Below are 144,179 nucleotides of genomic sequence, written 5' to 3' on the forward strand. Positions count from 1 at the left end.
AAGAGCCGCTAAAGGGCTGCACACAGGAGTTAGGCACGCTGGGACCTGCCTTATAGGAAGCTTCCTGGCAGCAGTGTGGAGTGTGGATCGAGGGAGATGGGGCTGAGCACAGGGACACTGACCCTGTGGGAAGCTCCTGCATTAATAGCTGAATGAGCTGGTGAGGGTCTGGGTTAAGACAGAGGCAAAGGAGAGAGAAGACAGGTGCTACTGAAGAAAAAGAAGTTTTTCCCAGGGCCCAGAACTGAATTACATTTATCATGTTGAGGAGGAAAACCTTTTCTTGTACTCTCTTAGGTTCATGAACTAGGGGCCTGTGAATTAAACTGAAACAAGACAGATTAACAAGAGAAAGAGCACAGAACTTTTGTTAATGCCGACATGCATAGGAGTCCACAGAAAAGAAGTGAAACTCAAAAAAAGCAATCAGACTCAAAGGTTTATATACCATTTTAACACGGGAAAGGGGGTTGAACTTCAAGGGAGGATTAATCATGGGGAGTGACTAGGATATATAGGGAAACTAATGGAAGATAAGTTATTTTATTTTAGTTTAGTTTTATTTCTGCAAGTTTATCTGGGTGTCAGCTCCCCATCTTGCTTTTCCCCTCCTGGTGGTGGGGCAGGTACCTTCACAAAGGAAAATCTATGCCCTCCTTTAAGGCAGATAAAAGAAGGGCAGGAACTCTTCCTGTATCTTTTGATTCCGATTGCCTTCAGCTCAAGAGTGTCCTTATGCCAAACTGGTATACTCAGAGGTGGCATATTCTGTTGCTCTGCATGTGTGGTTTTGAGTTTAAAATCACTGAGCCTCACCTCCAAAATGAAGATAAAACTTTTCAGATTGCACTTAAAATGGTACAATCCACTTAAACCACTCAAGACAATAGTAAGCATTCAACAAATATATCAACATCATTTCTATTATCACGAACTCCTATCCAATCTTCCCTAAGGAGACAGAGCCAAGAGAAGATGACCATTCCGCTTGACGTTGGCATAAGGTCAGTGTAGACCAGGACTCAGTGGGCGAGGGAACCCAGAATGACTAGGAGTCAAAGAGCCAGAAAACCAGGGAATAAGTGTTGTTTGGGTATCCCTGGGTCAAAGCTTGAAAAGCCAAACTGTAACAACAAGGTTACGGGGCTAGCATGGAGGCCAAAGTGTAAAACAAGGGCAAGAAGGTCGGGCAGATGCAGGGACGGAGGAATAAGCCTAGAGCAAGGTTTGTAAAGAAAAAAGATGGTTCAGAACAACTGCTATGTGGACAGGGCTGAAGAGCCCAGGATAAGGATGGCCCTGTGGGTCAACTTGGATTAAAAGACAGGATGGGCTGGCTCAGACACCATGGACCAACACCTACCGGTGACCCTGAGGACACCTCCCAAGAAAAGACCCAAGAGCCTCTCGTTGTAAAGAATCTCACCCGTTTCAAGGTAACAGCGGCAGCATTCAGTCATTCTCATTGTTTTTCCCCTCTAAGACTGGAGACATGTGGGAAGAGATGGTTGCACAAAGTGAGAGCTGATCTGCCAGACCTTGTTCTAGATGGGTTCCTGTATTAACCCTTTCATCTCCACAACTCCATCAAGTAGACACCGTCCTCATCCCCATTTTACAGGTGAGTCAGGTGAGGCTTAGAGCTACTGAGTAACCTGGATGAGGTCATCTAGCCTGTACAATATCCCAGCTGTCTGAGGCCAGGACCACGCCCCCCCCCCTCCCCGTCTGCTCTACTGCCTCGTGCTGGGGTGAGACTTGGGTAGAGGGCCAGAAGGCAGAGATGGAAGCCCAGCCTGGACAATGGATGCCTCTTCCCTTGAGGTGGAAGAGAAAGTGGGGATGGTTGAATAATTTGGAGTTTGGGGGACAGGAAGGAAGCTGCTGTTGGTGACACTTAACAGCCTATATTTTCTCTGAAATGCCTAGTTTGGTTTGTGTGAAAGAGTTGGCAGAGGGTGATGATAGGGAAACATGTTCTAAGGATTTCCTGAAAGGGGCCCAAGGCCCTGCAAGGCTGGGAGAAGGGCTGCCTCTGGGTTCTAACCCAAGCAAGAGTGGGCTTTCCCAGTTCAAGTGCAGCTTCCAAAGTCAGGAAGCCCTGGGGGTCTTTAAGAAGACCCAGCCCCAGAGCACTGGCCTTTTAAAATGCTGATCCAGAAGTCCAACACAGACAATACTTGTGGGGGCCCATCCTCTGACGTAAGCCCCCATGCCCATGGAGAGAATGGTCTAGACCTCGCTGTTTTGTGTTAAGCTTTTTATTTTGTATTGGGGTATAGCCCAATTAACAGTGTTGTGGGAGTTTCAGGTGAACAGCGAAGGGACTTTGCCATACATATACATGTATCCATTCTCCCCCAGATTCCCCTCCCATCCAGGCTGCCATATAACATTAAGCAGAGTTCCATGTGCTATACAGTAGGTCCTTGTTGGTTATCCATTTTAAATATAGCCGTGTACATGTCCATCCCAAACTTCCTAACTATCCTTTCCCCCCATCCTTCTACCAGGCAACCATAAATCCATTCTCTAAGTCTATGAGTTTCTTTCTGTTTTGTAAGAAGTTCATTTGTATCATTTCTTTTTAGATTCCACAGAAAGGAATGTCATACGATACTTCTGGGCTTCCCCGGAGGCTCAGTGGTAAAGCATTCACCTGCAGTGCAGGAGATGCAAGTTCCATCCCTGGGTTGGGAAGATCCCCTGGAGGAGGGCATGGCAGTCCACTCCAGTATTCTTGCCTGGAGAATCCCCATGGATAGAGGAGCCTCGTGGGCTACAGTTCATGGGGTCTCAGAGAGTCAGACATGACTGAAGCAACTGAGCATGCACGATATTTCTCCTTCTCTGTCTGACTTCACTCAGCATGACGATTTCTAGGTCCGTCCATGTTGCTGCAAATGACATTATTTCACTCTTTTTAATGGCTGAGTAATATTCCATTGCATATATGTACCACATCTTCTTTATCCATTCCTCTATGGATGGACATTTAAAAAACTAGCTGTTTTTGATGCTGCCCCAATTCAGCAGCAGCACTGGAAGTTTGTTAGAAAGGTGGACTCTGGCCTCCATTCAAACATACTGAATCAGAATCTGCATTTTTAACAAGTTGCCCAGCTTGATTCGTGTGTGCATTAGCAGGTGAAAAGCACTGCTTCTCCAGCCCCAAAGCAGCTGTTCAAGCCTCAAAGTCACTTGGGGTCAACAGTCTCATTATCGTGTTTCTCAAGACAAACCTCTAGAGAACCAGCAGTGCACAAGCCTACATCAGTGATGCTATACAAAGTAGAGATGTCAATGTTCAGATGAAAGAGAACACGGATGACTTCATAAATGTTCTTTGCAAGGAGAAAGAAAAAATCTGGTCTGAAGGAGCAGCCTTGGGCAGAAGATCATTCCTGTCTCCTATCCAGTGGCTTTGGGCAGTGTTCCCAGCATCACGCAGTCATAACTGAGCACCTCCAAGTGTCGGGCACTCTCCTAGCTGCTGGGGAAACCACAACAAACAAAACAGGCAAAAATGCCTGCCTCCAAGAAGCTTCCATTCTCATGCGGAAAGAAAATAAAGCAAATAAGTAAAAATACAGTTTGCTACACAGTGTCAGTACAGAAACGTAAAGTGGGAAGGGGTACAGACAATGTCAGTGGGTGGTTGCAGTTTTAGATAGCGTAAGCCAGGTGCACCTCCCTGAGAAGATGACAGTTAAGTCAAGCCCCAAAGAAGGTGAGGGAGCAAGCTAGACAGTTATGGTGGGAACAGCCTTGCCGACACGATAAGCAGCCAGTGCCAGGGCCCTGGGGCAGGCGTGTGGCTGGCTCACTTAGGGAACAAGGAGCCTTATATGGCTGGAGAGGATGAACAAGAGCAGAGGAGAGTTGGCTAGAGACTCAGCACAGAGCTAGTCCTGTTGGGCCTCCTAGAGCACAGTTAGACTTTTCGCTTTTACCAGGAGTGAGATGGCAGGTCAAAGGGCTTGAGCAGAGACGTGATGAGGTCTTTCCTGGCTTGTAACAGGATCACTCTGGCTGCTGTGTGAAGGTGAAACAGAAGCAGGGAGGATGGTTGAGAGATTCCTGAAAGGGTGCAGACAAGAGATGCTGGGGACTTGGAACTGGGTGGTGGTGGTGGTGGTGGTGGTGGTAAGAGGCTAGATTCTGGATATTGAGTGAATGTGGAGCCAGAAGGATTCCCTGGCCAGTTGGATGTGAGATGACTCCAGGGCTTTTGGCCTGAATAACTGGAAGATAAAGTTGGCATCTCTGAAATAGGGATGATTGCAGGCAGAGCAAGCGAGCCAAACTAAAGAATCTGGAGTCGCAGAGCATGGTGTGAGTGCTCAAGGGAAAACATGGCATGCTTTCATTTCAGACGTTCAGGGAGCAAGTGGTTTTTAGTTTTAGTTGGAAAAGGTAGTTAGGTGTTTCCCACTCCCCCACTTAAAAGGATGAACTAAACTATGAGATTACTAAGTCCTCGCCAAACGTCAGCAATTGGCTGGCACCAAATGATGTGAGCTAATACATCGCTCTGAGCACAAACAGTGAAGATCCAGCACATTGAGATAGACATGGAGGGCTGGATTGATCGGGAAACCAGGTTAGCACCAGGGCATACTGCCTGGCACCGCCTGGGGCCCAGCCTCATTCTCTCAGAATGAACCTTTAGTTAATGGTGCTTGGTATTTGACCTTTTCAGTCACAGCTGAAAAGAGCCTTCCTCTGCCTCAAGGGCCACCAGTGGGGCCAGGAGAGGACCTGTGCAGGCGACAATGTGGCCAGGCTTGATGGGCAGCTGGAGACCTCTTTTCTACCCCCACTTGATTGAGAAATAATTGATGTATCATGTTGTGTAAGTTTAAGGTGGGCTTCCCTCATAGCTCAGTTGGTAAAGAATCTGCCTGCAATGTAGGAGAAACTTGTTCGATTCCTGGGTCTGGAAGATCCACTGAAGAAGGGATAGGCTACCCACTCCAGTATTCCTGGGCTTCCCTTATGGCTCAGCCGGTAAAGAATCCACCTGTAATGCAGGAGCCCTGGATTCAATCTTAAATACAATGTGATGATTTGATAGGTGTATATAGTGTGAAGTGCTTACCGCAAGAAGGGTAGTTAATACACCCTTCACCTCATCTAATCACCATCTTGCTTTTGTTGTTATGGTGAGAACCTTAAACCACTACTCTCACAGCAACTTTCAAATGTACAGTATAGTATTAGCGTGGGGCTTCTGCATTGGTATAGAATCCCCCTACCAAAGGAGGAGACACTGAAGTCTCGGGTTCTATCCCAGGGTCAGGAAGATCCCCTGGAGAAGGAAATGGCAACACACTCCAGTATTCTTGCCTGGGAAATCCTATGGACCGAGGAGCCTGGAGGGCTACAGTCCATGGGGTAGTAAAGAGTGGGACACGACTGAGTGACAATCACTTTCAGTTTATATGTATACGTACATTCTGAGAGTTTGCTCATTGACAGACATGAGGAAGGTGTATCGGACAGACACAGTCAGCCTTCAAGGAGTTAGAGTCCACATCTCAGCAGATGGCCCACTCCAGAGTCAGCAGACTCTGGTCTATGGGGAAGTCCACATGGCAAACAGGAAGGGAAGAAGGAATTGTGTGCACATAACACACTCCACCACAATAGTTGGTTCATTTCAAGTAGATCTGTGAAGGTTGTTCTTGCTGAGAACATCTCTTTATAAACCAGAATGTTTTAGCTGCCATCCACAATGACAGCCTCATTGTCAGACCCTCTTATCACTTTCATTAACATAGAATCTCTATTAATGATGCCTCTTTTTAGATAGTAGTCTAATGATTGTCACTTAGATTCTTCAAGATCCCAGTTGCTTCCTGAATTCTTTACAAGAAATTAAACAGTAACCGTAATTAGTTTTTATTTTGTTTTTTTAATGTGGTATATGTATATATATCGGAGAAGGCAATGGCACCCCACTTCAGTAGTCTTGCCTGGAAAATCCCCTTGATGGAGGAGCCTGGTGGGCTGTGGTCCATGGGGTCGCTAAGAGTTGGACACAACTGAGCGACTTCCCTTTCACTTTTCACTTTCATGCATTGGAGAAGGAAATGGCAACCCACTCCAGTGTTCTTGCCTGGAGAATCCCAGGGACGGGGAAGCCTGGTGGGCTGCATCTATGGGGTCGCACAGAGTCGGACACGACTGAAGCGACTTAGCAGCAGCAGCAGCATGTATATATACATATATATATCACATTTTGTTTATCCTTTCATCTGTCAGTGGAAACTTTTCTTGTCTTCATGTCTTGGGTATTGTAGAAAGTGCTGCAAAGAACACAGGAGTGCAGATATCTCTTCAAGATAGTGATTTCATCTCCTTCAGATAAATACCCAGAAGTAAAACTGCTGGATCATAGGGTAATTCAATTTTTAATTTTTTGAGGAAACTCCCTACTGGTTTTCATAGTGGCTGCACCAGTTTACATTCCAGCCAACAGTCTCTCAGGGTTCTTTTCTCCACATTGTTGCCAAGATTCGTTATTTGTAGACTTTTGATGATAGCCATCATGACAGGTGTGAGGTGATAGTGTGTTTTTGATTTGCATTTCCCCAATGATTAGTGATATTGAGCACATTTTAATGTACTTGTTAGCCATTTGTATGTCTTATTTAGAAAAATATATTTATTTATTTTTTTAAATTTTATTTTTAAACTTTACATAATTGTATTAGTTTTGCCAAATATCAAAATGAATCTGCCACAGGTATACATGTGTTCCCCATCCTGAACCCTTTAAATATATTTAAAATGTCTGTTCAAGTCTTTGCCCATCGGATTGTTTGTGTGTTGTTGGGTTCTGTTTGTTTTGCTATTCAGTTGTATGAGTTTCTTATATATTTTGGATATTAAGCCCTTGTCAGATATATCAGCTCAATTCAGTTGCTCAGTTGTGTCTGACTCTTTGTGACCCCATGGACTGCAGCATGCCTGGCTTCCCTGTCATTCACCAACACCCTGAGCTTGCTCAAACTCATGTCCATCAAGTCGGTGATGCCATTAAGCCATCTCATCCTCTGTGGTCCCCTTCTCCTCCTGCCTTCAATCTTTCCCACCATCAGGGTCTTTTCCAATGAGTCAGTTCTTCGCATCAAGTGGCCAGAGTATTAGAGCTTCAGTTTCAGCATCAGTCCTTTTCTCCCATTCCATAGGTTGCCTTTTCAGCTATTAGATGGTTTCTTTCCCTGTGCAGAAGCTTTTTAGTTTGATGTAGTCCCATTTGTTGATTTGTGCTTTTGTTGCTTGTGTTTTTGGGAATCATATCCAAAAACCTCCTTGCCAAGACTGATGTCAGGGAGCTTTTCCTTTACATTTTCTTCTAGGAGTTTTACAATTTCAGTTCTTACATCTAAATCCTTAGTCCATTTTGGAGTTAATTTTTGTGAGTGGTGTAATCTGGGGTCCAATTTCATTCTTCTCCAAGTGACTGTCCAGTTTTTCCAACACCGTTAGGAAAGCTGATGACACTGTCCCTTCTCTGGTGAGTATTCTTGGCAGTGGGAAACCTCTTGATTGAACCTTTATGAAAATCAACAAGGAACATGCCAAGGCCACTTGACATGTCAAGTCTATTGTCCCTGTTTAAAAATTCACATTTATATACAGCCCTATGGAGAACATTTAGCTAATATCGTGCAGTTTCAGCACTAGGATCCTGTAAAATCATCAACCTGATAATTTCACAGATGATGCAAAACAGTTTATAACCAAAGTTACACAGCTAGTTAGAGGCAGAGCTGAAACAAAGATTCCACCATCCTGACCCCCATCACAGCACAGCCTTCAGAGCCTGTCCACCAGCTCTTAGAACACTTTGAACCTATTTTCTTATTTATACAGTTGAGACTATAACTGAACAGGGTTTCTATACCCCTCCCCCTGGAAACATCCTAAATTCCTAATTATCATTTTTCCCTGTGAGACTTCAGGGTAGTGTCTCCTCCAGAGCATTGTTCAGTACGGCCACATTTCACAGCACCCCCCACCTGCCCCCTGCCATTGTGTGGCTCAAACACCATGGGTTTTGCCATGATGTGAGAAGGGTCGAGAACTTTTCTGTTTTTTTATATTTTATTTTTTAATACTAACCTTAATATATACCAACGTTGGTGGCCCCTCCTTTCCAGACCATCAACTCCTTGACAGTCTTTCTTCTTAGAAAGCTGGGCTGAGAGTCATCTCAGACCAGTCTCTACTCAAGGGCAGAGCAAAGATGCTCAGTATGGCCAACAATGGGAGGAAAGAGGACGTAACTCTCAGACGTCAGTCACAGCGGTGGGACCATGTCAGGAAACACTTGGGTGCCATAAGAAGGGTGGCAACTGAACCTCCTTTAGACTGGAATTGGTTTCCTTGTGGTAAAAGTTGTTCTGAAGCTCTGAAATACTTGCATTTTTCTTGAAGTCTTTCCTTCTTCATTCTAAGTTCATTTTTTAAAGTCTTCTAGATCCTTTTTTTTTAATCTTAGACATAAGCTGTGTGTAAGGCTGGCATGAAGGATCTGCTCAACAAATGTGTGTTGAAAGCAAATTGTAGTTAAAATATAAAGTCATATGAAAAATAAGTGATCATGCTCATTATCAGCTTTAACTGAGTATTCCAGAGGACTTTTCTAAGTTGTAAAAGAAATAAATAGTAAATGGGTTCATTCAGTAAAATAAAATGGCAAATACTTGCTAAAAGGTTAACTTTTTAGAAAAAATTGAGTCTAAATTCAGCAGGTGTTATCAGTGCATTATCACCAGAATGGTGTGATGTGATATATAGAATATTAGCTTTATAACCTGCAAAAAAACAAACAAACAAACAAATAACCAAATGGTATAATGTCTCAATCACCACTTTATTTTTTATCCGAGGATAACGTAAGCTACATTGAAATTACTGTAATATTTGAAATACTGGCCAAGTCTTCTAGCTAGACATACACAACTGGAAATGAGACGAGCTCACATACTTTGTTCCACTGTGCACACTCACACGATCTCAACTGCACACAGAACACTTGCTTTCTTTGGAGAGTTATTTAGTTGAAGCTTTCATCTCTGTTCTTATATTTAAAGTCCTCCTTTGCTGCTGCTGCTTCTTTTTTTTTTTTTTTTTGGTTGCACTGCACAGCATGTGGGATCTTAGTTGCCCAACCAGGGATTGAACCAGAGCCTCCTACATTGGAAGAGCAGAGTCTTAACCACTGAACTAGCAGGAAAGTCCCCTTTGCTTCTTTTTTGGGGAAGGAGGGAACCAGAAGTCCACAGCATGTCATGTCATATGGATATACAATCAACGTGAGTAGTGAAGTGTCCAGCTCAGTCGTGTCCAAGTCTATCCAATGCCATGGACTGTAGCTTCTGTCCATGGGATTCTCCAGGCAAGAATACTGGAGTGGGCAGCCATTCCCTTCTCCAGGGCATCTTCCCAAACCAGGGATGGAACCCGGGTCTCTGCATTGCAGGCAGATTCTTTACCATCTGAGCCACCAGGGAAGCCTCATATAATTAATATTAACCCCAAATAATTAAAATATGTTCTTCATAAAACTAAGTCTTTGTTACTCTTCGTATTCTGAATAAGCATTCATACATACACACAAAGAAGCACTCTATATTATAAATCAACATATTTCAACAAATATACATATAGTAATATATATGTCAAAAAAGAAAAAAACACTTATCTCCTCAAATTAACTACGTGAGTTTCCAGTATTCACCAAAACAGTACCATAGGAATTATTCCAGCCCAAATTCCTGCCCCTTTACCACACAAACACAACCAATTTATCACACCTGCCAAATGACCAGTGTGACGTCCGTCAGAGAACTTCTGAAATACTGTATTGTATTTGTAAGTACACATTCTAATCCTTACCCATCTTCTATCTCTCTGTAGTGCCAAGAATCATGCTAAACCATCCTTTAATCCATCACCATTCGAAACACCCAGTGATCAGTGTTTCCTCCCTGTGGAGCCTCACCGTTCCTTTACTGGAGCGCACGGATGACTTCCCAAGGCGCACCCCTCACAGCGGGGCATGGCCTTGTGATTATACCTGAGCACTGGGCTGAAGCCTTTCTGAGAGAAAGCACAGAAAACCCCATGAGATCCTCTAGGGTGACAAGGGACGGCTTACTCCAAAAGTGCGGCTCAGTTCAGTTCAGTTCAGTCGCTCAGTCGTGTCCGACTCTTTGCGACCCCATGAATTGCAGCATGCCAGGCCTCCCTGTCCATCACCAACTCCCGGAGTTCACTCAGACTCACGTCCATCGAGTCAGTGATGCCATCCAGCCATCTCATCCTCTGTCGTCCCCTTCTCTTCCTGCCCCCAATCCCTCCCAGCATCAGAGTCTTTTCCAATGAGTCAACTCTTCGCATGAGCTGGCCAAAGTACTGGAGTTTCAGCTTTAGCATCATTCCTTCCAAAGAAATCCCAGGGCTGATCTCCTTCAGAATGGACTGGCTGGATCTCCTTGTAGTCCAAGGGACTCTCAAGAGTCTTCTCCAATACCACAGTTCAAAAGCATCAATTCTTCGGCACTCAGCCTTCTTCACAGTCCAACTCTCACATCCATACATGACCACAGGAAAAACCATAGCCTTGAGTAGATGGACCTTTGTTGGCAAAATAATGTCTCTGCTTTTGAATATGCTATCTAGGTTGGCCATAACTTTCCTTCTAAGGAGTAAGCGTCTTTTCATTTCATGGCTGCAATCACCATCTGCGGTGATTTTGGAGCCCAAAAAAATAAAGTCTGACACTGTTTCCACTGTTTCCCCATCTATTTCCCATGAAGTGATGGGACCGGATGCCATGATCTTCGTTTTCTGAATGTTGAGCTTTAAGCCAACTTTTTCACTCTCCACTTTCACTTTCATCAAGAGGCTTTTACATATTAATTAAATTAATACAAGATGGCGGCAGCTCCATTCCCACGAGCTTCTAAGCAGCTGTGTCCGCAGTGCCTCCTGCCGATGGAGCGGAACATGCAACAGGTTGCAGTGTTAGACTGCTAAGCTTCAGCGTTGTTCGTTTCTACAGCATCCTGATGAATCCAATGACTTTAGCTGGCGCTGATTCTCAGCCACCTGCCCCAGGTATTGCCCCGATAAGCATTCTGCACCTTCTCCAGGAAGCTCTAGTTCCCCACCCTGGGGAAAGACATACATTTAGTTGCACGGACACCTCCAGGAGGTAACTTCTACCTGGAGAAACACCACCTTCCTCCAGTCCGCCTCAGCACACCTCTGCTGCTCTTCACAAATATTTTGTATTAAACACATTTATGGAGAGCCTGGAAAGATAGTTGCTGGGAATCCCTATGCAACTAGAAGTCCCTGGCAGGACCCTCCTCCTGGGTAGCTCATGCCCAGACACCATCTCCCTGGGGGAGACGATCCAGTGCTCAGCTGGCCTCCGAGCTCCTTACTGAATTCAATTCACAGCCCACTTCTCTACAAAGCAGACGAAGACTTGCCTCGTGTACAGAGGAGAGAGGCTAGTTCTCCTTCAGTTCAGAAGCGAGCATCTGTAATTCTGCACTCTGCTGCTACTGCTAAGTCACTTCAGTCGTGTCCAACTCTGTGCGATCCCATAGATGGCAGCCCATCAGGCTCCCCTGTCCCTGGGATTCTCCAGGCAAGAACACTGGAGTGGGTTGCCATTTCCTTCTCCAATGCATGAAAGTGAAAAGTGAAAAGTGAAAGTGAAGTCGCTCAGTCGTGTGCGACTCTTAGCGACCCCATGGACTGTAGCCCACCAGGCTCCTCTGTCCCTGGGATTTTCCAGGCAAGAGTACTGGAGTGGGGTGCCATTGCCTTCTCCGTCTGCATTCCTCTATCCTCTTCCAAAGAAGGAATCAGCTGCTCTTCACTAGAGAGGTCACAGGGATGACCTCACTTACCGTATCATCTGTTCCAACACAGGCAATTCCCGGCACTCGGTACCAGCTCAAACTCCTCCACACGCCACTTCTGATTTTCCAGAGTTTCCTTGTCTGCCAGTTTAAGCCTGCCCCCTCCTGTTATTTTTAGATTTGATTTTTACTCCTTATAAAGGGCCAGGGGTGGGGATGGGGAGAACTTTTTTTTTTTCTTTTTAATTAGAAGCAGATGACAAAGAAAAATCAGTCACAGAAAATAATAGGAGTCACACTGTCTCTGGCTCCCATGCCTGCATTTCCTCCATCAGCCACCACTGAGCAGAAAAGCAGCAATGCCGACCCAGTCTCCTCTGTCTTTTCTAGAAGATACACATTGTCTAAGCTGATGTCTACTGAGATTCCATTAGGAAGCAGCCTGTGCTGTTCTTCCCCCTTCCTGCCCGCTGAATGACTGCACCTCAGAGCTGCTGGCAGCCCACTCCAGTATTCTTGCCTGGAGAATCCCATGGACAGAGAAGCCTGGCAGGTTATAGTCCATGGGGTCACAGAGTCAGACACGACTGAAGTGACTTAGCACAGCACAGCACAGTACAGAGCTATCAGGGAGCATCTGTGACTATCTTCACGTTACCAGGGAGGAGCCCAGAGCCAAGGGTGGTCAAGGGCAGTGACCGAGAACGTCCAGCCTTTTGAGGTTTCTCCAGTCTCACCGTCCAAACATTGAGCCTGTTTGTTGAATGCATGTGTCTCTGCTGCTAAAAATCAAAATAGAGCAAGAGTTCCTTCCAGAGAGGAACCCCTGACTTGCATGCTGTGTTTCTCAGGCTTTAGAACCCTGGCCAGGCAGGCAACGGTTCAGGGCAGAGCACTGGGCTGGCTCCTTCTCCCTTTCGTCCTTGTTATTCCCCTCCTTTCCAATGATGGTATTTTCTTTCTCTGTCAACTAAATGTAGCCTTGTGCATACACTGTGAGCCTGGATATTTGTTTGCTTGCCTGTTTGTTAACTCAAAGGTAGTTTAATTCCAGATTTTCTTACAAGACTTTCTTTAGATTCAGTTTCAAAGTCACGTTATTAAATGTGCTTACAGTTAAGATGTGCTGTTATCGGAAATGGGCTTCCTAGGTGGCTCTAGTGGTAAAGAACCCACCTGCCAATGCAGGAGACCTAAGAGATGTGGGTTTGATCCCTTGGTTGGGAAGATCCCCTGGAGGAGGGCATGGCAACCCACTCCAGTTTTCTTGTCTGGAGAAGCCCCGATGGACAGAGGAGCCTGGTGGGCTATGGTCCATAGGGTCACGAACAGTCTGACATGACTGAAGTAGGCACATACACATTATCAGATACAATAATTCAAAAGTCCTGGTCTGTAATAGAGACACAAACATAGAAAACAAAGGTATGGGTACCAAGGGGGAAAGGAGAGGGTGTGATGGATTGGGAGCTTGGGATTGACATATATACAGTACTATGTATAAAATAGATAACTAATGAGAATCTACCATGTAGCGCAGGGAACTCAATGCTCTGTAGTAACCTGAATGGGAAAGAAATTGAAGGAAGTGGGGATATATGTATACACAAGGCTGATTCACTTTGCAGTACAGCAGAAACTAACACAACATTAGGAAGTAATGATCCTCCCATAAAAAAAAGCAGGGCTTCCCTGGTGGTTCAGTGGTAAAGAATCCTCTTGCCAATGCAGGAGACATGGGTTCAATCCCTGATCCGGGAACTATGCCTTGGAGCAACTAAGCCCCTATAACTACTGAGCCTGTGCTCTAGAATCCAAGAGCCACAAGTACTGAGCCCACGTGTCGCAACTCCTGAAACCCCTGAGCCCTAGAGCTGGTGCTTCTCAACAAGAGAAGTCACTGAAGGAGAAGCCCATGCACCATAACTAGAGTGTATTCTGTACAGCAATGAAGGCAGCACAGCCAAAAATAGCTAAATAATTTTTTTTTTAATTTAAACAAATAAAAGGCCTGATCTGTGCACTCAGGTAACTCACATGGAATAAGCACAGTACTTGCTGTGGTCATAGTATGGAGTGCAGGTTGCTATCATCAGACTTCTACTTTTCTTCCTTGTTTCCCCAAATGTAAAAAGAAGACCTTGAGGTGAGTGTGACCAGATGACGTCACTTACAGGGTATTGGTGAGACTGAGCCAGGGAAGGCCTGGGGAGGACCACCTTCATTCCTCTCCTACAGCCGATGGAAAAGGCATGTGTTCTGGAATCCCTGTGCTGCTCACCAGGAAAATTAGGACACTTGATTGAAAAAGATAGAAACCCAAACTAGCTTGAGCTAAAAAGGCAAACTTATGCTAAAGCTGAAGCCCTAATACTTTGGCCACCTGATGCGAAGAGCCAACTCATTGGAAAAGACCCTGATTCTGGGAAAGACTGAAGGCAGGAGGAGAAGGGGACCACAGAAGATGAGATGGTTGGATGGCATCACGGACTCAATGGACATGAGTTTGAGCAAGCTCCGGGAGATAGTGAAGGACAGGGAAGCCTGTTGTGCTGCAGTCCATGGAGCTGCAAAGAGTTGGACATGAATAAGCAACTGAACAACAGTTGGAAGGCTGGGAGGGGCAGGGAGGCCAATGGGTGTCGGACGGGGCGGGACCCAGGGCCTCAAAGCCCCCAGTGCTCTCCTCTCCCTCCCACGATGAGTCAGCATTATTTCTCCCAGGCTGGCTCTGTTCTTAGAGTGGAACCATGAGCTCTTCCTCATCCCCAGTAGAACCACCGGGGAAGAGATTAGCTCCCTGTCCCCAGTTCCAGCTGCAAAACCCCCCAAGGAATGAATCCTCCACGCCTGGGTATTGAGGGTTTTTCTCAGAGGAGGTAAAACCGTGGAGCACCCTGAAGTCACCCAGACTCACTCCTCCACCACCACGTACCGTATGGGGCAGCGAGCAATTTCCTTAGTTTCCCTGAGGCTTGCTTTCTTCATTGTAAAATAAAAAATGAGTTTGGGGTGGGGGGTCAAAAATAATCTCTTCTTCAAAGAGCTGTTAAACATTTTACATAGATAACCAATGTCAAGGGCTGGTGCAGAGTCTGGTATATATGAAGCATCAATAAATGTTCATTTTCTTCCAAGGTGAGTCTTAAAGTCGAGGAAGAAATCAGTACATGAAGATGGAGAGGAGAATTATTTGGAGCACAGGGAACCAAATGGGAAATGCCAGACAATTCAGAGTAACAGGCACTACAGGAGTTGTTAAAAAGAGGGTAATTGAGCCTTAAATCACTCCTACCCATAAATCACACACCAGATCCGCATTTTAGAAAAAAGCGGGGCCAACATTAGCTTTTGGGAAGCAGGAATGTCAAGTGGATCAATCAATCTGTAGTTTGTGAGACATTCTCTGCTATCCAGGGGAAGATTATTCTAGTAAAGTAACATTTTAGGGCCAACATAAAAGGAATTGTAAAAGATTTGGATTTTGATGAACTCTGAGGAGCAGAAGCTGCCTTTGCTCACATTCCCTTTATAACTTTTTGGAGTCCGGCCAATGAACAGACCCAGCTGTGGGATAACTTGAATTTACTACTAGTTCTACAAAAATATTCCCTGTGTTGTCTTCCCTCATCCATTTCATCCTCTAGTTTTATGAGAGGAAAAATAGCCTTCATATTACACATTTCTTAGGTAAGATTACTATACCAATGAAGTGCTGAAATCAATAGATTGTAAAAACCTCCAGTTTTCCCAAAGCTTAGAGAGTTTATTACACCTAAGAATCGGTGAGTTTTGCATTTGAACCAATTTAACTCACACCAACCCCTGGAGTACGAAATGGCAACCCACTGTATCATTCTTGCCTGGAAAATCCCCTGGACAAAAGAGCCTGGTGGGCTACAGTCCACGGGGTCACAAAGTGTCAGACATGACTGAGCATGCACACAACTCACACCAACATCTGCTCTGGATAAAATAATTTGAAATTTAATGTCTTCGTGGGGGCACAGATTCAAATTCTACCCCATCTCCCGGCTTTTCATCCCCTTTTCCATAGTCCCCATGTCATCTCCTCCTGCAATCTGTAAATGACCATGATGTCTGACAACTCACTAGAATTTACCAGCCCCAGGACACACTCATGGTGTGTGGCATCCTGCACACTTTAACCTCAACACCTCTCAGGTTCATCCCACCCCCTTGAGCTTTGACTGGGCGCAGAGCCTGGCCCTAAGACCCAGCCCCTCAGCAAAGCATTCCTTACTGTTCCAGCACACAGGCAGGTTCTCCTCCAAACTCTCACCTACAGCATCAGTACTTTGATCTTAATCAAATGCTGCAGGGTTATTGCACTTCCATCTTTGCGTGCTGTGTCTGGGTCCTTGCTGTGTTTTTGTTTCCTGGCACCCAGCACAAGGCCAATACAGGGTAGAGACTCCATAAATGCAAGCGTGCATGAGTGAGTGAGTGAACAGAATGCTGTTCTACACCGCTTGGCATTTAAGCCTTTGGGAATTGGGGTGTATGTCAGATTTAGATCTAAAGACAGCAGGTTTTGGCTCAATGCTGTCAATTTCTCTTAAAACAAATTGTCTCATGGATCTGGAAGAGCCAAGGTCAGCATATGGAGATGGGATGAAACAGCAGGCTATGAGGGATGAGCTATAGCCAGGCACAGATGTGAGGATGGGGATGCAGGGTGCGCAAATGTCCCAGATTCGGGTCCAGGAACCACGTGACCTGTGCTCTGCCCCTGGTCAATCACTGAAAAGCAGGTTCTGTGATCTACGGCAAGACACTGAATCTTCCAAAGCCCAAGAAAATTCATTGTTTTTGTTTTTCTTTAGTAACCAAGTTGTATCTGACTGTTTTGTGACCCCGTGGACTATAGCCCACCAGGCTCCTCTGTTCATGGGATTTTCCAGCCAAGAATACTGGAGTGGGTTGCCAATTCTTTCTCCAGGGAATCTTCCCGACCCAGGGATCAAACTCATGTCTCCTGCATTGCAGGCAGATTCTTTTTCACTGAGCCACTAGGGAAAGCCCAAGAAAATTCATAGACATCTACCAATGTGTATACAAATTCCCCCTCTCCATTAGTGGGAAAAATTCCAGCATCCATTTGAAAGCCTAATCTTGGACCCACTGTCAACCCAGCAAAAGACTTGCTCAGTTCAGTTCAGTTCAGTTTGGTTGCTCAGTCGTGTCTGACTCTTTGTGACCCCATGACCGCAGCATGCCAGGCCTCCCTGTCCATCACCAACTCCTGAAGTTTACTAAAACTCATGTCCGTTGAGTCGGTGATGCCATCCAGCCATCTCATCCCGTGTCATCCTCTTCTCCTCCTGCCCTCAATCTTTCCCAGCATCAGGGTCTTTTCAAATGAGTCAGCTCTTCACATCAGGTGGCCAAAGTATTGGAGTCTCAGCTTCAACATCAGTTCTTTCAATGAACATCCAGGACTGATCTCCTTTAGGATGGACAGGTTGGATCTCCTTGCAGTCCAAGGGACTCTCAAGAGTCTTCTCCAACACCACAGTTCAAAAGCATCAATTCTTCGGCGCTCAGCTTTCTTTATAGTCCAACTCTCACATCCATACATGACCACTGGAAAAGCCATAGCCTTGACTCGACGGACCTTTGTTACCCCAGGAGAAAATCACATGCAGGCCTGAGGGCTGCCAGGATTATCATGACAATGTGGGTGGGACATCAAAACCACCGACAGGTGATCCGCAGAATTAAGGACCAATCATTCCCTCTCTCTCTTGACACACCAGAGCCTGAGCATCCCCCTACAGAAACCAGATTGGCTACAGGAGGAAAAAGGGGGAGAAATGTCCAACTTTTGAGCATTTACCAGTAAGAACCTGAGTTAACTGTTGAAACCAGAAAATAGAGGTATCGAATTTGTTTTTAATTTAAGAACATTCCCCAGCCCCTAAATCATTTGTGGGATGGGGTTCAGAAATAAGACGAGGTAAATTGTGTTCTATAAAGGAAAACCCTATGATGCTGACCCATGTTCCCCTACAGAACTGCTGCTTTAGCTAAGTCATTCCACACCATCCATTAGGAGATCCAGTACTAAGGCCCAAGACTGAGATTGGGATGAAAAGAGGGGGAAGTCCTAAAACACTTTTAGCATTTCTTTATAAATATATTTCAACACTAAATATATAAATATATATATACACACACACACACACACACACACACACATCAGGACTTCCCTGGTGGTCCAACAGTTAGGGCTCTGCAATTCCACTGCAGGGCACACGAATTTGAACCCTGGTCAGAGAACTAGGATCCAGCATGCTATACAGGACAACCCAAAAAAAGTTATCAGACGACCACCAGCAACTCCAAAACTCCAACCTCAAATATTTATTTTTCTAACATAGGATAGTGGGTCTCCTTCTTCAATTCCTGTTGCTTTAAGGTCACATTTCCATATCTCCCCAAAGATAAGAACCATTAGATACGTGTAACAAAACTAAGCCCAGGCCCCTCCCTGGACAGTCAGGCTCGTCAAGTTGGTGTGGACCCAAGAATCTGTTCCTTAACAGGTGCCCAGGGAAGGAGGGGAGGCGCTGCTTTATGGCAGCGCTTCTCAAAGTGTGGTCGCTGGACCGGCAGCATCACTGTTACTTGGGAACTTGTGACAGATGCAAATTCTCCACCACTCTCGCCCACCCAACACCCTCCTCAATCCCCGAACCTGCTGATTCAGAAGCTGTGGGCATGGCGCCAGTGATGTGGATTTGACCAAGCTCTCCAGATGATTCTGATGCACATTAAAGTCTAAGAACAGCTGCCTTCAGGAAGGGACAAACAGGAAATGATGAAAGTTTATCACAACTAGATGTCACCCATGGATGCACACTCCACCTGCACTCAAGAACCTAACAACAACTCACCGTGTATCCCTGTGTCCAACGGGGCATGAGGTTGCTGTGATAACAGTTCCCAGACTTTGCAGTATGTTACAATCTCCTGGGAAGATTTGAGAGCTCCTGAAGAAGGAAATGGCAACCCACTCCAGTATTCTTGCCTGGAGAATCCCAGGGACGGGGGAGCCTGTTGGGCTACCGTCTATGGGGTCGCACAGAGCTGGACATGACTGAAGCGACTTAGTAGCAGCAGCAGCAGCTGCCCATGTGGCTCCCCATTTTGATTAAAACAGAACACTGGAGAGGGAGCCAAGCACCAGATTGGTTTCAGGTACGTGGATGATGCTAGTGTGCAGAGAAGTTTAAGAACCACTGGAGAAGCCCTGAACAAAGCCTCTGGGATCAGACTTTCCAGAAAGATAAAATGCAGACAAGAGGTTGGATAAAATAGGGCTTTTATTTTATCCCAGCAGGGAGACTATCCTTTATGGAATAGAATGACTAGAAGATGCTTCCCAGGAGTTACTGGATAATTGGGAACACACTCTCACCTTCTCGAATGTTCTTCCAGAGTCAGCAAGGAATGGGTAGATCAGAACAAGAAGGATGAAGCTCCCCACCCCTCCCCTTTGACCCTTTCGTGAACACACTTAAGTACTATGAGCATATATACCTATAACTGATTCATATTGATGTTTGACAGTAAACAACAAAATTCTATAAAGCAATTATCCTTCAGTTAAAAAATAAATTAATTTTTTAAAAAAATCTGACTCCTTAGCTGGGCTTGGTAAATAGCTACTGAGCAACTTGGGCCCTGGGTACAGAATAACGGTGATGATGAGGAAGAAGAGGAGGGGGAAGGAAGGAAAAAAGCAGGAGGAGTGCTAACATTCTTGAGAGGTTCCCATGTGTCAAGCCCTGGGCCCCAGTCATCTTCTTACCTCCCTTTTGCAGAGGGCAATGTGAAGCCAGGGCAGGGTAGGCAGTTGTCCCTGGGCACACCTGTGGGTGGCAGAAATACTCACGAGTCAAGTAGCAGAGGTGGTTGAAGGATCAAGGAAACCAAAGGACAGGAAAGAGACTCAGAAAGGGCAGACAAAGGATGCTTGAGGCTCGCTGGGGTCAGATCTGTGACATGGTGACACTTTATGAATTAACCTCACCATCTGGCTGTCTGGATGTCACATTCTGGATCATGGGGGAGTGAAGGGAGGCTTCCAACGGTGTCCGGAGCAGCCAGGGTGAGGGAGGGGGCATGGCACAAGGGCCTGGGACAGGGGCATCTACCAATGGGCACAGATTTCCACATTCGAGCAACCAGTACACACATGAGTGTGGACCAGCAAAGGATGAGTCCTGATTTAAGCCGGTGCAGACACAGAGCATAAGGATTTTTTGTGGTTTAAGAGATTTAAATTTTGTAAAAGCCCTCGGGCATCCTCCTTAACCTGTCTTTAATGAGGTCCCAGATGTCTCAGTTGGGCCACGAGCATGAGCACATCTGACTGCATCAAAGAGGACACAGCTCCCGTCCCTCCATGTGAGAGCCGTCCTGGGGGCTCTGATTGGAACCCGAGGCAACGTCATCACTCAGGATGACTTGGTGCGTCCAGTGTTAGGGAGAGAAGGGGAGAGATTCGTGACCCAAACTGATCTCAACTTTCACATTTGAGCTGGAGAAACACACCCAAAACATAACCAACAGGAGAAGCTCATTGCTTCAGTGTTGCAAGTTTCCTATTCTGTTAGGCAAGGTATCACAGCTTTGGCAACTTCTGTCCTCCAGCTGGGAGGGAGGGGTGGGGATGAGACCCATAGTGAGGATAGAGGATCTCAGGATTACAGTGAAAACAGATCACGAGTTTGCTGCTTCAAAGTTGTTAGCCAAATTATGGCACAGAGGTTCCTAAAGGAAAATGTGGACTGGAATGTATTGTTTCTGTAATGCTCTGGCAATCATTTTACACAGATTTAAGAATATAAGACCCTAGAAAAGGGAGCATCCAATTCCAGTGACCCTGGTTTGAATTTTAAGCCAGGTGTTAAACCATCTGTCAATGGTTACCGGGTGACGGCGAACATTGAACATTCTGGATGTAAAATTCACCTAAAAGTTAATGTCAGTGCTTCAAAGATCCCAATTATTGACACAGCACTTACAATCATAACAAAGAGCAGCCATGGAGAGCTTACCTCATGCAAGCACCTATCCTGACTATAGTCTAGACCAGGGGACCCCAGCCCCTGGGGTTTAATGCCTGACGATCTAAGACGGAGCTGATGTAATAATAATAAAGTGCTCAGTAAGTGTAATGTGCTTGAATCATCCTGAAACCACTGCCTAGAAGGTGTATGTTTATTCCTTTACTTACAAATTATATGCAGGTAGCTGAGCGTCCCTGGCGGCTCAGATGGTAAAGAGTCCACCTGCAATGCAGGAGACCCAAGTTCCGTCCCTGAGTCGGACAGATCCTCTGGAGAAGGAAATGGCGACCGACTCCAGAATTCTTGCCTGGAGAATTCCTTGGGCAGAGGAATTTGGCAGGCTACAGCCCATGGGGTCACAAAGAGTCAGACAGGACTTAGCGACTTTCAATACTTTCATCTGATTATATATTATTTCCTGATACTTTAAATCATAATATACACAGAAGCTAAAATTCATTGTTAATGAAAGAAGATATAAATCCATATTTCAAAGGGACTTCTAATAATTTCAGAATTGTTTTAGCCTCTTCTCTCAGCCCCGACTAGATTATATTTACTTCTAATGAGGCCGACAAAGGGTTTGCCAGGCAGCACAAGTACCTTCTCTGCCTGGAGATAATACTAGCAGGACAAAACCGGCAGTTTTTCTGCAGAAATATTTTTAAGCTACTCTCCTCCTTTTGTGAGGATCTACTTAAACACAGGTAATACAAACCAGAAAGCCACTTAACTGGACACACATGTACTGTAAGATGCCCCAGCCTGCAGCAAGCGTTGGGGGCTCCCTGGCTGTGGGGTGTCAGCCCTCTGCTCCTCGACATCTTCCAGAAGTGTCAGGGGCCCCTGAGGGAAGCGCGTGACAAACACGTGTTAAATGGCGCTAAATCTTCACGCCTCTCATTCTGGATTTAAAAAATGTCTCCAACTAAACATTCTACTGTGTTTTCTTCCCAAATCACAATTGTTCTCACGTAAGAACATGTCTCTGGAACCAACCTGGACCTGTCTGCTTTTACATTTTCCTGGTCCTGACCCCCTACGCATGCTTTTCCTCACCTTCCCTCTATTTTTATTTGCACTACTCGCTACTGTGGCCTGGGTTCTCCTTAAATCCTTTATGGAATGAGAGTGTGTGTACCTTCTGCCATGCTGTGAAGAGAACAGATATGAGAAACTGCATGAGAACACTTTCCCTCGATGTCCTTATTGCTATTTTAGCTGGTCATATATTTGGGGATCTGTAAAGTCTGGGCTTATTCCATACACCCATGTCTCCAAACATGTCAAGGCCAAGTTCAGAGGAATACATGTGATCTGGCGTTGATTATCAACTGAACCGGAAATGTTCAATAGTATCTACCTACTCAGCTTTAGGTTTGGTGACAGAAATCCTGAGAAAACAGTGACTTTAACCCACTAGGTTTTATTCTTCATGTAAAAGAAGTCCAGAGGAGGGTTCTCTAGGGTTAGTCTGGCAACCGCACAGAATCATGGGAGGTGGGGCCCAGCCACTTCCCATCCCCCACACAGCGTGGCCTCCATGCCTGAGATCTAAGCTGGTAGCTGGAGCTCCAGCCGCCTGGCCCGCTTTCCAGGCTGAAGGCACGAGGAGGAGGGGAAGGGCATGTGTCCCTGAGATGACACCGCAGGGGGCTTCACGCCGTGTCCCTCACGTCTTCTCAGCCACAACATAGTGAGATGGCAGGTGGGTGGGAAATGGAGGCACTAAAATCACGGAGAGCGGTTGGGGAGAACAGCAGTCTCGGCCACATCTGCTTGAAAACTTAAGCTTTTCATTAGCAAAGCACAGGATCCAATACTAGAATTGCATCCAGCAGAATTCTAATTCTAGGCCATCAACTTATAACTGATTGCAATCTTCATTTTTTTTTTTCTATTTGAAGACCCATTATCCATTGCCATCAGAGTAATTCAAAACAAGAATCATCCTAGGAGAGTGAAGCAAGTCAGAAAGTGAAAAACAAATACTATATATTCATGTATATATGTGGAATCTAGAAAAATGGTATAGATGAACTTATTTGCAAAGCAGAAATAGAAACACACATGTGGAGAACAAACATATGGACACCAAGGGGGAAAAAGCAGGTAGGACGAACCAAGAGATTGGGATTGCACGTATACACTGCTGTACGTAAAACAGATAACTAATGAGAACCAACCATATTGCACAGGGAGCTCTATTCAATGCTCTGTGGTGACGAAGAGGGGACATGTGTATACATATGGCTGAGTCACTTCACTGGACCACAGACACTAACAACATTGTAAAGCAACTACACTCCAATAAAAAATTAAAAAAAAAAAAAGAATTATCCCAGGAAAACATTGTAGAAGCCCTGAAATATGTCTCTGTGAATGCATGGTTGGTTGATACAAACATATCAAAAGACCAACTTTTTCTGTCTAATAGAAACCACAATGAGCACCTTCCAAAGATACTGTTTTGCATCAAGTTTTGCAAACCTGCTGCTGCTGCTGCTGCTGCTGCTAAGTCGCTTTAGTCGTGTCCGACTCTATGCGACCCCATAGACGGCAGCCCACCAGGCTCCCCCGTCCCTGGGATTCTCCAGGCAAGAACACTGGAGTGCATTGCCGTTTCCTTCTCCAATGCATGAAAGTGAAAAGTGAAAGTGAAGTCGTTCAGTTGTGTCCAACTCCTAGCGACCCCATGGACTGCAGCCTACCAGGCTCCTCCGTCCACGGGATTTTCCAGGCAAGAGTACTGGAGTGGGGTGCCACTGCCTTCTCCTTTGCAAACCTGACCCTCCTTCAAATGCATTAGGAATGTTAGCTACTTTGTGGCATCCACAGTGAATCTGAGGCAGGGATTTGGGGGTGGGAAAGATATCCATCTTATAATATGAATAATCACACTCTAATGCATCTGTATCAAAATTTGAAATGGTCACTTATCAGATTTTCCTAAATTAATGCCATCTCATGATCCTGTCAGCAAACTAAAAAGGAGCCTTTGAAACAAACCTCGAATGTGAATCTCATCAGGGGTCCTCGTTTCCCTTCCTAAGTCTCATCTCAGCCACTGCCAGGTGTTCTCCAGTAGAGACCCCACTGGGGAGATGCTTGGTGGGTTTCACTACTTCCGTGTCAACCTGTCAGCTCAGGAGATGTGGGAAGATGCTGAGTGGTGGTCTTGCTTCTTTTGCTGAACATGAGTTGGGAGAGGAGTCCTCATGAACCTCATACATCTCTCATCTCTCAGATGCCAAATGTTCCAAGTAGAAAAATACATTGACCAGTCACTGAATGGAATAAGATAGGTGGTGTTGCCTTCATGAGCTCACAGGTTATGGGTGACATCACACTCTAACCAGGAGGGCAGTTTCGCCTGGAGAACTCCAAACCTGGAGTGCTTGCCCGCTCAACTTTACAGGGAAAGTCCAGGAGTCTGGAGAATTCCACTGAACTGAAGACTAAATAAAACACGCTGGACAAGGGTTGAATTTAACTGGTTCCTTCTCAAAGTGAAAGTCGCTCAGCTGTGTTCAACTTTTTGTGACTCCATGGACTGTACAGTCCATGGAATTCTCTGGGCCAAAATACTGGAGTGGGTAGTCTATCCCTCCTCCAGGGGATCTTCCCAATCCAGGGATCGAACCAGGGTCTCCTGCATTGCAGGCAGAGTCTTTACCAACAGACTATCAGGGAAGCTTTCAGACCAGCCCATAACTGGTCTCTCACCAGTAATGAAAAGGCTATCACAAGAGGTGTGGCTTCCAAAAACCTGCCACTGTAACCCACCCGCTAACGTTACCTCCTACCCATAAGGGGGAGTGGGAGGAAATCTCCTCCTCTGCTTTGCATTTTTTTCCTCTCTGACTTTTAAGGGAAAGAGAAAAATTGTAAAATCAGAAGGCTGCCTATCCCCCGAGACATTTAAATTTCAGCTGGACCAAGCACTACCCCTGTATCACAGGCAACAATTTCACCCTGGCGGGGAAGTGGACTAAGTGACTTAATGGGTATTTTCCATCTCTAATTTCCATGATTAAAAGAAAGAGGTTGAGAGGGGTACATGTGGAGCCTATTGCGAGTTTGCCAATGAATCCTAATTTAGATCAAAGAGAGACTATGTGACACTGAACCATAAACACCCTAGTGTGCGTTACTTCAAGGAAGTTGTTAGTGTGTCCCCGATGGCTATTATGGGATATAGTTGCGCTCTATAGGCTGCACCCTTTAATTACTAATATAGAAGAAAATCCCATATAAGAGGGAGGAATGTAAATGAGACCTCTGCTCTTTTGAACATTTTATGCACTTGCCAAATTAAAATTTGCTGTGGACTTTGGTTTTTCCCTGATCGCTGTTGGTAGTGATCATTTGGCTCGTGGGATTAAACCCTCCTTTCCAAAAACTATTTCCGATCAGTGTGCAGATTTCCAACCTTTGTGCATGCTCTGCCTGAGACATGGATCATCAGAACCAGATTGGGAACGCTTTCTTTGAAGTTTTCAAAGGTAGGGAAAAAATTCTCTTTCATCCTCAGCTTTCTTTGTGCCGGTGCTGTTCAGGGCAGGTTGAGGGGCTGACAGAGAGAAGGGCCCCAGGGTCCAGAGACACAATGTCACCCGACACTCATGCAGTGCCCCCCAACGCATGCATGTGCTTCTGTGCTTTGGGGACATGGATCTGGCTCTATAAGCGCAGCCATGGTCACTGACGTGGGCCTTGCTCACATTGAGTTCTAATGCACAATTTCAGGGTAGGATGACCACAAATGTAAACTTGAACAACACAATTTTACTGATACTTCCATCTCTAGGATTCTTCTGCCCTCTGCCTTGTGTAGGGCAAAAGGACTGAGAAAAACTTTGCATTGAAATGAAGAGCTGAGGACAGAGCCAGACCCTGTGCAAAAGCTGAGATGCTTATTAGAATGACTGCTGCAGATATTAACCATTCAGGGAGATCTGCCACGCCCAGCACTACATCTTGTGCAGTAAAGCAAACTCCTTCCTTGCCATCTGTCTGATAGTACAAAGAGATAATAATAATAAAACCATTGCTTAATAAGTAAACTAAGTGGAAGATAATTCCCTACTAGATCCGTACTGTGCTCTTCTCCAAAGGATGTCATATTCTCAATGAGCCAGAGAACACGGGGGAGAGTGCATGCTCAGGCACAAACGAGGATGCCTAAAATCAAAAACCAGTGCAGCATATGTCAGTATTTAAAGCCCCATCAAAGAAACATCCAACTTTTCAGCTGTAACCCAAATATAAATTTTCCTTACCCTGTCAATTAGCAGATTACAAAACTTCTGTAGCAGGAAGACCATTCTGCCAACAAAGCTGTAGTGTCTGGAATGGGTCCAGGTCAGCCAGATGGTGTGGAAAAGGGGTGCAATGAGATGTTCCCTATCGGGAGAGGCAACCGTTCTGCTGTGCAACAAACATAACCTTCAAAGGGCGGAGCCCCAAGGTGAAGTGCATCTCCACTCACCTGGAGAAGCCCACCCACGTCTGGAATCACCAAAGTACTCAGTGACAAGAAAGATGGGCTGGCTTAAGTGAAGCGTTTACAGAGGGAAAATATGCAAAATATTAAGTAATTGGAAACCTTGGTTTGGGGGCACCTAAAATATGCCTCCCCCCAACCCTAAGCCAATGGGCATAAAAAGCAGAATCGCATCTCCTCCAAGTAGGAAATGATAGTTAAGTTGGATAATAGTTCTCTCTTTGGAACGCTGACTATACTATAAGCATTTGAATGATGTAACCATGAGGGGAAAACAAAGAATACGTGTTATACTATTATTAAGTGCCACCTGTACCCGTCACAGTCTATTTGCAAAACTGGCTCACTTACAAATAGCACCTACTCAGCTGCACAGAAAAGCTTGATTCAGAAGTTGATGATCAGTGAAGGTACCATGCATAGTGATAACAGCAATAGCTCACTGGATTTTAAAAGTGAATTAAAAATGTAAACATCAATTGATGACTTTTCAAAAAAAAAAAACCTTTTTTTTAAGAATCTAATCCCCATCACTAAGATCAAAGAAGCAAAGTTACTTCATTAACTGAAATACTTTCAGGTCAGTAAAAGTGCCTTTGTTGCTATTTCTTTAAATTATTAGTGACCAAGCCACCGGAGAAGGAAATGGCTACTCACTCCAGTATTCTTGCCTGGAGAATTCCACGGACAGAGGAGCCTGGCAGGCTACAGTCCACAGGGTTGCAAAAGAGTCAGACACAACTGAGAGATTAACACAAGCCACTTGTAAGCACCAACAATACATAACCTTTGACGCTTTACACGTGTCAACTTACTTAATCCACTAAACAATCCTAGAAAGTGAAATGATTCTCATCATTTCAGAGGTATTAAATTAAAGAGCCAAGAAAGGAGCCTGGCCACACCGACAGGAACTCAAAGCACTGCTATTCCAAACCCCAGGGTCCAGTTGAAGGCTGCTCTCTCTCCACACCACTGCCATGCCACCAAGGAGGGAGTGGCGACTTCTTGCAAGTTCTGAGTCCAACTTTTGTGTTCACAGAGAAGTACCACCTGTTGATGTGCAGATGAATTGACCCAATACAAAACAACCAGCTTCTTTATGTCCTTATTCCCATTTTAGCTTGCTCCAGGTCTTGGCTAGTGGGACATGATTTTGCACCACAGAGTGATTTGTACCCAAGCACAGGTTGAGGTCTTACCTTGAAGCAGCTCCTCCTGAAGGTGTTCCTGTAGCACTAGGAATCTGGCTCCACCCTGATGACCATCTTTGGCCAAATGAGAGCTATGCAGCACCCAAGGAGGGCCTGGCACTTCACTTACCATCTCTTCAGTGCTCTTCCTCCGGATTCTTTTCCTTCTGTTATTGGTGTCCACTCTCTCACAGAGGCTGGGGCGGTTGGGTGCTCTTGTTGACATAGGTTAGCGAGGAAGACACCAGGGCCATTACCCTGACTACACTGGCTAAATTCTTCCCAGCTGCTTTAAGGAAAGTGGACTGTGCTTTCACACAGAGGATGGGTTTTCTTCACCGTGATCTTGATCGAACAAAATAGCACCATGGTCTTGATCGAACAAAATAGCACATGTCATGCTCTGTCTACAATAGCCCCCTGATTAAAGAGACTATAGACCTGGCGATGCATTTGATAGCTGTAGAGGTTTCAGAACCAAAGCAAGTTTCACCTGCCAAGCCGAGAGTGAAATTTTATGACTAGTACCACTGTTTTCACTTCGCAATGACCTATAAGAATGATGATCCAGTGATTAAAACAACAATTAACTTGGTCATCAGTTTAAACTTTTCAACCCAGGCCCCTGCCCTATATCCACATCCTGAGAAGAGAAGAAAATAAGAAAGCACAAAAGCCTCATAGAAGTAACAATTGCCTACTTTAATGTTGGCAACATATAAGTGACAATTATGTTGTTAATTGATAGTTATTTCAGCAAATTGTCATCCATGTAGATTGTTCGGATTAGCAATGCTGTTTTTGCATTGTGGTTAAAACACTGAGTAGCTGCAGAAAAACTTGTATTCTGTGGTAGATACACTCTAGCAACTTAGAAAAGGGGACAAGAGATACTAGTAACTTTTAAAAGAGTCTGAGGGATACAAAGTCTTACTAAAATGTGATAGTTAGCAGCACAGTTACCAAGTATCTCAGGAAAAACATTACCCCTGCCTGGATAGGAGGCTAACAGAGACCCACATCTGTCCCCGGAAGTTTCTCTCTCTCAAACTGAGGACAGGGGCTGTTTTTTTTTTTTTAGGACTGAAAACTGGAGCAAGTAAAACCTCAAAAGAAGTCTGGCCTGAAGGAAAGATTTAGAATAAATTCACAGCCTTTGTGACCCCATGGACTATACAGTCCAAGGAATTCTCCAAGCCAGAATACTGGAGTAGATAGCCTTTCCCTTCTCCAGGGGTTCTCCCCAGCCCAGGGATCGAACCCAGGTCTCCCACGTTGTAGGCGGATTCTTTACCAGCTGAGCCACAAGGGAAGCCCCCCAAGACTAAACAGCAATGGTTAACTCTACATCCTGTAAAAGAAACTCCAAAACTCTATATCTTACTTAGTTTTCTGTGGCTTTCCAGTCTTACAAAAACAGATTGAATTTAAAATTTTTTTATTGTATAGAAGTTTAAAGCTATAGACATTTGATTAGTGACATAAAAAAATGATCTCGAAATCTGAGGGCAGCAACTCAAGAAGGCCTAGTGGCCTCTCCAACCCCATGGGGCAGTCCTGGCCACAAGTGGCAGCTGTCCAAATCTTGGGTAACTTGTTGGAAATAAACAGAGTCTAGAGGCCACTTCATAGAGTTTCTCCTCTTGGTGTGAGGCCTGGTAGGTCTCTATTAAAATGTAAATGCAATCTATAAATGTTCATCCAAGTTCTATCTAGAAGAGTGATATATTATTAACCATTAGCGACTTAGCACCAATTTATTTACCAGATTAATATCTGTCCCCTGGGAGGGGTCTTGGAGAAATGGGACAGAATGTAAGTATGGCTAGGAGGAAGGCAGGATTTTAAGTCTAAGGGGAGAGACCTGGATTGTGTACTGACTTCGGGGGTCCAGTTAACAAGTAGAGAGAGGAGCAAGGAACAGAGAGAAAAAGGAATAGAGAAAAAAGAATGCCACAGTGCCGAGAACAAGATTCCTGTGTGCAGCCACCATTTGCATTAATCACATCAGCCTTGTTTAAGAAGCAGATTGATTCAGGCCACCACACACGGCTGTGCAGGACAACACCTGCACAAGTGTGCAAGTAGGGACTGAAATCCAGACAAGTCCCCTGGCCAAGCCCTGAGCCCTGGAGGGACGGCATCTCCCAGGAGTCACAACCTTCGCTGCTGCTGCTGCTAAGTCACTTCAGTCGTGTCCGACTCTGTGCAATCCCATAGACGGCAGCCCATCAGGCTCCCCTGTCCCTGGGATTCTCCAGGCAAGAACACTGGAGTGGGTTGCCATTTCCTTCTCCAATGCATGAAAGTGAAAGTGAAGTCGCTCAGTCGTGTCCGACTCTTAGCAACCCCATGGACTGTAGCCCACCAGGCTCCTCTGTCCATGGGATTTTCCAGGCAAGAGTACTGGAGTGGGGTGCCATTGCCTTCTCTGACAACCTTCTCTAGTTGGTGCAAATACTTTGCAGGGCCAGGCCTGCATCACTATCAGTATCACAATATCACATCATCATCAATAATTTTCAAGCTTTTCACCCATGGAGGGATGAGAGAGTGTTGATACTTCTGGCAGCACAATCTCCTCCCACCTGGGGAGTGTGACAAGGACCTCATGGCCTTCCATAGCAAGAGTGCACCCTGACCACCGTCCCCCAGTTGCTCTCCTGACACTCAGGCTTATCTGGGAGGTGGCAGAAGGCAGCGGACGGGAGGCTGTGGCCCAGGAAAGAACACCACAGCAGCTATCAATGACTGTCAATGACAGAGTTACTGGAGCCAAGTATGTACTGGAAACATCGTGGACACTGATCTATTGTCAGGGTGGTCAGAGAAGGACAGTGGAGGAAGCTTCCATTTTACTAGACGCCTACTCAGTGAAAAGTGAAACTGAACCATTTTTATCTGCTCTCTTTTCTGCTATATTATTTACTGCAACCTCCCCCCTCCCCTCCGCCCTCCAAATCCAGGATCAATGCTAGGGAGATCCCTGTTTCTCCTAGTGCTTTCAGGACATTAATTTGCAGGGTTGTTTCTATCATATTTTGACAAGGAAGAAGTAACCTATTAGCTCATTATTTCTTCAGAGGAGCACTAAGAGGCTCAAGAGAAAATCCTCCTGGCCTTAGAGTATCTTACCCATGAAGATAACCAGGAAATGCTCATTTGTGTTTTGCCCACACACTTTTCTGTAGCTGAGGCTCACTTTGGACCTGTGGTCATCTGGGGTCCCCCAGGATTGCTCTCACCTCCGCAGAGCTGTGGGCATCCTTGGTGAGCCCAGATGGGAGACCAATTCCAGTCATGAAAGAAGCTTAGGCGATTGCCATTGCATTTACTTCCTTGGTTTTTCTTTCAATACTCCAATTAATGACATAATGCAGATGCTGACTATAGAGGAAGCAGCCACCTAGGAGATTTTAATCAGAGGCACCAACGGCCCTTCTTTCCTCCCAACTGTCTGCACTGCCCAAAATGTTTGCACAGGGTTAAGGCGTCGTCTCTTTCATGCATTGGAGGAGGAAATGGCAACCCACTCCAGTGTTCTTGCCTGCAGAATCCCAGGGACGGGGGAGCCTGGTGGGCTGCCGTCTATGGGGTCGAACAGAGTCGGACACGACTGAAGCGACTTAGCAGCAGCAGCAGCAAGGCATCGTCTGTCTCAATGGTCCTGTTAAATGCAAGCTTGCCGCTTTGGAGGGACAGTACATTAACAGACCCTCGTTACAATCGTGTAGCAGGTATTTGCTGATGACCTGTTCTGCCCGATCGGGTCATACGCTAAGCCCTGGGGAGACAGTGCTGACCACATGGACCATGGAGTTGCCCACCTAATCTGCCAGTCTCGCCTATCCAGCTTTTTCATCTTCAGCTTTTGTTACTGCTCCAGGAAGCCTTCTGTGAGCCCCAACTCTGGTTTAAATGAGCCTCTGCTACTCTCCCGTATCAGTCTGCATATCTGCCTATGGCACCAGCATTAAAAGGGAACTCTCAGTTCCAAGGATTTCAAATGGGGGCAAAGGTGATCGTACATCTCAAAATCTCCTTTCATTTTCACTTCGGTTGTAAAGGACCAGATAAAACCACTCTAGAAGCATCATTCTTAAGTGCTACTCAAGGGAGGGAAAAATTGATATTCATTGCACAAAATATGGAAAAAATAAAATCTACATGGCTCAAAAAGGCAAAAGTGGTTGTGGGTCATGAATCTGATTTACATCACTAAAACCCATAAAAATAGTTACAGTGTGTTCATAAAACACCTCTTGTAAGACTTTCTGTAAGAAACTTTAGGAGGTAATGAAACTCCAGACAATGGGAAGTGCTAATCAACTCTGGCAAAGCCATGCAAAGCTCGGCTTTACTATCTTAATCAGATGCATCTGAACACTGCTCCATCAACACTGCCTCTAGCCTGGGTTCCGGTGTGTGTGTGTGTGCTAAGTTGACTCAGTCGTGTCCAACTCTTTCCAACCCTAGGCCTGTAGCCCGCCAGGCTCCTCTGTTCACGGGATTCTCCAGGCAAGAATACTGGAGTGGGTTGCCCCTTCTCCAGGGGATCTTCCCGACCCAGGGATTGAACCTGCATCTCTTAATGTCTCCTGCATTGGCAGGCGGGTTCTTTACAACTAGCGTTACCTGGGAAGCCCCCAGGTTCCAATACTGATGGGCAATGGGACTAGAGCTCTTCCTGCCACCAGGCTTGCAGCCCAGGTTTCATTTGTGAGTTTCACAATGTACCTTGTTTTGTGTTCCTCACATTTCTGGGTCACCAGGTAGAATGCTTTCAGTAAATGGATCCTGTTATGGAGAATTAAGACTGTTAAGGACCCAGATCCCATGTTCAAATATTGAAATTAAAAACCAGACCTATAAATCATAGTGAAAGATGTGAAACTAAAGTAGAAGGGAGAAAAATTATCAAACAAGATAAGAAAAGTTCTTTTATGTCTAGTTTCTCTCATGGAATATGGAGTCTTGGGAAAATCCACCGAGTTCTAGACTCAGGAAGCCCTTTTAACTCTTTCTCCTCTTTTGCATTTTTCTTTTAAATCCATAATAACCTTGGCCTGTGTCCTCAGATTTCCCAGACCCATTAGCCATTCTGTACGACCATGGTGTCTATTATCATCTTGAGCTCTTGATAAAAGAAGAGGCACTTTTCCATCATGGTGACACATTTGCTAAGTTCTGACAAATACTATTTGTACATATCCAAGAGGAGCCAATTTTGACTATTATAAAATAAGACTACAGAGTAATCTTAGTCACAATAATGTGACCCATTTGATTTCACAAAATAATTCAAAGGGAGGAAGGGCAATGCACTAATTAAAACGCACTAATTAATAACTGTCACAATATATTAAGAGGTATCATGGCAAGAGTAACGTTACTAGGCTAATCTACAGAAACTTTGATTTCTCTGGATTCACCCCTCCAACAATCTTCTGTTCAATATTTCTCTGTTGACAATATCTTATAATGCTTAAGAACTGCTTTAAGATTTTTGAAACAGGAAGATCATTAGCATATATTTGTACAAAAGGTGTACAGACAGCGATATTGTAATTACATATCATAATAAAAGATATAATTCAATGTCCTACAAGACAGCTTGCCTGAAAACATGGAGGAGATGATTTGGGCATGTGTTCAGGGACGGAGCAATTTGGTAGTTAGAAAATAATTTAGGTGCAAGCAATGTGGTCTGCTTTTCCAAACCACAGAGCAAATGTAATTAAAAGGGGGAATGGAAAATATTGTGGGTTTGACTTTTTAAAAGTGGGTAGGGACTTTTCCTGACTATAATCTTCTCTTGTTACAAATGTCAGCATAAGGAAGTATGGATGCAAAGAAGATGAAACGATGGCAGACCTGTGCAAACTCTCCCTCTTAACCACCTGGTATGCAGACAAATAGTGAGACAGACAGACATAACTCTAAATGGTAAGGCTGGTAAATTCAGATACTTCATCCCCTTGATAAAAACCCTGTACCAGCCTCCTTTCAGTCTTTTACTGAACTAACATGGAAGAGAAGAAAGAAGTCAAGAGAAGGAAAATAACGAAACTTGAGGTTAACATAAAAAGAAAAGACGTGTTTCGATAAAACATGGCTATCCCCTCCCTCTTCTGCTGTCAACAAGTCACTGTAAAAGAGCCAGAAGAGATATATGACACAGTGCTAGGGAAAGCACCATGATCTCTATTATACGTTATTCTACTTGGAATTTCTTTCTTCATAAAGTTCCAATTTTACTTGAGATTTTCCAATAAGCACAAGGTCTTGAAAAAATATTTAGGGCAGCATATCATGGTTGTATTTTATGGTCTAATGCCACCAGTGCCATCCTCAGAACTAGAGAGACTGGCCATGTTTCTCTTGTTGAGATCAGGTTCCTCAAGGTGCGACAGTGAAATAGGGTGAGAGCATGAGACCCAAGAGGAGCCTAGTACCAGCAGCTGGGGGGCTAGGGGACAGGCGCCAGCTGAGGGAGCCGGACGGTGAGCGATGACACAGATATGCAGAGATGCTCTTCGCTTTGAGCTCAGACTGACCATTGCCATCAACTCATATTTCGCCCTGGGATGGAAGCTGAGAATAAATCCACTCTCTGCCCTACTCAGTGGGCCCCATCTTCTCTACAAGGCATAGGAGATCTCCTCAATGACATTTCACAAGCCGGGGCTGCTCCTCTCCTGGTGCGATAAAGATGCAATAGAAGCATCTCAGACAGAAGGAATAGAATTCAGCATCCACTTCAGGTCAGGCACAGCAGGCGCAGGGCCTAGGCTCACAATATGTTTAGGGGTCCATCAAAATGTTTTCAATTTCTTTTAAAATCAGGAGAATAACAAATCTAGCAATTATGGCATATACCCACCCCCCAAATTGATATGGGCATTCAAATAAATACTTGCACACAAATGTTCATAGGAGCACTATTCGCAATAGTAGAAAGGTTAACAACTCAAATGCCCATCAGTGGATGAAAGGAAAAATAAAATCTGGTAAATTGTGGTGAAGGATCCACATGCCAGTGCAGGAGACATAAGAGACTCAGGGTTCCATCTTGGGGTTGAGAAGATCCCCTGGAGAAGGAAATCACAACCCCTTCCAGTATTCTTGCCTGGGAAATCTCATGGACAGAGTCGTCTAAGCAGGCTACAGTCCATGGGGTTGCAAAAAAGTCAGATACAACTTAGCGACTGAAGAACAACAATAAAAATCCATACAATGGAATATTATTCTGCTCTGAAAAAGAATCAATTACTGATATATGCTACAATACAGTTGAACCTCCCAGACAATATCCACGGAAAAGAAACCAGACACAAAAGGCCACATATGTATGATTCCACTTACATGAAATATCCAGAATAGGTACATCCATGGAGACAGGAAGCTGAAGAGCGGTTCTCAGAGACTAGGAGGAAAGTAACTGCTTAATGGGTACAGGGTCTCTCTTTGTGGCAATGTTTTGGAACTAGACAGAGGGAGTGGCTGCGAAACACGGTGACTATATTACATGCCACTGGATTGGACATTTTTAAATGGTTGTGTTATGTGATTTTCATCTTGATAGAAAGCAGAAAAAGAGAAAAATCCAACCTGGATTATATTCATCTTCGTATCAATGTCATCATCAAATACATGTTTTTGTTTTTTACTATTTATGAAGGAGCCTATAAAGGCAAAAGTGCCTAGAGCCCGCAAATGTCATAATGCATCCTGACAGAAGGCATGAGCCCAGAGGCAAGCTGGAAGGAAGGTAAGGTGTCTGAGGAAGTGAGAGAACGGTTGTGGCTAAAACACCCAGCGAGAGAGGGACAGACACTTCTGAGGAGGCCCAACCAGCCCAATGCAAAGACTCAGGCTGCCACTGAAGTGCCAATAAAGAGTTTTAAGGAGAGAGAAATATATATTTTTAAATCATTCTGGGCTGCTATGTGGAGAGTAGATTAGTAAGGGTTCATTCAGTTCAGTCGCTCAGTCGTGTCCGACTCTTTGCGACCCCCCTAGCACGCTAGGGCACTAGGCCTCCCTGTCTATCACCAACTCCCGGAGTTCACTCAGACTCACGTCCATCGAGTCGGTGATGCCACCCAGCCATCTCATCCTCTGTCATCCCCTTCTCCTCCTGCCCCCAATCCCTCCCAGCATCAGAGTCTTTTCCAGTGAGTCAACTCTTCGCATGAGCTGGCCAAAGTACTGGAGTTTCAGCTTTAGCATCATTCCTTCCAAAGAACACCCAGGACTGATCTCCTTTAGAATGGACTGGTTGGATCTCCTAGCAGTCCGAGGGACTCTCAAGAGTCTTTTCCAACACCACAGTTCAAAAGCATCAATTCTTCGGCACTCAGCTTTCTTCACAGTCCAACTCTCACATCCATACATGACCACTGGAAAAACCATAGCCTTGACTAGACAGACCTTTGTTGGCAAAGTAATGTCTCTGCTTTTCAATATGCTATCTAGGTTGATCATAACTTTCCTTCCAAGGAGTAAGCGTCTTTTAATTTCATGGCTGTAATCACCATCTGCAGTGATTTTGGAGCCCCAAAAAATAAAGTCTGACACGGTTTCCACTGTTTCCCCATCTATTTCCCATGAAGTGATGGGACCAGATGCCATGATCTTCGTTTTCTGAATGTTGAGCTTTAAGCCAACTTGTTCACTCTCCTCTTTCACTTTCATCAAGAGGCTTTTTAGTTCCTCTTCACTTTCTGCCATAAGGGTGGTGTCATCTGCATATCTGAGGTTATTGATATTTCTCCCGGCAATCTTGATTCCAGCTTGTGCTTCTTCCAGCCCAGTGTTTCTCATGATGTATTCTGCTCTGCACAGCAATGAAGATCCAGCACAGCCAAAAATAAATAAACACATAAAAATTAAAAAAAAAAAAAAAGAACAAAGACTCCAGGGGAGAGTCCCAAAAGCCACCGTCAAGTACTGGTAAAAGTCTAGACCAGCATCAGGAAGTTGACTCCTGTGAAAATTCAGTTTCTGTGTAGATGGGTCGGAGCATGCCCAGCACCAAGGCCGAAGGCCAAGTCCCTTCCTACGATTCTCCTGCTGCTCACTTCCTTTCTTCAAGCCTCTCCTTTGTCCCAATCTTAAATTCTAGGACACAAACAGTATCTCAAAGCTGTCCCTTTATCTTTTGGCAGTTGAAGAAGAAAGCAGACCAGCCAAGAGGAGCCAGACATTACAAGCCCCCTGGCTTTGGGTGGCGTTGACACCTCCTGCCCCTTCCGCCTTGTGACATCCGAGTACTGATTTTACTGAGCAGGATTATTAATTTTTCCTTCTTCATTCACTGTGAAGAGAAAGTTGGTTGTGTGCATTTACTGCTGTCTTGTAGTCTCTAATTTCCACTTCCGGGGTGACTCACTGTCTCCAGTAGTGGAATAAATTTGAAAAGACTCTGGCCAGAAAGACCCCCATAAGCCACTCTTACTTTGCTTTTCCCCTACCCTGAATCTGGCCTATCAAGTAAGCCTTGAGCTTAACAGTAGAGCCTGAGTAAGTCAGCTGCTATGCTCTTTCTTTGAATGTCATAAAAGCTTTCCTAGGTGCCCTCATGTATATAGCCCTGTGCCAAGCAGACAAGAGGGCCCACATCAGGCTCTGGCATGCTTGGTGTGTGATGTTCCAGATGTCACATCTGTGGACAGTTAGCAGGGTTATGCTGTAGCTTTTAGAGAATTATGTGTTTAAAAAAAAAAATTCAATCTTCCCCTAACTTTGAAATAAAGGGACTGTATTGCTATACTGGAAAATGTACATGATAATAGAGAAACCAGATAGAATTTTTTTTAAGTCAGAAAGGTAATTATAGTCAGAATGTCATCAGCCTAACTATATCCTTCAGGACAGGAACTATGAATTGATCATTTTTTATCCCAAGTACCAAGCAGAGAACAGAAGAATCAATAGGGTTACGCGTGGAAAAGAAAAGTATTAGAACAGAAATGTATCTTACCACCAATTCTAGCTAGTATTAAGCTGCTAATGCAATAAGTTACTTAAAAAGAAGAAAGAAAAAAAAGAGGTATCAGAATTGGAATTGAAGAGACAAATCTTTTTTTATTTGAGGTCAATGTGACTGTCTCCATAAAAAACATCTTAGGGCATCTATAGGTAAACTATTAGAACTAGCAAAGGAATTATGTGGAATAATCAGACAAAATCAATTTATAAAGATCAGTAGCATTTGTATAGATCAACACTGATCAATTTAAACAATAACTTTGAAAAAGCCTATTCCCCAGGAAAAAAAAATTACATAGGAATAAATGTAAGAAAAGACGTGTTAAGACCTTTCAAAGAGAAAACAGTCACTTATAAAAAAGGACATTAAAGTAGACTTGAATAACTGGAGATAAAGAATGTCCATGGATAGGAACAGTCAGAACAACTTTGAAGGACACATAAGGGGTGGGCAGAGACAAGCCCTATAAGACATCAAGATGTGAAGGCCATGGTATTGATGGTATGGTCTCAGCACAGAACATGCAGAAAGAAATCAAGGAATAGACCCATACACAAATGAAAACTTGATAAATGAAGAGGTAACATTACAATTGTGCTGGGCAAAGCAAGCACAGCACAGCATTACGATTAGTGGGGAAATGCTGGGTCATTCAATAAACTGTGCTAAGACAACTGGTAACCCACATGGACAGTATGAGGAATTGCACACCAGAAACAAAAATAATTTCAAAGTGGACTAATGAGTCAAGTTGAAAGGCAAAAATATTAAAGTTTTTAGAGAAAAAATATTTTTATGACACCAGACAGAGAATTTATTGGGAAAGACAGAAAAGCTACAACTAGAGCTTCAATAAAACTTTGGTAGAACACTACCACACATAAAAGATACCATAAACAAAGTTAGAAGATAAGATGCAGACTGGGAAAAGGATTATTTTCCCATATATATCTAAAATAATATGTATCTGGAATATTATTAAGAATGCTTAAAAATCAATGCAAAATAAAAATCACCAAAAAAGCAAATGGGGAAAAAGTCAAATAATTTCCTTCAGAGGAAACATGGGTTAATAAAAAAAAATATGCTTGCTCAACCTCACCAGAATACAGAGAAATCAGAATCAAAGTCATGATTTATTTGTCATTCATATAGGGATGGAGATATACATATGGATATATTATACATTTAAGTGGCAACACTAGGGTCTCTGCAAAAAAGGATTACCCCAGTTTGAAGCGGGCTTCCGTAGCTGGTAGGCTGATCTAACTACTTGAATTTGAACAGGAGTGGCAAAGGAGGAGAAAGAATTGGAGAAAACAGGGCAAAGAGGCCGCAGTGCAGCTGACTACACTCCCAGCCTCCTTCTGGGTGAAGCAAACACCCAGCTGGGCCTGAGCCCTCTTTCCAATATTCAATCTGAGGGTTGTATACTTGTGAAGAGATGCCTACAGTGAGAGGCCGTGGGGAGTGCCATACCAAGGCAGGGGTTGAATGAGAGCTAAAAGCTGGAACCAGTAAGAAAAACATGCATTGTTTCTGCTATAGTTTAATATTATGTTTAGTAATGCCTATCAGTACTGGTATCTTTATAAATACATGACTGTTTTCCTGATACCTTTTTAACTTCTTACACCTGCTTGTTTTACTCCCAGATGGATTTTAAAGCACTCTGTCAGACTGCAAAATAAAATTGCGTTTTTTTTTTCAATTGGAAAGAAATATCTACCGAGGCCAAGGATTTGGGAAGAGTGTGGGGAAATGTGAACTCCTAAGCACTGCCGCTAGGAATGGAATTTGGCACATACAGTGGAGATCAATTTGGCAGTACCTGGCAAATTTGAAGATAAGAATATCTTACTGGCCAGTGACTGAACTCGTAGATACGTATCTAAGAGAAACACTCACACACATGCACAAGGAAACATATCAAGTATTTCATTGCAGCATTGTTTATAATAGACAAATACTGGAAATAACTGAAATGTGCATCAACAAGAAAATGGATAAACTGTGATATACTCAATGAACTATATAGCATTAAAAATGAGTAATTTAGAGAAACATGTAACACAGATACATCTCAAAAACATGAGTGAAAAAAAACAAGTCCCCAAAGATTACGTACAGTAAGATACCATTTCATATAGTTTCAAAAACATAAAAACCACCCTATATATGCACACATACAGTAAGCATTTAAAATCATTCATGGTATCATTCTGGTGAACATCAAATTCAGAGCAGCAGTTACCCCTGTAGGTGAAAAGAGAGAGACGGAATGATATAGGACTATATAGATTTCACCTATAGCTACAATCGTTTCTTTAAAAGAAACAAGAAACTGTGTGTAAAATGATTAAGACTGTAAAAGCTGGATACTGGATACACAGGTTATTTGTTATATGCTTTTCTATATTTTTTTCTATATATTTGAACTGTTTCACCAAAAAGGCACAATACTAGCAATTTTGTTAATGTTTGCTGACAACTAAGTGGATCTAAGTGAATGAACAAATTAATATACAAGATGGGGATAATTATTTCCAAGTGTAGGAAGATTATTGATTTCTCTAAGGCTAACATTTACTAATACTTAACTATGTGCCAGGCACTGTGGGAAGTGGTTTTCATGCATTAACTTATTTAATGTCCTCCATTATCCTTATGAAGATGATGCTACTATTACCCCCACTTTACATTCTAAAAAACTGAGGCCAAGGGTGGAAAGGTAGAGTGCCTGGTCACACAGCTAGTAATCAGCAGAGCCAGGACATAAACCCACGTGTGCCTGAGTCCAAAATCTGCGCACTCTATTATTCTGTGGAAGTTTTCACCTTTACTAAATGATTCAAGATGAAAAAGCTACACAAAGTTATCAACAGTAAAAACGGGAAAGATGCAAATAACGAAGAATTTTTAAAGGATCTGCATGTGACGAAGCTAAGCGACTGAGTAAACACAATTAAAAGCCAATCAAACTTCCCCTGAGTCCAAAGACATGATGAAAATATAAAGACCACGTGGTGAGAGGTGCTAACCAGAGTGCTAACGTTGGCAAGAAGGCAGTGATTCTTAAGACCAAAAACAGACACAAATATACAGCCCTTTGGTAAGAGTCCTCAGACTGCAGATGGACTTCTAGGCCTTTTCATCTGTTCTCCTGGGCACATCTTATTAGCTCTTCAAGACTCACCCTGACTCTTTCAGGCTCTACAGTTCTTGTCTAAATCTGGTCTGGCACTAACCATGACTTTTTGTTGGTATTTTCTACAGCACTAACTCATCAACTATTTCAAGCAATGTATTTAAGTAGAAATTGTATCTCAAGATGTTTTAGTTGGCACTATTTGGAAACCAGCCTCTCAAATTTAAGAAATACCTAAGGTAAAAGTGGGTCTCTGGAAGGTTTTGAGATTACCTCATGAGAACCCAGGAGCAGGAAATGAACAGGCATAAAAAATTGGAATAAAAGCACAAAGTATCAGGAATCAAGGCAGCTGTTCTCTTCATCTTTTTCTTCTGGAATTGTACAGTCTCTCGTCTTATTCCTTCTGCTTCACATGTAGGTTCCAAATGCAACTTCCCAAGACATTCGTTTTCCATTTCAAATTCTTGGGAGAAAACATCTAGTTGGCTCAAATTTGACCAGATATCCACTCCGTGTCCAATCATCTAAACAGCTTGCCCCTGAAGGTGGCAAAGAGTAGTATTCAGAAAATGGGACCTAAGTTGGGCAGATATCCTAAAAGCTATACCCTATTTTTGGAGAAATAATTTGTGCTTCATTCTTACTCCTTTCTTTCTGATGAGGCAGTCACTTCAGACACATTGTACACTATCAATTTAGATTCTATAGCTCTCTTCAGATTTTGGCACTGAAACGTCCCCTCATTCTCAAGATGAGAAATCAGTGCATGAGCCATGTTTAAACGATGGATACTTCTTCACTACAGAAAAGTGAAGTCTTCAGAGTTAAAGAAGAGATGTATGGGGGATACAGGGAGGAGACATTTATTCTCTGCTTCCATTTTAACCCTCCCAACAATCCTATGAAGGATTACTATTGTTATCTCCTTTTTATGGGTGATGAAAATTAGGTGTTAAAGGCAAGAAACCTACCCAATATCACATCTAACATGCAGCTTAATATGGACTTAGGAGAGGCAATGTTGTTAAACAGCTGGGGGGTGGGGACAGGAAAGCCAAAAGAAATGGAGACCTCTTTTTCAGTATATCAACATATCTTAAATTTATAATAAAATGGTATAAATGTTACATATCAGCAAATCATGCAGTTTTTTCTAAATTTCAACTCCAATTTTGATATTTTTCAAAGGAAATAAGTTATCTCTGAGTAGCTCAGAGGCTAAATTCCTTTATAGTCTATTTTCTTAATATTTATCAGTATGTCACTTTATATATCAGGAACTTTTTCAAGTATTTTTTTAATTCTGACTGAGCCGTACATCTGCCCATCTTTCTCCTCTTCACCACTAAACTTACGAACAGCCTATGCTTGCTGTCTCCATAGCCTCTTTTCCTGTGTCATCTTTGACCCAGTTACTCTAACACAGATCAGTTGACAACTCATTGCCGGGCCAAAATCTTTTGTCTTTTCTTCTGACTGAACCTCTGGCCTGCCTCTGTTTTCACCATCTTGACACTGAGTTTCTATGTCAGTCTCCTTGACAACTCCTCTTCCTCCACCAATTCCGTAAGTGTGGCCATTTTCTAAGAAGGCCTATGATCCCATAAACACTAGGAATCACTGGTAAAGATTAAACTATGAACTCCTTCTCAATGTGACAGCCCCTCCTCCAATATATTCCCACGCCATCCCTCACAATTCCCCGTCATCCAAAGCAAATCGAATTGAGCCATTTCCTCCGCCTAAATTTTTCAGACTTCTACATGCAGAATTCTCCCTCTAGTTTTGAGAGCACTTTGTATCTGCCACTAGCACATATTCACAAAGTATATGATTATATACAAATCTGCCTGAACAAGACAAGGGGCCAAGTATTATCTGTCTCCCAACACTAAATAAAAAAGATGATTTTACTAAATATCTTCCTTGGTGGCTCAGACGGTAAAGCGTCTGTCTACAATGTGGGAGAGACCTGGGTTCGATCCCTGGGTCAGGAAGATTCCCTGGAGAAGGAAATGGCACCCCACTCCAGTACTCTTGCCTAGAAAATCCCATGAATGGAGGAGCCTGGTGTCCATGGGGTCGCAAAGAGTCGGACATGACTGAGAGACTTCACTAAATATCAAGTTTTGTTTCCAAGGTATCAACCAATTTCGTTTTGTGCTGATTATCAGACTATAAAAGACTTACTTCTTATTCACTCATGGCAAAAAGTTTTAAAAATACTATTTAGTGAAACAAATTGTTCTTACATTGAAAACAATTCTTATCTACTTAACATAATTAAAACTGAAAACCAAATTGCCTACTAGTAGGGTAGCATGACCAACACATATATTTTAAAACAAAATGTTAGTAATAATCTCACATTTCAAACAATACTGAAATTTTTAATGACAGAAATTTTCAAGTAATATGATCCTAACTACAATTAAGATACAAGGGGACACTTTTTCTAGTTATGGTTTTAACTCAGGAGTGTTTATGAGAGCTACTTGCTGCTGCTGCTGCTGCGAGCTACTTGAGGAGTTGTTAAAAATACAGTTGACCCTAGAACACCGGGGTTAATCTACATATTACTTATAATTGGCCGTCTGACTGATTTGTAACGTTTGGATTCGACCAACCAGACTGTACTGTAATATTTACAACTGAAAAATAGCCATGTATAAGCAGACCCCTGCAGTTCAAACCACCACCTTTCAATGGTCATGTATATATACGCTCCATCTCCAGATATGTAGATTTAGGTCAGGGATGAAGTTAGGCCTGTGGATTGTTAAATACTCCCAGCATTTTCTAATGAATACTAAGACCTATTTGAAATATGTTTGACATGCCTTCACCTTAAATGTATTTTTACTACTTAGAATGTTTTCACTATTTTGAAATAATTTAAGCATCTTCACTATTTTGCCCAAAGTTACTTACAGGGCACCTTTTTGTAATTGAGGTACTTTTCTAAAGCTTTATGTTCTTTTTTAAGTTAAGTGAATTACTTCTCAAAGTCATTAAGTATCAATCTACAGAAAATAAAATTTTCTCAAGTGATACTTTCTTTAAATTGAGGTATAGTGTACAGACGCCTAGTCCACTAAATGAATATGTTCTGATAAACAGGAATTATTTGTATGTAAATATACTGAGTATGTACTAACTCTAGCCTTGACAAAAACAAAGCAATTGCTGAAAACACCTACTGAAGAGCAAATTTACACTAAAGCATTACACCCATACATAATACTAAGAGATTTTATTTAACTAGAAAAAAATTACTTTAGGGTAATTCTTCAAATATTAAATTTCCAGAATGTATTAAACATTTTTTCTATTAAAAAAACAGAAATATTTAAAGTCACCTTGGCTGAGGTTGAATACTAACTTTCATTTTTTTGTTAGGCAAACACCCAAAATTTACTGGTATATTCCAGGCAGGCTCTCCAAAAAAAATCTAAAAATTTATTTAAACAATTTTTAAGACTACTTACTTTCTTCATTGCATTCATGCTCTAAGAAGTGATAAAATTTGCTTGGAAACTCAGATTGAAAACTCTCTATAAACTTATTATAAATCTTCAGTATTAAACACAGCCCCAGAAACTAACACAACATTGTAAACTACCCTCCAATTAAAAACAACAGCAGCAGCTACGCCGTCACTCTAAAAAGGTTTTTTAATCTCCTGATTTAATGGGTAATTTCTCAAGTGAGCAACCTTCTCATGTAATCCTCTTCACATACTCAACATAATTTTTAAATTCTAAAAATTATTTAAAGGAGTTTAAAGATTCAAATTCTAGCCCTGTAACTTCAAAATAAATGTACATTCATTAATGTTCACTATTCCAAGTAATACTTCTTATTCTGCATCACAAGCTTAAATCTCACATTTAGAAAAACTTTGTTTTTATGTGTATCTAGTGTTGTCCTAAGCACTCAAAAATATTAGTATTACTGACAGTATCAGATTGGGCCCGGAAAACAGACAATGGAAATCTTTAACCCTACTCTATACATGTAGAGTAACTGGATATTTTAAAATATCTAAAATATTCACATTAATATCCTGTTTATTTTTCCTTCCCTCTTACCCTGCCTTTATGATTAAATACACATAAATTAAAAAACCACCTTTTCAAATAACTCTTGTCATGGTTACCAAAGCTGTTTTATGTTATCATTCTTAAGAATCTTCAAGTAAACTCAAATTTTTGATAAATCAAAATATTCTGCATTGCTTTAACAGGGGAAACAAAAAACAAGGTTTTGCAAAATGGACTGATAAAATTCCTACGAATCAACGTAGGCTGAGAGTTAAAAGATTTTTTTCAGAAGTTCTATTTCCTAAGCTCATTCTTAGATGAAAAAAAGTAATCTCCAGGAGCCTCTACTCTTCCCTTTAATATATATGTTTACAATAATTTCAGTGTCTGAAATCAAGAATCTGCAAATAAAATGCTAAGAAAAATAAACCATACCAATTTTCTCACCCCATACCACTGCAATTATTTTAAATGCACAGGAATACAACAAACTCAAAAGAAAAAAAATAGTGTTTTATTAACTACCACACTGTTATAATACACTTTAAACGTACAATAAGGTAGCCTTTAAATTTGAGGTGGTCTTAAGAATAACAAATGAACAGAATTCCAAATTTTTGAAATAGGTGAACTGCTGCAGTTATAGGTATACATTTAAGAAAATTGTATAGCTCTTACAAGACCAGCAATGAAACTTTATTTTGTACATTTTTAATAATTGAAAATATAAACAATAATTAAAAAATAAAAAGAAAATACAGCATAATAAAAAACATACATTTCTCAATTAAATGTACTGGATACATATAAATTTTAAGGGAAAAAGCAAAAAAAGGAAAATGGTTTATATTTAAGTGCAGACTGACTACCTAGACCAAAAAAAAAAAAAAGACTTAAAAAAATATCATAAAACCTCTAGTTCTCTATGACTAATATCCATATGGTTGGAGTATCGTCACTATGGAAGTGATTTTGTTATGTTTGCATATGTTATACTTTACTGGTAATTTACATGATGGCTTTTAAGGCCCTGGCAGACATGTGGTTTTTGGAAACAAGATTGGATTAAAAAAAAAAAAAAATCACTGCTAAGACGCAATAAACCTTATTTTTTTGGTCCTCCAATATTCAAGAAAAGGGATAATTCACTATAACATTTTCTTACCACCCAAATGCCTCAACCTATACATTTTAAACCTTTTTAAACATTGGTTATATTGCCCAACTTCGTTATTGAAAGGATATTAACAAGACATTATTTTGGCAAATTAAATCTTAAACATGGCTTTTCAACAGGATTTAAAAGGTGACTATCCCTAGAGTTCCATGTTAAAATGTATTTTTCAAAATCTTACAAGAGTAATGCTTAAAATATTGTACATAGTTAACCTAATTAAAATAATTAGCTTCAAAATGACAAATTGATAAGCTAAGTAAAGCCTACACTATGTAACATTTGCTTGGAAACTTGATTTGTCAGTTATGCATAATAAAAATTCCAGTCATCAAGAAAATTACAAAAATTTTTTTTATCATAACATGATTTCTTTCACCCACCAACTTTTTTATCTTACAATAGATAAATACCAACATGTTCTCATTTTTACACTAAACCACACAGGATTGGTGCATTTGGTTAGACTACCATTCGCATTGTTAAATTCAATTTTCTCTTTATATAACTTGGTAAAATTTCATTTCTTCTAGATTCCAAAAGTACCTACAAAACCCATGCAATTTTACCATTTTTAATATACTATGGAATATCATACAAAGTAAGGCATTTCAGTGTCATGTATAACCAAGTTACTGTCAATCCAAAAATTTTTGCACATCAATAAAAAGATATCTAAGAACTTAGGAACAATATTCTTCTCACTACTGTATAAAAATAACCACAATGAATAAGTATTTGTGTAATATTTACTCCATTGTCTCATTTCCAGAAACTGTGACAAGCTGTAAAGGTATTTCAGTGTTGGTAAGGATATCTTGATTGCTGGTGGTGGAAGTATTAACAGTTCCTATCCCTGAAACAGAACCTTGTTGAATATTTGCAAGGATAAGTGTTGTTCCTCCTGCAGTAATCAAAGTATCATCTCGTGCAGCTTCCACAGATGCCAGCACTGTACTGCTAGAGTGGATACCTTTTTTATTCTGATGTGTTTTAATATGTTTGGCAAGGTGATCACTTCTCATAAAGCGTTTTGAACATTCTGGACAAACAAATTTCTTCTCACCTGTTAAAGAAATTGAGTTACTTAGTTTTTAAATTCAACATTAATAGACTCGTTCTCTGAGAAAGAAAATAAGCTAAGACTGACAGTTTTAGGGACAGGGAGCAGAATGCAATTAGAATTGTATTTGATTCATGAGCTGTCCCTGCAATATTTTTTCTTCAAAACAAATTTATCATCTTTATTTTTGGGTGAAAAGCAATCTTCAAACTTATTAAACTATACACTGATATCAGATAAGAATCTAATACCTCAACTATGCTAACAGTTAGTTTTGAAACATGTTATAAGATACCAGCTTAAAAATGATGACCTGCAACATACTTCTTTAAAGAAAACTACAGTTTTAAGCTATACTTCAGATATTATTAATATGTCAGATCCTGATATTTAACCTTCCAACTCATAAAAGCAAATTCAAGTAACTACACAAAGTACTTCAGAATTAAAGCCAAGACACAAGCTTGAAATCTAATAAAGACTGGGTAGTCCCAAGAACTGGAGATGGTTATCTGATTTCAGTTGGAATAATCAAAAGCAAGCTTAATACATCATGATGTTAAAGTTAACAAGACTCTGATGCCTAAATTTATTTTTCAACATGAACAAAAAAATTTTTTAAAGTACTTTAAAACAACATTTTTTACACACAAAGGATAGACAGAACTTCTATTATGCTGAAGACCCACTATGTGGGAGGATTACTAGAAGGTAAGGCAAAAGGCCAAACTAAAAGGAATACACAGAGAACTTATACAATAAACAAATCCAATACTTTCTTATTGTCTTCAGAATGTCTTATCTATCTCATTTCAGCAACTTTCCTCTCAGCAGGTCCTCATCAGACCTCATGCCTCAACTATTACAGCGACATGCTAGGCTTTCCCTCTCCAATCCAACAAATCAATGCCAGAAAAATCTTCCTTAAATACCAAATTTTATTAGAGTACAGAAATTTACCATTGTACTAAGTGGTACGGGATTTAAGAGTAATTTGTAGATAACTAAATACTTTAAGGTCTCCACTACTTAACTTCCAAGGACTCTCTAACATGGCTCAATCCTACATAAAAGAAATGTATTAACAGAATCTCATCTTCACTCATGACAAATGGAGCTCTCACTTCTTCTATTTGCATACTATTCTTCTGGGAAGGTTATTCCCCAAAGTTTCCCTTGAAACATTAGTTCTGGGAGATGCTCAGTGACAAAATGGCACCATGAGAGGCTGCCACCACCTCCCCTACCTGAAGCCGCACAGTGCTCACTATGAGACTACTGAAGGTGCTCCCTGAAGGCGCTCGCATAGCAAACCTTTAACACAGTGTTTCCTACACTTTGATCACAGACCTTTCTTCCCTTCTACACTGTATCTTTTCATATCCTGCTGATCAAATTCCACTGAGGAAAATTCTAGTATAGGCCCATCTTAAGGTCTTAATGCCCAACAATGCCTTACTAGCCCAGTGATACTGATCTCTGCCTCCGGATATACTTTATCTACTTTCTTATATTGCCAGTTGCAGTTTCAAACAGGTAAAGTTCACCTGTCTACCTACCTGATGAGACAGAAATTAAAACAAGTAGAGCATATAACACACTGCTACATATTTCATGGGTTACTTTATATATTTAGATCTAAGAGATTTCAAGGTTTCACCATAATTCTTCCTTCTAAACTCTCTAGGCTTTGTAAATACATTATATATTTATCAATTCTTCAAATGTTGAGCATAGACTGATGATCAAATTGATCATTATATAGTAGTAAGAGAAAACTATCTGCGTATGTTATATTAAGTTAGAATTCAATTGGGGTCATTCCTAGGTCCATTCCATGTAACAACCATACAAACACTATGTAAACATAATTAAATGAAAATCCTGACATCAAAGATGCTGTGGTTATCACCCCTCAAAGAAAAGAGTTTTCTGCTTATTTCACATATATTAAAACATGAGATTATCAGAGGAAAAGGAATTATTATTACAGTGTTAAGGAGGAAGAAAATAATGATCAAGAGTAAAAGCATACAACTAATTTAGAACATTGACGTAATTAACAATGAGAAGATAAATGTGACTTAAGACACTGAATAAAATGAAAACAAAAAACTGACTGAAAAAAACAACACTAACCATAGTCTGCATAAGATAAAACATTATTTTATAAGATAAGCCATATATATGGCTTGTTTAGAATAAAGTGTTTTTAAATTGATGTTGCTGAAGATAGCAATGTGATGTAAACAATCATATTTTAAAAGATTCAGTTCAGTAAGCTATGCTTAAAAAAAAATTCAAGGTAGTATGTAGCCATATAATTAATTTTTGTCTGTTAAAAGTAAAGATTAGTAACCTGTATGTGTTCTTCTGTGCCTCTGTAATTCATCACTTCGAGTAAATCTTTTACCACAGAACATCCAGTTACAAATAAATGGGCGCTCCCCAGAATGCCAACGAAGATGAGCTCTCAGATGTGAGGTCTTCCCATAGACTTTACCACATCCTGGTATATGACAAATGTGTTGCTTCTTTTTCCCAAGATTGGTACCTCTAAAAAACACACACAGAATAATATATACTTATATGAAAATATTCAAACGGACAATACCACTCATCATATTCAACATGCTGAATTTCAAATAGAAGACATTATCACCATGCGGTCAATCAGAAACCAAAACCATTTAAAATCAATTTAAATAAGAATTTGGAAGTTTTACATGTTCTTTTACTCCACAACTAATGTGAATGCTGTCCAAATGTAAATATGTTCAAGAAATACATAATTTAAGAGGACATTTCATACACAGTGTGTATAATAAAGCTATTTATTATCTTGTCAGAACCATTCACAAATTCTATGCATAGACCCAATTCAATTAAATTAGTTGTACAGGAAAACTAAATGGTCTATTCAAAGTCACGATGTCAGCTAATTTAAAAAGTAAATAAATCAACAACAGATGCATTAACTCATCACAGGTACAATTAATTAGATGCCTTAATCAGGCTTTAAATTAATATGATATATGCATTATTGATTCACATATTTGTATGGCCACATCCTGAATATACACTGACTTACAGAAAACCAGAGGAAAAAAATCTAGACAAACCTGTCATCTTAGATCCCTAGAATTGTATGAAATAAAAATTATCTTACAGTTAAAATTCCCTTACTAATAACCATGCAGATACCCCAAATTATACATCAGAGACATAAATAAAATGCAGTTTCTCCAGACTGCAAAGTTTTACATCTGTTACATTTCAGTACTTGATGGCAAGAACAAGGCTTAGAAGATATGTGCTTAGATGGGTGAACAGGTATCTTAGCCTAAGCAAGAAGGAAACATTTTTGATTCCAGAAATGATATTCAAATTGTATTAAACACTACAGAAAATGTTATTACTCAACCTCAACAACAACAAAAAAGGATAGTTACTGAATAAAGACAAATAAATGAGTTTATATTTTAAAAAATGACATTTTAGACTCAATTGTCGAAATTTTATTATATAAACTTCACAGTTTCTCTGAGATTAAAAAAGATACATTTAAGACCCCCACCCAACTTCCCCTCCTCCCACAATCTGTCTAGGTATATAGCCTGTAAACCGTCCATAAGCCTGCAAATCCTCCTGTATATATATAATATACCTATTGTTTCTCAAATTTTACTGGAAAAATGCATATTTCCCCACATTTATATTTTAATGTACTCACACTCAGTAGCATGTGAAATTGCCATAGGACAAACAGTGCTAAACGGTGCAGTGCTGGCTGTTAGGTGCCATAGGTGTTCTGAACAGGGAGACATCAATGTGGGCTCCAGTAGTTAGAGAAGGCTTCGTGGAGAAGGTGGGTAGGATTTAGATAGAAAGGAGGGAAGGCATTCCAGGCAGAGGAATAGCATAAGTAAAGACAAGGAGGAGTCATGCTGTTGTCTCAAGGGCAAGGATGTCATAATCTAACACAATTCTAGTTTCAGCTCCAGTCCACCCCCAATTTCTACAACTCTCTTCGAAGAGCTGAGCTGAGTGAAATAGGTTTTGCTGGCTCACCTGCAATGCCAAAGTCTTAACCAAAGCCAACAGTATTTCCATTTAGTTTAGCTCTTTTAAATTTGTTTTTGAATGGCCCAAAGAAAAGGAGCAATGTCTGTGGCTATTGGTGTACAAACTGATTTTACATATTGTGTTCACCATAGCAATTTCACAGAGAACCCAATTCAGTTGATTCTACACTCATAACTTCCTGCCTCTCTTCTAAGCCTGCCACTCAGGTGAATCAATGTCTTTTATAAATTCAAAAGTGCTATTATTGTACTAACTTTGCAAATTTTAGCCTGAGAGCAGGAACAAAGCACAAGACTAAAATAAATTATTGCAACAAATGAGTTTTCAAAGAACCAAAATTCCAGGGAAAGATATTTGTTCATCAATTGAATTACAAGGAAACAAGACATATTTATTGTCTGAAAATGAGACAGGCATATAAGAAAGAAAAAAATGAAGACAGGGCACACAAAAATATACAATATAAGAGAAAAGCCCAATACCCATGTTCAAGTTTCTATTCAAAGACAAATTTTACTCCAGACATAGATATGCTAGATATGGACTTGTGGCATGTGATATGAAGAAAAAGAACTTAAGTAAATTTCTTAACAACCTTTAAGTAATAAAAGATTACCATAAGTTTTCTTCTTGATTTATATATTTACACCCCTCTACCTATTACATGACCTAAAAAAACTAACAATTTTAAGTTCATATTCTTGACTTCTTAAACTTGCTCCCAAAATTTTAATAATGCAAAGACAGAACGATACAATGAAGCAAGCTAAATTCTGAGTGGAAGGATTAAAAAAGTAAATTGAGTCTTTTGCCTGGGACAGGAGAAACAAAACACAAACTGAAAGGCTGACAGGGAAAGTAACAGAGTTTACAAAATAACTTATTTTTCAAAAAAATGGGCTGAGGTCTAATTCACACAAAGCCTATGTAACAATAATGTCCTTAGAATTTATTTTACTATCCTCTCTTCAAAGTTTCTGAAGGCTGGTTCTGCTTAATAAATATTCGCTAAATGCCCAAACAAATATAATTTTTAAATATTTAATTATATTTTACACCTTGCTCAAAAAGATAAAAACAAAATTTAGTTCTTTAAAGATGCCACTTTACACACACTATTATATTCTTTTAAAGAATACTGCTGAAAGAAAAAGGCCAATATTCTAAAATGCCATCTATCTCACCTTTGCGGAATGGGATTTACTATATGTTATGCTTCTATTAACTGGATGTAGCAACTGCCAATGTTATGATTGTGCCTATCATGAATATATTAGCTGAATTTTGTGCAAATGAGCGCTAAGAAACAATATAGTTTTTTTCTTAAGAACTTCAATTTTAATTGCTCAGAATAAATTATTTTAAAATGAACTCACAGAAGTTCTAGAAAATGAGTATTTTTATAATCTTCAGTTTGAGGAAGACATAATAATAGCATAATAACGATGCATCTCAAGTAAAAAATTTGTGCTTAAAAGAAAAGTTTGCCAACTGTGAGAATTCTCCTTACTTGTATAAACAATCACATTTTGCAAACCACTGAAAAAATGGAAAGGCAATGTAAAACTGGAAAAAAATATCTGCACATATGACACAGAAACAAATTAACAGATTCACAGAAGACAGAAATAATTTACAAAATTTTTAAATGGTAAAATATCAACAAAAAATGTTCAATCTCACAAAGTAACAAAAATATACTATGTAAAAGAATAGTGAGGCATTACTTTTCATCTCTCAGACTTTAAAGGTTTTAAAAAATGGTAAAATTCATTGTTGGCAAGGGTGTGGGCAAACAGACGTTCTCATACACCACCGATGGAATATAAATTAATGCAACTTTGTAGGAGACATTTCCCTTTGATCCAACAATTCCACCACTGCCAACTTATACTGATGAAATAATCAGACAAATGTGCAAAGACATATGTGTAAGAATTAACTGACAATAAACTCCCAAAAAGTTTTAAATTCTTATACATCCACACACTAGAATACTATAGTCATAAAAAACTGATGCAAGCTTTTTGTAGACTTGGAAGTATGATCACAAAAATTTTCAAAATAAGAAGAACAGACATGTAAAACAGAGAAGGTGATTCTACTTTAAAATATATTTAAAGTCTGGAAAGATAAATACAAATATGTTACAACAGTCATCTTCAAGTGGGGTAGAAATTAGGTATTATTTTAATAGTCTTCTATATTTCTGAATTTTTTGAGCATGTTTTAGTTTAATAAACATAAATTTGAAACTTTCAATTTAAAGAAAAAGAATAAACAAAACACAGGCAAAGCCATGACCCTCAGATTTGACTTTAATGAATAATTTATCTTGAAAATTCTTCTAAAAATGAGGGTAAACTTCAGAAAAGTTGTTGTCTAACCAAATTCCACACTAATTTATTTAAATTGACCAAAACATTTCAAAGAATAAATCAAACAAGTGAATAATTACCATTAGTAAATACAAATGCCTAAGGATCAGATGCAGAAGCAAATTTACTCAGGACGCAGTATAGTGGTTAAGACAGGTCCAAGAGTAAGAAACTGGGTCCAAATCCCAGTTGTACATGCTCTTAAAAACCATTCATCCTCTCCACGCCTCACATATAAGACTATCTAGAACATAGTAAGCTCTCACTTTAACAATTAGTCATTATTATTAATGGGAATGGGCTGGCCAGTGTACAGATCAACTTTTCAAAGGCAGGTAGGCTTTATTAGATCAAGTTCATTAACTCTATTAATAGATCCCCCCACCCCTGGTCTATTTAAATAGCTCATTTCTGACAGAGGTATATTAAGATATTTCACCATGACTGGAGGATTTGGTTGGTATGTCTTTAGAGTGCTATCAGTTTTTTCTCTATACACTTCAAAGTTGTGGGGAAAAGGTACCATGGCTAGTAAACTTCTTGATGAAAACTTCATGTTATTAAGAAATATATCCCTATCTATCCATTTGATTAGGTGAAAATATCAAATAGATATCAAATGATACCATGTCTGCTATGCATATTTCCTTTTTGTTAACATTTGCCTAATAAATCTCCTTCATTCCTTTATTTTCAATATTTCTGTGCCAATTTAAGATGTTCTTTATAATCAATGTAAGGCTGGAGTTTGTTTTTTAAGGATAATTGGAGACTCAATCTCTTAATTATTAAGCTTAATCCATCCACATTTAATACAGTTACTGATAGGTTTTGAGTGTGTCATTTTTTGCTTAATGTTTATTTTTAAAAACACGGAACAGAAATATTACAGTTTCACTTTTTAAAAAATTCCACCATTAATGCTTATTATTCATTTCTGTTGAAAACGGAAAATACACTTTATCACCAATTTCTAAACTTATTTTTATATTATATAAGTTATTCTCAAGTTAAGAAGCAACTTTCTAATCAGTATTTAGGCAAATCTCATTGCTGGTTTGCAAATTATCTGATATGGGCCTGTTAAATGCCATCTTACTACACTTCTTTTTAAAGTAAACTAATTTTAGTTTTTTAAAAAAAGGCATTCAGAACTAAAAATGTGATTTCACATATTTTGTTCACTAACTTTTTCTGCCACACTCATACAGACAAACACACAAGATGATCATGTAATGAATAATTTCCCTTAATTAGGTGACAGGGCATGCAGCATTTCAAAAATTAGGATGATGATATCAGCAGCCTAAAAAAAAAGTATGTTGCATGTGTGCATACCTCCCACCACCTTCTTTACAGTTGGGACAGGTGCAAGCTACCCTTCGAAGTCTTTTTCCTTCTTGGTGTTGTTGGTCCCCTTCTTCATCTACCACCTGTACTCTTAAGTGTGTTAGATCATTGGTATTCAATGTAGAATCACCACTGAGCTGCCACTCTTCAGGATCAGGTTCTTCTTCCTTGATCCTAATATCTAAAGAAAAAACAAATACAGATGAGAAGCAGCCCACTGGCCCAAAAAGATAGCAAGAGATCTGAGCCTCTCTAAGATAAAATGAGTAAATACTATGTATACGTAAAAAAATCATCTGTTGGTGGAGCATAATCATTGCTCCTTGTTGTGGATTATTCTTTTAAAACAATTTGTTTTATTCTAAATATCAGAGATTAAGCCAAAAAGAGAGCATGAGAGCTTGTTTTTTAAAATTCAGTAAGAAAGCCAATTTTTTTTTTTTGAGCAAGCTAAGTCATAAAACAATCTGAAACTTAATTATAACTGTTCAAATAGTCAATATATCTAACGGTCAACTCAGACTGGAACAAATTCTAATGCCTTAAACCTCTCTCGTACAGTCTGTATCAATTATACCCATTTGTAGAAACTATGGGAATGCAATTAGGCCTACCTGTAGGTACTATGAAATTATTACTCATAAACCTAACCTTTAAAGTCAATGCTTGCAAAAACATCCACAATGGCCACAACCACAGTATCACTGTGGAAGGAGGTACCCATGTAAGAGAGATTTTTTATTTTCAAGGAATTTTATTATAAACCAGACTGAGAAACAAAATGAGCATGCAATGGTGACGAAGAGTGGATATGGCAGGAGGCTACATCATTTTCTCAGCATAGCCAAACATCTTTCTTTATATCAATAATGAAATGACATCATTTTCTAAGTGAGCTAAGAGGTTTTTTCAATTCAGAAAAAAACAGTATCTTTTAAAAAACAATACATGATTTAGAATACTGAATAGAATCGTCTTTGGTAAAACATAAATTTCTGCCCATTTTCATTTTGACTTATGTAAACTAAAAATCTCAATAGAAAATTATTTTAGATCTGTATTAGTCATTAATAACTGGAGCCAAAAGTAGCACGAAGAATAAAATATGCTTTATCTAATATCTCCAATTTATACTAATGAAAACTAGAATGTACAACCAAGAAAAATGCCTCAAACAGTTTAAATTTATCAGAATAACTACAACTAAAAATCAAGGAGGGAAATGGGAAGAGAGAGCACTCTGGCCTGGGCAACCAGGTAGATGGCGGTGCCATTCACTGCAATAGTAAACACTAGCAAAGGTTCAAGTGGAGGTAAAGAAGGACAGTTAATGAGTTCAGTGTTGCTGGTCATGGAGTCTGAACTGTTGTCAGACAAACCAGTAAAAAAAAAAGTTGGACCTGCACAGATGGAGTCCATCCAAAGAAGTAGGTTAGAAAATTCAAAGGCTATGAGTAGAATGAGAACAGAATTAGCCTGTGAAGAATGCAGGTATTTAAACAGACAGAAGAGGAGGAATCTGCCCAGGAAAATGTGCTGTATTAAAAGAAAGCAAAGAGGAAGTGGTCAACATTAGATACTGTAGAAAAATCAAGACATCAAGACAGAAACTAAGAACACGGGCAAGAAGCGAAAAAGTGTTTAATAACACGTATAGGTAAGTTTTTCAAAACACCTGGGTTGAGAGGAAGACAGAAACATGACAGTATAGGCTGAAGGGACCAGAGAAGAGAGTCTGGGGAGGGAAGTGTTTTGTCCAGTTTGTGAAGACAGGAAAGACTTGAACATGTGTAAATGTTTATGAGAAAGATCCACTACAGAGGGAGAGACTGAAAACACAGAAATGAAGTCTCTAAGAAATAAGAAGGGGATGATGATCCATAGCACTTACAGGTTTAACTGAGGGAGCACAGCCACCTCTTTTTCTATTACATGAGAGAAGAAAAGACATAAGCACATTCTTTCATTCAGTAAATAATTAGCTACTATGTGCCATGAACTGTGTTAGACCTCAGAGGCAGAGAGAATTTGATGGTTGGAAGTTAAGGGGAAACTGGTTTCTATTTCCCTAGTGAAAAGATAAAAGAATTAGATACGTATAAAATTCATCCAAACACACAACATAAATGAGTAGTGATCACTCTATAATCAGGTGTCCACCTGCACCATTATGACAAACACTTAAATACTTGCACAAACACTTCATAGTATTAGCTTTTTTACAAGTTAATTAAAAGTCTCAGCATACAAATAGCACGTATCCTATGTTGGATAAATTTTAAGTCCATAAAATGAGGAATTTTTAATATTTTTCATTGGATGATAATTGCTTTACAATATTGTGTGGGTTTCTGCCATGCATCAACATGAATCAGCTCAAGGTATACACGTTCTGTCGCACCCATAGAGTAGCACGCGTCTCCGTGCTGGCTCTCTCACTTCGCCCCACCCCTCCTTCTCCCACTGTGCCCACAAGTCTGTTCTCTATGCCTGTGCCTCCACGCCCTGCAAAGAGGTTCATCAGGACCATCTTTCTAGATTTCACATGTGTGTGTTAATATACAGCATTTGCTTTTCTCTCTCAGATGGTTTTAAAGCTACTCATTTTACATTATTTGTAACAAGATAGCAAGGAAAAAGGAGGACAGAATGCTAAATATAGATAAAGGAGTCTAGAGAGACAGAAGAAAGATTTAAAGAAAATACACAGAACAAATACAGCAACTGATGAGATAGGGCAAGAATGAAATACAACCCGACTGAGAGGATAACAATATTAAGAGGGCATTCCTACTCCTATTGCTAATTCTCTTAATGGAACCTATAAAAAAAAAAACGACTGAGCAACTAACACTAACTGTTACTTATCCTTCAAGATTAGTTCAAATGCCATCTCCTTTACACATGCTTATGTTAGAATTAATTCTATTTACTGGTTCACACATCCCTTTAGATAATGCTTCACTCAAAAGTGCTCAGAAAATGCAATCTGACTAAATAAACAAACCCTTCCTTAAGGAGGAATTTCCAATATAGCTAATAATCTACCTGGAAAGACTGTCCTTGGCTTCACTATGCTCCTTCTACCAATAAATAACACATATAGATAAGATTTTAAATTGTTCATTTTATCCCAAATGGATACTTAATTTTCTAGCATCACTTAGTGAAAAAAAGAAAAGTCACTTCATATGGACAGGACCACTTAGTGCTCACTAAAGACAATAAGTTAAACTGCCCAACAGGTGTTATACCCAATTTTTTCATTTTACTTGATCATACACACACTGGGATATTTTAGAATATTAATCATAAATTTAACTAATTCTAAATAACCCCTTTGCCAACCTGCATTATTAATTTAAGACAGACAAACCTTCAAACTAAATCTTTAGTACTTGGCAGTCAAGTTTGTATTTTCCTCAGTATCCTAGTATAGATAATAGGAAAATATTTTTTACCATGCTGTTATTAGAGCCCCACATGGTATCCAGTTACTCTTAGAAATCTACTGTTTATAAAGCTCAAGAGAAGGGTAAGTAATACCCATCAAAATGGGCCACAGAAGTATGAAAAGGTATTCAACATTATTAGACACCAGAAAAATTTAAATCACAGTGAAACACACATCCACCAAGATGGCTAAAATTTTTTAAAACAGACCAGGCCAACTGTTAGCAAAGTAGTACAGCAAGAGCAACTCCCACACTGCAGGTGGATGTGTAAATCCGTAAGACGACTTTGGAAATCTTCTGACCATATCTCTTGAAGTTGAACCTATGTATACCCTACAACCCGCGCAATTTTACTCCAACAGAAATGTATATACACATGACACTAAAAGTACAGAAATTCACCCTTAACTGGAAGTAACTCATACATGTTAGTGTTGGAATAGGGAAAAAAAAAATCATGATATATTCATTCATACAGTGAATATGTTAAAACAATGAAAATGAACTTACATGCAACAGGAACATCACCAACATGTAATTTTAAATAGAAGAAGACAAACACACACACTCTTACATACAATGCCTGTATCTATAGACAGATATGCCATTTAAATAAAGCTCACAAAGCTCAAAGCAACAGGAAATACTACTGCACTGTGACTGCCTACCTTTACAACGAGTAATGACTGGGCACTGGGAGACTGCTGAATTGCTGGCAATATCTTATTTCTTGATCCAGGTGGTAATTTCTCCTATGTATTCGTTTTATAAAAATTCATCAAGTTATACACATATGATTTGTACATTTTTCTGAATGTATACTATACTTTGAAAGATTCTAAATACAAAAACTTAAAGTAACCTACAGGAGATTACTTAGGGAGTCTTAAAGACAGTCAATCAATGTTTGTTGTGGTTTCAACTCTAGTTCCTAAATAACCAATGATCCCTTCTCCTACCACTGGGATTTATAAACAAAAAAACCTTAAGACGACTGTGCTCCAAAAATTAAGTCCTTAATTTGAAGTTTAGAATATAAAGTTATTCACTCTACAAATATGTGAGTGATTACAATATGCCAGTCACTGTTCTAGGTTTCAAGGATAAAAGTTAACAAGAGTTAAGCTCATGCCTCTATCAAGTTTACTTTTTAGTGGGAGACAACAGGACAAATAAACAAGTTAGTATGGCTACTCCTGAACAATGCATGGGTGTAACTCACTGTCCTGCTACACACATCCGAGGAGTCTACAATGCAGATCGTGTAGTATTGTTGTATTTACTACTGAAAAAAACTGTGTATAAATGGACTTGAGCAGTTCAAACCCATGTCCAAGGATCAAATATACATAGTGCTTTGTGTGGTAGTGAATTGTTATGGTAAAAAAGTAGAGTAGGGACAGACAAAAAGCCAAAGGAATGAAGTACATGTTTCAAATAGACTGGCCAGAAAAGGCTTTGCTAATACAGTAACACCAGACCCTGAAGGAAGACAAAGAGCAAGAAGGTGGGGGCAAGAATTCCAGGTAAAAGGAAGAGCAAGATGGATGTATGTTTGTCGTGTTCAGAGAAATACAAGGAGGCCTGTGTGTCTAGATATGAAATGAATACGAAGGAAGAGTAGTAAGTGATAAGACAGCTGAGATAAGTGTGGGATACCATTATATATGATGTTCTACATTGTGTATTACCTTGTAGGGCACTAAAAGCTTACATTTTATTCAGTGAGTAAAGCCACTGAGAGTAAGAGGGGTGATAGAGTGGCCTAAGACTAGTTAACGAGGAAGTAGTAAGGATTGGTCAGAGTCAGGAAATAATTCGGAGGCAGAGTCAAAGATATTTGTGAACAGATTTGGTAACAATTTTATGTGAGGTGTGAGAAGAAGGAGTTAAGTACAACTCCAAGGTTTTAGCCCTGTGCAACTAGAAAGATGGAGTTGCCATTAACTGAAACAGAAAAGAGGTAGAAAAAGGGTTTCCCACGTGGCACCAGTGGTAAAGAGCCTGCCTGCCAATGCAGGAGACGCACAAGATGTGGGTTCGACCCCTGGATTGGGAAGCTCCCCTGGAGGAGGGCATGGAAACTCACTCACTCCAGTATCCTTGTCTAAAGAATCCCCATGAACAGAGGAGCCTGGCGGGCTACAGTCCACAGGGCCCCAGAGAGTCAGACAGACTGAAGCAACTAAACAGCAGCAGCAGAGATAGAGAAACTACGGCAAAGAGGTGCCCCTCGGGGGTCCGTTTTCGGATATGAAAGTTTTGAGGTACCTATGAAATACTCAAATGATGTTGATTAGGCAGCTCACAGATCTGGAGTTCAAACAGAACTATGGTCCATAAAAATTTGGGTATCATCAACATAAATAGCTGGTTACTTAGAGTCACCTAGAATGGAGTGTATACAGTTAAGAAACCCTGGGGCACTAAAGTGTACAGAGGAGATTAAAAAAAAAAAAAGAACAGTGAGACAGGAGGAAACTGATGACCAAAAGCCATGTGAAGAAATCTTTTCAAGAACAACATAATCGTAAGTTCTCAAGGACATTTGCGTATACATTTAAGAACTTTATAAACTTAACAGCACTGGTTTTTTTATTGTGCCTATTAATATTTTCTACCTCAAAATGCTTAAATTTCCTCTTCATCTGGCCTGATATATGACAGACTACTGTCAGTTTATAGTTTCAACTATAGCTCTGTCCCATAGATACAGCTGTTTTCAAAGTCTACCCAAATAAAACAAGTTTGTACAAGAAATATATAAATGAAAAAAAATTTCCAGGGTGTCCCCAGTGGTCCAGGGGTTAAGAATCCATCTTGCAATGCAAAGGACACTGGTTCAATCTCTAGTTTGGGAAGATCCCACACAAGGGACAAGTAACCCCTTGCGCCACCAACTACTGAGCCTGCGCCCTGAGCCCACAAGCCGCGACTACTGAAGCCCACACTCTCTAGGGCCCGTGCTCCGCAAGAAGAGCTGCTGCGGACAGCAACACTGCAAACAAAGTAGCCCCCACTCTACAAAGAACTAGAGAAAGCCCATGAGCAGCAACAAAGACCAACTGCAGCCAGAAATAAAAAACATTGACAAAAATATTTTTTCCAATTTCCTGCACTCCTCAGTAAGAGCTGAAGGAAAAGAAAAAGAAACAGGGACATCAAATGATGAAACACACACACACACACACACACACACACACACAGAGTATGGTTACAAAGAAAGGACCAATTTTCTTGTATAGTCAATGGACAAACACAAAATTATAGGAAGACATATTTTAACATGTCATTAGTACACTTTTAAATAAAGAAAAAATACAGGCTGTATAATCAATATTAGTTAAGTATTAATAACTCAGGGCATGTCTAGATTTCTAATAAAAATACTACCAGAAGAAATACTAAATGCTTCTTCTGAAGACTATTTGCTAATTATTTGTCAATAGAGCTAACAGAATATTTACAGTAAGTTCTTTGCTGGTTTATCAAGTCTGAAACATGCATACTTAATTTAAATAACTAACACTAGATAAATATGAATTACAGTACTGTTGATAAAATGAGACATTCTCCTTTATCAATAGGCTATCATTAGGACTTTGTTGTTCTTATCAAAGGCTTTCATGTTCTCTGCCTTCAATTTTTAAAGTACTGATGAAATTACTTCATTTGATTCTAAAAATTTATGTTTTCTCTTTAATCAGTTTCACCTGCTATAAAAATCACCTAAACAGAATTACAGGATAATCCTATAAGATCTCATATATTATTTAATTAGATTTTCACATTCATAATTATTTAAATTTCTATGAACATTTCAGGGCTACCATGTCTTTTTCTAGTTTTTCTTTCAAGGGGATAGTTCTAAACTATAGACATGGATTCCTGAAAATATAACTGATCTAATCTGATCAAAAGAATTAACACTTTAGTGGGAAGTTTTAAAACCAAATTTTATTTCTTTACTAAACATAAACTATATATATATATATATATATATATATATGTATGTATGTATATGAAATCTCTGCTTTAACATGAAACAATCTCTTTCCCATAAACCCTATATTCTTAGCTTTGGATAATTACTCTTCTATGACTGCTCCCTTCCTCTCAAATTTAATCTTTAATCTCTATTAATCTTTTTCAAATCCAACCCTCTATTATTTACAGTCTTTTCCCAAATTATTTTCAAAGCTTTTCTACCCAACTAAAGATTATTCACTAATAAATTATTCTTCTTAGTAAATCTAAACAAAAGCTTTTATAAGATACACACACATAGACATAACTAGAAATGACCGATTTTCAAATATGCCTTATAGAAGACCTCATGTTACAGACATGCCACAAATACATGAGAAGAAAACCTATGACCTGCAATTAATACACTGTAAACAGTGAAATATTTATTTAATCTGCAGTACTATCCAACCAGTCCATCCTGAAAGAGATAAGCCCTGGGATTTCTTTGGAAGGAATGATGCTAAAGCTGAAACTCCAGTACTCTGGCCACCTCATGAGAAGAGTTGACTCATTGGAAAAGACTCTGATGCTGGGAGAATTGGGGGCAGGAGAAGAAGGGGACGACAGAGGATAAGATGGCTGGATGCCATCACTGACTCCATGGACGTGAGTCTGCGTGAACGGGAGTTGGTGATGGACAGGGAGGCCTGGCGTGCTGCGATTCACGGGGCTGCAAAGAGTCGGACACAACTGAGCGACTGAACTGAACTAAATATATGTTACTGTTAAAGAAACAGTGTTCTACTCTACCAAGTGATAAAATGTAAGGTTTACTATTTGTTGAACACTATTACAAATACTTAATATACATTAACTTACTTCATACTCCCAACTACCCTAAGGTTTTAGCTGTACTTTTTCCCTCCTATCTATGAGAAAACAAAGAGTTTACTAGTTTCCCTTAAGTCACACAGCTGAAGCCGGGATAAAAGACAAAGAATTATGCAAAACCACATCTCAGGGACTTCCCTAGTGGTTGTGTTTAAGAATCCACCCGCCAATGCAGGGGACACGAGTTTGATCCCTGGTCCAGGAAGATTCTACTCACTGAGGGGCAACTAAACCCTTGCACAACTACTGAAGCTGGTGATATACAAGAAAAGCCACTGCAATGAAAAGGCTGTGCACCACTAGAGGAAACCCCACTCGCCTCAACTAGAGAAAACCTGCACACAGCAATGGAGATACAGCACGGCCAAAAATAAATTTAAGGAAAACATACTGCAAGTATCGCTAAAAATCCGTTCCCTCCCAGGGCTAATGTCCAGGAACAGTAGTCTAGCCTCTTTACATTTGAATATGTAGTTTTAATTTAGCTTGTTCAAATTAAACTAGTGACTTTTAAAAGTCTACTGATAAAGACAATGTTGTATATACATACAAAGAAATATTGTGCAGCCTTAAAAAAGGAAATCTTGTCATGTGCTACAACATGGATGAATCTTGAGAACATTATACTAAGTGAAACAAGCTAGTCACCAAAGGATCGAATGCTGTATGAGTCTACTAATATGAAGTATCAGAAATATACAAAATCTCAGAAATAGAATACAGAACGGTGGTTGCCAAAGGCTAGAATCACAGACCATGGCAGGTTACAGTCCATGTGGTTGCAAAAGAGTCAGATACGACTGGGCAACTAAACAGCAAAGGCGAGAGAAAGACGGGGAATGGGTACTCCTTCAGTTTCACAAGGTGGAAAGGTCTACAGACTGCTGTACACTAGTGTGAATATAGTTAACACTACTGAACTGTAAACCTAAAACAGTGAAAATAAGAAATTTAATGTTATGTGGTTTTTACTAACAATTTTTAAAATCTGGGGAAATTTCCCTTGTTGAGTCCCAGTCCCACAGATTACCTATTTTAGGAATCTTACAGATAAAATTTTCAATGTCACAAATAAGTTCAAGTTAACTATGAAGGACACACATCAATGTTACTGCAGGCAGTATTCTTTGCTAAGGCTCATCCCTTCCTCCATTAAGCTGAAGAGACTAGTTTTCCTCTCTAATTTCAGATTGAAAAAGACTACTTTAAAGCTGTTCCAAAGTTTCTTGAAAAAGAAAAAGGTGTTTTCCTCCACCACTCCCCTAGGTTAAAATAATACCCAAAAGAGAGCTCCCAATAAAGCCCTGACTGCCATCTAAAAAACGGTAAGCGATCTGTTACAAGAGGTCTTACAACTGTCACTATTCAAATCCTTATAGTACCAAACATTCATCTTAAAAGGAGATTCAATTTTTAGAGACAAGATGATGATCAGAAGTTACATGTTATGAGTACTAATATTAGTACCTAAACTGTAAGATGTAATTTTTGTTCTTCATTCAAAACTAACCATGATCATAATATAAACTGGATCTCTATAGTAGTTTACCTCCCAATCACCTAACAGTCACTGGAATAAGCAAAACATCTTCTTAGTCTAAGCAATTCAGGACGAAATACACTGGGGTTTTTTTGTCTTTTTTTTAGGTCTTTAGTAAGACTAAGAAGGAAAATATACAAAAACAGCAGTAAGTTACATATGATTTTTTGTTACCTCACCTCTCATAATCTTAAGACTCTTCAGTTTTCGTATCATCCTTCCAGTAAATATTAAACATATCTTCTCCCATGATCACATATATATTCTTTATGTTACTCACCAAGGGTGTAAAAGATAGCACTACATTAATTCTACCACTAATCCATTCTAATTTCACACAGCAAGTAAATTCTCTTCCAAATTGGTTTGCACTCAGAATTCCCTGGTGGTCCAGTGGTTAGGACTTGGCCGTTTCACTGCCGGAGCGGGAGTGGGGCTGGGTTCACTCCCTGACTAGGGAACTTAAGAGCCTGCAAGCCATGCAACATGGCCACCTCACACACACACACACACACACACACACACACACAAGTGTTTGCAGTCATCTCTTAAAATATTCTTTCAAAAAATAACTGACAAGATAGATACTATATATTTTTATCATAATTTGTTGAAATAACAAAGGCAATGGCATATAGCATATTACTATATGCTCATTTTCTTAAATTTAAACAACTGGGGGGGGGTCTCTCCTAAGTTTTAATTATCAAAAAGTCCTTAAAAAAGTAAACATTGGAAGAGTGTGATCTACTTCAATGTTTTAATTATTTATCACAAAAAACACATAGAAAACTTCTAAAATTCAAAATCTGCAGAGCATGAGTTGTTTAGGATGGTAATTTACCAGATAAACTACAGGTCACCGTATTTTGAATGGAAATCTCTCCAGACTTAATTATACATTTACCTACTTTCTTTAGCAGGAAGTTGATGACTCAAATTCATTATTAAAAATAATTTATGGTATTAACTTTGTATTAAAGACATACAGAATTCTGTTTTTACTATTATTATTTATTCTATCTACTTGTGGGTTTTGTTTTGGTTTTTTGCCTTCTTCCTAACTCTTCCAATCCTCTATGTCCGAGGCCACACATTCATTGCCCATTCTAATGTGTATCTTCCAAGCCAGTTTTAAACTGGGAAATTTGTCAGAATTGTTAAAACTATATATAAAATATATTATGCCTAAAGAAAGAACTTAAGGCTTTTCCTAAGAAACCCAAATCCCCCAAAATGAAGATGGCCACAGCAGCGATACATGCTCCAGAAGAGGGATTTTCTAATTATAGTTCCTTAAAGGATACTATAAATGTCAGCAGAAAGATGACCATGTGTAAGCCTCAGGCCCTTATATAAATCAGAGCAACCCCATAAGGTCAGTTTTATACACTGGAGTTCTACCTAAGGCTTCATGAGGAAAGGTTCTACTCTAGCACTGAACTAAAACTGATGTTGCTGCCACTGACATTAGCGTTAGAAAAAACAGTTGTTTGGGGTTTTTTCCCTACCACCTCATTTAAAAAAAATATTGCCTTTAAACAAAAAGATGCCCTCAATTGATTTCCTCAATCCTGTGTTTAAAATGCATATTACTTTCTTCCTAAGGTTTATTCACTATACTTTCTACAGATTCAACAATCTTAACTTTAGTTGCTGCCACCAGAAACAGGAAACAGTGCTTTAGACCGGGTCACGGACCAGCAACTAGTCTGTGGCCTGCTCGCAAGCAACCGGGCCGCACAGCAGGAGCAAAGCCTCATTTGCATGTGTAGCCACTCCCCACTGCTGGCATTACCAAATTACCACAATGTAATAATAGAAATACAGTGCACAATAAATGTGATGCATTTGAATAATCTTGAAACCAACACCTCATTCCAAGTCCATGCAAAAATTGTCTTCCACAAAACTGGTCCCTGGTGCCAAAAAGGTTGGGGACCGTAGACCCAGTAAACCATATATAGTTCAACAATTATTTCTAGTTTTAACAATTATTTCTAATTAAAATGTTACAAGTTTCACTGTTCTCTTAATTTTTCCTGTGTCTTCTACAATACACAATATAATCTCTTTGCCATGTTACACATGAAAGAGTCCATGGGTGGGCTTGGCTTTATAAGAAATACAAGCCAAAAAGTTGTATCTTGGCAGTTTTAAAATTGGTTCATTTTCTTATGCCCTCAAAGTTTAGTGTATTCACCATTTACTGAGCACCTACTATGACTAAAATTATAACATAATACATCAATAAGAATTAGTGAGATGGTGCTACAGTTAACAAACAATCCAAAAATCTCAGTGGCTTGACACAACAAAAGTTTGTGTGTTCCCATTAATTTTACATGTCCAACTCTGGCTGGCAGGGGAAAAAAATCTGCTTATCACAGTCCCTCAGGACTCTACTTGACACATGCTTCTAAGACTGTCTTGCCAAGAAGGTAGAAGGTAATGTGGTAAATCATCCTGCTCATATTTTACAGCCACAGTTAAGTCGCATGGCTATGCTGATTTTAAAAATGACATGAAACGGCAATCCTATCATGTGCTTAGAAAGAAGTGATGGATTTACTGAAGAATCATGACTCCCGAGTCCCCATGCTGGTCAAATATTCAATTTACTTTCCCTCCCACATTTGGATACATTTGTCCCTTTAGTTAAATCCCACGTAGTTAACAGTATCAAACTCAAAGCTCCTGGGTCCAAGTATGGCCCTTCTTTACAGAGACCTATTTTCTAAAACAAGTTATCTACCTGCTTCCACAGACACAATATACAATGACAGAGAAAGGCAAGCATAACCATAAAAAAAAAAAATATATATATATATATTCTTGTCCAGAAGATAAAATAGTCAATAGTTCAGAGCAATTCATAAACCCTGCTGAACAGGTAGTGTAAGTGTCCTCTGCTCTGGGGCAGAGGATTCTCTGATCACTGGAAGGAGCTTCTCTGTCCAGTGTTCTCTCAGCTTTCAGCTCTACCTTCCAGGAGATTTTTTTCCTTGCCTGCTATCCTCCTCCACAAGTGCAGCAGACAAAGGGAGTGAGCATCTTTAGCTAAGTCTGCTGGCAGAAGATTAGTGGACGGCAATCAGCTTGTGCAATTACACTTTCTTTCATACTTTCCACTCTTGTTTCTTGGGCTGTACAACTCTCCAAAAAAACTTAGAGGCTTCCTTACCTGTTTGATTCTAGCCATTTTCAAGTGCTGATGTCTAGAACCACAACTTTTTCTCTAGACATGTCTTTTAGACATTCTACATTTTTCTTTCGTGTCCCATAAGACACGAATGTGGAGTCTATTTCTATTTAATTCTGGGTGCCTTGGAACTACTTGGCTTTAGTAGGGAAAAAACATACTTTTTAAAAAAGTCTCTTTTCCCTAGCCCAACTGAAAGGCATCACTCCCTTAAGCAGATAGACCTCTACTCTGAAACACCTTAATTCATTCAGACTTTTTAACAGTAAGTAATGGTCATAACCTTGATTGCCATAAAAGTTTTAATTATCTGCTCAAAAGATGTCTCAGTTTCATCTCTTACTGACAGTGAAAAACAATTGCTTTTTCCAATACTACAATTCCCTGAATTTCTGGAGTCTCTTTACCGCTCTTCCTTCCTACTTACAAAGTAGCTAATTGTATGTTGCAGCTCATTTCTTTCTTATATCTTTTCAGATGGAGCTAACAGCAGCAAAAATACAGTTTGTTTTCCAACCTCATCTCCTAACGCTATAAATGCATTGGATACTTTACTAGCCTTCCAAGTTATTGCAGGCAAGTTTTCCAAATGCTTCTTCCCTACGCTGCATATTCCCAGCCTCTAGTATCCGCTTCCTTGCTGCCCTGGTCCTTGACCAATGCCACATTTGAGGGGCTTTGTTAGAGCGCCCTACTGCTTATATCAACTCTGCTTTTAAGTCAAGATAGGTTACATGAATTTTGTTCAATAGAAATAGCTCTCAAGTCACATATAAAATTTTAAAGTTTTCAGTAGCCACATTTAAAAGGCAAAATGAAACAGTGAAATTAATTTTTATGTATTTCATTTAACACAATATATACAAAATAATTACATTTTAATCTGCAAACAATATAGAAATTATTGAGATATTTTACATGCTTTTCATACCAAATCTTTAAAATCCAGTTTTATTTTCACATTTAATCACATCTCAAACCAGTCTAGCCACATTTCAAGTGCTTAACAGTATCATGGAGCTGGTGGCTACCAATATTAGACCATGCAGGGCAAAATAAAACTGCAGTAGCAAGCAGCCCCTGAAACAGTGGCTTAACACAAAGGCTTATTTTTTATTCATGTCCACCATAGTTTAGCCAAGAGTGTAGTGCATGCTTTCCTCACTTACGGATCAAGACTGGGAGAAGAGTCAGTGTGGCATATTTCATTGACCAAAGCAAGCTACATAGCTGCACCCAACTTGGTTGTGCCCAGAAAGAAAACCAGAAATATCAGGTAGATATAGCTCTAATGACTATCGTATCCAATTTTTAAGTCACAATTTAAAACTTTCAAATTATATCATCAAGGAATTATATCTTTAAAATTTTCCTTTTTTCCCAATAGACACCTACTTCAAAAAGCAAATAAAGTAGTAAACTACTACTACTAGCTAGCTAGCTAGCTAGTTAAAATAGAGCTCTAGGACAAATGCAGTTTCTTTGCCATTAAACATAACTTTCTCAATAGAGTTTCTGGAGATTCGGTTAAAGCAATCAAAAAGATATGACTAGAGCTCAAATACTATTTCTTTTACTTCATTTTGGTTAAAAAGTACTTCAAATCCTCTTTAACTTCTCTTATCAATTATTTTCAAGTGACTACTGCCACTGAAACAAGGCCGAAGAAAAATTAAATGGAAGAGAAAATGCCACATTTATTCCTCTAAAGTGGATAAAAGAGAGGAATATAACATTAATCAAGACTAAAGATAGTTTTACTACTTTTTTCAAAAAGACTTCCTTATCACCTTTAGAAGTTAACCTTCTGTCATTTAACACTATAACAGAACAATCAATTGCCTATTTATTCATCCAAAACAAAGGCATTATTTCAAAGCTTAAAGCTTTACTTTCACAGGTCTAAGGCTAAAACCCCTTTCTTCTAAAAATAAATGCTTACACTCTATTTTATCTTCACTTAAGCATCCAAAGAAGAATTTTAGCCTATCAGAGGGCCCAATGTACTGGCTGGATTACATGAAGTTTTAGGAATTAAAGGGTATCCCAATGAGATAAAAATGGTAAGCAAGAGAATATCACAAGGAGGGACTACTGTAAATAACATAGGAAATTTTGGTTAGGGAATAAATGTGTGCTGGTATGTATGTGGATTGGCTTCATATAACCATTAAAATCTTTGAAGTTGGGTGTTCTTATTGTGATTCAGGAGAAAATAAGCATTTAAATAAAGCATAAGTGATAATATCTCAAACTGGTAATCAATGTAGACGATTTTTTGAGAGAAAATAACAAGACAAAGCCAAGTCGCAACCAACCAAACCAACCCAAAACTACACTGATTCCAAATTAAACTTTCTGATGCCAGCCATCAGAAGACAAAAATATCTGTTTTCATGTTACTCAAAGAAATCTACTTCTGCACTAAAACTATTACCCTACGAGAATATCTTAGAATGGTACAAATTATACACATTTTTCTGCATTTTTTATTGATGCTAACAGAGTACTTTATTAATTTGTAGTCCCCATCCCCAAAAGTCTCCCCTAAATCTTCTTTTGTAACTTTCTCCTTCGTTTACCTACTCATGACTTCATGTCTTCACCTCTGATCTACAGAATTCCAATCCTCTGTCCCGAGCTCAGTCCTCTCTCTCTACTACCAACAGTCTTCTCAACCTAGCACCACAAATTCTATTAAAACTGGTATCCTTTTCTTCCCCCAGATCAGTTTCCCTTCCCAACTCTGCCAATGACATATTTTTAAAATAAAAGACTCAGCTTTTATTCCCACTAGCTTATCATTAGATCCTATAGATATGTCTTTTGAAATGTCTAGCATTTTTTACCTCATTATTCTCATATAACTGAAATAGCTTCCTACTATTCCTATCCTCTTCAGCGCCAGTTTCTTCCCATTACAATCTATTCCTGAAATATATTTTCCAAGGGTTGCACTTATTCATGTTATTTGTTTTAAAACCTTCAAGGGCTGAAGTTAAAAATATTAAAATCCTCACCAACAGTACTCAGAGCTTCTACTCTTACCCGAATGAGCCCTATCAGTTTCCAGTCCCCAGCACCATTGAAGCCTTCTATCGACACCGTCACAGCGTTTCCCAAAGCGCTTCTCACAATGCACCCAATGAAATACTCAACTCCAGATATGTATAATCAAAAAAGGATGCTGCTTCCTTCCCTTGAAAGTGAAAGTGAAGTCGCTCAGTTGTGTCTGACTCTTTGCGACCCCATGGACTGTAACCTATCAGGCTCCTCCATCCATGGGATTTTCCAGGCAAGAGTGCTGGAGTGGATTGCCATTTCTTTCTCCAGGGGATCTTCCCGATCCAAGAATCGAACCCAGGTCTCCTGCACAGTAGGCAGACACTTTACCATCTGAGCCACCAGGGAAGCTCTGCTTCCTTTCCTTAGACAAGTTTATTTTCCACTATGCTAATGAGAATTTTCATAACCTATTTAATAATACCCATTTGGTATCTTTTGTTGTTTAGTCACTAAGTTCATGTCTGACTCTTTTGTGACCCCATAGACTGAAGCCCTGGCAGGCTACTCTGTCTGTGGGATTTTCCAGGCAAGAATACAGGAGTGGGTTGCCATTTTCCTCTCCAGGGGATCTTTCTGACCCAGGGATTGAACCCACATCTCCTGCATTGGCAGGCAGATTCTTTACCATTCAGCCACCAGGGAAGCCCCCATTAATATCTTTACAAGTCATTTTTTGGGGGAAAATGCTGGATTATTAAATTGTCTTCTGGATAAGCTGCCTCTATTCTTACATGACTTTTTGCCCTGGAAAACACATCTTCCCCTCATTTTTATACCTATACAAATCTATATTCATCTACTGAAGTTCTCCCTTTTCCATAAAATCTTCCCTGTCAAAACCCTCTTTGATATTAGACTCCTCTGAACTTTAATTCTTCTAAATTTCCTCGTATGCAGACAAGACTAAATCAAAATTCCTTTTGCTTCTTTTTTCCCCCAGAGATTTATAGATTCATTTCTGAAACATAATTCTCAATGTCATGAGTCTTTAAAAAGCTACACATTTAACACAATTACACAACTGGAAGTAACATACAATAAGCAAGTACCAAATATTTGACACAACTGAACAAAGTTAATTATTTCAGAAACAGGTAAAATTCACATCATGTTACCACACAAACCTATGTTTATTCTATACCTATTACTCATATTTCATTTATTCTCCAAAAAAAAGCAAGAGATTGAAAGATGAAGAAGAAATAATTGCTGAAGTCCAAAAGAAGACAAATGTTAACTACAAAACACAACAAAAGAAATACAGGCTATTAAAAAAAGTAGTAATTTAAAGGAGTCAGGAAAGGCTATGGGATGAGGCAGTATCGGAGCTAAGCCTCAGAAGATGTCAACTCAAAGGTTACTCCTCTATTCTGTTCCTAAATGTGGTTCAACATTAGTATACCATTTACCACATTACATTAGAATCTTCTACCTGACTGCCTAACCCAATGGTTCTCAAAGAAAAGAGGGAATTTTGTCCTTTGGAAGACATTTGGCAATGTCTGAAGTCATTTTTATCATCACAAATGAAGGGTTAGGGGTGCAACTGGCATCCAGTGAGATACTGCCAAACAATGGAGAGGACAACCCCCACAACAAAGAATTATTAGGTCTAAAATATCAATAATGTGGAGATTTGAGAATACCCAGGCTAATCTTTAGAGTGTGAACAATTCTGGTGTAAGAAGTATCTTATTCATCCTTGTATGCCCACCAATGGACAGAGCAGGAAGTCTGTACATGGTGGTAGACTCAATATGGGCTTCCCTGACAGCTCAGCTGGTAAATAATCAACCTGCAATGCAGGGGACCTTGGTCGATTCCTGGGTCAGGAAGACCCACTGAAGAAGGGACAGGTTACCCATTCAGTATTCGTGGGCTTCCCTGGTGGCTCAGCTGGTAAAGAATCCACCTGCAATGCGAGAGACCTGGGTTCAACCCGGGTTCGACCCCTGGAGAAGGGAAAGGCTACCCACTCCAGTTATTTCTGGCCTGGAGAATTCCATGGACTGTATATAGTTCATGGTGTTGCAGAGTCAGACACAACTGAGCAACTTTCACTCACTCACAGGCTCAATAAGCCTCATTTTAAAGGCAATGGAATACAATTTACATATCAATTATACCTAAATACAGATGAAATAAAAAATAAACAAAGGCAAGGGAAGAGTCGGTGAAGATTTTAGAGAAGGCAACAACATGACCCATGTTTAGGGAAGATAACTGATGTAAAGGATATGCTGAAATGATTTCCAGTATCTTCCAAAATTAAAAATGCATATAATCACCAGATATGTATCTATTCTGCAGATACACATACTTTCCCTAATGGGGAAAAATATGTGTATAAGGATAATCACTGCAGTATAATCTGAAGTAAGATAGAAAATGAATACACATCAGTAAGGATATTATTAAATGACAAGATACCTGTTCAGCAGAATACTGTTACTGCAATTGCCAAGAATGAGATAGCTCTATTCTTGTAAAATTAAGAGAGGCAACATAAAAATTTTTAATGCAGAAATATGAGTACAACTTTAGGGAACGGCAGAGAATATATAGGAATGGTAGTGTTTGTAAATGTATCCTTCCACTAGAGATATTCCATACAGTTAAACAAACAAACAAACCTGGTAACAATGGTTATCTCTAGGGAGAAGACTGGAGGGTTAAGATAAGGAGGGAAAGATCTTGAAATCACCCTTTAATATATTTTCTGAATGTATGTCTTGTGCAGGTATTATTTATTATCCAAGAAATAAATTTTCCAAAAAGAATTTTGAATGCACTAGAGAGAGGAAAGATTAGAGGAATGAAAAACAAATGAACTATTTTAACAGCCCAGGAGAACAGTAAAAGCCAGATAGTAAAATGAAAACGGACAGAAGAAAAAAAAAAAAAATCACAAAAACATGGCAGAGATAAAACCAAAAGGACTTGGAACTTTCTACCAGGAAACAGATAAAAGAGTTAACCCTGCACCTGCATGCAAGCAGCTAAAGGTAACAGGAGAAAGAAAACAATGGTACTAACTACTCAAGAGAGCACCCAGGAACCCCTCGCTTCCCAGTTCTCGCAGATGACCATTTCATGCCTTTCTCCTTCTTAAATTTCTAACACCTGTCCTCATCCATCTCATCTCATTTCAAAAGGAAATTAGAAGCAATCCAACAAGAATTATCTTATCTTCCAAACAACTGTCCCATATGATTATTCCCAATCTTACATATGGCCAATCTCTGTACCTGTGTCCTGTATTTTATCTTGCTTGCCTTCTTAAATAACTTTCCTCTATTATACCTTCTTCCTGAGTCATCAATTTCTTACTCTTTACTGAGACATTACCAAAAAAACCCACCCTGACCTCAAACCTACCTCCAACTATTGTGTCCTATTTCTACATTTATCTTTACAGGAAAAAAAAAAACTTTTAAAATATTTGTTGTAATTACTGTTTGTAATTACCCTCTTCCCTTCACTTTCTTTTAATTAAATCACTCTATCTAGGCCTTTCTTCCTAACGCTCCACTGAAATCACCTGCTACCAACAACCAGGCTCCAATTCTTTTATCTTATCTCCACAATATCTGAAAAGTTAAGAACTGCTCCTTTAAGTGGTTCATTCACTTGGCGTCCAGGATACCGCACTCTGCTCGAAGTGCCTTCTGCCTTCTGTTTGCCTTACTGGTTCCTCCTCTACTTCTAATCCTCTACATGTTGAAAATGTCCTTGGATTCAGCCAAGGACTTCCCTCAATTTTGGTCAAGTTTCAGTTCCTAAATTTATGTTTGGTTCTTTCACAAATCTGCCATGTCATTTCCATTACAATTTCCAGATCTGTGCTAAAACTTTTTAAGCTTGGCTTTTACACCTTCTCAGTTCAGTTCAGTTCGGTTGCTCAGTCGTCTCCGACTCTTTGTGACCCCATGAATCGCAGCACGCCAGGCCTCCCTGTCCATCACCAACTCCCAGAGTTCACCCAAACTCATGTCCGTCGAGTTCGTGACGCCATCCAGCCATCTCATCTTCTGTCGTCCCCTTCTCCTCCTGCCCTCAATCCCTCCCAGCTTCAGAGTATTTTCCAGTGAGTCAACTCTTCGCATGAGGTGGCCAAAGTATTGGAGTTTCAGCTTTAGCATCATTCCTTCCAAAGAAATCCCAGGAATGATCTCCTTTAGAATGGACTAATTGGATCTCCTTGCAGTCCAAGGGACTCTCAAGAGTCTTCTCCAACACCACAGTTCAAAAGCATCAATTCTTTGGCACTCAGCTTTCTTCCACAGTCCAGTTCTCACATCCATACATGACTACTGGAAAAACCATAGCCTTGACTAGACGGACCTTTGTTGGCAAAGTAATGTCTCTGCTTTTCAATATGCTATCTAGGTTGGTCATAACTTTCCTTCCAAGGAGTAAGCGTCTTTTAATTTCATGGCTGCAGTCACCATCTGCAGTGATTTTGGAGCCCAAAAAAATAAAGTCTGACACTGTTCCCACTGTTTCCCCATCTATTTCCCATGAAGTGATGGGACCAGATGCCATGATCTTCGTTTTCTGAATGTTGAGTTTTAAGCCAACTTTTTCACTCTCCTCTTTCACTTTCATCAAGAGGCTTTTTAGTTCCTCTTCACTTTCTGCCATAAGAGTGGTGTCATTTGCATACCTGAGGTTACTGATATTTCTCCCGGGAATTTTGATTTACCTTCTAGACCACAGTAAAAACAACTGTTTTAGTCTGTTATCTGAAGGTCCAGGAAGTCTCATTTCTGTTGGGTGATGTTTCTGCTGATTCTCACTCATGGCATGTCATCTCACATGCCTGATTACCTATGATTCTATGCTAGACACTGCATTTGAAAAGTTAAGAAAATCATCTGAGGCTCAAAATGACACCATTTTCCAATCTCTTCTTTACCTGTATTCTTTCCCTAGTCCCACTTCAAAATCTCTTGGAGGCTCTTAATATATCTTTCCTAACCCTACCGCAAAGTAATTAAATTAAGAATTGGGAGGAGGGTGAACACAAGTCGACTGCATTTTTAATTCCCTGTGAGAGTCTACTATGCAGCCAAATGTTAAAAATCTATGACCCAAATTTTTTCATCCAGTCACTTCTATCTACATTAATGGCTCCCCAAACTTATCTCCAGCCCAATCTGAGCTCCAGATTCTGATAAACAACTGCTTACTTGAACCAATCACTTGGAAATCTAATAGGTATTTCAAATTTAACAAAGCCACAATAGAACTCTTCATTCTCCCTTCACCCCACCCTTCTCCAGACTTTTCTTATTACTAGCCTAGCCAAATTCATTATCTCCTTTTGCCTATATTACTGCACTAACCTTGTCCTTCGGAGAAGGCAATGGCAACCCACTCCAATACCCTTGCCTGGAAAATCCCATGGGCAGAGGAGCCTGGTAGGCTCCAGTCCATGGGGTCACTAAGAGTCGGACACGACTGAGCAACTTCACTTTCACTTTTCACTTTCATGCATTGGAGAAGGAAATGGCAACCCACTCCAGTGTTCTTGTGCCTGGAGAATCCCAGAGACGGGAGAGCCTGGTGGGCTGCCATCTATGGGGTCGCACAGAGTAGGACATGACTGAAGCGACTTAGCAGCAGCAACATCAGCAGCAGCAGCAGTCTTGTCCTTAGGAGAAGGCAATGGCACCCCACTCCAGTACTCTTGCCTGGAAAATCCCATGGATGGAGGGGCCTGGTAGGCTGCAGTCCATGGGGTCGCTAAGAGTAGGACACGACTGAGCGACTTCACTTTCTCTTTTCACTTTCATGCATTGGAGAAGGAAATGGCAACCCACTCCAGTGTTCTTGCTTGGAGAATCCCAGGGATGGGGAGCGTGATGGGCTGCTGTCTACGGGGTCGCACAGAGTCGGACATGACTGAAGTGACTTAGCAGCAGCAGCAGCAGTAGCAGCCTTGTCCTTACTGTAGCCATTCCAACCTCAAACCACCATCCTCATTGGCCACAGGATCTGCCAGTGATCGTTTTAAAACATAAAACCAACCAATGTTTTCATATTTTAAAAAAGAATCTAAGTTCCTTACCATGGTCTTTATTATCTTGCCCCTGCCTACTTCCAATCTCATCTTTTGACTCTTATTCACTAAACTCCAGTATATTTACTCATTGCTTTTCTTCCAGATGTCATTAAGACAGGTTTTTCAACGTTCAAACCTGAACTTCTATTTAAAAAAAAAAAAAACCAAAAACTTGAACTTCTATTTTGCCTACACATACGGAGATATTTCCTAATCATCCTAGCTAAAATAACAACCATTCTCCATGGTTTTTCCATACTCCCTACTATTCCATAATCCTACCTTTATTTTCTTCCAACACTAATTATGTAAAATTACTGTGCATGCTCATTTGTCTTCGCCCACTAAAACACAAAATTTATGAGAGTAGGGACTTTGTCTCTTACACTATTGCAAAGTACTGACTTCTCAAGTTGCTGGCAAGATGATGGTACTACTCTTCAAAGGAGAATTTATGAATTTATTAAGTGTTACACATTATGTAGTTTCACATAAAATAAAGTTAGATACAAAATTTGTCCCCCAAAACCACTAAAGTGACCAAGGAGTTTAAAGACAAGCTTTAATAAAGTTATTCTCTTAATTAAAAATAATACTGAACTACAGAACAATGCATCAAAGAAACTATACAATGAAAATCATACATTAATTAGTGATTTCCATTCTGTTGTGCCCATTAAGAACTCTAACTTACATTATCATTATATTATGTGGTAAATTTGGTTAATCATAAACAAATATACTATTTCAGAAAGTAAAGAGAAAAGTATTTACAGACATGAGCAGCCATTTGTTAAGACGCATCTAATGAGTTAAACTAGCTGCTCTCTCTAAGATGCCATGGTTTATATCATACAGATACATAATACTGTTATATATACCATATAATGACACTGCTATTATGCTTACCAATGTTAAATAGATGTGAGACTTTTTTAAGTATCACTGTCAAGGGATTACTCATGGATCTGTAAACATTAATTTTTCATAGAATACTAAGAAAATAATAAGGGTAACCAAAAACTTACATTAAAATGACTTACTTTAAAAGTCACATAGTATAGTCTAGATATTTTTCTTGGCATAGGAATTATAATTTGAAATTTCCAATTTCTTGCACAGATTGTTGAATTGCATCAGATGACTTGTAAACAATACAAACTAAACTAAAAAATTATGATCAGAGTTTCTCAATTATTTTACTTAAAAAAAAGTCTAGTTAAGAACTTACATTTAAAAGATAAGTAAATTTTTATAAAAAGAAAAGAAAAACTTACATGTACTAAAACTCACCACTGACCAAACAGTGGCAAAAAAATGGGAGAAAATATCTCTGGTATGTGACAAGACTAAAGTCCTTAACATATAAAGATGTCTTTTTAAAAGTGTCTTACAAATCAGTAGTGGGGAAAAAGCAGCAAAAAAAACATAAAAGAAAGGGAACTGACCAAACACAAATAGCCAATAAACTTTCAAAACTGATCAGATTCCCCAATAATAAATGAATGTATTAAACTCTCTTTATACCACCTCAAAACTCCACCTCTGCCATTTGATAAAATGATATCCCAATACAAAAAAACAAAAACCCTATACTTGCATACAATGCTGGTGAAAAAGCACTTCTGTGGTATATATAAAAGCTTTAAATACTTCTACATAAGGAAATAATCAGAAGTGTGAGCAAATTATTTCTATGTAACAGGAAAAAAATGAAAACCTCAACACCTAATAAAAGGATCCCTTAAATCATAAACATTTGCACAAAAATACTTAGTAATGAAATCAACTAATCATGTAGAAAACTCATGATATGGGGACATGTATCAATGTATTATTTGAAAAAAAAAAAATTAAAAAGTTGCTGTGCACATGACCCCAATTTTATAAAGACATTTAAAGTACACAATATGCACAGAGAAAAGATTCAAAGATTATATGGCAGAATACTAGCAGGTAATTTACCAACTTTACTAGCTGTAGGATTAATTTTTTTTCCTGTTTTCTTTTCAGAACTGTCCTGAATTTCTGTATCTGCTATTACTCTTTGTCTTTGATACACTTCTCCTTTTCTATTTTCTGTTGGATTGATCATTTACTCACTCCTGCTCCAGTACAGAAGTTACAAATTGCATCTTGGAACAGAGCACAGAGGATTTTCAAGGCAGTGAAAATACTCTTACAGTACCATAATGATGGATATTATTACACATTTGTCCAAACTCCAAGGCTGTACGACAACAAGCGTGAACCACTATGTAAACTGTCACCTTTGTGTGATTATGATGAATCAATGTAGGATCATCAGTTTTAACGAACGTACCGCTACGGTGAAAGATGTCCGTGATGGAGGAGGCTATGCACGTGTAGGAACAGAAGGTACATGGAAAGTCTCTGTACCTTCTCTTCAGTGTTGCTATGAATCTGAAACTACTCTAAAAAAACAAAGTCTTAATTTAGAAATATACGTAACTGCATTTCTGTTCTCTTGATACTTATATCCAAATTATAATAGATGTAAAGAGACTAAAATTATTCTCTATAAAGATGATCCTCCTAAAAATGACAAGAATCTTTAACCAGGAACCAACCCCTACCAGTCCCACACCCCTATTTTGCTTTAGGATTAGCACTCCATTTCTTAACAATATAAACAAGCATGAACTACCAAGAATAATGAATACCATGTATTAAAATACAACTGATTAAAAAAATGAGTTCATAATGATATACTAAAAAAAAAAAAAAAATAGAACCTCTGATGGCTGCTAAGACACCAACTCATTCTGAAAACAGACAAATAAAAGGAATGGATTTAACAGCTTATCCTGCCTTTCTTGTACAAACTGTGCTTTGGGGGTAACCAAACAGCTAACAAGAGAAGACTGTGTTCAGAAAAAAGAATCATAGCTTAACACAAATGTACTGAGAAAATTAGAAAAATCACTGTTTTGCAACTCTTAATGAAATAATGAATCCAAATGACAAAGAGAAAAAGCTGAGACTGGGAGGCACATAAAACAATTAAAGACACAGTCCTTATTTGAATCCTAATTTGATCAATTCTAGAAAGATATTTTTAATCATTTGGGGAAAACTAAACATTGCAAAGATATTGCCCAAATATTATTTTTTATTTACTTAAATATTTAAAGGGTTACTATCAATTAGGGTACTGTATTTAATGGTACTATGGTTATGTTTCTTAAAATTCTTATTCATTAGCACAGCAGTTTCCAAACTTTAAGTCTTAAAAATTACTGAAAACTTTAAGGAGTTTTTGTTTATGTAAGTTACACCTATTTACCAGAGGGTGAAAGAGAATGACTGACTATTAAGTGGCATATTGGAACGGGGAGGAGAGACAAAACGATACTATACCTTGATTATGGTGGTATTTATACAACCGTGTACAGTTACTGCAGAGAAGGCAATGGCACCCCACTCCAGTACTCTTGCCTGGAAAATCCCATGGACGGAGGAGCCTGGTAGGCTGCAGTCCATGGGGTCGCTAAGAGTCGGACACGACTGAGCGACTTCACTTTCACTTTCCTGCATTGGAGAAGGAAATGGCAACCCACTCCAGTGTTCTTGCCTGGAGAATCCCAGGGACAGGGGAGCCTGGTGGACTGCCATCTATGCGGTCGCACAGAGTGGGACACGACTGAAGTGACTTAGCAGCAGCAGAAGCAGAAGCAGCAGTACAGTTACTGACACTGCGTAACTGTGCACTAAAATTTTACAGTGAATTTTACTGTATGTAAATTATATCTTAATAAAATTGGGAAAGATTCATTTATTAAAAATTTGAAGATTTCAAAGGGTCTTTGTTTATATATCAATATTTACCATATTAGAAATCAGATCTAGAAACATTTAAAAGGTTTATTAGTTTTATTTTTTTATTAATTAATTTTAAAGTTAACAAACTCATTGGTGTTAGCATAAGTAACATCTTCTTATGGGAAATATATTTTAAAAAAAAAATCAGAATAGGGTTTCCCTGGTGGCTCAGTGGTAAAGAATCCGACTGCCAATGCAAGAGACACAGGTTAGATCCCTTGTCCAGGAAGATCCTAAATGCCCCAGAGCAACTAAATTTGCGTGCTACAACTTCTGAGCCTCTGCTGTAGAGGCTGGGAGCCACAACCACTGAAGCCTGTGGTTCACTCTAGCCTGAAGTGCTACAGCACATGCTTCGCCACAAGACAAGCCACCGCAATGAGAAGCCCATGCACCGCAATGAAGAGTAGCCCTCGCTCACCACTCGGGCAGCAATGAAGACCCAGAACAGCCAAAAATAAATCAACCAATAATTTTAAAAATTAGGCTAGTTTGCCTTTCTTGCAAATATCTTTAATATCTGGCTTTTAGAAAATAGCTAGATAATACTAAGTATAGTAAGTCACAGAAAGACAAATATATATCACTGATACAAATTAATGTATTTACAAAACAGAAATAGACTCACATAGAAAACAAATTTATGCTTACTACTTAATGGGAAATGAGAGGGAAGGGATAAATTAGGAATTTGGGATTAATAGATACACACTACTATATACAAAATAAACAAGGACCTACTGCATAGCATAGCACAGGAAACTGTATTTAATATCCTGTAATAACCTATAAGGGAAAAGAATCTGAAAAAAGATATATTCACATGTGTGTCGGAGAAGGCAATGGCACCCCACTCCAGTACTCTTGCCTGGAAAATCCCATGGACAGAGGAGCCTGGTGGGCAGCATGTGTGTGTATGCACTGTTATATACATGAAACTGAATTGCTTTGCTGTACACCTGAAACTAATATAGTAAATCAACTACACTTCAATTAAGAAAAACAAACAGCTAGATCTTTATATCTGCTTCTGTGCTGAATCTGCTGTGTTATCACATATCATACAGCCTTTGAAATACTCCACTGTATATCACTTATGAGATGAAAGTGAAATAAGCAAACAGCATACTGCTATTATTAATAAAATAACTTTGACCTCACAGATACCTGTGGAAAGGGTCGTGGGGACTCCGAGACCACACATTGTGAATCATTTTATTAGTACTTTTGGGTAAAGTTATACACTGGAGTTTACTTTAAAATACTCGAGCAAGAGTAAAAGTTTACACAGTGGGAATAGAGGAAAGAATGGCAGAATGTTGATAAGTGTTGAAGCTGGGAGGTAGTTACATTAAGGTTCAAAATACATTTCTCTGCTTTTATGCATCTTTGAAGTTTTCTGTAACTTTTAAAGTTACTAGTATTTTAGTCATTATTAATTTTTTACCCACTTTAATCACTATTATGTCCTCATTTTCTCTGGATCCATTTTTCTACTTAATCCTTCAACAGTTAGTTTTATGAGGGTCTTTGAATAATAAACTCTCAGTCCTTGATTATTTTAAACATCATTATATTCTAACTCTTAAGCAGGATTTTAACTGCATGTAGAATACTTGGCTGCCAGTTCTTTTTTCTCATACCATATTACTACACGATCTCCTGGTATGTGTGTGGCGAATGAGAAGATTGTACGTCTGTAACTTCTTTGATAGCAATCTGACTTCTGTTAAAATTTAAGATTATCTCTCCCCATAATTTCAAGACATGGGTGGACTTATTTTTACCTTCCTTAATATTTGAAAACTTTTCATCTGTAAACTATCTCCAACACAAGAAGATTCTCATTGTCTTATCAAATATGGCTTCTCTTGTCATTCACTTTATTCCATTTTTCTGAAATTCTTAAGTGATGACTTTCAATCCTTCAATTCTCTTAACTACCTGTTCATTATCTCTAAGCTATATTCTGGGTAAATGTCTTAGTACACTACTATTCACTCATTTTTTCCTATGTCCAGCCTCATGTTTCTCCTGTTTGTCTCCCCAAATTTTTCTATTTCATTAAGACAACACTAATAAGCGTTGACTATGTTAAAACCTTAACTGTGGATCACAACAATCTGCAGAAAATTCAAGAGATGATAATACCAGACCACCTGACCTGCCTCCTAAGAAACCTGTATGTAGGCCAAGAAGCAACAGTTAGAAATGGACATGAACGGACTGGTTCCAAATTGGGAAAGGAGTACATCAAGGCTGTATATTATCACCCTGCTTATTTAACTTATGTGCAGAGTACATCATGAGAAATGCTGTTCTGGATGGAGAACAAGCTGGAATCAAGACTGCTGGGAGAACTATCAATAACCTCAGATACACAGATAACACCACCCTTACAGCAGGAAACGAAGAACTAAGGAGCCTCTTGATGGAAGTGAAAGAGGAGAGTGAAAAAGCTGGCTTAAAACTCAACATTCAGAAAACTAAGATCATGGCATGCGGTCCCATCATTTCATGGCAAATAGATGAGGGAAACAGTGACAGACTTTATTTTTGGGGCTCCAAAATCACTGCAGATGGTGACTACAGCCATGAAATTAAAAGACGCTTGCTCCTCTGAAAAAAGTTATGACCAACTTAGACAGCATATTAAATAGCAGAGACATTACTTTGCAAACAAAGGTCCATCTAGTCAAAGCTATCGTTTTTCCAATAATCATGTATGAGCTGAACCATAAAAAGAAGGCTGAGTGCTGAAGAATTGATGCTTTGAACTGTGGTGTTGGAAAAGACTCTTTGAGAGTCTCTTGGACTGCAAGGAAATCAAACCAGTCAATCCTAAAGGAAATCAAGCCTCAATACTCATTGGAAGGACTGATGCTGAAGCTCCAATACTTTGGCCACCTAATGTGAAGAGCCAATTCATTAGAAAAGACCCTGATGTGGGAAAGATTGAAGGCAGGAGAACGGGATGACAAAGGACAAGATGGTTGGATGGCATTACCTACTCAATGGACATGAATTTGAGCAAGCTCTGGGAGATAGTGAAGGACAGGGAAGCCTAGTGTGCTGCAGTCCACGGGGTTGCAGAGTCAGACATGACTGAGCAACTGAACAACAAAGAACACATTCTACTACCAGTAAAAAATAAAAAGTACTATAAATTAAAACACTGACGTGTCATGGTCTGCAAAATAAACTCAAGATCTCAGAAATGTTAAAATGTTACACATCATGTGTCTTAGAATCAATGAAATGTTTCTCCTTTCTAGGATTACTGGCTTTTTCTTTTCCATATCTACCTTCTCCGTTTCATAACTTTTTTCCTAAGATGCTACAGCTTCCTTTTTCTCACTGACATCTTAGCTTTTCAGATTTTTAAATTACCTTTCTTCAGTTGGACATGAATTCATCTCTTAATTGTTGATTTTACAGGCTGTCATAGATTCTGCCTTCATCACTTATTTTGGAATTTTGGTTTCAGATTTACATTGAGTAAAATTTTTCTCTATGCATTACAACTCCATTCTTCCAAGTGTCTCCATCAAGTCCTTCTAGCTCTAGTGTAGATTTAGGTCTTTTATTGGCCTCAGAGATAGTACAGGATATCATAAACCTAGACACCCAGTTTATAGCTGAATGGTTCAGATTGGTTCACAAACTGATCACAAGACTATGCTAGGGTCCTCCTATTTCTCATGTGCTCTTCTCATCTCTAATTTGTACAGCCTCATTTAAGCTGAACCTTAGACTAACAGACCTTCCTTGATGGCTCAGCGGGTAAAGAATCCACCTGCAATCCAGGAGCCATGAGGAATGCAGGTTCAGTCCCTGAGTTGGGAAGATTCCTGGAGGAGGGCATGGCAACCAACTCCAGTATTCTTGCCTGGAAAACCCCATGGACAGAGAAGCCTGGCAGGCTATAGTCCACAGGGTCCGACCCAACTGAGCTGCTTTGACTTTTAGAGTAACAGCCTGCAACTTTGTTTTTAGCTCACCGCTACAAAAAAAAAAGCCTACTCCAGCCACTGGTTTTAAGTAATGAATTTGACTCTCAGCTTTTTCTCATGTGGGGTCTTTTTAACTGTACTAAATAGTATGAAAAGGCGGCAAAATGATGTATGACACCAGAAGATGAGCCCCCCAGGTTGGCAGGTATCCAATATGCTACTGGGCAAGAGTGGAGAAATGGCTCCAGAAAGAATGAAGATGCTGGGCCAAAATGGAAATGACACTTAGTTGTGGATGTGTGTCTAGTGGTGAAAGTAAAGTCTAAAGTTGTAAAGAACAATATTGCATAGGAACCTGCAATATTACATCCATGAATCAAAGTAAACTGGATATGGTCAAGCAGGAGATGGCAAGAATAAACATCAATATTTTAGGAATCAGTGAACTGAAATGGATGGGAATAGGTGAATTTAATTCAGATGACCATTGTATCAACTACTGCAGGCAAGAATTCCACAGAAGAAACGAAGTAGCCCTCACAGTGAAGAGTCCAAAATCCATGGTTGGGTGCAATCTCAAAAACAATAGAATGACCTCAGTTCCTCTCCAAGTCAACATCACAGTAATCCAAGTCTATGCCCCAACCATTAATGCCAAAGAAAGCTGAAACTGAACGTTTCTGTGATGACCTACAAGACCTTCTAAAACTAACACCAAAAAAAAAGATGTCCTTTTCATCATAGGTGACTGTAATGCAAAAGTACAAGTCAAGACATACCTGGAAAAACAGGCAAGTCTGTCCTTGGAGTACAAAATGAAGCAGGGCAAAGGCTAACAGAGTTTTGTCAAGAGGTCACACTGCTCATGGCAAATATCCCTCCTGCAACAACACAAGACACAACTCTACACATGGACACCCCACTGACACAGATGGTCAATACCGAAATCAGACTGATTCCATTTTCTGCAGCCGAAGATGAAGAAGCTTTATATAGTCAGTAAAAACAAGACCTAGAGCTGTGGTTCATATCATGAGCTCTTTATTGCAAAATTCAGGCTTAAACTGAAGAAAGTTGGGAAAACCACTAGGCCATTCAGGTATGACCTAAACCAAATCCCTTATGATTATACAGTAGAGGTGATGAATAGATTCAAGGAATTAGATCTGGTAGACAGAATGCCTGAAGAACTATGGATGGAGGATGGTAGCTGTACAGGAGATGATAATCAAAACCATCCCCAAGAAAAACAAATGAAAGAAAGCAAAATGATCTTCTGAGGTGGCCTCACAAGTAGTTAAGAAAAGAAGTGAAACGCAAAGGAGAAAGGGAAAGATATATCCAATTGAATACAGAATTCCAGAGAATAGCAAGAAGAAAGCCTTCCTCAGTGATCAATGCAAAGAAACAGAGGAAAATAATAGAATGGGAAAGACTAGAAATCTCAAGAAAATTGGGGTATGAAGGGGAAATTTCACACAAGGATGGGCACAATAAAGGACAGAAACGGCAAGGACCTAAAAGAAGAGATTAAAAAGAGGTGGCAAGAATACACAGAAGAATTGTACAAGAAAGGTCTTAATGATCCATATAACCACGATGGTGTGGTCACTCACCTAGAGTCAGACATCCTGGAGTGTCAAGTGCCTTAGGAAGCATCACCACAAACAAAGCTGGTGCAGGTGATGGGATTCCAGCTGAGCTATTTCAAATCCTAAAAGATGATGCTGTGAAAGTGCTGCACTCAATATGCTAGCAAATTTGGAAAACTCAGTAGCAGCCACAGGACTGGAAAAGGTCAGTTTTCATTCCAAGTCCAAAGAAGGTCAACATCAAAGAATGTTCAAACTATCATACAATTGCATTCATTTCATATGCTAGTAAGGTTATGCTCAAAATCCTTCAAGTTAGGCTTCAGGAGTATGTGAATCGAAACTTCCAGATGTACAAGTGGGTTTAAAAAAGGTGGAGGAACCAGAGATCAAATTGACAACATTCACTGGACCATAGAGAAAGCAAGAGAATTCCAGAAAAACATCTACATCTGCTTCACTGACTATGCCAAAGCCTCTGATGGTGTGGATCACAACAAATTGTGGAAAATTCTTAGAGGAGTACCAGACCACCTTACCTGTCTCCTGAGAAATCTGTATGCAAGCCAAGAAGCAAGTTAGAACCAGACATGGAACAATGGACTGGTTCAAAATTGGCAAAGCAGTACATCAAGGCTGTATACTGACACCCTGCTTATTTAACTTATATGGAGAATACATCAAGGCTGTATACTGACACCCTGCTTATTTAACTTATATGGAGAATACATCATGTGAAAAGTCCAGCTGGATGAATCAAAAGCTAGAATCAAGATTGCTGGGGAAAATACCAACAACTTCAGATATGCAGATACCACTCTAAAGGCAGAAAGTGAAGAGGAACAAAAGAGCTTCTTGATGAGGGTCAAAGAGGAGAGTGAAAAAACTGGCTTGAAACTCAACATTCAAAAAACTAAGATCATGGCATCCAGTCCCATCACTTAATGGCAAACAGATGGGGAAAAAGTAGAAACAGTGACAGATTTTATTTTCTTGGGCTCCTAAATCACTGTAGATGGTGACTGCAGCCATGAAATTCAGAGACACTTGATCCTTGGAATAAAAGCTATGACAAACCTAGACAACATATTAGCAAGCAGAAATACCACTTTGCCAAAAAATGTCCAGATAGTCAATCCATGGTTTTCTCAGTAGTCATGTACAGATGTGAGACGTGGACCATAAAGAAGGCTGAGCACCCAAAAATCAATGCCTTTGAACTGTGGTGCTGGAGAAGACTCTTGAGAGTTCCATGGACAGCAAGGAGACCACACCAGTTAATCCTAAAGGAAATCAACTCTGAGGATTCATCGGACGGACTGATGCCGAAGCACCAATACTTTGGCCACCTGACGTGAAGAGTCGACTCATTAGAAAAGACCCTGATGCTGGGAAAGATGGAGAGTCAGAGAAGGGGGCAGGGAGGACAAAATGGTTGGATGGCATCACCAACCCAATGGACATGAGTTTGAGCAAACTCTAGGAGATGGTAAAGGACAGGGAAGTCTGGTGTGCTGCAGTCCATGGGGTCACAAAGAGTCAGACATGACTGAGCAACTAAACAACAAAAAATAATTAAATAGGACATAATTCCTGACATAAATACTTAATGGACATGTTCACTCTACCAAAAAAAAAAATAATAACAAAAATTAAAGATAAAGAAACTGTACAAGCAGTGTAATTATGACAATATTTTAAAATGTACATAATACTCAGTCTTAAAGGTAAGTCAAAATCTGACAGGACTCAAATCTGAGAAACTGGATTAAGCCTTGGCTTAATTTGGGAGACATTTTCTGACTAGAAAAGATGTTGGAAAGGTAATTTCCAAAAGTAAATTCATAGTCTCTTCTCATTCAGTTTCATATACATAGCAAATATGGAATAAAAATTAAATTTCAAAAACATCATGCACTTCTCAGTGGGCAAGGAATAGAAATAAAGGAATGACTGGGGTTGCAGCTTGGGGCCCAGTGAGTTCTATGTTGCAAGGAAAATGGGTTTGGTTTCTAAGGGGTAAAGAGCACTAAACATACCCCTCATGAGGAGGGGCCCTGAATCAGATTCACATCTTAAAACAAATCAGAATAGAGGTCATTTCTGTTAAAGGGGATCTTTAAAAAAAAAGATGATGATTAAATTCCAGAACCCTGGTTTTTTAAAAAAAACAAACTGTGTGGTTTCCTTCATTTGGGAAATGTGTTTCATGGTTTCCATACTAAACAAAAATAAAATGCAAACCAACGGTATCAAAGATTTAAGCAGTTCACCTGGCCATACTATGTTCTAACACAGTTTTTTTTTTAACCGATTATTCACATAAGAAAACACGTCTTACAAGTTTTCTGTCAATTAAAAAGACAGTATACCAAGGAACAGTTTTATTACTAGATTATCCCCAAATTCCAATTTTTTGGTTTTTATTTTTAAATATGCTACAATGTACTATGCAGCACTTTCATTATCATTCTCTTTAACTTTTGTTTTCTCATTCCTTTAAAATTGGGAGAAAATTCTAATTTAATGGCCTTCTGGAGTGCTTATTTTACTCTTCCTTGCCCAACATTCAATAAACTAAATCATCATCTTAAAAATTCAATTTTGCATTTAATTCAAACAGTGTTGCTATTTTGATACTATTTTGGAAATAAATTACTGAGCACTTATTGCTTTATATCAATCTAATTTCATGACCAATATAAATTCATAAAATCACAAATAAATTCTCTAGAGATGTTTTTCTAATATGTACAGATCTCCATAATTTTAACTTTGTGGAAGCTTTAAAAACTGGTTTTAAAAACTATGTCTTCAGAAGTCTGTCATTCTCCAGTATTTTCAAACTTTTTGGTCTCAGGACTCCTTCTAAACTCTTAAATATTACTGAGGTCCCTAAAAAGCTTTTATTCATGTATGATACATTTTTTGATACTTACTGTAGTAGAAATTAAAAGAGAAAAATTTAATGTTTCAATTCATTTGAAAACAATAAATCCATTACATATTAACACAAATTACTATTTTGTGAAAAACAGCTATTTTCTCAAAATATATATAGAAGATGAAAGGCCATGTTTTATATTTTTGCAAATCTCCTTAATATCTAGGCTAAAAGACAACTGGAGTTTCATATTTTCTTCTGCAGTCTGCAGCAGTATGTGGTTTGGGCTGAAGCATATGAAGAATATTAAGATACATGACTGGAAAAGGAAGAAGTAATCTGACAGTCTTTCAGCCAAATGTGCGTATTCTTCTTTGATACTATACCAAATCTGACTAATGATAGTTCCTTAAACGTCAGTTGCAGTGTAGAATCTGAAAACATATTGATAAACTTTCCATATGCTTATTGTTAGTCTATCTTTTACCCATGCACGATTTGTAACATAAGTTGGTCATTTGAAAACCACTGGTTCACTGAACTATCATAAAGATCTTGCGAATGCTGGCATATTTCATTATAATACAGTATTCAAAAAAATCCTATTTATTAATATAACACTGTCCATCTCATCAGAAAAGAATCCAATTATTAATACATTATCAAGTTCATAGTAGTAGATTCAAGTTCTCCTAAATTCTTATTTTCACTGGAAAGTCCAAATTTTATCATTGGAAGCAAATAGGTTTTTTTTTCCTTTGAAGGACAGGCTCACTTATTTTTTAGAAAATATCTGTCACTTAAATACATGAGTCATTCAATAATCAGTTTGTCAGTCTTTCAAGTATTGTGTTTCCTGAAAACAGCATCTAGTTCAGCTTGCAACTCACATGACTGCTCAAGTAAAAACAATATATGTATTTTAAAATATAATCATCTTATTTTGGTATGCACTTTATTAAAGTACAGTTCCCATTTTATCACAAAGAATATTACAAAAACATGCAGCAGGAACTACAAACCAGAAATACAATGAGATACCACTTCACACCCATTGTCTAAAATAAAAGAGGAGGACAATGATATGTTGGTGGGGATGTAGAAAAACTGGAACCCTTTTGTTGGTGAGAATGTAAAATGATACAGTCACTTTGGAAAAGCATTTTGGCAGTTCTTCAAAATGTTAAACATATAATCTAGCAATTCCACTCCCAAGTATATACCCAAAAGAAACAAACATATGTCCACATCAAACAACTGTACACAAATGTTCATAGCAGCATTCTCTCGATAGCTAAAATATGGAAATGCTGTCAATCAATGGATAAGTGAACAAAATGTGGTATATCCCTACAACGGAATATTATTCAACCACAAAAAGGAACAAAGTATTGGTAAAGACTACAACACAGATGAAGCCTAAAAATATGCAGAAAGTCAGAAACAGAAAGCTATGTATTGTATGATTCGACTGGTAAGATATAACAGGCAAATCCAAAGAGACAGAAAAGTAGATTAGTGGTTGCTGGGGGATAAGGGAATGGGGGAATGTGGAGGGACTACTAATGGGAATGGGGTTTGGGGGTGGTGGTGAAAATGCTCTAAAATTATATACTGGTGATGGTTGGGCAAGTCTGTCCCTATATTAGAAACCACTAAATTGCATACTTTAAACAGTGACTTTTACAATATGTGAATTATGTTTCAATAAAGCTATTATTTTAAAAAGGACATGCAGCATTCAAGGGTCAAGATTTAGTGAAAATATCTCTTTTGATGTGTTCATCAAGGTTATTGTTCAGTGAAACTAGCATTTTTCATTAACTTCAAGTGGACGGTCATAAAGAATACTGCTATTACAGTTTATCATCACAGCTTTGATTTGTGCTAAGACACAACAGTTTTAGCAACTACCAGTGAAAATGTCAACACAACAAAAAAGGCAAGTAATTTTACTATTATTATGAAAAGCAGTTTGACATCAAGGACGTCTGAGAGGGTCTCAGGAATCCTCAGTGGTCCACAGACCACACTTTGAGAATGCAGCTTTAAACCACAGCTTCAGAAGGCTCAAATGCAATTAAAAACTTCCTAAGAACACAGCAAGACTTCAGGACAAGGCCAATTTTTTGTGTGCATGTGTGTGCTCAGTTGCTCAGTTGTGTCCAACTCTTTGTGACCCTATGCCTGTCAGGATCCTCTGTCGGTGGGATTCTCCAGGCAAGAATACTGGAGTGGGGTGCCATTTCCTCCTCCAGGGGATCTTCCCAACCCACGGATCAAACCCAGGTCTCCTGCATTGGCAGGTGGATTCTTTACCACTGAGTCACCTGGGAAACCCAATTTTCTGTGTACATATCACAAATTTCCCTAAACAAAGAGGTTAATACCATTAATTCAGTAAATTAAATCCAAGTTCCCAGCTTGAGTTTGAAAGGCTCAAAACAACAAAATAAGAGTGAAAGAAAGAACTTAGTGTACAACAAAACATTCAATAAAATACTAAGTAAATAACATTACTAAAGTAATGATTATACTATCTTTTCAAACTGTATTATTTCATTCTTACAAAACAAAGAGGACACTTCTGAAATTTCTACCCCTACTATCAATTATAACATATTTAGCACACCTACGTTTAGGAACTACTTCACACCTGTAAGAATAAATTATCACAGAATCGAAGAATTTTAGGTCTACAAGGTACCCTAGACATAGTTACATAGTCCAACAAGCACATTTTACATGCTGAGAAAACTGAGTTTGTACGAGCAAAAGTAACCTAGCCACAACCACCCAGCTAGCTAGTGAGTGAGACAGCATGAACACTACCTACTCCCAATACCATAGTTTCACTATGCCAGTCTGATTGCCCAACCAAATAAAATGCATAAAACATATAATTTACATCACACCAAAGACAACCAAGACACCTTACCTGCCAAATAAAAATTCTGTGATGCTTGAGAGTACCAATCAGATGTTAAGAAAATACATAAAACGGAGTGACAAGAAACACATGTAACTGGCATAACAGAGAAATAAATCCTTGACTTACAGAAACTATCATCGTTCAATGAAGAACAATTCAGAACACATTCTGATGTTGATTTTTTATACAGACACAGGGAAATGTATCATCATCTTTAAAGATAGCCAGATTCTGATAAACACTTAGAGGAAAAAATTTCCCTACATATTAACACACTGGTGAACTTATCTATGACATGACATGACTTAGAAAACTCACCTGCAGGACTGTCAGCATTCTCTCCTGGGTGTAGCTGTATACCAGTAGAATCTATAGAGTTTACTGTAACTGTCTGTAGATTTGGCAACTGACCAGTGCTTAGACTAACTGGAGTTGAAGACAAGGCTCCACCTGCTGCAACTTGACCAAGCGTGAGTGTCTGAACAGGCGTCAAAGTTATCTGTTGGGCAGCAGTATTCTGTATTTGCAAATTCTGCAAGTTCTGAACCCCTTGTACTTGAAATGTTTGCCAAGTTATCTGTCCAGAAGGGGTCACTGTCTGTGCCTGAATTAAAAAGGTTCCAGGATTCAGCTGCAACTGAAGATTTTGCAAAGCCTGTTGTGTTATATTCTGACCACTGGCTTGCACACCATGGATTGTCTGTGGTGTAATACCTTGCACAATTTGGGCTTGACTGGTTGGCTGCTGAGACTCTTGAAGTTGTAGATGTTGTACAACAGGCTGTGCTGTAGAAACCTGAATATTCTGAGCCTGTGTCTCTTCAGAAACAGGCGACTGGATATAATTTCCCTGAAGATCTGAAGAATGGACTTGCCCACTAGTAGTAGTCAAGCTATTGGTATTTTGTTGTAATATACCTGTACTATCTATAGTAACAGGCAACTGTGATGAAGAGGATGTTGGCACAAATAAATCTGTATCAGTATTAGTCTCATTAATATCAGGAGAAACCCGCTCACCAGTCCTTTCTGAATTGTCTGAACTATCCATAGCTTGTCCTGTGTTTATCAAATGTCCATCAGCATTAATGCCTGCAGTCATTGTCTGAGAACTGCCCGAGAGTCCCAAAGAATCTAGATCGACACTATTGATTGGTACAAAGGTAATATTTCCTGGAAGACCAAGAGGCACATTAGCAACTACTTGGGTTTGGCCAGGAAAAGATGAACCACCAATTGCAACTCCCTGAACCTGGACTTGACCAGTCTGTGGTATGAGATTCTGGATATTAGCAGGAGGTGTTCCAGAGGCAAGCAAGGTTTGATTAGAGCCAGGAATGATCTGAATTTGACCACTTTCTTGATTTATACCCCCATTATCTGAAGAGCCTGTGAAACCAATCTGAACCTGCTGACCATCTGATGACTGAATCTGTGGTATTACTTGATATTGAACATTGGACACTGTACCATTTGATGAATCTGATCCTGGTGCAACTGAAAATATTTGCTGATTCTGCAAATTCTGAAGGGGAAGGACATACTGCCCACTGGAAGTAGCAGCACTTGGAATCTGTACTAGATTGCCAGCTTCATCTTTTATAGTTGTAGGTGTGGCTGACAAAACCTCCCATCGGTTTGGTGCTCCTCCTAACTGTGCAGAAGCCAAATCACCTGTCTGGATGAAGAAAACAGAAAATGTTATGTGATATGTATTTGTGGTATATTTAATCCAATTCTCAAAAAACTTTAAAAACTGATAAAAGACACTTATCACCTGAAATGTTCTCTTAGGAACACAACAGAGCTCAAATACAGAAGTACTATATAAACTACGATAATTATCATTTTCAATTTTGCTAGTTATTGCTAAGATAACCCAGGCTATTTGAGCAGGAAAAAAGTTCAATTAGAATATGTTTTATTTTATGACCACAAACTGATTTTCCAATCCCTCATCTATGATCTCTCTGATGCTACACAGTTAAAAATAAAAGTAGAAATAGGTAGAAAAGACTATGAACGGCTCAAACCAAATATACCTCAAACATGGAAGAGAGTTCAAAAAGTATAAAACCCACTAAAAATGTATCACTAAACCAGGTGCATCATATTTGTGTACAAAAAAGAAACATTATTAGAGCAGTGTCATCAGTATCTAGAATCAGAAATAAGATTTGTATATTACTGCTATCAACTTTAAATCAAACAATTAAAGCTACTCTTTCATGGCATGTAGTAAGGTACTCCAGAGTAAACACAGGATGTGGGTGATTCCTTTAGTAGCCATCAAATTCTTTACTTTTGCATGAACTACTAAAAAAAATATATGAGACCTTAACAATTTTTAATGAGGAAAGGTCATTGCCTTGTGGCCACATTGGAAAGTCAGTCCATCTAAAAGGTTTTTTAAGAATCTAAAAGCTGGAGGATTGATACTTTGCCTACTATTTCTCTTTAAGTTTGCCACAGAACACTAGCCATTATATTCTGCAATTCTGTTATCTGCTAGAATTTGAAGTATCATTTCTATTGTGGATTAGACAAGACTAGAAAAATATCAATGTAGGAAAGTACAAAGCAATAAAACCCAACATATGAATGTCAAAGGGTAAATTTTTTAAGGGAATAGTAACAGTAACATCTAACATTTGAGCTGTTCTTTTATACGCCAAGTACCATGATAGGGATTTGTAAGATTATATAATCTATTGCTTACAACTATCCTATGAGGTAGTATGATTATCCCCATATCACAGATGACAAAATTGAGACAAAATCAGACAGCTATCCAATGTCCAAAACAGGATTTAAAACTAAGTCAATCTAACTGCAGAATCCATGCCCTTAAATTCTATACCATACTTATCTCTCACTAAGACCAAAGGTAAACACACAGGGAATGAGACCTATATGAATTAATCACCATCAAAATAATACCATCCCTACCCCATTTCCTTCTAGATCTGTAAGTGATTTCCTGTAACTTCACACATCACTAGACAATGAGAACATGAACATACCTAAACCAGAATTCTCAATGTACAATCCATGCCTGGGGTTCAAAGGATCTCTGAATCCTCTAAAACAGCATATCAACTTTTTGAGAAAGTTCAATTGGAAGGCCGGGGCTGGGAGTGGAGAAAGAGTATCTAGAGTGTCTTCATATTCTCAAAGGGGCTGGTGGGGGGGTGGGGGGGGGGGTCTGTGACCATTAAAAACAGGTGAAGACAAATAGTATTCTCTCAAATAAACCATTCCACAAAATTCAATACAAATATTATAGAACCAGAAGAACTTTTCATTTTTTATAGAGACTCACTACCTAATTTTCATGTGTACACACAGCTGAAATGTATATTTCAATGGAGGAACCACAGTTTAATGACTCAATTCAAAATATTTGAGCATATCTGCCAAGATGAAATAACCATGAGTAAGCCCATGAGATACAATCTTTATCTTCAAGTGATTCACTATCTGTCCAACCAGACATACACATACATGATACTACTATGTGAACAGTGGTGTACACTATGCATAGGATCAAAACACTTTGGGGAAACAGAAAAATGAAAAAAGACAAGACTTCACAGAAGAGATTTTTTAGGTTATCGTGAATAAAATTTAAGATTTCACTGTAGGCAGTTAGGAAGCAGAGATATAGGCATTAAGGTATAGAAATAATTAACTCACAGACAAAAAGAAACTTCAAAAAAAAATGTATAGTTTGGAGTTGAAGAGAGAATTCAGAAAAGACTCATATTCATAGAACAAAATAATGGGGAACAGGACTAGACATTTTTATCAGGTCCTGTAGTAAATGGCTCCATAGATCCATACTTAGGAGTTTGGACTTTATCCTACAGATAGTGAATGAAAGCTATAAAAGGTTTTGAGGAGAGTGAGTGGTGCAATCAGATCTGTGTTTTATAAAGGTAAACTAAGACCTAGTGAAGGCGACTGAAAGGCTGAAGACAAAAAAGTCACAGAAACTGTGGGACCAAGTACAAATGTCCAGGCTTGAACTAGAATAATTATCTATCTTTTAAACACAAACATTTAAACTTCTCCAACTTAAATTGTTGAAATCAAACAGTGGACATTAAAGTCACATAGTTAAAAAGAAGCAGTGGACATTAAAGTCATGTATGATTCATCAAATTTTACCTGGTATAGAAATTAAAAGCTTTGAGTCATCTTTCCCAGGATTAGAGTAACAATTTACATTTCATTTCAGTCTCTTGGCATTTTAAACTAAAGACATTCATACCAAAATCTAAAGTATGGTGTTTCAAATCCAACTGTTATTTTCTTAAGGTTATTCTTTGGGGAATTGAACTTGAATTTTTTCTGACCCGCATTATATATACCATTTTTCAACTTACATCAAAGAAGATACCTTACATACAAGTTAATTTTACAATACTGCTAACCCTAGATATTCACAGGGGATTGGTTCCAGGACCCTGTGGATACCAAAATCCCCCATGCTCAATTCCCTTACATACAGTGAGATACAACAGGCAGACCTCCAAGGATTCAAAACCCACAAATAAGAGGGACAACTGTACTGGCATGTTGTCCCTTTTCATCTTTAAAATTTATGGCATCCCAGTATTTCTTTTAACAAAATCTTTACAAGAACAGGTATTAAACCATCAGTGAACAGCTTTCTAGTTCAAGAAATTCCTTGAAAATAAATACAACTATTCAGATAACATACTACGCAATCACCCCCTTCTCCAGAAGCTAAGTAAACTAAACTACAGTACTTTTCCCAACAACACAGGCCATTAACTAAAGGTAAGTCCCCAAACCTAGGCTAAAATGATGTATTTGAACTTTTGAGTAAATCTAACGTGAGTCTGAGTGAACTCCGGGAGTTGGTGATGGACACGGAGGCCTGGCATGCTGCGATTCATGGGGTGGCAAAGAGTCGGACACGACTGAGCGACTGAACTGAAGGTTAAAACATATGTAAAAAATATTTATGAACACAGAAATAGAAAAATACTAGACTTTCATGATTTAAGCTAAGACATCATATACTTAGAGGAAAGGAGTATATTGCACTAGGAAAGAAAAAATTCAAAACTGGGTTCTAGCCCTAGCTATTCTATAATCACTCAGAATTATAGGTGATTTAGATCAGGACTCAATTTCCTTATGGGAAAAATACTACCTTGCAGGGTCATAAGAGCCTAAAGACAGTGTTAAGCTTTAAACTGTAAAGCACTATATAATCCTAAAGTATCCTTACGATTACAGGACAGATTTGAAAAACATCCAACTGTGCCTAGCAGAAAGATCAATAAGTAAATTTTTTAAGTAAATAAAAATATTTTACTTTAAAATAATTGCAAAGAAAATGATAGGAAAAAATGGATCAATAAAACTAATCTTGAGATATTAGTGTCTTCAATGAAAAACTCTGTATCAGTTTTAAATCAACTCCACAAAGAATATGCCCCAAATGTTTCAAAACCACAAAGCCTACAAAGATGATTCATCTTTAACAGAAATTTCATCAGTAGTATACCAGCAAAATAAACAAACTAGAACATCTGAGACCAAAAAAAAAAAAGTTGTAAGAATGTCTGATGTTAGGCTACTAGAAACAGTATAGACAGAGAGACATAAAATACACATAACCCAAGCAAGAATTTTGGGGTCAAGATAACCCTCCATATTAAGCTTACATACTAAGAGAAAACTCATGTTTCTCTCAGTAATTCTAATATTCTTACTGACAAAACACCAATTAACATGGACACTGGCATTATTTAAAACATTGTAATTGAAGGTAGTCCAAGTTTCCCTCTGTATACAAACACATAATCACATGGTTAAAAAAAAAAAGACCACAACCAAGAGCAGCCCTGGGACATTACTACAGCAAATTCATTACAAGGGCATTCTCCACTGCAATCAGGCATAAAATGGGGGGACGGTGGAGAAGGGGGAAATCCAAGAATTTATCTTTTCAGGTAATAACTGTGTAAAGGAAAAAGAAAAAAATTCATACTAACTTATTACATCTCATTTGGAAAGGATTAATAACCCCTCAGTTCCCACAAATGGCTTTACAAAAGCCAGAAATAGGCAAGAAAAGAGTAACTGGAAACAAGTGTGAAGCTGAGGTGGAAACAAACAAGAACCATTCCAGGGCAAGTACTGAAGTTTCTTAAAATCTTCAAAGGGAACAGTAAAGAACATAGACTACAAATATAAAATCGATTACCCAGTGAATTCCTTACAATGATAGTGTAACTCTTATCTGAAGTAACAGTCAAAATAACCTTTTTTATATAAGTTATTATTCACTTTGTAATTCACGAACATTTATGTAATAAATGAAACATTACAAGTTAAACTAAAATTTAGGCAATGTCTTTCATAACACTTACTTACACAGCTTATTAATACTAAAGTGCAAATGAGTAATTCACAGGTTCACACAAATGTAAACTGGATGAGTTAATACCTCATAAAGTTCATCCTTTTCTATTTCTTGATTAACTACTAAAACTCACTACACAACTTTAATAAAACATAAAAATCCTGCCATCAAATCAATTTTGAGAGTCTATGCTGTGGGACATTACAGGTGAGACTGCTTTGTGATTAGACCTATTCAGCACTATACTGAGGGTGCCAAAAATTCTTGGCCAGGATCCAGGATGAACACAAATCATAACAAATTCTAAACTGAAAATATATAAAGCAAGTCTGTAGTTAAGTTATTGGCTTTTCAATGCCCCTTTAATCCTAAAATACCAAACTAGTATAAAGTTGCATTTAAAAGTTTTAAGTAGAAAGTTGTGTATTTCAACTTGACCTTAAACACAATAATACTATATGCAATGTGGTATCCTGAATTGGATCCTAGAACAGAAAATGGAGTGATATCAGAAAAAAGTCTATAATTAATAACACTACCAATGTTAATTTTCTAGTTTTGACAAATGAACCATGGTTGCTGCTAAGTCGCTTCAGTCGTGTCCGACTCTGTGCGACCCCATAGACCGCAGCCCACCAGGCTCCCCCGTCCCTGGGATTCTCCAGGCAAGAACACTGGAGTGGGTTGCCATTTCCTTCTCCATGGTTAGTTATATCAGTTATTAGAGGAAGCTGGGTGAAGAATAAAAGGTAACTTTCAGTTCTCTTTGCAACTTTTCTATAAATACAAAATAAACCCAAAATAAAATTTTTAGAGAGCACACCTACAAAAGCTCTCTCATAATAAAACCTCTCATAATTCCTAGTAATTTGAGGGAAGTCACAACATCCAAGCACATTTTTAACGTGCAGAAAACTTCCATGAAATCACTTAAAATTTCTCTTATCTACTGAGATGTCCATATCTAAAATTCATTTTTGAACTGGAAAAATAATTTTCCAGTTTGTTAAGGCAAACACACTCAAGACAGTCATACTAATTTTTACTCAGTGAAAAATTTTATGCACAGATACCAAACATACAAAGAAAAAGTGCTTAGAGTGATTGTGGTTCATGTTCATCTGGCGGGAAATGTGATGTCAGTAGAGATTTGGTAGTTAGAGGAGGAGCTGAAGAGGCAGGGAAACAACTTCCCTACAAGTCTATGGCCACAGCAGGCTAAGGCTGGAGACAGTATCCTATTCCTCCGGTTAGACTTACATATACATATATATATACATACATTCTACTCCTAACTTCCTCCTTCACTTCTCTCCTCCCCCAATCACTGAGCTGATACCTAAACTTGGTTAAGGTGCAGTTACAAAAAGTTTTTTGTTCTATTTGAAATACTTAAAAAGATAAGTAGAAGCAAACTGCCTTGCAATTTTACTCATGTAGTGTTTTTTAACTTTTTTTTTTGGCACTGTGGGCCTAAAGGGACATAGTTCATAAAAGAGGTTTACCACTCCATAAATTTGTTTAAAAGTAACAATGCATCTCATTTACACAATTTTATGCCTTTACATTTCAACCTGGTTACAAAAGAACAAAACCTAAAATCATACTTTTAAGTCAGTAAATCTATTCACATCCCTCTACAGTATAATTTCAAGCACTAAAATTACAAATACAATATTTAACAATAATTATTCAGCTGAACAACAGCTTCACGTTTAATGTCTTGGAATACTAAGAATTTCCTGCAGACTAAAACTTTTTCGTCTACAGTGACAATTCAAAATATTACAACACAGACCAATTCCTATAATCCACATTAAAAAAAACACACAAACAATAATGTAAGCAGTTTCAATTATTTTAATAAGTGAACACATCTACATGTTAAACTAATGCAACAAAAATTCAAACGAATGTAAACTTCACAATAATCTTAAAAAACTGTTTCTAGCTAATTTGTATTAAGCCCTCCTCCAACTCTGACCAGCTCCTCCCCCTGCCCCAGACGAACTAAAAACCCAAAAAGAAGAACCCCACCACCCAACCACAATAAATGAAAATATAGCTTTGCCAACCAAATTCAACTGTAAGCGTGGTTGCATTAGCATTCATGTAAATATAATTCCTTATACGTACTTCTGTTTCTTCTTATTCAACTTAAAAAGCCAAAATATTATCTAAATAACTTCACCGATTCCAACGATCACTTAAACTCCATTTAAGAACAATTACTGCAAATTTAAGTAGCCTGCAAAAACTAAAATTCGATCATTTGGAATGGCCATTTAAAAAGCACTCAAAAGGTGTTCATTCCCGTATACAAAAGAGTACACCATCATTCCTTTAATAAAAAAAAATTTAACATTTAAGTCAGTAAGATCTAGTAACTCCCAGCAGAAAAAGCTCTGAGTCCAAAAAACACTAAAAGCTAAAGACACTGGCTCTGCAGTTGATACTATCTATGGCCGATAGGCTGTGCTTGAAATTTTTGTAGCGTTCGGCGAAGGAGTTTTCAGCACTGATATGAATTGCTCAAACATCCATTTTGGAGGCCTCTACCCCCACCCTCTCAGACTTCATTTTGTAGTGAATGTGGATGGAGGTGCTGCAGTGACAATTTAGAGAAAGCCTGGGCTGGCTTCTGATCCAAACCAAGCACGCCAAAGAGCAGGAAAGGTGCCCGGCCGCGCGGCCGCCCGTCTCGCGGCAGGCGCGGGCGCCGGGGAGGCCTGGAGGGCGGGCGGGCCGCCGCGGGCCCGGGATGGCGGGCGCTGGGCCTCGGCGGGGGCGGGCCGCGCGCGCGAGACTTACCGCTCCGGCGGCGGCGGCGGCGGGGGCCCCGGCTGCGGCGGCCGCCTCCTCCTCGTCGTCGCCCGGCGATGGCGGCCCTATCTTGCTGCAGGTAGCGGCCAGCAGAGCGAGCGGTGACGGCTGAGTGTCCTACCCCCGATGGGCGGGTTCAGAGAGGGAGACAGGGGGAGGGGGTGGCGGTTAGGGCCGGGCCGCCGCTCGCACAGGAAGTGCGACTCTGGCCTCGCAGGCAGCGCCCGGGCGAGCGCCAGCCCGCGCTCTCCTCCTCCTCCTCCTCCTCGACTCCGGCTCGCGCCCGCCCGCTCGCACGCACACCGGCCCCACCGTCCGCGGGAAGGCGGGCGGCGGACTGCGCGCCGGGCCTCCACCTTCCGCCCGGAACCCACCCCCGGGAGGGCGCACACTCTCTCACAAGCGCACACACACACACACACACACTCACTCTCTCACACAAAAAGGCGGCGGGCGGGGGAGCGCGGGCGGGGTCGGAGCGTTGGCGCCTCGGGCGGGCAGCTCCCGGGGCGGGGGGAGGGGAGGAGAGAGGCGCGGAGGGAGGGGAGAGGCGAGGGGAGGAGAAAGCGGCGCGAGGGGGGAGCCGGGCCGGGGCTAAGCCGCTCCTCACCTGGGCCGCCGCCGCCGCCGCCGCCACCGCGCCGTTTCCGTGCTGCTGCTGCTGCTGCAGATACTCGCCGTGGCCGCCGCCGCCGCCGCCGCCGCTGTCCACGTCCAAGGCAGCCATTTCCTCTTGTTTCACGGGCTTTTCGGGAGCTGCAGGCACAGCGCGGGGGGGTGGGGGTGGGGAGGAAGGCGGGTGGAGGAGAGGGAGGGGGCCCGCGGGCCGAGGCGAAATTACTCCGAAAGCCCGGACCGAGTCCCCTTCCCCTCCCCCACCCGCCCCCCGGCGGCGGCGGCGGCGGCGGCTCCCTCCTCCCCTCCTGCTGCTGCCCCCGCCCGCCGCTGCCTGTAACCCTCCTCCTCCTCCTCTTTCCCTCCTCCTCCTCCTCCCCGCGCTGCCCCTGCCCCCTCTCCTCTCCTCTCCTCCCCTTTCCCTTCGCGCTGCTCGCTCTCACTCGCGCTCGCTCCTCTCGCACCGTCAGTCACTCACACGCCCGCCCGACCGCCGCCCGCGCCCGCACACAGGGGGATGCGCTCCCGGCGGACCGGGCCGCCCGCCCCGGGCCCGGCGGGGACACTGCGTTGCTGGGGCTTGAAGGGTGGACGGTAGCTGGCGGGGAGGGGAGGGAGGCGGAGGGGATTGCGGCTTTCTGCCTCTCACAGACACTCGGTCGCACACAGGGAGCCGGGAGCCGGCGGCGGCAGCCCGCGGCTGGCTGTTGTCGGCGGCAGCGGCGGCGACGGCAGCAGCAAGGGTTGCTCTCTCTCGGTTTTACGTACCGGTCATAGTGTGTTATAGGGCACCTCAGGCGGGGCTCCCCGCCGCCTTACACATGGTGAGGAGCGAAGGCGGCGGCGGCGGGAGAGGATGCGGGAAGCGGCGGCGGACACGGCCGGAGCGGTCCGGGGATTTTTTTTTTCCTATTTTGATTGACTGTGCGGGAAACACAAAAGGTGGAGCCTCCAGCCCAAAAGGGGGGAAGAGGGTGACAGCCCGCCCGGAAGTTCCGCCCCTCTTCTCCGCGCTCATTTGCCATCACGCTCTTCGTCGCCAGCTCTCATTGGCCCAGACGCCCGTCCGTCACTCTGCCTGGCGGCACGCTTCCTGTTTGCCCCTCGGGTGGAAGGGGAGAGACAATGAGCGGCCGTGGCGGCGTAGGTTCCCGAGAGCGGCCAAAGCTAGCCTGTTACCCCGCTGTGCCCGCCTCGTTCGTCGGCTGCCGCTGCCAGGGCAAAACGCAGGCCTCTTCCATCTTGTAGGCGCTCGGAGCACGCCCCGGCAAGCCGTGGGGGAGCTGAGCTGGGGAGGAGATCCCGTCCCCGAAGGCTCGGGCTCCACTCGGTGCTTCCTCCATCCTGGCAGTAGCCGGATCTCCCCAGGGCCTCAGGCTCTCCGAGCCGCCGCTTCCCTTCGCTGCCTGGAGGCCGCTGCCGCTCAGCCCCCGGGCTGCTGCTGCGGCCGCTGCTGCTACTGAGCAAACCAGGCCCGCCCCGCAAGCCCGGGGGGAGGGAGCTGGTATTGGGGGAGACACCCCCTCCGAGGCTGGAGGAGGATTTTCTCTCACACACATTCAGCTCTTAGATTCAGTCTGAGCCACCTCGTTCTCATCGCCCTTTGCCCCTGGTTTCCAAACTGTCTTCCACTTTTACGTACCCTGGAAGCAGGCATTTTAAACAGGAATCTTGGAAATTCACCTCACAGATAGGAGAGCTTTCATTCTGGCCAGTGGCACTGAAACAGACAAGTATATTTCATTTAACATATAGTGTATATATTCAAAAGGACAGAATCCTTAAAAAAATTCAGTCACATAATCATTTTGTTGCACAAACATTATTTAATCGTCTTGGTAGCAAGTGAAATATCTGAAAAAGCCCAGCAATAATTGCCAACATTTTAAAAATAGTGAATCTCAATGAAGTATCTTTTTTTTCTTGGACCATTCATTTGAAATCTCATTTCACTTACTGGCTAGGTTAACACACCTTTGCTCTTTGGCATCCATGATACCTTGATGTCATCCTGGGTAGGAGAAATCCTGAATTTTATCTGTGTATGTTTTGCCAAGAGACAGGTCTGCCTATTACACACTGGATCTAATTGCCAAGAAAGAGGTTAAACTCAAAGAGGTGGATATGCTGCCCACAATACACTTTTTATTAGAACTCTGGCTCCAAAAATTAGTGTTCCAATTGTGATTGTTTAGTAAATAAAGTTGTACTGGGGGCTGAAGTCCAAAGACTTCAATAAGGTTTTGTGTGCACTGACAAGAATTTAAGAATCCTTATATGAAAGACGGAGTTTGCATCTCATTTCTTCTATTTCCGTCTTCTGCTCACTGAATCAGAAACATTGTATGATTAATGGGCACTTAATTGTGCAAAAGATAGAATTCCCAAGGAAATGACTTAAAAACCACAAACAGGCAAAAACAAAAAAAAGTTCTGAATCCATGAATGAAGTTGATCTAACACAATTTTGGGTCTCATATATAAGTAGAAGAATCACTTTTTAAAAGCAAATTGTATAAACCCTGTACCATTTTACACTTAAATTCTGAAGGAAAAGTGTTATAGAATAAGCTGATAATTGAAAAAGAAAAAGGGATGGAAAGCTTGAGGGAGGACAAATGAAAACTAGTGGAGTGGGAGAGAGGGAGGGAAGTTAGCATTGTCACTTTTTCTACTTACATGGATGTACTGGATAGAGAATAGTTCTTTGCCTAGTAGAGATATTTCAGACATTTTCAGGTGCTTTTCTAGGAATGGGGATGTGGTTTATGAGTCTAAGCAGAAGACTTCCATGCCCCTTTCACAAAGCCTTAGTCTAGCCACCCATAGGAAGCAAAGTACTTGGCCACAGAAACTCAGTTTGTTTCCTCAGTGATACAAATTGACAAATGGAAATTTAAAAAAAAATCATTTTCAAACATTTTTGGTCCATAGACCATTCTGACAAGATGCAGAAACACTTCATGTAATCTAATTGAAAAAAACAGTAATAACCTACCAGAGCTATCTATTCTACTTTTATAACTGCAGTGCTCTTAAGAGACACAACTACCAAAAGTATCACTACTGCTTAATCAGATTCAGAGGACCTGCTCAGACACTGAAAAGAGTCACTCATGGAGTATCTTAAAGCTGGAAACAAAGGTAGTCTCTGAAAAGATCATGTTCTCTGAGCTATTTCAGTACTGTAGCCAAATCTTGAAATGCAGTTTGTGTTAATTAAAAGGTATTTTCTCTGTGGAAGATAGCCTCTCAATGGCACCCACTGTTACATTACATAGGAACTCAGAAATTGCACTTGCTTATGCTAGGTATTATTTATACTGTCTTCTTTCCAAAGATGATTTGAGGAACCCCTTGCTGGCCACTGTTTATATCACAGCAGCAGATCTGAATGTCACTTTTTCTCAATTTCCTCACTTATTTTTTTTTCATCTTACATGTGTTTTTATAAGTTAAATCTTTTGGAAACTGTGGTGAATGTCAGAGGGCCTCAAAGACCCACTGGCATGAACCCTTTCACCCATTTTCAGTACCCTCTTTCTTTCCAAAGAGAAGCCACTAAATAATACTTGATTCACATCTGCAAGAGCCTACCCATTCTATATTAAAAGCAGCGACAGCCCTGGTCAACTGCACCACACCCCTTTCCTTCACAGTCCCTACTACCTTTCTTCCCTTCTTAACATCTATTAAGTGAACAATATGCAATTACCAGTATTCACCCACTGTTGTCTAAAAAGGTGGCAATTTTGTATGCTGCTGCTTCTGCTGCTAAGTCGTGTCAGTTGTGTCTGACTCTCTGCGACCCCATAGATGGCAGCCCAACAGGCTCCTCTGTCCCTGGGATTCTGCAGGCAAAGATACTGGAGTGGGTTGCCATTTCCTTCTCCAATGCATGAAAGTGAAAAGTGAAAGTGGAGTCACTCAGTCATGTCCAACTCTTAGCAACCCCATGGACTGTAGCCTACCAGGCTCCTCCGTCCATGGGATGCTCCAGGCAAGAGTACTAGAGTGGGTTGGCATTGCCTTCTCCAGCAATTTTGTATAGTTGCACCTAAATCCATGTCTACTTAACATAACCTTTGTTCCTATGATCCTGATCCACCTTTTCAGTTCAGTTCAGTCGCTCAGTCGTGTCAGACTCTGCGACCCCATGAATCCCAGCATGCCAGGCCTCCCTGTCCATCACCAACTCCCGGAGTTCACTCAGACTTACGTCCATCGAGTCAGTGATGCCATCTAGCCATCTCATTCTCTGTCATCCCCTTCTCCTCCTGCCCCCAATCCCTCCCAGCATCAGAGTCTTTTCCAATGAGTCAACTCTTCGCATGAGGTGGCCAAAGTACTGGAGTTTCAGCTTCAGCATCATTCCTTCCAAAGAAATCCCAGGGCTGATCTCCTTCAGAATGGACTGGCTGGATCTCCTTGCAGTCCAAGGGACTCTCAAGAGTCTTCTCCAATACCACAGTTCAAAAGCATCAATTCTTCGGCGCTCAGCCTTCTTCACAGTCCAACTCTCACATCCATACATGACCACAGGAAAAACCATAGCCTTGACTAGACAGACCTTTGTTGGCAAAGTAATGTCTCTGCTTTTCAATATGCTATCTAGGTTGGTCATAACTTTCCTTCCAAGAAGTAAGCATCTTTTAATTTCATGGCTGCAGTCACCATCTGCAGTGATTTTGGAGCCCAGAAAAATAAAGTCTGACACTGTTTCCACTGTTTCCCCATCTATTTCCCATGAAGTGATGGGACTGGATGCCATGATCTTAGTTTTCTGAATGTTGAGCTTTAAGTCAATTTTTTCACTCTCCTCTTTCACTTTCATCAAGAGGCTTTTTAGTTCCTCTTCACTTTCTGCCATAAGCGTGGTGTCATCTGCATATCTGAGGTTATTGATATTTTTCTTGGCAGTCTTGATTCCGGCTTGTGTTTCTTCCAGTCCAGCATTTCTCATGATGTACTCTGCGTATAAGTTAAATAAATAGGGTGACAGTATACAGCTTTGACAAACTCCTTTTCCTATTTAGAATAAGTCTGTTGTTTCATGTCCAGTTCTAACTGTTGCTTCCTGACCTGCATACAAATTTCTCAAGAGGCAGATCAGGTGGTCTGGAATTCCCATCTCTTTCAGAATTTTCCACCGTTTATTGTGATCCACACAGTCAAAGGCTTTGGCATAGTCAATAAAGCAGAAATAGATATTTTTCTGGAACTCTCTTGCTTTTTCGATGATCCAGCAGATGTTGGCAATTTGATCTCTGGTTCCTCTGCCTTTTCTAAAACCAGATTGAACATCAGGAAGTTCAAGTTCATTCTCCATTGCTGAAGCCTGGCTTGGAGAATTTTGAGCATTACTTTACTAGCGTGTGAGATGAGTGCAATTGAGCAGTAGTTTGAGCACTCTTTGGCATTGCCCTTCTTTGGGATTGGAATGAAAACTGACCTTTTCCAGTCCTGTGGCCACTGCTGAGTTTTCCAAATTTGCTGGCATATTGAGTGTAGCACTTTCACAGCATCATCTTTCAGGATTTGGAATAGCTCAACTGGAATTCTATCACCTCCACTAGCTTTGTTCGTAGGGATGCTTTCTAAGGCCCACTTGACTTCACATTCCAGGATGTCTGGCTCTAGGTCAGTGATCACACCATCGTGATTATCTGGGTCGTGAAGATCTTTTTTGTACAGTTCTTCTGTGTATTCTTGCCACCTCTTCTTAATATCTTCTGCTTCTGTTAGGTCCATAACATTTCTGTCCTTTATCGAGCCCATCTTTGCATGAAATGTTCCCTTGGTATCTCTAATTTTCTTGAAGAGATCTCTAGTCTTTCCCATTCTGTTGTTTTCCTCTATTTCTTTTCATTGATCGCTGAAGAAGGCTTTCTTATCTCTTCTTGCTATTCTTTGGAACTCTGCATTCACATGGGTATATCCTTCCTTTTCTCCTTTGCTTTTCACTTCTCTTCTTTTCACAGCTATTTGTAAGGCCTTCCCAGATAGCCATTTTGCTTTTTTGCATTTCTTTTCCATGGGGATGGTCTTGATTCATGTCTCCTGTACAATGTCACGAACCTCATTCCATAGTTCATCAGGCACTCTGTCTATCAGATCTAGGCCCTTAAATCTATTTCTCACTTCCACTATATAATCATAAGGGATTTGATTTAGGTCATACCTGAATGGTCCTGTGGTTTTCCCTACTTTCTTCAATTAGGTCTGAATTTGGCAATAAGGAGTTCATGATCTGAGCCTCAGTCAGCTCCTGGTCTTGTTTTTGCTGACTGTATAGAGCTTCTCCATCTTTGGCTGCAAAGAATATAATCAATCTGATTTCGGTGTTGACCATCTGGTGATGTCCATGTATAGAGTCTTCTCTTGTGTTGTTGGAAGAGGGTGTTTGTTATGACCAGTGCATTTTCTTGGCAAAACTCTATTAGTCTTTGCCCTGCTTCATTCTGTATTCCAAGGCCAAATTTGCCTGTTACTCCAGGTGTTTCTTGACTTCCTACTTTTGCATTCCAGTCCCCTATAATGAAAAGGACATCTTTTTGGGGTGTTAGTTCTAAAAGGTCTTGTAGGTCTTCATAGAACCGTTCAACTTCAGCTTCTTCAGCGTTACTGGTTGGGGCATAGACTTGGATTACTGTGATATTGAATGGTTTGCCTTGGAAACGAACAGAGATAGTTCTGTCGTTTTTGAGATTGCATCCAAGTACTGCATTTCGGACTCTTTTGTTGACCATGATGGCTACTCCATTTCTTCTGAGGGATTCCTGCCCGCAGTAGTAGACATAATGGTAATCTGAGTTAAAGTCACCCATTCCAGTCCATTTCAGTTCACTGATTCCTAGAATGTTGACGTTCACTTTTGCCATCTCCCGTTTGACCACTTCCAATTTGCCTTGATTCATGGACCTGACATTCCAGGTTCCTATGCAATATTGCTCTTTACAGCAAAGGACCTTGCTTCTATCACCAGTCAGAATGTGGTCCACTGGAGAAGGGAATGGCAATCCACTTCAGTATTCTTGCCTTGAGAACCCCATGAACAGTATGAAAAGGCAAAATGGTAGGATACTGAAAGAGAAACTCCCCAGGTCAGTAGATGCCCAATTTGCTACTGGAGATCAGTGGAGAAATAACTCCAGAAAGAATGAAGGGAAAAAGAATACCCAGCTGTGGATGTGACTGGTGATCCACCTTTTACCTACCTCTGAATCTCTTTAACCTGTGCACACTGGATTTCAAGAATCTTCAACTTGTTCACCTTAGGTAATCAATAACATATTTCAGGAGTATTCTAGTTGAGATTGACTAGGTGTACTTAACCTCTTTCATATTTCACATCCCTGCTTTCTCAAAAATACACCTCAAAAGCCATATCCCTTGGAACTAACACTTTTGAGCTTTTGCTATATGCCAACTCCTTTGCATCTTTAACCATCACAACCCTAAGAATCATGAGTATCATAAGTATCATGGGGCATCATTTTATAGATGAGGAAACAGAGGCTAGCAAGGTTTTGAGACTCTGTCATTTTTAAATAAATAGCAGAGTCATGCTTTAAATCCACGTGTCAGTCTCACAAATCAACATATCAAGTCTTAAATGATAAGCTTAAGAGACTTGCCCATTATATAAAAAATAAAGAGATGAGAAAAAATAAAGAAAACAATAAAGTAGATAAAAACAATACATATTTATAATGGAGATCATTTTTAAACCAAATCTTAGAATGTGAACTACTTGTGTTCAGATCAGATCAGATCAGTCGCTCAGTCGTGTCCGACTCTTTGCGACCCCATGAATCGAAGCACGCCAGGCCTCCCTGTCCATCACCAACTCCTGGAGTTCACTCAGACTCACGTCCATCGAGTCAGTGATGCCATCTAGCCATCTCATCCTCTGTCGTCCCCTTCTCCTCCTGCCCCCAATCCCTCCCAGCATCAGAGTCTTTTCCAATGAGTCAACTCTTCGCATGAGGTGGCCAAAGTACTGGAGTTTCAGCTTCAGCATCATTCCTTCCAAAGAAATCCCAGGGCTGATCTCCTTCAGAATGGACTGGCTGGATCTCCTTGCAGTCCAAGGGACTCTCAAGAGTCTTCTCCAATACCACAGTTCAAAAGCATCAATTCTTCGGCGCTCAGCCTTCTTCACAGTCCAACTCTCACATCCCTACATGACCACAGGAAAAACCATAGCCTTGACTAGACAGACCTTTGTTGGCAAAGTAATGTCTCTGCTTTTGAATATGCTATCTAGATTGGTCATAACTTTCCTTCCAAGGAGTAAGCGTCTTTTAATTTCATGGCTGCAGTCACCATCTGCAGTGATTTTGGAGCCCAGAAAAATAAAGTCTGACACTGTTTCCACTGTTTCCCCATCTATTTCCCATGAAGTGGTGGGACTGGATGCCATGATCTTCATTTTCTGAATGTTGAGCTTTAAGCCAACTTTTTCACTCTCCACTTTCACTTTCATTAAGAGGCTTTTTAGTTCCTCTTCACTTTCTGCCATAAGGGTGGTGTCATTTGCATATCTGAGGTTATTGATATTTCTCCCGGCAATCTTGATTCCAGCTTGTGTTTCTTCCAGTCCAGCGTTTCTCATGATGTACTCTCAGATCAGATCAGATCAGTCGCTCAGTCGTGTCCGACTCTTTGCGACCCCATGAATCGCAGCACGCCAGGCCTCCCTGTCCATCACCAACTCCCGGAGTTCACTGAGACGCACGTCCATCGAGTCAGCGATGCCATCCAGCCATCTCATCCTCTGTTGTCCCCTTCTCCTCCTGCCCCCAATCCCTCCCAGCATCAGAGTCTTTTCCAATGAGTCAACTCTTTGCATGAGGTGGCCAAAGTACTGGAGTTTCAGCTTTAGCATCATTGATGTACTCTGCATATAAGTTAAATAAATAGGGTGACAATATACATACAGCCTTGACGAACTCCTTTTCCTATTTGGAACCAGTCTGTTGTTCCATGCCCAGTTCTAACTGTTGCTTCCTGACCTGCATACAAATTTCTCAAGAGGCAGATCAGGTGGTCTGGTATTCCCATCAGGGGTCATATATTTTTAATGCTCTAACCAATACTGAACATGCTGTGGATGTTTAATTAATACTAAACCAAAAAACTGTCAAGACTATTATCTTGTGGAAAAATGAATGATGAAGTAAAAAATTACAATTAACCAATAAATATTATATGGTAAAATTTCTTTGACCTAATGATAGCTCACCTCTTTCAAGATCACATTTTCCAACTGAGTTAGACCCTCATTTTCATTCAAGCTCCATACCAATGATATCAGTGTGGTGCAAAAGGACAGATATTTTTATAATTCATGAAATCCCATTCTCTTTATCCAGGCTATTGACATCCCTGGGTATTCTAAATTTTCTAAATTATTTGCAATAATTCTAAAGTTGTCTTCATGTCAGTCCAGGAAGCTTAGTCCACTGACATATTTCTAAGTTGTTGCAGTTTTCTAAGAAAAGATGGATTATGTATTTCAACATTTTTAATAATCTGTGTTAGAAGAATATAAAGTACAGGGAAGTACTTGTCAGTTATCTTTCTTAGAGTAATATAAAATGCTAGAAATTCTCTTGGTTGTACTTAGGAAACTTATGGGTTAGCTTTACTTAAATATTAAATATTTACTTAAATTAATAATACCTTACTTAAAACTAAATAAACCTGATGCCATTAAGGTGAGTTGTCCCTCAATGATGAACAGTCACTTTCAACATGAAGTGTAACATACTTTATTTCATGATTAAATCTCTATCTTATAATGGGTTTTTTTTTTTCCCCCACACTTCATGGCTTGTGAAATCTTCTGGGCCATGACAGTGAAAGCACTGAGTCCTAACCACTAGACTGCCAAGGAATTCCCTTTTTCTATCCTTTAATCCTATAAACCAGACATACCTACTAACTATTCTCAAAATAGGCAACCATACCTAAGGCCTAGTTAGAGGAGAAAAAAGAAAGGGGAAAAAATAAAGAATGAAATGGCAGAGAGCAAGTTGGATAGAATTTTAGAAAATATTGAAAAGTTTTTATTTTATAATACCTGCCACAAGGAATAGAATTTTTCCAATTAACCAAAAATGCCTGAAATGCTGCACCATGTCATTACTCCATTTCAACTCTAGAGGTCAAGTAAGAAAATGAAAGCAACTATTCACACACACACACACACACACATATTTATTATATATACAAATGTGTGTGTGTATATGTATGCATATATATACATTATAATTCATAGTGGTCAATAAATTATGGTATATTCATTAAATAACAAATTTAATAAAAAGAGATGATTCATCAAAGATAAATCTCAAAAATAATAATAAGTGAAAAGAGTTATAATAGGATAAACAGAATACCACAACTACCCAAAGTTTAAAAACACAACTTATATATCTATGCCATATGTGGATACATGTGGAGAAGAACTATAAATCTTGCATGGGAATGATGAATACTAAATTTTAAATAGTGATCCCCCTTGGCATGGAGAGGAGGATGGGATCTGAATGGATTTGCCAAGGGCTTTGTTTGCATTTGCAAGTTTTACTTAAGCTAAGCTGAGTATACTATTTTATGATAGTGTTATTTATTACCATCCTGTTTACCTAAATATTTCATAATCATTATTTTAAACAAAAAATAATAAATTAATACACAAGTGTATGGCAGAGGTAGTAAATCAGCATGGCCAGGCAGCTGATTGACTGAAGGGGTAGAGGGGAGGGAGAGAATGATTCACATATGACTAAGTTTTCCAGCTTTAGTTACTGGAAAGATGAGCTGGAATAAAGAACATGAAAAACTGAATGAGTATGGGATGAACAATCATGAGTTTGATTTTAGATGTGTTGAGTTGGAGGTGCTAGCAGGATATCCATGAGATATCCAACAGCCTATTACGGACTTGAACTCATAGCCAAAAAGAGACGCAAATGCAGGTCAAGGAGTTGGGAGCCTATAAAATAACAGAAAATAGACATATTGCTCTCTGTTCCCCCATCAACCCCTCCTTCCTGGCACAGCGCTCCTAACATCTTGTGATTCCCTGAGTGATAAGGCACTAGGAGCATCTTTTGTTCAAATATTTGGTCTTTTACCCTGTATCTTGACACAGAGCTCCTAAATCCCTTGGAATTTCCTGGATGATAGGAGTATCTTTTGTTCTAATGAGTGGACTTTGAGTGGGGCTCCTGGATGGGGCTGAGCATCATAGATTATTTTATTGGACAGCATTACAAAGATATAGAGAAATACTCATTTGAGAGAAAGTCAAAGGGCAGGTGACTTTTCAAGGGAGGAGAAAATTTAAGGAGGAAATGTTAACAGTGTCAAATGCTGAAAAAGAATGAGAATCAGGGTAGGGGCAATCCATGGATTTGGCAATAAGGAAGTCATTGGAATCTTTAAGATAGTATTTTGTTGACACCATCCATTACAGTAACCACTAATCACACGTGACTAGCGAGCACTTGAAATGTGGCCATGGTGACCCAAGAAATGAGTTTTTTATTGTTTTTAATTAATTTAAATTTATGGGCTTCTCAGGTGGCGTTAGTAGTAAAGCACCCACCTGCCAATGCAAGAGACAAAAGAGGTGAGGGTTCGATCCCTGGATTAGGAAGATCCCCTGGAGTAAGAAATGGCAATCCACTCCAGTATTCTTCCCTGGAAAATTCCATGAACAGAGGAGTCTGGAGGTCTGCAGTCCATGAGGCTCCAAAGCGTCAGACACAAGTGAGCAGGAGCACACATGATTTAAGTTTAGATGGCCACATGTGACTACTAACTACCGTACTGGTCAATGTACGGTTAGGGTTTCTTTTCCTCCTTCCAGCCCCTAAGGGATGAACGTTACTCCAGACTTGGGTTTGGATTCCCTGAGCTTTTCTTTACAAACTCATCCCCAGGAAGCACCACCATTCCTGCAACTTCAGCCATATCTAAATTCAATCCCAAGCTCTGTATCGTCTCCTGTCCCCTGAGTTCCAGTTCCATTACATCAAGCACTGTCACTTCCTCTGGAACGTCTCCCTTTAACCTCAAACTCAGAACGTTCAAAGCTAAACCCATAACTTTCTACAGAACCAGATCCCTTCTCCCTGTGACGTTCCTGTCTCTGACAGAAATTTCCTCATCCTTTTCTCAGATGCTCATACATGAAATTGCCTTGGACACATTTCTCTCTTTTCTTTTTCACTGGCAGCCAGTTCCAAGGTGCTAACAAATTTTCTTGCAGAATCTCCTTCAGCTACCCACTGAAACCACACAATTTATTGAGCTCTATTCCATAAAGAAGGCTGAGTGCCAAAGAATTGATGCTTTCGAACTGTGGTGCTGGAGAAGACTCTTGAGAGTCCCTTGGACAGCAAGGAGATCAAACCAACCAATCCTATGGGAAATCAATCCTGACTATTTACTGGGAAGGACTGATGCTGAAGCTGAAGCTCCAATACTTTGGCTACCTGATGCAAGGAGCTGACTCATTGGAAAAGACCCTGATGCTGGGAAAGATTGAAGGCAAAAGGAGAAGAGGGTGGCAGAGGATGAGATGATTGGATAGCATCAATCCAACCGATTCAATGGACATGAACTTGGTCAAACTCCAGGAGATGACGAGGGAGGCCTGGCGTGCTGCAGTCCATGGGGTCGCGAAGAGTCAGATACAACATAGCGACTGAACGGCAACAAATTCCGTAAGATAGTGCATAGCCCCTACCTCCAAGCCACAGATTATCCATTTATGAGGAGAAAGATAAACATACACACATTCAGATAAAACAGAAGAGAAATAACAAAGTCTAAAGTTGCATTGATAGGGGAGTATCTTCCAAATTCAGAAATCACTGAGTGTTAGTTGGCTCCTTCTGAAAGAAATCAGAGAGTGCTTTTTTTCCCTGTCTGGACTTCTGTAGCTCAAATAGTATTCCAGACTTTCCTGCTCCCGCCCTCAAATTAACCTTACATTGATTGCCTCAAAAATGTTAGTGATTCCCATTATCTAACATATACAAGGGTCTTCTCAAAACCCTTCACTGCCGTATATGTAATCACTCTGTGCTGTGTGTTAAGTTGCTCAGTCTTGTCCAATTCTGTGTGACCCCATGAACTGTAGCCCACCAGGCTTCTCTGTCCATGGGATTCTCCAGGCCAGAAACTGGAGTGATTGCAATGCCCTCCTCTAGGAGATCTTCCCAATGCGGGGATTGAACCCACATCTCGTATGTCTTCTGCATTGGCAGGCAGGTCCTTTACCACTAGCACCACCTGGGAAGCCCAAAAATACTGTATGGAGTCGTTTGCATGGTATATTTCATGCATTGTAGCACTGCAAGCCAAGTCTGAGACAGAAGAGACCAAGAGAGAGAGAATATGGAGAATACCAGCCTTCTGTTTCCTTTCCTATATTAGTCACGCTGTCATGTCCAACTCTTTGTTGACTCCATGGACTGTAGCCCACCAGGCTTCTCTGTCCATGGAATTCTCCAGGCAAGAATACTGGAGTGGTTAGCCATTCCACTCTCCAGGGGATCTTCCTGACGCAGGGATCAAACCTGGGTCTCCTGCGTTGCAGGCAGATTCTTTACCATCTGAGCCATCAGGGAAGCCTGAACCTTTATCACCAAGCTTGTCGTGCCCTCTGCCCTGTGTTCTTGAAAATTCTAAAAAGCCTTTAAGCCTCAGTTCAAGCCTTAACCTTGTTTCCATAAAGCCACTGCTTCCAGCAATTAGTAATTCCCTCACTTTTAACTGTGTGCCCTTAATATTACACTTAATTCACAAACATGTTGTCATCACTGTTTAAATCCTACATATTTTGTGCCCAAGTATGATATCTCACCCTTTTTCTGTGACTTGTAAACAGTGATTCTCAAGAAGGAGAGGAGTATGGTTTGAAAAGAAAACAGCTCTTCATTTGTCCCACTGGAACTTTTTTTTTCTTAAGGTATGACATCAACTTATTTGAATCTCAGATATTAAAAGAAAATGCTAGGGCTTCCCTGGTGGCTCAGTGGTAAAGAATCTGCCTGCTAATGTAGGAGATGAGTTTGATCCCTGGTGGGGGAAGATTCCACATGCCTTGGAGCAACTAAGCCAGTGCTCCACAACTATTGAGCCTGTGCTCTAGAGCCCAGGAACCACAACACCTGAGCCAATATGCTCTAGAGCCTGCCCAGACGGTAAAGCATCTGTCTGCAATGCAGGAAATATGGGTTCGATCCCTGGGTTCGGAAGGTGCTCTGGAGAAGGGAATGGCAACCCACTCCAGTACTCTTGCCTGGAAAATCCCATGGACGAAGGAGCCTGGTAGGCTGTGGTCCATGGGGGTCGCAAAAGAGTCGGACACAACTGAGTGACTTCACTGTGCTCTGCAGCAGGAGAGGCCACTGCAATGACAAGTCCACACATCACAACCAGAGAGTTATGCAACTAGAGAAAAGCTCACGCAGCAACCAAGACCCAGCACAGGCAAAAACAAACAAATAAATAAAGGTGTAACCAAAAAAGAAGGAGAGAGAACATGCTAGATTTTTAAAAACTTTTTATTTGTATCGGAGTAAGCTGATTAACAATGTGATAGTTTCAATGAACAGCAGAGCGACTCAGCCATCCATATACATGTGTCCAATCTCTTAGAAAAGGTTAGATTTTTACACTTTATCAAAAGAGACATATTTAAGTACAAGACACAATTATATTTGTTGTGCAAAGAAAAGACAATCAACAAACATCTATTGAATGGCTCACTGATTTCAATACACCACAAATTTGGATTCTGTTAAGGTGAAAGTTTCAGACATCTTATTTTGATGGAGAAACTGCTAATAATATGACCTGCTGATTGTAAAGAGGTCACAAAACTAGTATTGATCAGCTGAATAAATCACCAAAAATGTGTAAGGAAATCTTTAAATATTTTTATTATATACCACTTGATATATATAAAATGTGTCCAATGTATATGTAAGTTATAAAGCATAGTAAGTAAATTAAGTGGCTCTACAACCTAATTTAATATATCTCTGATACTGATGCACTACCCAGAATGCAAGTGATCTATCATCCTTGACAGCAAGTGTCATTATTATTATTTTTTTTTGGCCCCACCTCACATCTTGTGGCACCTTAGTTCCTGGGCCAGGGATTGAACCCAGGCCCTTGGAAGTGAGAGCTCAGAGTCCTAACCACTGGACTGCCAGGGAATTCCCAAAGCATCATTATTTTTCCTCTAATTATACCTATTTCCGTGAGTTATTTTCTTAGTCTGCTACACTAAAGAAACAGTGTTTTTACTTAAAATATTAATATTTAAATTCAATAGTCAATATTCCTTTCTTACTCATAGCATTTGAATTACTTTATTTATAGCATGTTTATTTACTCACCTAATGAGTTTTCACTCTTTTGCTCTACTTGAACATTGTGATTTCATATTACTGTGAGATAATCTTTCTACTTCATATTTCCTCCACCCTGAACTGAATAAGCCACTTATCTGCTTATGTTCCTAGGCTACTCAAGTCATTTCATTCCTGTTTTGTATGGACTGTCCCTCCCTCTGGTTTTGTATAACAAGCTTACTGCATGTTCCTTCTAAGTAACTGACAAATAAAATGAATAAAATTGGTCTTAATATTGATCCCTAGAGCTTTGTAATCCATCCATCCCAAACTATTCCACATAAAGCTTATTTAATGCATGCTAAAAGTGAATGCACAAAAAGGCCAAATAAATAACCACACAGAATACCCTGCAAACAAATATCTCTGAAAACATAAACAGCAAGATAATAAAAAGACAAGCAGTGTATATCTCATATATGAAAAGTCCCTCTCCAAGACAAACCAGGGTGGTTAGTCACCCTACAATGTTAACATCTTATATGACCATGGCATATCTGTCAAAACTAAGAAACCAACATTGGTGAGTTATTTCCAATTAAACTCCAGACTTTACTTGGATTCCACCTGTATGTCCACTAACGTTCTTCTGTTCCAGGATATAGCTCAAGATACCACACAGTGTTTCTGTCCTGTCTTCATGTCCTCTGGCCCATGATGGTTTTTCAGGCTTCCCTTGCTTCTCACAACCTTGACTCTTTTGAGGAGTAATTGTATTCCATAGAAGGTTGCCCTCAATTTGGGTTTGTCTGATGTTTCTCTCATGTGTAGGCTGGTATAATGGGCTTTGGGGCCCTACTTTATTTTTAAACTCTGCAAATGTCAGTGCTCATTTTCATGGTTGCATTAGTCATTGTGGACTTTAATTTCCTCAGAACATCATTTTAATTTTTAAAAAGGGATTAAATCACTTGTTTTAGTTCTAGAGAGAGTTCTCACATTACAATTTCACAAAGAGAAAAATCAAATTGCTTCAAATTCAAAAAATTCTTATTTAAAATTTGAAAATGACAGAGCTCATTGCTCAAGTTACCTTTGAAGCCATAAGACTTCTTCCACTGGCACCATACTCAGGGGGTAAAAATATATCAACATTTGACTAAATAAATAATGCCATGAAGGTTTATTTTTCTATTTGTGGAAAGAAAATATATTCTCTGTAGAAAACTTGTAAAACAGAAATGATGACAAGAAAGAAAAATTAATTACAATTCTACTATCTTAGAAAAACAACTGGCTGTAACTGTTAACCTTCTTTTATATTCTTTTAGTGGGAATAGATCTGATAGACAGAGTGCCTGATGAACTATGGATGGAGGTTCATGACATTATACAGGAGACAGGAATCAAGACCATCTCCAAGAAAAAGAAATCCAAAACAGCAAAATGGCTGTCTGAGGAGGCCTTACAAATAGCTGTGAAAAGAAGAGAAGTGAAAAGCAAAGGAGAAAAGGAAGGATATACCCATGTGAATGCAGAGTTCCAAAGAATAGCAAGAAGAGATAAGAAAGCCTTCCTCATCAATCAATGCAAAGAAATAGAGGAAAACAATAGAATGGGAAAGACTAGAGATCTCTTCAAGAAAATTAGAGATACCAAGGGAACATTTCATGCAAAGATGGGCTCAATAAAGGACAGAAATGGTATGGACCTAACAGAAGCAGAAGATATTAAGAAGAGGTGGCAAGAATACACAGAAGAACTGTACAAAAAAGATCTTCACGACCCAGATGATCATGATGGTGTGATCACTGACCTAGAGCCAGACATCCTGGAATGTGAAGTCAAGTGGGCCTTAGAAAGCATCACTACGAACAAAGCTAGTGGAGGTGATAGAATTCCAGTTGAGCTATTTCAAATCCTAAAACATGATACTGTGAAAGCGCTGAACTCAATATGCCAGCAAATTTGGAAAACTCAGGAGTGGCCACAGGACTGGAAAAGGTCAGTTTTCATTCCAATCCCAAAGAAAGGCAATGCCAAAGAGTGCTCAAACTACTGCACAATTGCACTCATTTCACATGCTAGCAAAATAATGCTCAAAATTCTGCAAGTCAAGCTTCAAAAATACATGAACCATGAATTTCCAGATGTTCAAGCTGGTTTTAGAAAAGGCAGAGGAACCAGAGATCAAATTGCCAACATCCACTGGATCATGGAAAAAGCAAGAGAGTTCCAGAAAAACATCTATTTCTGCTTTATTGACTCTGCCAAAGCCTTTGACTGTATGGATCACAATAAACTGTGGAAAATTCTGAAAGAGATGGGACTACCAGACCACTTGATCTGCCTCTTGAGAAACCTGTATGCAGGTCAGGAAGCAACAGTTAGAACTGGACATGGAACAACAGACTGGTTCCAAATAGGAAAAGGAGTACATCAAGGCTGTATATTGTCATCCTGCTTATTTAACTTACATGCAGAGTACACCATGAGAAACACTGGGCTGGAGGAAGCACAAGCTGGAATCAAGATTGCCGGGAGAAATATCAATAACCTCAGATATGCAGATGACACCACCCTTATGGCAGAAAGTGAAAAAGAACTGAAGAGCCTCATGATGAAAGTGAAAGTGGAGAGTGAAAAAGTTGGCTTAAAGCTCAACATTCAGAAAACGAAGATCATGGCATCTGGTCCCATCACTTCATGGGAAATAGATGGGGAAACAGTAGAAACAGTGGCTGACTATTTTGGGGGAGCTCCAAAATCACTGCAGATGGTGACTGCAGCCATGAAATTAAAAGACGCTTACTCCTTGGAAGGAAAGTTATGACCAACCTAGATAGCATATTCAAAAGCAGAGACATTACTTTGCCAACAAAGGTTTGTCTAGTCAAGGCTATGGTTTTTCCTGTGGTCATGTATGGATGTGAGATTTGGTCTGTGAAGAAAGCTGAGTGCCGAAGAATTGATGCTTTTGAACTGTGGTGTTGGAGAAGACTCTTGAGAGTCCCTTGGACTGCAAGGAGATCCAACCAGTCCATCCTAAAGGAGATCAGTCCTGGATGTTCATTGGAAGGACTGATGTTGAAGCTGAAACTCCAATACTTTGGCCACCTGATGTGAAGAGCTGACTCATTTGAAAAGACCCTGATGCTGGGAAAGATTGAGGGCAGGAGGAGAAGGGGACGACAGAGGATGAGATGGCTGGATGGCATCACCGACTCGATGGACATGAGTTTGGGTGAACTCCGGAAGTTGGTGATAGACAGGGAGGCCTGGCGTGCTGCTATTCATGGGGTCACAAGAGTCAGACACGACTGAGTGATTGAACTGAACTGAAGTCTTTCTTTCTATTGATCAGATTTTCTTTTGTAAAACTGGATTACAGTTATATGCTAATTTTAGTTAACTTAAAATTTGATATATTATGAATATCCTTTTATACAATTAAATACCTATGACATCATTTTTAATACATGCATATTTCATAGTATGGGTATATTATTTAACATCCTTGTAGCTAACTAGTTACACAGATCTCTGATAATTTCCTAAAGATTAATTCCTTTTTCATTTTTGGCTGTACCGTGTGGCCTGTGGAATTTTAGTTCGGTGACCAGGGATAGAATTCACGTCCTTGGAAGTGCAGAATCCTAATCACAGGACTATCAGGGAATTCCCTAAAGTTAAATGCCTTTAAGTGGATCTACTGTACTAAAGGGTATACACAATTTTAAGTTTTCTGATATACACTGTCACATTGTCCTCCAATTTATATGCTCACTGCTGCTGCTGCTGCTAAGTCGCTTCAGTCGTGTCCGACCCTGTGCAACCCCATAGACAGCAGCCCACCAGGCCCCACCGTCCCTGGGATTCTCCAGGCAAGAACACTGGAGTGGGTTGCCATTTCCTCCTCCAATGCATGAAAGTGAAAAGTGAAAGTGAAGTCACCCAGTCGTGTCCGACTCTTAGCGACCCCATGGACTGCAGCCCACCAGGCTCCTCCATCCATGGGATTTTCCAGGCAAGAGTACTGGACTGGGTTGCCATTGCTACTCATAAAAGTACCCATTTATCCACATACTCAACCAACCCAGTTTTTATTTTTAATCCTTGCCAATCTGATAATCAAAAATATGGCCTTTTCGTTTAAGTTGCATTTCTTTGACTACTAGGCAGGGTGAGCATTTTTATATAGTTAGTATCATTTGTATTTCTTATTCTGTGCATTATTATGCTATTATACCTTTGATCAAGATATTCACCGTTTTCTTCTTGATTTGAAAGTGCATTTTTCAGAGGAGGGAGAAACACCTTGATGCACAGCTTGCAGAATCTTGGTTCCCTGACCAGGAACAGAACCTGTGCTCCTTGCAGTGAAAGCAGGGAGTCCTAACCACTGGACCACCAGGGAATTCCTGAAGGGGCACTTTCAAATGACCTTAAATTTCTCTTATATATGTTTCAAACATACTTTTCCCCGTTTTTAATTTGTCTTTTAATTTTGATATTCAGAGGTGTGAAATGTTCTCATTTGTCTGCCTTTGATAGATGGTTTTGGTTGGTTTGGTTTTGATTTGTTTTTATATTGAGCTCAGTCCTAAATCCTGCTTGTCCCTGCTCAGGACACCCCAGGTGAGTCTAGGCATCCTGTCGTGTAGCAATTTCAGCACAGGTTGACACGTTCTCCTTCCTAATAAGGCAATGCCCTGAGTCCTCAGAACCCCAAGTTTTAGGAGAGAAAAAAGAAAGAAAGAAATGGAAGCAAATTCAAAAGCACACTGCCCTGAAAACTGCCAAATTCAGGCTGCCACCAACCTCCAAGGAAATAAATTCCAAGGATGGTAATAACTCTCAGAAAAAAAGAAAAAAAAAAAAAAAAAGACTAGCTCTTAAGACAATTCAGCTCCCAAGCCTCAAATTTATCTGTTTCAGTAGCTTTCGTGCTGTGCGGAGTAGGGCTTCCCAGCCCACTGTTTGTGAGCACACCTGCCTTCAAGCCCTTCCCTGGGGCTCCTGGCTCCTACAGAGAGAGGAGAGCTTGGGCTCTGAAGTCAGGTTCAGGGAGGCCAGGAGTTCTCTTCCTGTTTCCCCTTCCGCTTGCCAAAGTCATGACAATTTCAAGGCAGATGTCAGGACTGAAAGTTATTAGAAAGAACCAGAAAGATTCAAAAGGCTTCTTCTCCCCCTCCCTTTTTTAGAAAAATGTAAACATTTAACACAGCAAAGTTTTACATAAATTTAAGCTAAGAAAAAATAATAGGAAAGAATAACAGGGGAGGAAGGTGGGTGTGAGGTACAGGAGGGAGGGGACACGTGTATACCTATGGCCAATTCATATACATGTACGGCAAAAACCATCACAATGTTGTTAAGTAACTATCCTCCAATTAAAATAAATAAATTTTTTTAAAGAAAAGAAAAACACAAGGCAAGAAGAATCCTTGGTTCACAGACAGTAGACGTTGTCGCTTTTGTGTTGTGAATCAAGGAACCTGGTCAAGGCCTCCTCCTCACACGTTTCTCAGAACATCTCCCTACCAAAAACTCACTATAAACGGTTCCTTTCTGAAGTGCCTGACCTGATACCCAGATACAGTGGGTGTTTATGAGTAACTGTTAGAAATTCTTGGGAAGTACTGGAGTATATGACGGAGAAGGAAATGGCAACCCACTCCAGTATTCTTGCTGGGAGAATCACATGGACTGAGGAACCTGGTGGGCTGCAGTCCATGGGGTCACAAAGAGTTGGACACAACTGAAGTAACTTGGCACCAGCAGCACTGGAGTATATAAACTAGGTGTTTATATTCAGAAATACAGGTTGCCCTTCCGAATATAAAAGAGTACCACTATACCCCCAGGACACAGTTCTCCCTGATTTGCCATTTCCAGTTGAGAAGGGGATCTGATGGGGTGAGAGCCCATACAGCTTTGATTAATGTGGGAGTAGCAACTGGGAGCGGAGAAGGCAATGGCAACCCACTCCAGTACTCTTGCCTGGAGAATCCCATGGACAGAGGAGCCTGGTAGGCTGCAGTCCGTGGGGTCGCTAAGAGTCGGACACGACTGAGCAACTTCACTTTCACTTTTCACTTTCATGCAGTGGAGAAGGAAATGGCAACCCACTCCAATGTTCTTGCCTGGAGAATTCCAGGGACGGGGGAGCCTGGTGGGCTGCCGTCTCTGGGGTTGCACAGAGTCGGACACGACTGAAGCGACTTAACAGCAGCAGCAACTAGGAGAGGGGATCGCCTTCTCCCAGAGTAAGAAACACATGCTTACTCTGCACATCCGGAATCTACACTTGGTCCTGAGGGAGATACCACACTGACGTTCAATGGCCTTCAAAATAGGAAAAGGGAGGCGGTTTTCACCCCAACCTACTCATGACTCCCAGAAGCCCAGTCTAATTCCAGAGCTGCAGATCAGAACAACTCAACATCCTAGGTCACATCCCTGATTCTAAAAGGCTCCAGCCCAGCTCCTGCTCAAGGAAGTTGTGATAGAGAATTATTTTAACACTTGCAAACTGCCTGCTTTCTAGAGTTTCCTTGTTGGTGACCTTACTTTGCCATCTGGCTTCAATATTAACTCAGCATGCAAGGTGAGTGGAGGGATGTCCCAGCTCGAGCCTAAGCTGGGCTCACAGCCAGGGCTCAGATTCGTCTGGGCATGTCAGATGGGTTTGCCAGGCAGGAGTCTCTCAGCACCAGGGACGCAGGAGGCTCATACATAATAACATCCTAAGGCAGTGGGTGTGGAGGGACACATCAGGGGTATCAGAGTCACCAGAGAAATGTTAAAAAAACATATGTGCACCCTGCACAAATGCATTCCCCATTCTGATTGTGTGTGTGCACACATGTGTGTGTAGACATATAGGTGTACATTAGCAAGGAGCACTGCTTTGGTGTCAAGATTGCCCCCCAAGATTGGTTCTCTGGAGGACTCCAGAGAACACACTGTGGCTTTTGTACGTGAGAGCTGCTCCCAGCGTGCTAACAGTCAGACCCTGCTCTGTAGCTCTGAACTCTGATGGCTTCCACACTTCAGGGACTCTCTACATCAGGAATCCTTAAACTGGAGACCATGGATTCCTGTGAGTCCAAGAAGGCTGCAAGGGTCCCTGAACTCTTGAAAACTGTGTGCAACTATCTGGGTATATACGTTTATTTCTCTGGAAATAGGTTCCATAACTTTCTCAGATGCTGAAAAGAGGATATGATTCTCAAATAGTTCAGAACTGGCAAGGCCCAAAAAAAAATCGGGGCAAGAAGACTGGGTAAGGTTTAGAAACCCACTATAATAGATGTGGACTAAAGCCAGAAAAATACTGTTTTTTCAGTTGCCAGTTGCGATGACTTATTTTCACCTTGAGGCATCAGTGACCTGGTGAAACCTTGAAAACATGAAATCCCACCTGTGCTTCCAGCCTGCCTCAAATGTCTCCACCTCCTCTTTAGCCAAAAAGTATTGCTTCCTTGGAGAAGGCAATGGCACCCCACTCCAGTACTCTTGCCTGGAAAATCCCATGGATGAAGGAGCCTGGTAGGCTGCAGTCCATGGGGTCACTAAGAGTCGGACACGACTGAGCAACTTCACTTTCACTTTTCACTTTTCACTTTCATGCACTGGAGAAGGAAATGGCAACCCACTCCAGTGTTTTTGCCTGGAGAATCCCAGGGACGGGGGAGCCTGGTGGGCTGCCATCTCTGGGGTCGCACAGAGTCGGACACGACTGAAGCGACTTAGCAGCAGTACCAGATTGCTTCCTTGCCTAAGCCTTGTTAGTGTACCTCTCCAAACACTGAACGCTTTCCCCCTTGTATTTTAGATAGGCATGTGTACACATCATGTCTCCTCTACAAGCTACAAGCTTTGAGAGTATGAATCGTGTCATACCCATCTTCTTTCTGTTACTGTGTCCAACGTAGCATATTTACTTAGTTATTACTGGAGGACAGAATGAACAGATCACAAGTCTGTCCTATATGCCAGACTTTTTTCCTCTCTCTACTAAAAGCAACAAACCCTATTTTCTTATAAATTATGCATTTTGAATGTATTCAAGCATTCCATGTATTGTCATAGTTAATTGATTTGCTTTTTTACACCTTATCCAATATTTACCTGCTTTATCTGTTTACTTGGTAGTAAATCACTTAAAGGGTAAGGATCATGTGTAACTCAAACTAGGCAAACCCACATGCCTCTTAGGAAGAATGCATGGGGCTAATGAATGAGTTCAGTGCCCTGGCCAGCACACCCAAGAGGAAATCTTTCATCAGAAGACATACACTCAGAGGGAACAGAGGTTGATAGAAAAGAAAAAAAGCAACTATTAACAGAAACGAAGAAGAAGAGCAAAATCATCAAGTTGTGGAGCCGAATCCTAAAGAGGAGATAAACCAAAGAGAACAGCCGGAACCTGCATAAGGAAGCGGAGTGTGAACCAGAAACAGCCCTGGAGTGTGAACCAGAAACAGCCCTGCCTCCGCGGAGGCGTGGCTGGAGCGCAGCTCAGCCTTTGGCCCTGGCTCCAGGCAGGTTTTTCAAGAGCTGCCAGGTTTTTCCGAGCACTGTTACCCTGTTTGGATTATTCCCTATTCGTGTCAGGCTTTTCTTGTGTTCAAAAAATCCTGACTTTTTAATATCTTATTATATGTGCAATGATGTTAATGAAATTGTTTTACAAAGTTAAGACTGTTTGCAGAGTGGAACACAAGCCAAGCAGAGAATTTCTCAACTTCTCTGAGCCCATCCCCGATTATCAGCGCGAGGCACATGCAGAGACAAAGGAGCTCTCTCCTCTTTTTCTCTTCGAACTCAGTTTAATATTTACTTACAAACATATCCACCCACATGTTACCACACCCTTAGTTCTCCTCAGTCAAGTCCGGAGGGTTGTGTAGTCTTGTTGACCATATCAGTTTAATGACTGAATTGTACAGTATGATTACTCTGGGGAAGTTTATTAATTGATGATGGGCAGAGCCAAAAATGAGACCAACCATTGTACAGACAAGGGTCACACCAAAGAAAGTGAGAGTGGAAGGAGAAAAGGCCAAGCCACTTAGTGTCTCTGTGGGACTAGCTCACTAGCTTAGCTAGTGAGTCATAATTATCCAGAGACCAACCAGCCTTAGGGCACAGGGGGCATTTTGGGGGTGAATGCAGTTAGGTCAGTTAGATCTTCTCACGTTGTTTATTTAACTTCTCACAAGTTTGAAGTATCCACTCGTCATTCAACAGCATGTATTGAGTGCCTAGGTGTGAGATTCATCACTAAGCAGAACAAAAGTCCCTGCTGCCCTGGTGAAGTTCATGTTCCAGCAGCAAAGAGTGCCATACGGGCGTCATCTGTCAATCCTTGTGCTCAGTTTGCATCCTCTAGGTCTGAACTCTCAGGGGTCCTCACCTTGCTTGTCTCCATTATTTGCATCTCTAGGCCCCAAATGAGTTTGTATTCAGCTCCCTAAGTCTTTAGAAAGGCAGGGTCTCAACAGTTCTGGGTCCCAGGTACAAGTCAACCCTCTCTTGTATGCATATTTAAATATGACATTTTCCTCACCACCTCAGCCTGGCCATTGGAAATCTGTGACTACTGAGAGAGACTTCCAGGACAAAGGCTGAGGAAAATATGGCAGATATGGGTATTTGAACCCATGTACTTCTCAGATGAGGAAGCTGAGATGGAGGAAGGCAAAGTGACTTGCCAGCATCACCCATGGGACCTGGTCTTACCTCCTGGCTCCTTCCTCCCTGCCTAGTGCTTTTCTATCATATGATAAATAACACAATCCTTGGAATCAAACATCATCCCAAACAGGATGAAAACAAGGCCTAGGAAGTGGAGCTGGGTGTCTGTCCTGAAATCTATCAGCCAGGCTATTGTTAAGTTAGACTTTTAAAATCTGTGTTGTGTAAACTAATCCATGTATGTGTTTTCACAACTGCGTTCTCAGTTTGCTAGGATGAGCCAATTTTGAAAGGGTCCAATGTTGTCACAGCTGGGCTGGACTCTGCTAAGAGGAAAGAGAATTTTTCTAGATCTCATTCAATATTAGGATAAGGAAACACAGTTGCTTGAGCCAGCAAACCTGACAAATATGGGAGAGAGGGAGCTGAAGCCATAGGAAGCTTGAGCTTCCTAACTCACCGAGATTTTCTTTTAAAGAATTCTCACAAAATTTAAAACTTTAATAAGAAACCGTATGATGCAAGACACATATACATAATTCATTAGCTTTTGGCAATCACTACCAAACTCATCAGTTAGGGGTTAAGGAAGAACAAGGGGTTGGAATAAGAAGTCTTACATTCTTCATGTGCCAGTTTTATGAGCTGGGACAAAAATCCTTAACTTTCCTAAGCCTTGGCCTCTCTGCTCATAAACTAGAGACAGTAAAACCTACCTGGTGGCTCAGTGGTAAAGAATCCACTTGCCAGTTCGGGAGACAGGGTTCAATCCTGGTGTGGGGAAGATCCCCTGGAGAAGGAAATGGCAACCCACTCCAGGATGCTTGCCTGGAAAATCCCATGGACAGAGGAGCCTGGTGGGTTATAGTCCAGGGGTCGCAAAGAGTGGGACACAGTTTAGTGACTAAACAACAACAGAAAACAACATCTTCCTTCCTCTCTACATTGTGAAAATTAAATAAGCAAGCATGTGAATATGCTTTATAAACTGTAAAGAACTATAAGATTTTATTATCGATGAACATTCAACTTGAAAACTTTCCTAATTAAACTCAATCTTAACTTTAGCAACAATATGAACTTAAAAACTGCTTGGGGGAGGCGATGGTTGCATATTACCAACATTAATATTTTAAAATTCAAAGAAACAAAAAAAAATTCCTACAGGTATAATCATATAAATAAAAATAAATTTTCTTTCTTTTTTAAATAAAAAATACAATATCTTTCCCTTGTCAAGGAAAAGTTTTGTTTTTTTTTTTTTCTTTTAAAAAAAAGAGCCACTAGAGGCTTCCCTGGTGGCTCAGTGGTAAAGAATCCTCCCGCCGCTGCAGGAAACACAGCTTCCATCCCTGGTCCGGAAAGATCCCACATGCCGCAGGGCAACTAAGCCCATGTGCCATAACTGCCAAGCCTGTGCTCTAGAGCCTGGGATTCGCAACCACTGAGCCCATATGCCGAAACTACTGAAGCTCGTGCACGCCAGAGGCCATGCTCCGAGACAAGAGAAGCCACGCAACAAGAAGCCAGCACACTGCAGCTAGAGAGCAGCCCCTGCTCACCACAACTAGAGAAAAACCCTAGCAGCAACGAAGACCCAGCACAGCCAGAAATAAATAATTTTAGAAATACGTTTTTTTCAAAAGAGCCACTGGGGTGAATTTTTTTTTAATATACACTTTATGGAGCAGATAAGATAATATTTACTCAATTGCTGTAGCTGCCTAGCCTTCAAAAGGGCTCACACTTTTGACTGCTGGGAAAATCTTGTGTTGTCACATCTTCTACTTTCATTTTACATCATAGAAACTTTTGTGACTTAGTCCCAGACTGCATGATCTCAGCAAACTTTGCTGAGATAAGCAAAGCTTTGCCATTTGAGTACTTCCGATCCCAGACTGATTCTACAGCTCCGCCCAGACAAGCCGAGTGCTGCGCAGGTACTTATGAGTATGCACGTAACTGAGGGATGCCCTTACAATGCAGTAATTCTTAAGCCTGCATCTGCTGACCTCCAGGGCATAATTAGCATTATTTTATTTTTAAAATTGCACCCTGTGCAACACAGCCCTTGGGTACTTGTAGAGAAAATGAGCACATTATAACAAAATATTACAAAACAACAACTAATAGCTTAAACTCACTAAAAATAAGAACCCACAAAATAGCCTTATTCCTGGGTCACTGGGAGGAGCAGAGTCCCTTAACCACCGAGACTGGGGTGCACTAGAAAGAAGAGACTTTGCTTAAGCAGTGCAGGAGAAGCCAGAGGTGGTCAAGGGAAGAGGGTTGGAGGAAGAAGACAACAAGCTCTATCTGGAGCACACGACTTCTCAGCAGGCCCACCAGAGGTCCCTGTGTGTGGCAGAGGGCCAGTACTGCCCTGGCAACCACAGGTGGGTAGGATCATGTTCCGTATCTTGAGATGTGTAGTCCAAGTTGACATCACTGACTGAAGACTTCCCTGTTTCACTGCCAGACTCAGACCCTGATAGCGTCTCTTTTATTTTTTCAAATAGGAGAAGCTCTATATTATTTTAAAACAGAACTTTTCTATTTCATATACACAAATCATAAGAGTAAAAATGTATAAATAAGTGTACACAGGCATATGCACACACACGTATACATATGCACTCCCACATGTGTATCTGTGAACTTGTCCTTCTACAGACAATAACACAGGGTAACCTAATTAATCTACTAACCAACATGCAAAGCCAGTAGGCGTTCTTGAAATAAGAGTGTACTCTAACTTTTCTTTAAGCCTCCTACAAAGTTTTGCATTGCTATCAAAATATTTTTGGAAATTCTGTAATGTTTCTCCTTTTCCCTTAGCTTCTTATTTCTGGCAAGGACTAAACCCCAAAATATCTTCCCTCTGGGACACTGAAATAACTGTCCCAAAGCAGCTGCCAGAGCTATAGCTATTCAGAATTTTAGGACTGATTTCCAAGGAAGGCCACTTGCAATTTTAATTGTTAGAGTCAAAAGCCCCACCCTCTCAGAGTCTCAAAGAACAGGTGTGAGGGGTGGTGGGTGTGAAGGGTGGGGGTGGTAATGAAAGAATCTCCTGGATTCTTTCATTTTCGTTCATGACTATCTGTTGTTTCAGTTCTGCTTCTTCCCTCGTTGTCTTTGCCCTATCTCTCCTCTGGGTTTTATTTTAAATGTCAAGAAAAAACCAACGAACCACTCCCTCTCCTTCCAGTGCTCTGCCGACTTTCCAAAAGCTCTCTTACTATAATGGTGCCACAGAACTGGGTTCTTTGTAGCCAGAACCACCTCCCTCAAGCTTGGAACAAGTTAGAAGAGGCATCCTGTAGATAAAGAGAGAAAGAAAGAGGTCTTCACCACCAAGTAGAGCTTCCTGACTGGCCAAACTGAGGGCCTCCGGCAGATGAAGCAGGTTTGGGCCCGTTACGCAGCACACAGGGACCTTGACTGTGTTCGTGTCTAGGCCACCCAGCTTTTCCATCAGTGGTTCTCAGCCCTGGTTGCATCTCTGAATCACCCAGGAATGGTGACCAAAAGTACCTTTGTCATACAAAACAGAAAAACAAACCAAAAAACAAACAAAGGAAATTCTGTGCAAGTCTGATGCACTGAATCTGGACCTGGACCTGAGGGTCTCAGTTTTTTTAACAGCTCCCAGATAATTCCATTGTGCAGCAGGGTTAAGATTCTGCTCGTGGAAGTTATCCAACCCTGAGCTTACTCCCTTCCTTCCAACTATACCCCAGGAGATTCCTCTGCCTGTTCTCACACCAAGGATTTCTGGGAGCCAGGAAATAGAGTCCCACAGCCTAGAGAATGCCGTTTAGTTTTCGAAGGGAAAGAAGTTGAAAAGAGAGGTGGTGGTGCCAAGGCGTGGAGAAGGCTGGTCTTGGTGGTCCTCCCGGTCTCCCTGGATGTGACGGCACACAGCTGGTTCCTCTCCCCAGGGCCTGGTCCTCTTAAGACTCAGAGGACGAGATGTTTCAGGCATCACAACGCTCAGTTTCTTTCTTGCCTGTGTAGGAGTGGGGAGAACTAAGTTGTGGGGGATGCTGGAGACTCGGGAACTGTAATGCTGAGACTTGGGAAAAGATTACAACCCCCAGGCAGCAAAAGGACGATTTGAAAATAAAGTCACATCTATGCTGAAAAGGTTAGGATACAATAACAAGTATGATTTCACATGCAGATTGTAGCTGGAGAGACACACAGCTGCTGCCATGACTCAGCCCACTCTGATCACGGGACTCAGCTGGCCTGGGGAGGCAGCTCTAGAAGCCCCCAAACACCAAGAAGGCCACTCAGACCCTCCCGCTGCTCACCATGCAGTTTGAAAAGAACCAGGAGGCCCCGCCTTGGAGCCCAGAGTTCTAACAAACCCCTGGGGGTTCCAACACCCCCTGGTTGCTGAGGCAACTGGAGGGTACCATCCAATTCTTCTAGGCCTGCTGGTGCTGGGAGAGGAGCCTGTTCCGCTGCTCAGCTCTCACTCACAGACTCTTGGCTCCCTGCCTGCCTCCCTCTGGCACGTTTATGCTGCTGCTGCACTCTTGGCTTCTTCTACACAGAGAAGGTCTCCCTGCCTCCACCCTCTTTCTTCCAGTCTCTCTCTCTCTCTCCTCAGATAGATCAGGAGCCATGTGGGAAAGCATGTTCTTACAGCTTACAAGAGAGAGTTTCAGAGTCATGCTTGCCCTGCAGCCTCCGGAGTCCACGGTATCTAGGTGGTGTGTGAAGGAGTATTTGCAACGACTATTTGCATTCTCTGGGTAGAGTTGCTAAATTCTCTGGGTAGAGTTTCTGGGTTTCCCCTGGCATGGGTCTGATTAGTGAGCATCCAAAACTGAGCTCCTGGTCCTCAGAGACAATTGTGCAAAGCACGAGCAGTTGGGTCGATGCAGATGTACAACCTGAGTGAGCGAGGGAGGAGCAGGGGTGTAAGTTTTCTTGTTCAGTTAAAACCCTCCCCATTCACACAACCTTGGTGCTTCCAACTTAAGTTTCATTACTTTGAATGTGGGGAGATGTTTGTTTTTTTTTTCCCCAAAAGAAATTCAAGCAATGACCAAATGAGAATGAAAGATCTCTCTTTAAGATAATGACCCTCCAGAGACCAGACTAAGCAGTGTCCCACCAAACCAGCATGTGTCAGCCCATGCTGGTCACCATCGCTCCTTCCAGAGTCATACCATGTAGCCTGACTCCTCTGGGGCTTCGGGATGGTCCCTTCTTAGAGTTTCAGCATGATATTAGTAAACATATGTACCTCCCAACTTCACGAATAGTCTTCATTTTAATCAAATGAAACCGTATAACCTACTGTATTTGCATCTGACCCAACAGTCAGACCTGGACACCGAGTGTGATACATCTTTAAAACTTATCAGAGTGATCACATACTGAGGTAGGGGAATAGGAATGCCCAAAGGCAGGCCCTCCTACAGGAGACTGGCAGGAATGCCCTGCCTGGAACAAACACTCCTGCTGCAGGGATGTCTTGCCCTGTTTCGTTTTTAGAAACCAGAAAAACATGAAATGTAAAAAGGGTTCCAGTTCTAACCATCCACTCAGGCCTGGCCCCAGGCAAAATGAGGACATGAGCCAGCAGGGCCAGGCCAGGCTTCCGGCCCCTTCTGCCCCTGTGAAAGCCAAGAACACAGCCAGGGACACCCTACACCCCAGCCCAGAGGAGACAGAGCAGCTCAGGGGTACATGCACTTCAGAGATCTCTGTGTACAGGACAGAGAGCCAAAAAGAGAAGTATATCAGGGAGTCAACATTATAACCATATGATAATAATAACAAAATAATAATGGCTCCGAGGATTCTTATCCTACTTCTGTTACTTAGAGGCTTTATAACCTCAGACAATCATTTAATCTCTCTTTCTTCACCTGTAAAATGGTTATAATTATCTACCCTGTCCTTGTTGCAAAGTTGTCATAAGAACCAGTTGAGATCATACGAAAGTTATTTTGAAAAGTGTAAAGTTGATTTGTAACCTGTTTAGAATATTTATTCTTTTTGAGACTACTTAACCAGATATCATACCTAATAGATAATACCTTAGTTAGCTATTGTTGTTGTTTAGTCGTGTCTGACTCTTTTGTGACCCCATGGACTGTAGCCCCCCAGGCTCCTCCGTCCATGGAATTTTCCAGGCAAGAATACTGGAGTGGGTTGCCATTTCCTTCTCCGGGGGATATTCTTGACTCAGGGATTGAACCCAAGTCTTCTGCGCTGGCAGGTAGATTCTCTACCACTGAGCCACCAGGGAAGCCCCTAGGTAGCTATTGATAAGGGCTAAATATGCATAATTCAGTGGGCATATCTGCTACACTGTATTTTCCTTATACTAGTCCACACTGTTACTGAAGACACGAAAATAGCCTCATTGCACAAAACCAGTTATAATGCCATTTGCAAAAGTGGGCTTCTGCCAGTGATGTGGCCTGGTTTCAAGGGTCCTTACCAAGTGCTCTGCACAGCTCTGAATGGGTGGTGCACATCTTTAACTAGACCACTTAAAAATGATCTCTATTCTCATTGAGCACAGCTATCTCTGTGATTTGTGAGTAGGCTGTTCAATGAGTTCAAAAAAACATTTCCCTCTAGCTCCAGCTGGCAAGATGTCAAGACTGAAAAACACATTTCCTGGTTCTCTTTCTTGCCCCACTTGGGATGAATGACCCTAATTCTCACCACCCCATTTCCTTAAGGCATTAGTGGTGATTGAATCTCTGCCCACTGCAATGAGCCTCACACAGATAATTTTAATGCACAGCAGCACCCGTAATAGAGAGAACTATGTTGTGAAACTTCAAATTTACTTTTAATTCCATCTTTGACAGACCAAATTGCAGCCATGGGTTATACTTTGCCATGGCCACTTAACGCTAGCTGGAAATTCAGGCACCCTTCAGTTTGTAGAAGTTTCCCTCTCTCATTAGCCCCAGAGCACTGGTGGCTTTCAGTCCGTGGAAAGGATTCATCTTGACAGGGAAGTGATATAGGAAGGACAGCCAGAAGCCAGCGTCCCTGAGGAATCGGGGACCCAATAGGAGGAACACAATGAGTTAGCCAAGTGTCCTTTTAAATGTATATACATTCACTGTCCACTTGTTAAGTACTGCTGAGTGAGGACAGAGTTTCATGAAACATACAAAAGCACTGCAAGTAATAGTCACTCATTCTTAAGTGACCAAGTATCATTTATCTGCTGGAAAGTTTCAGAGAAAAGAAAGATTAATAGCAATGTCACCATTGACTATTATCTCCCTTCATTCTTTCAACTAACCTATGAGGTACTAGGATCCCCATTTTACAGGTAAGGTAATAGGAGGCTTAGAAAGGCTCCCTAATAGTCAATAGATACTGAGCGACAGACCAAAAATTCGAATCCAGATTCATCTGATTCCCAAGCCTTTTATCTTATCCACTACACTCAGCTGCCTACTAAGTTGGCCAGAGAGGTCAATCAGGAAACCTTTAGGAAAGTGAGGCTTGAATTGAGTCTTGAAGGCAGTGTATGGTTTGGATTGCCTTGGATTAAGGAAGAAGGGAAGGGGGCATGGTCCAAATTGCAGAGTTTGTATCCCCAAGACACGAAACACTGCTTCATATACAGCTTATGCTCAATATCTATTTAATGAAGGAATGAATAAGAAACTGTACAAATAAAGACAAAGAGATGGGTTCAAGGTTGGACAGCAAGAGCTGGGAAAGGGAAAATGAGAAAGTGGAAGGGGAAAGAGGAGCAAAGAGACTGGAGCACAGTGTTCCCTGTGAGGGTAAGGAGTTTGGATCTAATTCGACAGATGTTTTAAAATTAATTCCTAAAGAGGGACCTGATAAAGTGAAAGTCATGATTTAGAAGAATTCATCTGGCTCTTGTGAGCAGGAGGGGCTAGTGGTGAAGGGACCAGAGACAAGTGGGACCAGCAGATGATGAACACTGGGGGACCCACTAAGAAGGACCTGGGGACTCTGACTGGTAAGCTAGGGTAAGAGTCAAGTCCAGACCTGTGTCGTAGTTAGACTAGAGACTGAAGTGTTTACAGCAGGAAAACATAGAATCTCTCTTCATAACCAGCGTGTTCCAATATGGAGGTACTCTGAAGATATTCAGCTAAGCCTCACTGTACAATTACTTTTAAAATTCTTTCGGGCTTCCTTGGTGGCTCAGTGGTAAATAACCCACCTCCTAATTCAGGAGACATGGGTTTGATCCCTGGTCCAGGAAGACCCCACATGCCGCGGAGCAACTAAGTCCGTGTGCCACAGATACCGAGCCTGTGTGCTAGAGCCTGGGAGCTGCAACTGCTGAGCCCATGTGCCTCAATTACCGAAGCCCTCAGGTGCTAGAGCCTGTGCTCCACAAGAAGCACCACCGCAGGAAGAAGCCTGTGCACTGCAACGAGAGAGTAGCCCTGCCTGCCGAAACTAGAGAAGAGCGCACACGGCAACAGACTCAGCACAGCCATAAATAAAGACATGAAATCATTTTAATGGGGAACACATGTGTACCCGTGGTGGATTCATTTTGATGTTTGGTAGAACTGATACAGTTATGTAAAGTTTGAGAATAGAATAAAATTAATTAAAAAAAAAAAAAAAAAAACCTACCTTGGATACCAGGTCAAAGGAATTGGCTCTACTGGTCTATGCAAGAGGTTACATGTGCTTTTAATGATCTTCATTGACTTGAGTTTTTAAGTCCTCAAATTGGATCAGTTCTTTGGTTTAACTTAGGTGGATCTTCTTACTAATATGAGTCATGAACCATAGGGAGCCATTTCTACAAAAACTTCCCCAGCCAGATGGCCATCTTATTGAGAACAAGGCTAGGGCTTTCTTGTTTCCAGGGACCCTCAGTGGGTTCAGCCTAGGTATATAAGAAATTAATGCTTCACAAATACATACTGTCTTGATCTTCCAGTCACTAAGAAAGCTTTGTCCTTACGTTCTATACAGACTGGCACTCAGCTGCTTCCAGTAAATGCTCAAAGAGCAGAAGGAGCATTAAACGCTCGTGTCTAACATCAGTTCTCTGACTACACCTTGATCACATGCACCACAGGGGTTTTGCTTTTAAAAATGCAGCTTAGGTTAGACTTTAGTAGTATTCTGTGAATAGAAGATGTTTTGAAAGTGCAGATATACAATGTCCATCAATCATTCAACAAACATTTGCTGTGTCCTTCTATATATATATATATATCTATATCTATCAGGCACTGTTATATATATATGGTGAACAACATGGGCAATCTTGCCTTCCTGAAGGCTACTTTCTAGAAGGAGGAAAATGATAAACAATAAATATAATAAGTAAGCAAATTAGATTGGAAAGTGATACATGCTGTGGTGAAAAGAAAGAGTGTGATGGTTGTGGGTGGTAGCACAATTTTAGATAAGGTAGTCAAGGAAGTCACCGCTTCCCTGGTGGTCCAGTGGTTAAGAATCCTCCTGCCAATTCAAGGGACACGGGCTCCATCCCTGGTCCGGGAGGATTCTACAGGCCACAGGGTAACTACAGCCTGCACCCCAACTACTGAAGCCTGAGTGCTCTAGAACCCATGCTCCACAACAAGAGAAAGCCTGCTCATCGCAAGGAGGAGCCCGAGCGCTGCAGCAAAGGCTCAGGGCAGGCAAAATAAGTAAGGTGGTCAAAGAAATGAATAAATCAGGTGGTCAAAGTTGGCTTCACGGAGGTGGTGATATTGATCAGTGACCTGAAGGAAATCATAGTCTGTGATGTCCCTTAGTTATAATACTTAAAGTCTTCCTTCAAACTTAAGGCAAACATTAAGCTTTCGCTTATATCAGGTATAGGAAGAACTGGGGACTGACCTGCTTATTGTGAAATTAATCAGACATGTATTTTATACGTTTGGATCTTAACAACAAAAGCAATCAGGAAAGTTAATCTTCTGAAGGAGACTGTGTTAAAATACCATCTCCAAAATCTTTCTGTGTAACAAAACTCCCCTTGTTAATACTCTGGCCTCATCTGTCAATGCTAGTCTCTCTCAGGTCCCATTATTCCTCTGAAGACTACAATAACAACTGCTCTCTTATCAAGATTAAAAACAGAAACCCAATTTTTATAGGGGATAATTAGTAGCCGACAGCAAGTTTTAGCATTAATGCAGTGGCACACGGGGTCACAAAGAGTTGGAAACAACTTAGTAACTGAACAACAGTAACAACAAATATGAACAAATTACAAAAATTTCCTTTGCTAGAGAAACAATCAGCTGTCTTACTGATCACCCAGCAGCCTTTATTTCCCCTTTGGTACTATATATGTGGCTTTTACAGGGGGAAGAAAGAAACTGAGAATTAAGGGTTGAATAAATTTGCTATCTAACTAATGATAACAATTCACGTTTAAGTGCATCAAGTTAAACTGTGATCTCTGTTTCAGATTCTAAGTTTGTGATATGCTTCTTTTCAAGACTTTCAGATTTCAAATGGCTCCAAAATCTAGAAAATTATCTTACTGGTCAGCTACCCAAAAGACTGACCTTGAATGAAATCAGTTTGGAGAGCGTTTCCCATGGGGGATCTTTTAAGAACCCTGAAACATAACGTGTATCTGAGGAATTAGCTAATCCACTACATGTGTTTCTGTTACATGATAATAACTGGGTTTGTGAGTGGTGCTCGTGGCTGCTAAGTGGTTCTGCTCAAAGATTCACCCTCCTCTGCTCAAAGATGTCTGTCTGCCTCCTGCCTGCATTCCTCTGCTTCTGCATAAATCATCAGCCTGACTTTGCTCAGCACAGCTCATGCCTTCCCCAGTTCTGGGCTTCGAAGACCACAGTGTGTGGCTGACATTTTTGAATACTCATGTGAAAGGAACCCAACTTCTGCTTTTGAGTCATTTAGTAACAGTTGTTCTATTTCCTTCTCTTCTATTAAGCAATTCTGTTTGCACAGGAAAATATAACCAACACGTGATTTTTTTTTAACCAAGTAATAAAAACAATGATAATAAATTAAACAATGCCAGATAATTACATAACCTACTCCATGCTCTCTGGTCACATCTGGCAATGTGCTGTGAGCCCTTTTCAAAGGAGAAATAACAGAGAACTTAAAAGACAAAAAAACATTTTTAAAGAGAAAAGAAAGCATGGTTTTGTTGTGACCTGACCTGATAAGAAACACTTCCTGCTTCAAGCAAAAAAACCTTCAGACTATTGGACACATTATCAAACTGATGTTGAATACCCCTGTTTATTTTCTCCATCTTTTGCCAGATGCTCAATTCAACTTGGTCTAGAACCAATAAATATTTCCCGTTAAAGCACAGGCAGGAAATAGATGCTTTCTTCCACGGGAAGGCTCAACATACAAGCACTGTCCCCTTGGCCAATCCATTCTTGAGGCTCCATCCATGACTTTCTACATGCACCAAGCAACCGTGTATCTCACTATAATCTCAGCCATGCCCCTATTGTGTAGATGAATTAACTGAGACAAGATGAAGCAACCTGACCAAGATCCAAGTGCAGGAGTCAGAACGGAGCTAGAACTCAGGTCTCACTGCCAAGGGGCTCTATTGCCCGAGGTTACACAATCAATGAAAAGTGACATCATTCCCTACTTTCCAGCTTCCAGCAACACCCAGCTCCCCCACCCTCGAGCACCCTCCCCCAACACACCTAGCCTGTGCCTCACACAGAGTGGGAATGTCTGACTGCTATAATACGCACTTGTATCCGCCTTCTTCTGTGTCATTTGCTTGAGTGCCGCCCATCTTAGATACAGGGCTGATATCCAAAATACTTAACAACTGGACTTCCCTGGTGGTACAGTGGATAAGAATCTGCTTGCCAATGCAGGGGACATGGGTTCCATCCTTGATCCGGGAAGATTCCACATGCCGTGGAACAACTAAGCCCAGGAGCCACAACTACTGAGCCCATGCTCTAGAGCCTGTGAGCCACGACTGCCGCTATCCTGTGCCACAGCTACTGAAGCCCGCGTGCCCTAGAGCCCATGCTCTGCAACGAGAGGAGCCACTGCAACCAGGAGTCCGTGCACCCCCACTCTCTGCAACTAGAGAAACCTCTCTCACAGCAACAAAGACCCAGCGCAGCCAAAAATAAATAAGGACCTAGAGGCTTCCCTCCCCCTGAGACAGGCCCCTTTAGCTGCAGGTATGTGGGGGGATTAGAGGGACCCCAGGAAAGCCCTGCTTGGGGCAACTTCTGAAGGGAAACTTGTACAGGATCCTGTCTTCTGTAATTTGTGCACCATGTACATAATGCTTCCAATTTATTATTCATTCAACAAATATTAAGCACCTACAATATGCAGAATCTTATAGAAAAACAAAGGCAGTCCGACATGCCCTTGGGTCCTACCTTATTTCCTGGTTGGATAGATAAGAAATGTATCTCAATAGCTACAGTAGAAACTAGAAATTTGTCTATGTTTTAGGATAGGGCACTGGCAGGAAAAAAAAAAAGAGAGACCCTTTCTGGTTGTAGATCATGGAAGGCTTTCTGCAGGGCTCATTTCAGCTGTGGTTTTTATAGGCTGGGGGAGGGGTGAAGATCATTTTTGTAATATACACAAATATTAAATCACTATGTTGTATACACAGAACTAAGACTGTAGGTCAATTATACTTCAAAATCAAACAAACCAACCAACTCATAGATAAAGAGAACAGATCTGTGGTTACCAGAGGCAAGGAGTAGGGGGAGTTACATGAAGGTGGTCCAGAGGTACAAACTTCCAGCTATAAGTACTTGGGATACAAAGTACAGTACGATAAATACAATTAACACTACTGAGTGCTACATGTGAAGGTTGTTAAAGAGAACAAATCCTAAGACTCTCATCACAAGGAAAAAAATTTTTTTTCTTTTGTATCTATATGAGATGATGGATGTTCACTAAACTTAATGTGGTGATCATTTCATGATGTGTATAAGTCAAATTATTATGTGGAATACCTTAGCCTTACACTGTATGTCAATTACATCTCCATAAAACTGGAAGAGAAAAGAAAAGAATGAATGAATGGTGGAGAGGATTTGGCGAGGAGGAACTAAAAGGGACGAGTATTCCTGACAATGGGAAGAAGATGACGGTACACATTTCTGAGAAATGGTAGGGTAGAGAAAGGCAGCAGTGACTGGACTGAAAGGTGCTGGGGGGGCAGGGAGGGGGCACTGGTGATGGCTGAGCAGGCATCTACTCCAACTGACATGCTCAACCAGGTAACGGGACTCAAGTGACAACCACGTGCTCCGGATCAAGGCTCCCTGGGCTTCAGGACATGCCCCCTAGGGGCCCTCTTATTCCTAAACTGTCCAGGTATACCTGTTTCTATTCTGACCATCCTAGAGAACAAACAGACGTTTGCCAAGTGGCCTAAGGGATTACATGCCCTTGCCTGGCTCCGACCAGCCGGGGAAGAACTGGCGACTGAAGGCTGCCCCTGGGAACAGGATGCATTCTCTCAGGCTGCTTGGAGGCAGCCCAGCTCTGAATCTGGCTCCAGTTCAATCCAGGGCTGGAGCCAGGATGGAGGACGTGGTGATGGATGGTGGATGCTCCCGGTTCCTAGCACTGACTCAACTGAGGCTGGGGTTGGGAAAAGGGAGGGCTGGTCAAAGGCAGACTTAAAAGAGGAGTAGGCAGACAACACAGGTAGAAGTCATTTGAGGAAAAGGATGGATTTCTCAGTCTGCTGTGGACAAATTGGAAGAGATTTAAAAGTTGTCTTCACCATCTCCTCTAGTATATAAGCGTCCCTCATAATTTTAGTTCAATGACAAACACTAGCTACGAGTTAGTTGGAAAGAGCACAGGCTCTGGAGTTTCCTGATCTGGTCCAAGTTCCTTCCTTGCCAGGAGAAGAGCACAGTTCCTATTTACCTAGAAACGCTGCATTGACAGAGAGGCTTCATAAATTCAGGTCAAGTCCGGGAAAAGGGAAGTTATTGTTGTTTAGTTGCTGAGTCATGTCCAACTCTTCTGCGATCCCCATGGATTATAGTCCACCAGGCTCCTCTGTCCATGGGATTCTTCGGGCAAGAATACTGGAGTGGGTTCCCATTTCCTTCTCCAGGGCATCTTCCTGACCCAGGGCTCAAACTCTTGTCTCCTGCATTGGCAGATGGATTTTTTTACCTTTTTTTTTTTTTTGTTAATGTCCTTTTTTTTCAAAACTTTTTTTGTTGTTCTTTTTTTGGTCAATGTCCTTTTTTTTTTTTTTTTTACCTTTTTTTTTTTCCTTTGGTCAATCCCCATTTTCCTGAGCCACCAGGGAAGCCCAAAGGGAAGTTACTGAACAATAATTTGTCAGTGCTTTTCCATCATAAGGCAAGAAAGATGGAGCTCTGTTCTCCATGACTGGTAGAATCTTAAAACAGAAATATCTGAAGAGCAAATGCAGGTTAGGTTAACCAGCTACCTTTGTCTGAGGGCTGTATTCCCTGAGAACAGCCAACTCCCTGTGTTCTTACTCTACACCCACCAATCTGCCTTCTGATCTGCATTCTGGTTTCCTGAGTGGACTTGCTTTAGAGTATCCTGTATACGTAACTAGCTCCAGTTTTCAAACAAAGCCTTTCTCCTATTGCATTGTTTTTCATATTGGAGTCTCAATTATATTCTCAGAAATCTAGGAATTCTCTAGAATAATTAAAAAAATTTGTGCTTTATTTTAAAGCTAACATAAAAAAATTTAACAGATGCATCACTTGGATTAGCATCTTTTCTAGAGTAATGCCATGTAATATCAATGTCCAGACTGGATTTATGACTGTTTTGATCAAGTGATCACCAAAAGTTCCATAATATAAATACAAATATAATATTTCTCAAGTGGGATATATTCAAGAGTCTATAAGTTTTCAAGTTTGAGAAATATTTCTGATTATAAATAATCTAACAAGCTGGTCTATACTTCAGTTTCTTATAAGTTTGGCTATCATGAATTAAGAGGTAGCAAGAATACACAAAAGAACCATACAAATAAGATCTTAATGACCCAGGTAACCACGATGGTGTGGTCATTCACCTAAAGCCAGACATCCTGGAGTGTAAAGTCAAGGAAGAATTACTATGAACAAAGCTACTGGAGATGATGGAATTCCAGCTGAGCTATTTTAAATCCTAAAAGATGATGCTGTTGATGCGCTGCACTTAATATGCCAGCAAATTTGGAAAACTCAGCAGTGGCTACAGGGCTGGAAAAAGTCAGTGTTTAGCCAATCTCAAAGAAGGGCAGTGTCAAAGAATATTCAAACTACTGGACAATTGCACTCATTTCCCATGCTAGTAAGGTTATGCTCAAAATCCTTCAAGCTAGGCCTTAGCATTATGTGAACCAAGAACTTCCAGATATACAAGCTGGGTTTAGAAAAGACAGAGGAACAAGAGATCAAACTGCCAACATCCATTGGATCATAGAGAAAGCAAAGGAATTCCAGAAAAACATCTACTTCTGCTTCAGAGGGTTTTGACTACGCTAAAGCCTTTGACTATGTGGATCACAACAAACTGTGGAAAACTCTTAAAGAGATGGGAATACCAGACCACCTTACCTGTCTCCTAAGAAACCTGTATGTGGGTCAGGAAGCAATGGTCAGAACTGGACATGGAACAACTAATTGGTTACAAATTAGGAAAGGAATACGAAAAGGCTGTATATTGTCACCCTGCTTCTTTAACTTATATGCAGAGTACATCATGAGAAATGCCATGCTAGATGAAGCACAACTGAAATCAAGATTTCTGGGAGAATTATCAACAATCTCAGATATGCAGATGATATTACTCTAATGGCAGAAAGTAAAGAGGAACTAAAGAGCTTCTTGATGAAGGTTAAAGATGAGAGTGAAAAAGCTGGCTTGAAACTCAACATGAAAAAAACTGAGATCAAGGCAGTCAGTCCCATAACTTCATGGCAAACAGATGGGGAAAAAGTGGTAGCAGTGACAGATTTTATTTTCTTGAGCTCCAAAATCACTGCAGACAGTGACTGCAGCCATGAAATTAAAAGAAGCTTGGTCCTCAAAAGGAAAACTTTGACAAATCTAGAGAGCATATTAAAAAACAGAGACATCTCTTTGCCAACAAAGGTTCACACAGTCAAAGCTACTGTATTCCCAGGAGTCATGTACAGATGTGAGAGCTGGACCACAAAGAAGGCCAAAGAATTGATGCCTTCAAATCGTGGTGCTGGAGAAGACTCTTCAGATTCCCTTGGACTTTAAGGAGATCAAACCAGTCAATCCTAAGGGAAACCAACCCTGAGTATTCATTGGAAGGACTGATGCTGAAGCTGAAGCTCCAATACTTTGGTCACCTGATGCAAACAGCCAACTCATTGGAAAAGATCCTGATGCTGGGAAAGATTCAAGGCAAAAGGAGAAGAGGGTGGCAGAGGATGAGATGGTTGGATAGCATCACCGACTCAATGGACATGAATCTGAGCAAACTCCAGGAGATAATGAAGGACCGGGACGCCTGGCGTGCTGCAGTACATGGGGTTGCAAAGAGTCGGACATAACTTAGCGATTGAACAACAATGAATATTGCTATGGTTTTAAAATATACACAAATAAATCTACCAGTAGCTGAATATTACAATGAACATTAAATTCTGGACTATGCTAGTTATGAAACACAAAGATAATGAGTACAGTTATTTAGTAAGGCAGTACTTCATAGCCTCATATGAGGCAAGAAATGGGGAACACCAGGGTCTAAGGATGTTGTTAATATTCCAGAGGGCCACATCTCTGGCATACCACTTTTTAAACTTGCAATATAGCCATTGAGAAATTAGATGTACCACTACTAAAGAACAACAACGTATAATGAATTAATCCTTTCCAGTCCAATCACTCTGAGTGAAGGGGCCAGTAGTTATTTAATCTATAAAGC

At 40.5% G+C, this 144,179-nt stretch overlaps 1 protein-coding gene across 4 annotated transcripts; it reads right to left on the reverse strand.

Moving 5' to 3' along the window:
- Positions 1–45,374: 45,374 nt before the first annotated feature.
- Positions 45,375–103,076, reverse strand: SP3 (Sp3 transcription factor). 4 transcript variants are annotated; one of them, XM_086358758.1, is made up of 7 exons: positions 102,937–103,075; positions 102,164–102,309; positions 101,542–101,670; positions 92,646–94,005; positions 54,922–55,114; positions 49,479–49,675; positions 45,375–47,122 (listed from the first exon to the last, which is right to left on the reverse strand). In XM_086358758.1, exons 1-7 carry the CDS (start codon positions 102,941–102,943, stop codon positions 46,806–46,808), a joined length of 2,349 nt encoding a protein of 782 aa, XP_086214884.1. In that variant the 5' UTR covers positions 102,944–103,075; the 3' UTR covers positions 45,375–46,805. The 4 variants fall into 4 exon arrangements, 3 of the variants coding, with proteins under 3 accessions (XP_086214884.1, XP_086214895.1, XP_086214906.1); XR_015147872.1 differs by lacking the exon at positions 92,646–94,005; XM_086358769.1 differs by lacking the exon at positions 102,164–102,309 and having other exon boundaries at positions 102,937–103,076.
- Positions 103,077–144,179: the final 41,103 nt, after the last annotated feature.

This window comes from Bos grunniens, chromosome 2 (genome assembly GCF_055505025.1).
Source record: "Bos grunniens cultivar Pamir isolate PY7600 chromosome 2, Bosgru_T2T1.0, whole genome shotgun sequence".
Taxonomy (NCBI): Eukaryota; Metazoa; Chordata; class Mammalia; order Artiodactyla; family Bovidae; genus Bos; species Bos grunniens.

What these genes read in the sequence shown, in the direction of transcription:
- SP3 (XM_086358758.1), bottom strand. An exon ending in GAATGCTGACAGTCCTGCAG is followed by an intron (nt 55,115 to 92,645) that starts GTGAGTTTTCTA and finishes TTTTTTCTTTAG; the next exon opens with ATATTAGGATCAAGGAAGAA. An exon ending in GCACAGAAGAACACATACAG is followed by an intron (nt 47,123 to 49,478) that starts GTTACTAATCTT and finishes TTTCTTTAACAG; the next exon opens with GTGAGAAGAAATTTGTTTGT.